Here is a 144179-nt window from a genome sequence, read left to right on the forward strand (position 1 = left end):
AAATGTTTTCAGTATTTTAAGTGTTAGAATATCATTTTCCCTAATCAGCAAATAAAATGTTTTAATCTCTTTAGCAATCACAAAAATTCAAACCTAAAAATAAATTGAATATATTTACCTATTAAAATTACAAATTTTTTAAAACTGATGTTTCTTATAGTTTTCCTCCCAGGTTGACTGATCTCCTATATTCAATATTTAACATAACTGACTTTGTAATGAGAGCTTTGAAACAATGTGCTCATATGTTACTGATGAGTGTATACATTGTTGAAATCTCTTGGGAAGATAATTTGAAAATAATTGTGAAGAATAAAAGCAAACTAAAAATACTGTAGAAATGTAATTTCTATGATGTTTATCAGTTATGTATCTTATTTTAAAAATCAAAAGTATTTAGAATATTTTTAGTTCACCAAGGAAAAGGATCTCATGGGATTTAATAAACAGACACTGAGATGATATCAGTGAAAATTATGAAATAAGGAACACCAAAAGCTTATACTTTCATAAAAGCAAGAATAAAACCAGCAAAGACAGTCAAAATAAACTTTTGTGGAATTCTGGAAACTAACCAAAATCTCGCAGCAAGAAGATAAATGCTTACTGAAGAAAAACTAATATTGATAAAAACGGCAAACTGTGCGGCATTGTAACTTACCTGGTCTCATTCCCCACTCCCCAGTTCAATGCTAGCCTTGGAAATAAAAGCACACATTTCTGATATCAGTACAATACTGTAGGAAGCAGAGTGGAATTCATTTGAGAGGATTTGTCATTTATTGACCTGTCTGGTGGCCTCATAAGAGAACAGATCTAAAGCCTTGCATTTATCTCACTTTATGCAGAACTTGCCCAGTGTTAAAGCTGCTGCATGGAAAATCTTTGGTGAAAACTGTATGTAGACAAATATTTTAGTCACTGATGCCTGAGGTAATAGATAACATTTGGAGCTAACAATAGACTAACACAAAAGCTTTGTAGGTAAATACTAGGAATAAGATGCTTTAAGGATGCATAAAATATGGCATTTTGTGATATTCTGTTACAGTTGATAATTTCATTTTATGAAAGTATCTCAAGATTTATCCTAAAATTTCAGAAAGATATCAATATCCACGTTGAAGAAGGTTATGGAACGCAAGCAGATTGAACTCAAAGAAGCCTACCTCATGACATTTAATACACTCCCAAAGGTCAAAGATAAGGAAATGCTTTTAAAAGCAGCAAGAGAAAAGGAACAAATGACAGCTGAGCGTGATGGCTCACGCCTGTAATCCCAGCACTTTGGGAGGCTGAGGCAGGTGGCTCACGAGGTCAGGAGTTCAAAACCAGCCTGGCCAAGATGGTGAACCCTTGTCTCTACCAAAAATACAAAAATTACCGAGGCACAGTGGCATGCACCTGTTATCCTAGCTACTCAGGAGGCTGAGGCAGGAGAATCGCTTGAACCCGGATGGCAGAGGTTGCAGTGAGCCGAGATTGCGCCACTGAACTCCAGCCTGGGTGACAGTGTGAAACTCTGCCTCAAACAAACAAACAAACTGAGAAACAAAAAAAAAAATGACATGAATGGAGCTTCAATACATCTGACAGCAGACTTTTCGGTGGAAATCTTACAGGTCAGGAGAGAGTGGCATGGCATAGTTAAAGTGCTGAAGGAAAATATCTGTTAACCTAGAATAGTATATTTGATGAAAATACCCTTCAAATATGGAGAAGAAATAAAGACTTTCCTAGGCAAACAAAAGCTGAGAGATTTTATCAATACTAAACTTGTTTTATAAGAAATACTAAAGGGAGTACATCAATCAGAAAGAAAAGGAAATTAGTGAGCAATAAATAATCATCTGAAAGTGCAAAACCCACTAGCAATAGTAAGTACACAGATAAACACAGACTACTGTAACACCGTTAACTGTGGTGTGTAAACTACTCTTATCCAAAGTGTAAAGAATAAGCTAATCAAATATAACAACTACAATAACTTTTCAGGACATAGTCAACAAAATAAGATATAAATATAAACAACAAAATGTTAAAGCGGAGGAATAAGCTTAAGTTGTAGAATTATTTTTAGTTTTCTTTTTGCTATTTGCTTGTTTATGTCAATAGTGTTAAGTCTTATCAGGTTAAAATAATGGGTATAAGATAGGATTTGCAAACCTTAGGGTAACTTCAAACCAAAAATCATACAATGGAGACAAAAAAAATGCTAAAAAGCCGGAAACTAAATTATATCCCCAGAGAAACTCACCTTCACTAGAAGAATACAGGAAGGAAAATAAGAAGAAAGAGAGGACCACAAAACAACCAGAAAACGATAATAAAATTCTAAGAGTAAATCCTTGCTAGTCAACAATTACATAGAAAGTAAATGGACTAAAATCTCCAATTAAGAGATATAGAGTGGCTAAATGTACAAAAAAAAAAAACCCCAAAAACAAAAAACAAGACCTATTAGTCTGTTGCCTAGAAGAAATATACTTCACCTACAAAGACACACATAGAATGAAGAAAAAAAAAAATTGTTTGGAAAAAGGCATCCCAAGCCAATGGGAGCCAAAAAGAGGGAGTCACTATTTTTATATCAGACAAAAGATATTTCAAGAAAAAAAAAAACTATAAGAAGTTACAAAGAAGATCACTATATAATAATTAGGGGGTCAATTCAGCAAGATGATATAATAATGTTAAATATATATGGCTCTATCACTGGAGCACCCAGATATAGAAAGCCAATATTGTTCGAGCTAAAGAGAGAGATAGGCCCCTACACAATTATAGCTGAAGACTTCAACACCCCACTTTCAACATTGGATGAATGTTCCAGACAGAAAATCAACAAAGAAACATTACACTTAATCTGCATTACAAACCAAAAGGATCTAATAGGTATTGACAGAACATTTCACCTAAGAGCTGTAGAATACACATTCTTTTCCTCAGCCTATGAATCATTCTCAAGGATAGATAATATGTTGGTTCAGAAAACAAGTTTAAAATGTTCAAAAATTGAAATAATATCAAGTGTCTTCCATGACCACAATGGAATAAAACTATAAATTAATAACGAGAAATTTTAGAAACTATGTAAATACATGGAAATTAAACAATGTACTCCTGAAGGACCAGTGGGTCGATGAAAAAACTAAGAAGGAAATTAAAATTTCTTGAAACAAATGATAATGGAAACACAGCACAACGAAACCTATGGGATACAGTAAATGCAGTGTTTAGGGGGAAGTTTATAGCTGTAAGTGCCTACATCAAAATAGAGGAAAGACTTTATGTAAACAATATAACAATGCACCTTAAAGAACTAGAAAAACAAGAACAAACCAAACCCCAAATTAATAGAAGAAAAGAAATGTTAAAAATCATAGCAGAAATAAATGAAATGCAAATGAAACAAAAATACAAGATATCAAGTAAAGAAAATGTTGTATTTTTTAAAAGAAAGATAAATAAGATTGACTGACCTTTAGCTAGACTAGGAGAAGAGGAAGAAAGAAGATCTAAAGAAATAAGATCAGAAATAAAAAAAGGAGATATTACAACTGATATTGCAGAATTTCAAATGATCAATAGTGGCTAATATGAGCAACTATATACCAATAAGTTGAAAAATCTAGAAGAAATGAACCCATTACCAGATACATACAACCTACAATAGAGAAAAGCCCAAGACCTGATGGATTCACTACTGAATTCTACCAAACATTTAAAGAAGGACTAATACCAATCCTAGTCAAACTATTCTGAAAAATAGATGAAGGAATACTTCCAAACTCATTCTGTGAGGCCAGTTCCCTGATACCAAACCCAGACAAAGACATATCAGAAATGAAATCTATAGGCCAATAATATATCTGCTGAATATTGATGCAAAAAAATCCAAAACAGAATATTAGCAAACAAAATTTCATGATATATTAAAAAGATCATTTATTATGATCAAGCAGAATTTTACCCTGGGATGCAAGAATCGTGCAACATATACAAATGAATAAACATAATACATTATATGAACAGAATGAGGGATCAAACCATATGATCATTTCAATTGTGCTGAAAATGCATTTGATAGAATTCAACATCTTTTTATAATGAAAATCCTCAAAAACTAGGTATAGAAGGAGCACAACCCAACATAATAAAAGCCACATATGACAGACCCACAGCTAATATCATGCTGCATGGGTAAAAATTGAAAGCCTTTCTCTAAGATCTCAAAGATGACAAAGGACAAAGATGCTCACTGTCACCACTGTTATTCCACATAGTGCTGGAAGTGCTAGGTACAAGAATTAGGAGAAAGATATAAAGTCCATCAAAATTGAAAAGAAGTCAAATTATCATTGTTTGTAGATCATATTATCTTATATTTGAAAAAACCTAAAGACTCTACAAGAAAACTATGAGAACTGATAGAGGAATTCAGTAAAGCTAGAGGATGCAAAATCAACATACAAAAAACAGCAGCATTTCTATATGCCAATAGTGAACAATGTGAAAAAATAAAAATATAATCTCATTTACAAGAGCCACAAATGAAATTAAATACCAAGAAATTAACCAAAGAAGTGAAAGATCTCTATACTAAAAATTATAAAACACTGATGAAGAAAATTGGAAAAGACACCAAAAATAGGAAGATACTCCATGTTCATGGATTGGAGGAATCAATATTATCATAATGTCCATACAAACCAAAGCAATCTACAGATTCAATGCAATTCCTACTAAAATACCAAAGAAGTTATTCACCAAATAGAAAAAACAATTCTAAAATTTATAGGGAACCAAAAAAGATTCAGTATAGCCAAAACTATCCTAAGCAAAAAGAACAATACTGCAGAAATCATGTTACCTCTCTCAAATTACACTGTAGTGCCATAGTAACCAAAACAGCATGGTACTGGCATAAAAACAGATACATAGACCAATGCAACAGCATAGAGAACTGAGAAATAAATGCACACACCTACAGTGAACAGATTTTTGACAAACATGCTAAGAATATACACTGGGTAAAAGGCAGCCTCTTCAAAAATGACATTGGGAAAATCAGATATCCATATGCAAAATAATTGAACTAGACCCCAGTCTCTCACCATATACAAAACCAAATCAAAATGGATTCAAAGCTTAAATCTATGACCTCAAACTATGAAACTCCTACAAGAAAATATTGGGGAAAACCTTCAGGACATTTGGGCAAATATTTCTTGAGCAATACCTTACAAGTACAGGCAACCAAAGCAAACATAGACAAATGGGATCACATAAAGTGAAAAAGCTTTTGCACAGCAAAGGATACAATAAGCAAAGTGAAGAGGCAACCCACAGAATGTGAGAAAAGATTTGCAAACTACCCCTCTGACAAAGGGTTAATAAATAGAACATATAAGGATCTCAAACAACTATATAGGAAATATTCTAATAATCAGATCAATAAATAGGCAAAAGATAAAGAATAAGTCACATGTAGAAAAATAAATTGACAAAATTCAACAGGCTTTTATGATAAAACTCTCAATAATCTGGGAATAGAAGGAAATTAACTCAATATAACAATGGCCAAATAAGAGAAGCCAATAGCTGGCATCGTACTCATCTGGACAAAACAAAACCGTTTCCTCTAGGATCAAGAAAAAGCAAGTAATGCCACTTTCCTTACTTTTGTTTTATTTATTATTATTATTATCATTATACTTTAAGTTCTGGGGTACATGTGCAGAATGTGCAGATTTGTTACATAGGTATACACATGCCATGGTGGTTTGCTGAAACCATCACCTCATCATCTACATTAGGTATTTCTCCTAATGCTATCACCCCCATATCCCTCCACCCCCTGCCATCTCTCCCCTAACCCCCACGTCCCAGCAGGCCCCGGTGTGTGATGTCTCCTTACTTTTATTCAACATGGTATGAGAAGTCCTAGCCAGAGTAATTAGGAAAGAAAAAGAAATAAAAGGCATCCAAATAGGAAAGGAAGAAATAAAGTTATGTTTGTTTGCAGATGACATAATTTTTAAGGGACAAAGCCTTAAAGACTTAACAGAAAGAATTTTAGAATTAGTAAATAAATTAAGGTTGCAGAATACAAAATCAACACACAATGTAATTTCTATTATATATAAATTATATTTCTATACAATAGAAAAAAACTATTTAAAAATGAAATCTGAAAAAAAATCTAATTTACAATAACACCAAAAAATTAGAAACAAACTAAAATGGTAAAAAAAAATTCTCCATGGAAAACTGAATATTATTGATGAAGGAAATTATGGAAGCCACAAGCATATGAAAAGTCTTTCTGAGTTTATGGATTGGAAGCTTTAATATTGTTTCAATGTACATACTGCTAAAAGGGATATATAGATTCAGTGCAATCTCAATCAAAATCCCTATGGTATTTACAGACACACACGCGTGCGTGCACACACACACACACACACACACAAAGATTCTACAAATCATATGGAGCCACAAAAGAACAAATACCCAAATAAATCTGGAGGAAAACAAAAATTTTCAGGCATTATTCTTTCAATTATAAAACATATTAAAGGTATTAAAGCCTGCAGTTATGGAAACAGTATGGTATAAATATAAAGATACATGTTTAGACTACTGGAAGACCATAGAGAGCCCAGAAATAAATGGTCAGATGATCTTCGATAAGACTGCCAAAAATACACAATGTGGTAAAAGGTGTTCTGTTCAATAAATGAGCTGGGAAATGTGAATATACACATGCAAAATAAGAAAATTAGACCCTTCTCTTGAACCATATATAAAATTCGACTCAAAATTGATTAAAAGCTTAATTGTAAAACCTGGAACTCTAAAACTTCTTAAAGAAAACATAGGGGAGAATTTAATGGCATTTTTCTTGGCTGTGATTTTATAAATATGACACCAAAAGCACAGACAAGAAAACCAAAAGTGAACAAGAAAATAACTGACAAAGTGAAAAGTAGTCTTCAGAATTAGGAGAAAATATTTGCACACCACATTTCTTATAAATAGTTTATATCCAAAATATAAAAAGAACTCCTACAATTCAATGTCAAAAAACAACAACCCAATTAAAATATGACCTGAAAGCTTGAATAGACATTTCTCCAAAGAAGACATACAAATTATCAACAGGTATCATGAAGAAAATCTCAACATCTGTATTCATTGGGGAAATACAAATCAGAACTTCAATGAAATATCCCTGATTTGGCTCCCAGCTTCACTGTTGTTGGTGTGTAGGAATGTTAGTGATATTTACACAGTGATTTTGTATCCTGAGAATTAATTTGCTGAAATTATTTATCAGCCTAGGAAGCTTTTGGGCTGAAACTGTAAGATTTTCTAGATGCAGAATCTTGTCATCTGCAAACAGGGATAGTTTGACTTCCTCTCTTCCTATTGGATGGCTTTTCTTTCTTTCTCTTACATTATTGCCCTTGCTAGAACTTCCAATACTATGTTGAATAGGAGCGATGAGAGAAAGCATAGTTGTCTTGTGCCAAATTTTACAAGGAAGGCTTCCATTCCAGCCTTTGCCTATTCAGTATGATGTTGGCTGTGGGTTTTTCATATATGGCTCATGCACGTCTGTGTTCATTACAGCACTACTCACAATAGCAAAGACATGGAGTCAACCTAAATGTCCATCAGGGATAAACTGGATAAAGAAAATATGGTACATATACTCCAGGGAATACTACACAGCCATAAGAAATGAGATCATGTCCTTTGCAGGGACATGGATGGAGCTGGATGTCATTATCTTTATAAAACTAACACAGGAAAGAGAACCAAATACCACATGTTATCAATTATAAGTGTGAGCTAAATGATGAGAACACATGGGCACATGGATAACTGTACACCCTGGGGCCTTGTGGAGGGTAGAGGGTGGGAGGAGGGAGAGGATAAGGCAAAATAACTAATGAGTATTCAGCTTAATACCTGGGTGGTGAAATAATCTATACAACAAACCTTCATGACTCAAGTTACCTATGTAACAAACCTTCACTTGTACCCTGAATTTAAAATAAAAGTTTAAATACATACACAATAAAAAATTATTTCACACCTGTCAGGATGGCTATTATCAAAAAAATCAAAAGACAAGTATTGGCAATGATGTGAGAAATTGGAACTCAGGTGCAGTGTTGGTTGTAATAAAAAATGGTGCCCCTACAACGGAAAATAGTTTGAAGCTTCCTAGAAAGAAATAAAGATGTAACTATCATATAATACAACAGTCGCACTCTGGATATTCGTTTAAAAGAATTGAAATCAAGGTCTCAAAGTAATATTAGTGCTCACATATTCATTGAAGCACTAATCACAGTAGCCACAATGTGGATGCAACCCAAATTTTTGTAGACAGGTGAATGGGTAAAGAAAATGTGGCATATGCGCATAACAGAATAAGATTCAAACTTAAAAACAAAGGAAATCGTGTCATTTGCAGCAGCATGGATGAACTTGAAGGGCATTATGTTAAGTGAAATAAGCCAGGAAGAGAAAGACAAATATTACACATTCTCACTTATATATGGAATCTAAAAAAGATGACTCATAGAACCAGAGAGTGGAATGGTGGTTACCAGGGACTGCAGTTGGAGTAGTATTGGAGCAACATTACCATAGTGCATCATAGCATGAAGAGAGTGAATGTGGAAGATTAAAGGCCTATTTTGGTCCAGCTCTTGGCTATCGCTGTATTGGTTCTTTATTACTGTTATGAAAATTAACACAAACTTACAGATTTTTAAAATGCAAATGTCTTACCTTGCAGCTCCGTAAGTAAGAAGTATCACCTGGGTCTCACTGAGCTAATAATCATGGTGCCAGTAAGGCTGTAGTCCTTCCTGCAGACTCTAGGAGACAATCTGTTTCCTCCAGTTTTTGAATCTCTCAAGTTGGTAGTGCCATTTCTCCATTTTAAACCCAGTAACACTGCACAGATTTTTTTTTTTTTTTACCATTCTTTCATAGACACATCTCAGTTTGACTCTTTTCTTCTTCATGCCTTTTCTACTTTTAAGGACTCTTGTGATTACCTTTGTTCCTGTCCACATAAAATAATTTCCTTATTTTAAAGTCAACTAACTAACAACCTTATTCTTAATTCCCTTTTCCCATGTAACATAACATGTTCAAATATTTCATGTAAGTATCTTGGGAAGGAGAGTATTAATGTGACTTATCAATTATACATTTGCCATTTTTTTTGATGGCCACATCAAGTGGCAAGCCAGCCCATATTCAGAGTGGAAGAGATATAAACCCGTCCTATTGATGGTAGAAGTAGAAAAATCACATTGCCAGTGGGCACATGGAATAGGACATATTGTTGATGGGAAGGAATATTGCAACAGGAGCTGCAAACAATCCTTCCATATTCACCAATCATGAATTTCCTTGAAAGGCAGTGTTCTTAACCACTGTAGGATTTGATCATGGAAAATGTTGTGAGAATTCTTAGAAAACTCAAAAAAGCAGAATTTATGGGGAGAGGTATAAGGCAGTGAAGATAAAGAGAATCCATCATGTATTTTTAACTTTCCAATATAATTGCAATTAAGTAGTTTGATTTCATTCCTGATTAGAAATATAGAACACAACAAAAATTCCCAAAGTTAAGAATCAATAGAATTATCTGTAGAATTATTGAATTATAAAGTAATTATTTCCATAAACTGTAACTATAATCACAGAAAACTAATTTAGAACTTCAGGCAATTTTGTGTAGGGCAGTTTAATGAGGAACATAAATAGGATCTGTTTATTACAGAGCCAAGACTAAGGTGTGAGAAAATTTGCTGATCAGGACAACTTGATTCCATTTCATTTCATTTTATATATTCTGAATGAGCCATTCTTCTTTGAACTACTATATCTCCCTCCTCTGATTTTTGTTGTTATGAATCTGATACCAAAAATGCCTTGCTTGTTTTGTACCTTCAAAAGAGGTTTGTTTTTTCAGAGGAAAGATGAAGAGAAATTAGAAAAGGAAGTTTTCTTCAGAAGACCAAGTACTTCTGAAGTTTTCATAGAAATACAACTTTTATGAACCTTACATTTTAACTTCAGATACATTGAAATATTATAACTTCTGCTTTAAATAAGAAATACTTATTCACATAGTGATAGAATTTTTCTGAGCTTACTATCTCAAATTTAATACATCAATTTCACTGACTGACTTTAATATTATACTGAAATGTAAGCATATATTAACTGGAAGAAGATAATTTGAAAATTCATTAAATTCATATAAAAATAACTTGGTTGAAGTTATATCACTTTTACTAAGGACCTTATATATGTACACAGATATTGAGAATGGAACCCGATTTTAAGGGTTTTTGGAATGTATACCGAAAGTTTCAGATACAACCTTTGATGATTAGCACTTCCTATGGAGTAAAATTTAGCTCTAATTTTTAATTCAATTTTATTTAATTTATTTTTTGAGACAGAGTCTTTCTCTGTCACCCAGGTGGGAGTGTAGTGGCACAATCATGGCTTACTGCAACCTCAACCTCCCAGGCTTAAGCAATCCTCCCACCTTGGCCTCCCAAAGTGTTGGGATTACAGGCTTGAGAAACTGCAGCTAGCCACATTTTTCAGTTTGGTTTGGAAGTTTTCACAAGCCAGAATTTAAGTTCCTTTTTTTGTTATTTAAATAAATGCTTCTGTGATTTATACTACTAAACAGTAAACTTTGCTATAGTTTTTTGGTGGTAAAGCTTAACAGATTTTTAGTAGTTAACATCTGTTAGGTTACAAAATTTCACTTGAAATTTTAGTTTTATTAACTTTTTCACAAAATATTAAAAATTTTATTTTCTAAATTTTAATTAATTTAATTTAATTTATCAATCCATTTAGATAACCCCATAGTATAAAAGAATATCCCAGTGGTGTAGCAGCTCAGACCTGGCAATTTCTGATGTGTCTGGATGGTGTCACCACCAGAGGCCAAGCTAATCTCAACTGAAGCAATCCTCTAGCTAGTCCAATATTTTGTGGCTTCTTTATTTCCCAAAAATATGTGCAATAAACACATTAAAAGTTATTATAATGCAGCATTCTGTGTGTGTGTGTGTTTGTGTGTGTGTGTTGGTAGTAGTCTTTTCCCACCTGAAATCATGCAAATGGGAAAAAGTGCTTTAGTCTATTTCATAATTTCTCTTCATTGTAAAGAATGTAAATCCATTGAAACAGACACAGAGAGTTGTTATGAAGACTGTATATAAATAAAAAAATTATAAAAATCCAAGATTATTTATTAGCCTTTTTAGTATTGGGCTTCCAGAGTGCTTTCCAGAAAGGAGCTAGGGACTGGTACCAGATTAATGTAGCTTTAGGAAATTTTGCAGCAAAAATTGGAGAGCTTTGCTGCGAGGTTCCATTAGTAATCTTTTTCAACTACATTCTACATATGTGCCTCTTTATTTTACACTACCATTTGGCCTATGATAGTTAATAATTTATATTTCTTTCTGTCTTTGAAGTCTACTTTGCAGTTCTCCATTTTCATGTTCTCTTATAGCTATTTAGTTACAATTTTTAATATTAACTAGCAGATTCCTTCCATGTCTCTTAGTGCAAATTTTGAAAATTGACTGTGTAATTTTTTCAGTTTCTCTTATTGAGCCAGACTTCAAAAGGAATTTTACAGCTTTTGGGTCAATAGCCCCTTCCAAATCCAATTAGTTCTGGCCAAAGTGGCATGAGTGTAGGGGGGCACATCCATTACGATTATCTGCCATCAAATGTTTTGAAGAGAATAGCTTTCACTAGAAAGGAGTATACTAGTGGCACATAGCATAGGTGACATATAGAATGCAGGCATGTAGTTCAAGAACAAATTCAAAGGAGCAGCATGGACTTTTGAAAGTAAAATTCAGAATGAACTAAGGCATAGGAGAAATGCCAAAGGAAACATTATACAGAGGATTTTCAATTGCGACAATGAACTTACGGTCTTTCTGTCACAAACAGATTAGTTTTTCTTCTTATCTGCAAGAACATTACGGTGTTTGAGCCAAAATTTTCTTATGTGAAGATTTAACTGGTATTTCTTTCTATTATGCAAATGATTTGTTATGAATTCAGATAAAATATCTGTTATATAGGAAATTTTACAAAATAAAGCACTCATATAAAAATCCTTCCTTGTGAATTTATTTTTAATCTGGAATTGAACATTGATCTGGTATAATGTCATATCTTGAATGTGAAACTTACAGTATTCTTTCTGTTATCAAAATCTTCCATTGTATTGATTTTTATGTTAGAGAAAGTAATATTCATATTTAAAACATACATGCTTATTCAATAAACATTTATTTTACTTGTCAGTGCCTTCTACTCTTTTCTAAGATTCTTCCCCTTCTTATTTACTTTGTAAGTTTCTTCTTGGAATATTCCTCTAATTAATACAAACTACAACTGAATTCTAATGTTTCCAAAGTAATGGAGCCAGCGTATAGGAAACTTTAAAGCAAAACATATTTTTTTTCAATAGCACTGGAGCACAGATTCCGTACCTTTTGAATGCACATCATTAGAAGGCATTCATGTAGCTTGTATTAGTCAATGCAGTATTTCTTCCTCACCCTTGAAAAGAGCAGCTCTGTTCCCATTCTAGGGAGTCTTTCAGCTTCCAAAAAAACAATCTAATCGTTTCATCAAGCTGTTTGCTCTCTGCATATTCAGAGTGTTCATCAAAACTAGAGATAACTTTGCCATAGGCGTTATTGAAGTGAGAAAATTTGCAACTCAGGACAATTTGATTCCATTTCATTTCATCGTATATATTCTGAACGAGCCATTCTTCTTTGATCTGCTATATCTCTCCTCTGATTTTTTATCGAAGTGTCTAATTATGATAAATATCAATAAAGAGTGTCCATTTATTAACTTGGTTGCAGTTTTATGAAAATATCTATTTTAAGCAACCTACTAAACATGAGGTACAAATATCTATCAAGCTAGCTAGCTAACTATCTATCAATCTGTTATGTCCATCCATCCTTCTATATCCATTGCCTCACCTATCAAAATAAGGAACCATTTGCTGGTATGCAAATATTTGGTGTCAGTGTTTCCTTTAGGTTAATCTTTATCAACCTTTGTTTCTCTTTGAAAATGCCTGGAAGCTGTTAAAAATTCTGATGTCCAAGCTGCCTCTCAGATAAATTCAATGAGAATCTATAGAGTGGGATTCATGCATCAGTCTTTTGTACTGAACCCCAGGCAAATCTAATGTCTATTCTATAGACAGAGAAAATGAGTCTCTAGAATGTACTGTTCCTTTCTCCTACAATCTGTGATATATTAACTGTCACCAGAGAGGTTCACTATTTAGATGAAATCATGGATCATAACCTTTTCTTGACAATGATGTGCTTTGGCAATCTGGTGAAGCCCATGGATTCTTTCTGAAAATAATGTTTCTAAATGTATATAATAAATTGAATAAAATTCCAAAAAAAGTATTGATGTAACTTTCAAAATGCTAAAAATGTATGGTAATATATGTAATTATCTAGTAACTCACTTAAAAACATACAGCAGTGGGTCTGCTATCATAATTTTGAGGAATTATTAGCACCAATAGCATTTATCTGTAATAGCTAAAATGGATTTGAATAATATCCATCTTTCTGTCACTGAGACAGTCACAGATACTCCTAATAATATGTTAGATTGCTTTCGGCTTATATAATAAGAGGAAAATCTAAATTTTATTTTCATGGTAGAGAAAAGAGAGTTATAATTTTTTCCCTCCCAAGTTCATGGATACCCAAGATCATACAGAAGGTCTGTTTGCCCCAAACAACAACCCCTGGGAAAAGGTGTTTTCTTTGTTAAACTGCAAATGTGTCTCAATAGATATCACCCTATAATGTGCCAGCACAGAAGCTAACATATAATTTTTTTTTACCCAATTTTTAAGTGGAGGACTTCAGAGCAATGGCACATTGAAAATTAGTTTTTAGAGAGAGAGATCCAAGATAGCTGATCACTAGCAGCTCGGGATTGTTAAGTCCCAGAGAAAATGCACAGAATGAGAGGACGCCACACTTTCAGACAAATTTTTGTTACCCACGGACAGGAAGATTCCCAGTGGAGGAGCCCCACGGGTCTCCAGGGCGACTCTTGTGGCCGGCGTCGCAGTTTTGCTGGCACTCCGGCACAGCGGTTCTTGGTGCAGAGTAAACGGGACTGATCGATGTTTGGAGCTCCGGGAAGGCAGAGTCGCCCATTTACCTGATTGAAGAAGGGACTCAAGAGGGAAGCCAGACCAGAGATTCCTGGGCAGAAAAGCACCACGAATCTTGATGCCGCCGTTTTGGCCGGCGCAGTGGATTGCTCAGATTTTGGCGCTGGGAATCAACAAGTTGGACATCCACTCAGAGACCTAATTTGAAAATAGGCAATTACAAAGATGACAGGTGGATGAACTTACAATGATGGGAAGAAACCAGCGTAAAAAGGCTGAGAATACCCAAGATCAGAATGCCTCTCCCTCTACAGGGGATCACAGTTCCTCATCAACAAGAGAACAAGGCTTGGTGGAGAACGAGTGCGTTCCATTAACAGATTTAGGCTTCAGAAAATGGATAATAAGGAACTTTAGTGAGCTAAAAGAACATGTTCTAGCCCAATGTAAAGAAACTAAGAACCTTGAAAAAAGGTTTGATGAAATCCTAACGAGAATAGACAATTTAGAAAGGAATATAAGTGAATTAATGGACCTGAAGAATACAATACAAGAACTCCACGAAATATGCATAGGTTTTAACAGTTGAATTGATCAAGCAGAAGAAAGGATATCAGAGGTCGAAGACCAACTTAATGAAATGAAGCGAGAAGACAAGATTAGAGAAGAAAGAGTAATAAGGAATGAGCAAAGTCTCCAAGAAATATGGGACTGTGTGAAAAGACCTAATTTATGATTGATAGGTATACCTGAATGTCATGAAGAGAATGAATCCAAGTTGGAAAATATTCTTCAGGATATTATTCAGGAAAACTTTCCTAATCTAGTAAGGCAGGACAATACTCAACTCCAGCTAATCCAGAGAACATCACAAAGATATTTTTCAAGTAGAGCAACTCCAAGACACATAATCGCTAGATTCACTAGGGTTGAAATCAAGGAGAAAATTCTAAGGGCAGCTAGAGAGAAAGGTCAGGTTACCCATAAAGGGAAGCCTATCAGACTCACAGCCGACCTCTCACCAGAAACCCTACAAACTAGAAGAGAGTGGGGGTCAATATTCAATATCCTCAAAGAAAAGAATTTTCAACCCAGAATCTCATATCCTGCCAAACTAAGCTTTATGAGCGAAGGAAAAAGAAAATTTTTCACGAACAAGCAAGCACTCAGAGATTTCATCACCACCAGCCCTGCTTTACAAGAGCTTCTGAAAGAAGCACTACAAACAGAAAGGAACAACCAGTATCAGTCGTAAATGCCCCAATCAAAGACACAGACAGGTAAATTGAATAAAAAGTCAAAACCCATTGGTATGCTGTATCCAGATCTATTTCACAAGCAACGACAAATAAAGACCTAAAACAAAGGGATGGAGGAAGATTCACCAATTAAATGGAGAGCAAAAAAAAAAACAAAACAAAACAGGAGTTGTAACTTTCGTCTCTCACAAAATAGACTTTAATAGTAACAAAGACTAAAAGAAACAAAGAAGGACATTACATAATGGTAAAAGGATCAATGCAACAACAGGAGTTAATGATTATAAATATATATGCACCCAATACAGGAGCACCCAGATACATAAGACAAGTTCTTAATGACTTATAAAGAGACCTGGACTCCCGCACAATAATAGCGGGAGATTTTGACACCACATTGTTAATATTCGATGGATCAATGACATAGAAAATTAATAGCGACATCTTTGATTTGAACTTAGACCTGGAATAAGTAAACTTAGTGAATATTTATAGAATTCACCCCAGGTCCACAGAACATACATTTTTCTCAGTATCACATTACACCTATTTTGAAAGTGACCACATAATTGGAAAATTGGAAGTAAATCACTCTTCAGCATTTGCGTAGCATTTCACAGACCTAAATGAAATTAAAAAAAAAAAAGAAAATTAGTTTTTAGTGGGATAAAAAGCTTGAACTATCGACTTTTATCCATAGAAGATAGATCGTGCCAGAGACTTATTGTTAAAAAATCAGGTGGTATAGCGACATCAAAAAATTAGGGATTGTGTGAGAAGTCAATTAGAAATAGAAAGAAAGTGGAAAAAGCATTGAAAATAAGCTTTTCCTGTTACAGTTTTTGTTCAATATTGGGCAAAGTCATAGAAGTTTATTCTGGAAATTATGGCCTGATATAAGGATACAGAATGGAGGTAGCTAGAAAGGGGAAGATCAGGAAATAAATAAACATGTATTTATTTATTTATTCATTCATTTCTCTACATTAAAGATCAGGAGGAAAAAAAGATAGCTGATAAGAGGAAATAATTAAGTGTCGTAATACTTAACATTAAGTAATCAACTTTATTTACTCTGACGTACTTTTCACTCTGTTCTTTGGATTTCTTTTCAAACAGTAAAACTGTGAAGTGATAGGTGTAGGTGTAAAACGTTTGTTGCATGCTTCAAATAGCAGCAGTTCCTTCTTGAACATGGTTTAATGTACTCTATAACTATTATCTGTTTATCTATGACTTGGAGGCCAGGGATAAAGATATGCATGCCTGGCCCTAATAATTCACAAATAGAAGTTATAGGCTCATAGAATAGGGACAGTCATTGCTATTCCCTATATCTACTTTTATTTGGTCACTTAAAGAGAAATCACTAAATTAATGATGTGTTTCTATGCAAAAATTTACAAGTGTCTTGGGTTTATGCAGAAGTAATGTAGGCTGGAGTAATGTTGCCCATTTATCAGGGAGTAAACAATGAGGAGTATCATAAATGAAGACTCCAGGTAAATTGAGAGTTACATTGAGTATGTTTTGAATAGTCTGTTTGTCAACCAACCTTATAGCAAAATCATGTTCAAGAACAGATTTTTTTTCAAGTGACTTGGTGTTTATCTTATCTAGAAATAGATTTCCTTCTTTATAAAGGCTGAATACTATTCCATTGTACATATATAACATACACATTTATTATTCATTCATCTCATTATGGACACTTAGTTTTATTTCATAACTTGGCTATTTTGAATAAGGCTGCCATGAACATGGGAATGCAGATATCTTTTTGACATACTTGTTTCATTTTTTTTGGAAATATCCCAGTAAAGCAATTGCTGGATCATATAGTTTTATTTTAATTTTTTTGAAAACTTCCCATACTACTTTTCATAATGACTGTCTGTACCAATTTACATTCCCACAAAGAATGTAATACCAGGGTTTCCTTTTCTTCATGTCCTTGCCAACACTTGCTATCCTTATCTTTTTTTTTCTTTTCTTTTTTTGAGACAGAGTCTCTGTTGCCCCGGCTGGAATGCAGTGGTGTGATCTCGGCTCACCACTGCAACCTCCACCTCCCAGGTTCAAGTGATCCTCCTGCCTCAGCCTCCTGAATAGCCAGGATTGAAGGCACCCACCACCACACCTGGCTAATTTTTGTATTTTTAGTAGAGACGGGTTTTCACTGTGTTGGTCAGGTTGGTCTCGAACTCCTGACCTCAAGTAATCCTCCCACCTTAGCCTCACTAAGTGCTGGAATTATAGGCATGAGCCACTGTGCGTGACTACTATCCTTATCTTTTTGATAGCAGCCATTCTTACAGGAGTGAGATGTATCTTACTGTGGTTTTAACTTCCATTTCTTCTGATGATTAGTTATTTTGAGCATTTTTTCATACTCCTATTGGCTATGTGTATGATATATTTTGAGAAATATTTATTCAAGTCCTTTTCCCTTTGTTTTTCTTTGTTTTTTTTTTTTTTTGAGACTGAGTTTTGCTCTTGTCGCCCAGGCTGGAGTGCAATGGCACAAGCTCGGCTCACCAAAACCTCTGCCTTCTGGGTTCTAGCAATTCTCCTACCTCCACCTCCCAAGTAGCTGGGATTACAGGCATGCACCGCCACACCTGGCTAATTTTGCACATTTTTGATAGAGACAGGGTTTCTCCATGTTGCTCAGACTGGTCTCGAACTCCCAACCTCAGGTGATCTGCCCACCTTGGCCTCCCAAAATGCTGGAAATACAGGTGTGAGCATCGCACCCAGCTTCTTTGCCCATTTTTTAATCATGGTATTTGCTTTCTTGCTGTTCAAATAAGTTCCTGATGTATTTTGCATGTTAATCTCTTTTCAGATGTATAATTTGCAAATATATTGACCTGTTCTGTGGGTTGTCTTAATTATTTCCTCGACTGTGAAGCTTTTTAATTTGATATAATCCCATTTGTCCATTTTTGCTTTTGTTATCCATGTTTTCGTGGTCATATTTAAAAAAATTATGGCCCAGGCCACTGTCATAGAACTTTTCACAAATGGTATCTTCTAGTGATTTTAGAGTTTTAAGTCTTATGTTTAAAGTAACTAATGCATTTCAAGTTGATTTTTGTATATGAAGTGAGATAAGAGTTAAATTTTATTCTTCTCCATGTGGATATCCAGTTTTACCTCAGACTTTTGAAGAGGCTGTCCTTTCACTGTTTGGTGTTCCTGGAATCTTTGTGGAAAATAAATTAACCATAAATTCATGGATTTGTTTCTGGGGCACCTATTCTGTTCCATTGGTCCATGTGTTTCTTTTTATGGCAATACCATGCTCCTTGGATTACTATAGCTTTGTAGTATATTTGAAGTCAGGTAGTATGATGCCTCCAACTTTGTTCTTTTTCTTCAATAATAATTTGGCTATTTTGAATCTTTGGTGTTTCTATGTAAATTTTAGATATTTTCATTTTTGTGAAAAATGTTACAGAAATCTTGACAGCAATTGTAAGAAATCTGTAGATCACTTTGTGTAATATGGGCATTTTTACAATATTAATTACTCCAATCCATGAACAGAGAATATCTTTCCATTTAGTTTTAAGTTCATGCATCCCTGTTTTATTTTATTTTATTTTATTTAGTTTCCAGATTTATCCACTTCCTTGGTTAAATATATTTTGAAGTATTTCATTATTTTTTGATAGCTACTAAAAATGGGATTTTTAAAAAATTTCTTTTTTGGATAATTCATTGTATATAGAATTGCTACTGATTTTTGTATGTTGACTTTGTATTCTCCAACATTACAAAATTTGTTTATTAAGCTTAACAGTTTTTTTGATGGAGCCTTTAGGGTTTTCTGTATAGATGATTATTTCATCTGCACAGAGAGACAATTTAACTTTTTCCTTTCCAATTTAGATGCCTTTTTATTTCTTTATCTTGTTTAATTGCTCTTGTGAGGACTTCTGACATTATGTTGGATAGAAGTGGCAGGAGTGGGCACCCATATCTTGTTCATGATTTTAGAGGAAATGCTTTTCACTTTTACTGTGACATACGAAGTTATCTATAGACATGTCATGTATGGCTTTCATTGTATTGAGGTAAACTCCTTCTAGACCTAATTTGTTAGGAGTTTTTAATCACAAAAGAATGCTTTAATTTGTCAAATGTTTTTTTTCTGCACCTATTGAGATGGTCATATAGTTTTGTACTTCGTTCAGTTAACGTGATGTATTATGTTTATAGATTGGCCTATGTTGAATCATTCTTCCATCTCAAGGATAAATTACACTTGACCATGGTGAATGATGCTTTCAATAAGCTGTTGAATTTTGTTTGCCAGTATTTCATTGAGGCGTTTTCTTTCATTTATGTTCATCAGAGATGTTTACCTGTTATTTTATTTTTGTGTATTGTCTTTGTCTGGCTCTGGTATCACCACAACGCTGGTTTTGTAAGCTGAGTTTGGAGGTATTCCTTCTTATTCAATTATTTGGAAGTTTGATAACCAAATGTTCTGCTTTGAATGCTTGGTAGAATTCAGCAGTGAAATCACTAGGTCCTAGGTTTTTCTTTGAGGGAAGACTTTTATTACTGATTTAATCTCTATACTTGTTATTGATCTGTTCATTTTTTCTAATCTTACTTACTCAGACATGAGTAAATAACATAGAGAAACAGACTTAGACATGAGTAAGTAAGATTAGAAAAAATGATTGTATGTGTCTAGGCATTTATCCATTTCTTCTAGGTTACCAATTTGTTGGTATATTATTGTTCAGAGTAGTGCTTTATAGTCCTATGTATTTTTGTGGTATCAGTTTTAGTGTCTCCTCTTTCAATTCTGATTTTATTTATTTGAGTCTTCTTTTTTCTGTCCAGCCAAAAGTTTGTTTTATCTTTTCAAAAAGCATGTCTTAGGTTTGTTGATATTTTCCCTTGTTTATTTTCATCTCTATTTCAATTATTTCTACTCTAACATTTATTATTTTTTTCCTTCTACTAACTTTGGGCTTAGTTTGTTCTTTTCCTAGTTTCTTGAGGTTTAATATTAGGTTGTTTATTTGAGATTAATATAAGTCTATATAAATTTCTATTAATTTGAGATAAAGAACCTAATAAGAGGGGTTTTTGATATCACATTTATTTTTAGAACTGCTTTTACTGCGTTTCATAAGTTTTGTGGCATGTTCCATTTCTATTTTTTTCTTTTTCTCAAGGTAATTTTTAATTTTGCTATTAATCTCTTATTTTGATTCATTAGTTGTTCAGGAGCATGTTACTTAATTTCCACGTAACCATGATTTTTCTTACATTTCTACTGCTATTAATTTGCAGTTTCATACTACCGTGACCAGAAAAGACACTTGATATGATTTCAATATTACATTTTTTTAAAACTAGCTTTTGGCCTAACATATGATCGATCCTGGATAATGTTTCATGTAGGCTTGAGAAGAGTGTTTATTCTTCTGTTATTGAATGTGATGTTTTATATCTGCCTGTTAAATTCATTTATTCTAAAGCATAACAAGTCCAGTGTGTTCTTATTGATTTTCTTTTAAATGATATGTCTATTGTTGAAATTGTAGTATTGAAGACATCTATTTGTATTGTACTGTAGTCTATTTCTTCCTTCAGAACTATTAATATTTGCTTTATATATCTAGGTGTTCTGATGCTGGCTGTATATATATTTGCAATTATTGTATCCTCTGGATGTATTGACCCCTTTATTATTATACAGTGATACCCTTTACCTCCTTTTACAGTTTTTATTTAAAGTTTATTTTATATGATATATGTATAGCTATCACTGCTTTATTTTAGTTTCCGTTTGCATGATATATATTTTTCATCTCTTCACTTTTAATCTGTGTGTCCTTAAAGATGAAATGTATCTTTTGTATGTAGCATATTGTCAAGTACTGTTTGTTTGTTTTTTAAATTTTTTCAGCCCATGTGTATTCCAGGTAATTATTGATAAGTAAGGATGTACTGCTGTCATTTTGGCAATCGTTTTCTGGATGTGTTGTACATCTTGTGTTTCTTTTTTTCTTCTATTCCTTTGTGACTACATGATTTTCTTAGTGGATTGTTTAATTCTTTACTTTTTAGTCTTTTGTGTACCTACTATAGCTGTTTGCCTTTTGGTTACCATGAAGCTCACATAAAATATTTGCATTTATTACAAACTATTTTAAAGTTATAACTTCTTAATTCAGACCACTCTAAACTTTTGTTCCACCCATCGAAAAACACATTCTGTGTATTTGATTTACAATTTACACCTTTTTATATTGTATATGCTTTAAATTGTTATAGTTATTTTTTTAATATTTTTGTTTTTTAATCTTTATGCTAAATATAAAAGTGATCTATATGTCGCCATTACAATATGAGAGTATTATGAAATTGACTTTGTTCTTACTTTTACCATTGAATTTTATACTATCATGTTTTCATATTATTAATTAGCACCATTTTGTTTCAGTTTGAAGAACTCCCTTTAGATTTACTTGCAAGCACAGTGCAGTGATAATGAACTCCCTTAGCTTTTGTTTGTCTTGGAACGTCTTTATGTCTTCTTTATTTCTGAAGGAAAGCTTTGTCAGGTAATACATTTTATTTGGGAACTTTTCGTTTTCCTTCAGTACTTTGAATCTATCATCTTACTCTCTGCTGGCCTGTAAGGTTTCTGCTGAAAAGTATGTGGCAAGCCTTGTTGAAATTCCCTTATATGTGATATGCTTCTTTTCTTCTGCTGCTTTCAGGATCTAATCCTTGTCTTTGGTTTTTGATGGTTTAAGTATAATATATCTTGGTATAGTCATGTTTATATTGAATCGATTAGAGACTTTTGACTTTTTAGTAGATGGATATTTAGATCTTTCTCCATATTTGGAAAAATTCCAACTATTATTTCTTCGAATAAGCTTTCTGCCCCTTTTTCTCTATCTTCTTTTTCAACTCCTGTAGTCTGAATTTAGGTCTGTTGATGCTGCCCGATCAATTTGTTAGATTTCTTCATTTCTCTTCATTGGTTTTTTTCTCTTTGTTCCTGTGAATCTATATTTTAAAATAATCTGTCTTCAAGTTCATAGATTATTTCTCCTGCTTGATTAGTCTCCTGTTGACATTTTTAATTATATCATATTTTTTGCATTGTATTGAGTTCCAGAATTTCTGTTTTTTACTATTTCAATCTGTGTTCCATTTTTCCTTTTGTTCACTTAATTTTTTCTTACATTTATTGAATTGTTTCTCTATGTTTTTAAAAGTTAACTAAACGTCCTTAAAACAATTATTTTGAATTATTTGACAATCATTTTATAGATCTCTTTGGGGCCAGCTACTGGGAAATTGTTATATTCCTTTTGTGCCAATATTTGTCCTTAGTTTTTCTTGCTCCTTGTTGCATTACATGGATGTCTGTGTATTTGATATAGTATCACCTCTTCTCGACTTTATAGGGTGGCTTCAGTAGATAAAAGCCTTCCTCTATGGAACTGTATGAGGGTGCTGGCTCAGTGGGGAAGTGGTTCTCTGACTCTTAAAGGTATAGCCATGATAGCCATGCATTCTCTGTGCAACTCTTCCAACTGAGGTCACTTTTGATTTCAGAAATCCTCAGTGCCCAATGCTGTGGATGTCCTCAGAGGCTGTGAGAGCTGTTGAAGTCTTTACTGGTGATGTCTGTTGTTATTATTCTCCCAAACTTTTTTTCTCCCACGTGGGAAGTTGTGGCTGAGGGGATCTTCTTTATTACTGCCTCTGGCTTCTGAGCAGGCTTGCAGTGGCAGTGTCACTTGTGTCTATTGGTTTGCGCCACTATCCTATGAGTCACACCCATGGAGCAGCCATACAGCCAAAGCCTGAAGCACAGGCATACATGGAGGGATTATAGCTCTTTAGTCCAGAGTGGTATTGGTGTCAGTGCCTGGAGTGTGGTCTCTTACCCCTACCACATTGGTAACAATGTGTGAGGTGCAGGTACCTTTGATGCAGCTGTGGAACTAAGGATGGGAGTGCAGGTGTGCGCAGAGCTACAGTGGCTCTAGAGTCTGGGGCTAGGTCTAGCTCTCTATAGTGGCTGAGCTTGAGAATGGAATGTGGAAACACTCAGAGAAACCTTGACTCCGGGTTCCAGGCTGTGAGCTAGCTTGTTGTGTCAGTGGCACTAGTTTCTGAGGTGCAGGTGTAAGGGAATACAGCACAAATTCAGAGCCAGTATCTGGAACATGGAAGTGCATGTTGCTTCAGAAGCTCTGGGGTCAGTGCACATGTGATCTATCTATAGTGGCTGAGCTGGTGACTGGAGTGCAGGTACGAGAGAGAGACCTTGGCTTCAGGGCACAAGATGCATACTAACTTGTTACGACTATGGCATTGGTGTCTGTGAAACAGGAAGGCATAGTATAGTCACATAACTGAGGTCTGTAGTCTTGGCATTTGCAGAACAGCCAAGGCCCAATGGGGAGGAGATGGTGAGTTAAGGGCATGAATAGGACTGGAAGAGCGTATGGCCCCAGTCTCAGAGTAACACCATTGTTGCTGCTTTTTAAGTGGGGAGTGTGTGAAGCTGCACTTCTCTCTCTGGGGCTTCTCATTGGGAATGACTCTTTGTTACCTCAGTGACAAAAGATGCTAGGTCTTCGGCAAAGCAGGCTCCCGAGGACCATGGTGGTTCCTACCATGTTGCTGAAACAAATAATCTATGCCCCTTTCTTCTTTGTGTCTAGCCATCATCTGGCCTCTCAGGTATGCTGATATCACCAGTGATACCTTCAGTGTGGATATTCTCCTTTTCATTTTTTGTTTGTTTACTTGCTTGCTTTTGCTCTACTCTGTGCCTTCAGATTCTTAAATTGGCCCTTGAGCACTCATAGGGTTATTTTGGTTTATGGATAGCTGTGTATATTGTTTTATTTGTATGCGTGGGAGAATGAAGACTGATAGCTCCTTCTCTGCCATCTGCATGGTATCAATCTTCAGAGAAAGCTTGGAGACTTCAAAAATCTTTTAAAATAATTTTCAACAGCCTTACTATGAAGTGGTTATGCAAAGCACCTCATACTGTCATTCTGGAAGTAAAAACATACATTAACTTTCTATAATAGGTGGTGTAAGTCCTCCAAAATTTTATTCTATTTCTTGATTGTTTAATCTATTCTAGGTCAATGACATTTTCATATGAGTTCTATAAATAAGCTTGTTAATTTCTTCCAAAAAAAGTTGTAAGTGTTGCCTGAATATATTAGTCAATTTCGGCGAAACTGCAATCATAATACTGTGACCTTTCTACCAAGTATATAGTTTACCTCTGCATTGACTTTTCAAAATATCCCTATGCGGCTGGGTGCCGTGGCTCATGCCTGTAATCCCAGCACTTTGGGAGGGCGAGGTGGGTGGATCACGAGGTCAGGAATTTGAGACCAGTCTGACCAACATGGTGAAACCCTGTCTCTACTAAAAATACAAAAATTAGCCAGGCATGGTGGTGAGTTTATGTAATCCCAGCTACTCAGGAGGCTGAGGCAGGAGAATCCCTTGAACCCGGGCGGCAGAGGTTGCAGTGAGCAGAGATTGCACCACTGCACTCCAGCCTGGGCAACAGAGTGAGACGCAATCTCAAAGAAAAACTAAAAACAAAAACAAAAAACAAAATATCCCTATGTAATATTTTCTTAGTTTCCAAATTAATTTAGATTTTATACATCTCCAATTATCCATTTTTTCTTCATATCTTAAATACTGTTTCTATTTCTATTTCTTCTTTATTAGTGTATAGAAATACAATTGCACTTTTATATTCACCTTGTATTCTGTGACATTGTTTAATTTAATAGTTCTAACAGCTTCTGTAGATCCCTTGGCATTTTCTGTGTACTAAATAATGTTATCCACAAAAAAGATAATTTTATTTCTTGTTTCCAGTTTTTATTATTGTTAATTTTTTTGATCTTATTTCACTGGCTGAGACAATGATGATATTATTTAATGAAAGTGGTGAGAGCAGATATTCTGTCCTTATTCCTGCTGTTAGGTTTATATTCCTGGCTCAGTTATCAAAACCTAGCTGTGCTTCATAAATACCTGAACATCTCTGGCTGACAGCTCTTTCCTTTATTAATGAGCATAGTGATACCTATATTGCCTGAAGTCACAGTTGGGAAAAGGTTGACAGTTGTGAATCATTTAGGTGTCAAGTAGGAAAATCACAACACAAGGCAAAGCCATACTATTAGTGAAATATGCATTCAAATATTTTTTTAAAAAATTGCTACCTAATATTTCAGTGCTATGATACTGCAGAAGTGAACAGTTTTCAAGAAAGAATGATGTGCAACTATGTAAATTTAGAAAAATGCAAAATGCATTCTCTCTAAAACGGTTTTGTTGACCTGAGTTCCATTAAGTATAGATGTCAGAAATGTAAATATTAAACATAAATTAACTATGTATTTGTACAGATATGTGTGCTTATATTACAAATTTGTGCTTGGGAAATATCCATAATGTTAAAGAATCCACTCGCATTTATAATTGTGTTAAATAACACAACCTACTTCAACTATTTTTTTCAATTAAAATAGTTTTAGTTACAAACATGTATGTTTCTTACAACAACAAAATAGCAAACAGGCCGGGCGCGGTGGCTCACGCCTGTAATCCCAGCACTTTGGGAGGCCGAGGCGCGTGGATCACGAGGTCAAGAGATCGAGACCATCCTGGTCAACATGGTGAAACCCCGTCTCTACTAAAAATACAAACATTAGCTGGGCGTGGTGGCGTGCGCCTGTACTCCCAGCTACTCGGGAGGCTGAGGCAGGAGAATTGCCTGAACCCAGGAGGTGGTGGTTGTGGTGAGCCGAGATGGTGCCACTGCACTCCAGCCTGGGTAACAAGAGTGAAACTCTGTCTCAAAAGAAAAAAAAAATAGCAAACAGAAGTTGTCTTTTCTCAAATTAATTTTTTTTGTATATTCCAAGGTCCTAATCATTTAATCTTTTTTAGTAGCAGCTAAAATCGTTGGAGTGAAAACAGGTGACATGAATAATACTGGTTCTCACTTCATTCTCTACAGAGTGACCAAATTTCTTCCAAATTCTGTGTAAAGAAAAGAATAATTGGAAAAATGCTCTCCAGAGAAAAGTTTCATAAAATAATATACTAACATAGTTATGTACCTAGCTCAAAATATACCCTGAAGTGGTGAAACTGAACATTAAGTTATTTAAATAGCTTTTTTTAAACAATGGAACAATCTGTGTAAAGTGTAACCATACATTTGTTCCTAGCAGAGAGCTGATTGATGAAGACAGAAATACATATGCCTAGAGAGCTAGAGCAGCTGAGTGCCACTAATTTTATGATCTCAATCACTGTAGAATGGGAAAAGTTATTTGTGTAACTGTAGTCTCCATGGATATTTATATGTGTCCTAGATTTAAAGTTAACTGGCTTTTATCTGCAGAAGTAAAAAGCAATGAACAAATGTATTAATGCTCCTTCACAGTAAAGTTGGTTGTTATTTTGCGGATGATAATTTCTTGTATTTCTACTTAATATCAGAAACTTTCTTTGCTTGTTTTACAACGGTTTTGCATTAAGTCTTAGATTTAGGTTCATACCACATTTTCAGGTAGTATTATGTATTAAGGCACATAAATTCTATATAATATAAATTGTAAATATTTTTCACAATGGCATATAAACAGGTCTTTCGTGTGTGTGTGTCTATATGTATACATACAACGTTTGTTCTCTTACTTCCTTAATGATTTTATGCACCCATAGTGCTTCAGTTATCACCTCTAAGTGCAAGACTTAAATATCTTTCCGGCAATAATTCCTGAGATCCAAATCATTATTTGCAGTGTTGTGGTGAACAAGGTTATGTTCATATTCTGCTAGCGCTTCCAAGTCTGCAAGCCAAAACCAGAATACCTCATCTTATATCCCCAAACTTACTCTTTCTTGAGTGGGTTTGAAATAATAAAATCTACTCTTTCTGACTGAGTACATCAGTTGTCAGATTCAATTAGGTCTTTCCTATTAATTCTCTCAAATCCCTTTCTCCAAGTGTTCCATAAATTCAAGTCCTTGTTATTTCAAGGTTTTTCTATTTCAAGGACTTCTAACCTGCTTACAAGGTTCTAATGCCTGATATTTCCCATCTCCATGATATTGAGTAATAACTATATATGTAATTTCCTTACAGTTATTTTGCTCTCTATTTCCTGGTAAATTAATGACTTAGAGTCAAAGAAGTAATGTTGAAGCCCTCTACAATTTGACTACATCACCCATGCTATTGTTATATCTGATGTACATTTTACATGAACATTGGGTTGAATATATTTTCTGAAACAAAAATTATTATGGTAGGCTGAATAATGACCCCACAGTGTTCCACGTTCTAATCTGTAGAACCTGTGAATATGTTGCGTTGCATGGTAAAATTGACTTTGCAGATGTGACTAAGTTAAAGATACTGAGTTGGGGATGTCATAACCTACCCTGGGATAGCATCACTGACAGCATCTTAACTGTGAACTCCAACCTAGCTTCCCCCTGCCTAACACAGCCCCTTTGGGTGCATAACTGGGCCACACTGACGCTGTGCTATGTCACGCTGACTCTGTGCTTATCCTACTATAAAACCAATGTAACTGCATCCTGCTTGGCAAGCACACCTGCTGTTGGGTATAAGTCTCTTTGAAGCCTCCTTGGTGATTGTTTGGAAATACCCTTAGCAACCAACAATCCTGGGAACCTCCTCCCCTCTAGTTACTAGCTAACTTGCCTGTTCTGCTTCTGTAAAATTCCGCTTCAGCTAGGCTTCCCCTTCCCTACCTAAATCAAGGTATAAAGGGAAATCAAGCCCCTTCCTCAGGGCCAAGGGAAATTTGAGCATTAGCCATCTCTCAGTCGCTGGCTAATTAATAAAGGAATCTTAATTTGGAACTCAGTGCATGGCACATTCCTTCTAAATCGCTGGGTTATTACAAGGAAATTGTCTTAAATTTTCCAGGTAGGCCTAATATAATCACGAGGATCTTTATAGAAGAGAGGAAGTATGTAGGAGAAGAGATAAGATGCTATGTTATTATATTTGAAAAGTGAAGAAGAGGCCAAAAGCTAAAGAATATGGTTGGCCCTTAGAAGCTGGAAAAGGCAAGGAAATTGATTTTCCACTTAAGACTTCCAAAAGAACCAGGCCTGCCAACACCTTGATTTTAACCTTTGAAAACTCATTTTAGACTTCTGACCTCTAGACCTGTAAAATAAGGAATTTGTTTTGTTTTAAGCCACTAATATTGTTGTAATTTGTTACAGGAATAATAGGAAACTAATATAATCAGGGCATAGTATTTTTTCTGATTAGTGTATTTAATTTTATTAAAAAATTCATGAAATAATAAATTGATGTATATAAATTTGATAAGTATTAATTTAAAAAGCACAAGAAAACTAAACTCACAAAAACATAAAATCAGGATTATAAATATTATTAACAACACTTATTATTCTTGTTTTATTCAAATGTTCTTGGCATTTCTATTGTGATTCTGTCTCTTCTGAGTCGCTATAGAAGGTTCAGCATTAAACATGGGAGTTACTCTAAGCTTAATCTAGGATCCTTTTTGTTCTGTTCTACCTATAGAAAATGCAATCCATTCATATGAATAGTTTCATTACCGCTTACACACAGATAATTTTGAAATTGTATCTCTAGATGAGATGTCTTTTCTGAGTTCCAGATCTATATATCCTACTGCCTACCTGGCATGTTTAGTAAACTGTCTCAACATATTTAAAACAGAGCAAAAGTTTTATCTTTCAGTCTTTGCCTTCTTCTAATATATCCTGTCTCAGTAAATGATACAATTATTCCTCCAGGTAAACAAAACCAAATGAAAACTGGAGTCATTTATTCATTCAACATATATTTATTGAGCACTATTTATTGAGTACCCACCATATGCCAAATGCTAACAAAGTCCCTGCCCTGTGCAGTGAAAAGGCAAACAATAATCATTTTTATTTTAATTTTTTACTTAAATGTTTATTTTTGACATTTTAGACTTTTCAGGAAGCACATATTATATCTCTATAATATCTTGGTTTGTTTCTTTCTATTAATCTACAAGTATAAAGTGAAGTGGAGAGAGGTAATAAAACTCTCTACCAACTCTACCTTTGGAATTAATTTATATCTGTCATTTTCTAGTTGGAAAAAAAAAACACTGGTTTTTTAAATTATACTTTAAGTTCTGGGGTATATGTGCAGATCATGCAGGTTTGTTGCGTAGGTATACACATGCCATAGTGGTTTGCTGTGTCCATCACCCTGTCTTCTACATTAGGTATTTCTCCTAATGTTATCCCTCCCCAATCCCCCCACCCTCTGACAGGTCCCTGTGTGTGATGTTCCCCTCCCTGTGTCCATGTGTTCTCATTGTTCAATACCCACTTATGAGTGACAACATGCTGTGTTTGGTTTTCTGTTCTTGTGTCAGTTTCCTGAGAAGGATGGTTTCCAGCTTCATCCGTGTCCCTGCAAAGGACATGAACACATCCTTTTTTATGGCTGCATAGTATTCCATGGCATATATGTGCCACATTTTCTTTATCCAGTCTATCATTGATGGGCATTTGGGTTGGTTCCAGGTCATTGCTATTGTAAACAGTCCCACAATGAACATACATGTGCATGTGTCTTTCTAATATAATGATTTATAATCCTTTGGGTATATACCCAGTAATGGGATTACAGGGTCAAATGGTATTTCTAGTTCTAGATCCTTGGGGAATCACCACACTGTCTTCCACAGTGGTTCAACTAATTTACATTCCCAGGAACACTGACTTTCAAAGTTTTAAAGTCATTTATGATACTCATGTTGAAGAGATATAAACAAGAAAGTTACAAAAATGTAAATCCAAATGGGCAATAAAAAGAAGATATATCTAGTGTCACTAATAAAACAAGTGAATGAAAATTAAAACAAATCTGATTTATTCAACCAATATAGTGACAAATGTTTAAGAACATGTCAATAGCCAGTTATGGTGAAGTTATGGAGAAACAGGTAGTCTCACATACTGCTAACCAAAGTATAAATTTATGGGAACTGTTAGAGAGCAAGTTTGCTAAAATGCTGAATATTTATACTGTTTGAGCAATATTTTGAATTTTGACCAGGAAATTTTATTTTCATTTCAGGATTTTATTTTATGGAAATGAAAACAATGCAAAATGGAGGTAAGTTGTTTCTTGTAACTGTTCAAAATCGTGAAAAACTTTGCACAATTTGAGTTTCTCATATATACACATATAGATATAAAAAGGACCATTGGAATGAAAAGGAGAGATCAGTATGCATATTATACAATCAGTCTTTGTTATTTGCTCATTCTGTACTTGCAAACTTTAGCAAATAAAAAGTTATATGCCATATAATAACGTTTTGGTTAATGACAGACTGCATATCCCACAGTGGTCCCATAACATTATATATGAATCTAAAAAAGTCCTCTCATCTAGTGATGTCATAGCCATTGTAATGTCATAGCAGGATGTATTACACAAGTGTCTGTGGGTTAAACAAACCTACAGACACGTGTGTAATCCTGGCTTAAACAAACCTACTATGGATGTCTGTTATATAAAGATATTACACATACAATTAGGTACAGTACTTCATACTTGATAATGATGATAAATGACCATTTACTTGATAATGATGTTAAATGACCATGTTACTGGTTTATGCATTTTCTGTGCTATATTTTTTATCATTGTTTTAGCATGTACTTTTTCTACTTATATATATTTTGAAAATTCACCAAAATTAGCCTTAGGCAGATCCAGAAGAAGGCATTGTTATCACAGAGGATGACAGCTGCATGCATGTTATTGCCCCAAAGAGCTTCCAGTGGGACAGTATATGGAGGTGGAGGTGAAAGGCAGTGATATTGACAATCCTGGCCTGTGTAGTCTCCTTTAATATGTGTGTTTGTGTCATTCTTTTTAGCAATAAGGTTTAAAAATTAGGAAAAACAAAAACAAACAAAAAACAGCATTAAATAGAACAAAGTTCATAGAATAAGGACATAAGGAAAGAAAATACTTTTGTACAACTGAACAATGTATTTGTGTTTTAAGCTAAGTGTTAATATAAAAGAGTCAAAAAATTAGAAAAATAAAAATGTGTAAAGTAAACAAGCTAGAATAAGCTAAGGTTAATTTATTATTGTGGAAGAAAAATCTTTTAAAATAAATTTAGTGTAGCCTAAGTGTACCATGTTTATAAAGTCTTCAAAAATATGCAGTAGTGCCCTAAGCCTTGACATTCACTTACCACCTGCTCACTCACTCATTCACCCAGAGCAGTTTCCAATCCTGCAAGATTCATTCATGACACTTTTTTTGTATTCAAATTTTTATTTTTTACTGCACCATTTAGAGATTTAGATAATTTTAAACACAAAAATACTTCCTCTGTGTTACAATTGCCTAGAGTATTCACTACAGTGTCATCCTGTACAGGTGTGTAGCCTAGGAGTAACAAGGTATACCATATAGCCTAGGTGTGTGGTAGGCTATACCATATAGGTTTGTGCAAGTATATGATGTTTGCACAATGGCAGAAATCACCTAGTGATGCATTTCTCAGTGGGTACACATGTCATTAAGTGATACATGACTGTATATGTAATATATATGTGTGTGTGTGTGTGTGTCATAAAGAATTGGCTCACATGATTATGGAAGTTGAGAAAGATCTGCAGGCAGCAAACTGTTACCCATGAGAGCCAATAGTTTAGCTCCACTTTGAGTCTGAAAGCAGGAGTAGACCAATATCCCAGTTCAAAGAAAATCAGAAAGAGAGCTAATTCTTCCTTGCTGAACCTTTGTGTTCGCTTAAGGTCTTCAATAAATTGAATGAGGCCTACCCACATTGGTACATTGGGAAGGGCAATTAGCTTTAGCTAGTATACTGATTCAAACGTTAATCTCTCCAGAAACATCTTTTTGTTGCTGTTGTTTTGTTTTTTGCTTTTGAGAGGGAGTTTCGCTTTTGTCGCCCAGGCTGGAGTACAATCGCATGATCTCCACTCACTGCAACCTCCGCCTCCTGGGTTCGTGCAATTCTCCTGTCTCAGCCTCCCAAGTAGCTGGGATTATAGGTGCCCAGCACCACGCCTGGCTAATTTTTGTATTTTTTTAGTAAAGACAGTTTCTCCATGTTGCCCGGAATAATGTTTAACCACATATCTGGGTTTCATTGTCATATTGACATATAAAATTGACTATCAAAATGCCAATTCTTGTCACATTGGCCCCCGTAATGCATGACCTTAAACCATACTTAATCTCCAATACAAACAATAACTAAGCCACAATTTCATCTAACATGATATAACTAAAATGTGTACAACTAAAAAGGCACTAATGTCTTCCCCAGAAGATAATGTAAAATACTTGAGTGATGTTCACTCTCTTTTTTCACCCAATAATTTGAATCTTGTAATTTAACACTATGATGTAAATTTAACAATACTTAAATAATATAATAAAATATCAATATACTTTATGTCACATAATAAAGAAGAGAGAGAAAAAAAGATTTTTAAAAAATATATTCAGTGTGTGGGTGTGTGTGTATATAAATAAACATATTTACAACAATAAAAAGGAAATACAATACTCATAACTCATGAAAATTATAGTCCTTGTTTCTATAACTGGTCATGTGGCCCTAGCTGCCATTTATAACTACTTTCATCCACTATTCAATCCTTATTTCCTTTGCTTTCAGTAGGCACTTCCTCTGATTGTGGATCTTTATCTGTTCAGATGATCAGCCTGTCATTACAAATGAATTTTGGCCTTAAGAAACTGCCTAGATTGTTCTTGTTTTCCATTAACTTTCATCACAGAGCATGGTAATAATGAGAGAAACCCTAAAGGGTCTCCTATATTTCAGACATACTCTTCCTTATCACTTGTACGAGTTCAATTCCCCTTGATTGTCAGGATCAGTCACTCCAGCTGGTACAATAACACCTTATTTGCCTGTTGATTCTGACGCATGAGTCTGAAGTGGCTAGCTGGCGGTATTAACTTCTAGTTCAATGAAATCATTATTGTGTCTCCCACTTTCTAATCATGTTCCTTATAACTCCTGGCATTTATACCTAGTTTCAGATCTTAGAGAAAAAGTTTATAACTTTTCACTGCTGAGTTTGAAGATGTCTGTGGAATTGCCATATGTGTCCCTTATTGTGTTAAGGTACATTCCTTCTTCACCTAATTTGTTGAGAGTTTTTATTCTAAAAGAAAACTATTTTATCAAATGCTTTTGTTTTGCATTTGTTGAGACGATCATATGATTTATTTTCTTCATTCTGTGAATGTGTTTTACCATATTTATTGATTCATGAATGTTGAACTATACTTACTGCAATGAACATATGACTGCATGTGTCGTTCTGGTAGAATGATTTATTTTCCTTTGAATATATACCCAGTAATGGGATTGACAGGATTTCTTTCTGATCTGAAACACCCCAAGCTTGTTCTATCTCAGGGTCTTTGCACTATTTCCTCTTCTTAGAATGCTTTTTCCCTAGACCTTTTAATGATTTATATATCCAATTAAAACACTCTCACTGTTACGGAGAGAAATTTCCCATTGATCACAGCGAATGTACCTGAAACCATCCATCCATCTAATCACTTTCTATAATGTACTCTGTTTTATTTTCATCACAGTTTTTAAATCATATATTTAATTGCTTTTTTGATTATGTCTTTATTTTCTGTTTCCCTCCCAATAAAGTATAAGTTACATAAGTTCAGGCCCTTGGCTCTGTAATCAATGGTTTTATCCATATTGCTTAAAACTGTTTTATCCCTACTGCCTAAAACAGTCACATACTAAATAAGTTGTTAACAATTAGTAAATGGGTGAAAAGAGGAACAGTATGAACAAAGGCTTAGATGTAGGTAAAGACTGTCTTGTTTGGGTGCTTACAAATTTATCCACGAAACTATTAAAATTTAAAAGAAGAGATTAAATATATAGGAATACTGGCAATTAGGCCATAGTCATCAGGGTCTTTGTCCAACCACAGTGATTTATGAATTAGCATATCCTTTAGTTTGTCTCTGAGTTAAAAGAGACCTCCAGTGAAGACTGATTGCTAAGATATTTTGGTTTTAATTGCTCTAATTTTCTGTGTTTATGATTTAGCTCTCCAAATTGCTGGATATCAATTTTAGGATATGTTGAATAAAATGGAAATGCTTACAACTATAGAGTGTAGCTCCCAAAAATCTGCCACAGAAATTGTGATTCAATAAGCTTCTCTTGAGATATATGAATATGAAATTTTGGTAATCTTTTCAGATAATTTCCTGCAAGTCATATATGGACTTTTAAGATGCCTTAGCAATAATCTCTAAGTAAAATTAGCATCTAGAAACAAAGCCCATAGGGTCTATCTTTAAGTAAAACCAGGATTAAAAAAATGTAGAAGCAAGGATGATTTGTATTCAATGCGTCTCAAATATTTCTACTGTAAACAAAGAATTGAAGCCCAAAATACTGTCAGCAAAATTTGTTTGATAATATTCTTTGCGTCTTCTTGCACAAGTTTCATCTATTTACCATTAAATTGGAAAGGATTGTGTACTAGTAAGCTGGGAGTGCCCAACAAAATGGAAAGTGGAGCTGGTTAAATGGTACAAAAATGTAGTTAGATAAAATAAATAATATCTAGTATTTGACCATATAATAGGGTGACTATAGTCAACAATAATTTATTGCACATTTAAAAATAAGAGTATAATTGAATTGTTTGCAACACAAAGAAAGAATAAATGCTTTAGGTGATAGATACCTATTTACCCTGATATAAGTATTTTATTATTATTTTTTTGAGACAGAGTCTTGCACTGTTGGCCAGGCTGTAGTGCAGTGGCACGATCTTGGCTCACTGCAATCACTGCCTCTTGGGTTCAAGCAGTTCTCCTGCCTCAGCCTCCTGAGTAGCTGGGACTACAGGCATGCACCACCATGCCCAGCTAATTTTTTTTTTTTTAATTTTTGGTAGAGACGGGGTTTCACCATGTTGGCCAGGGTGGTCTCAATCTCCTGACCTCGTGATTCATCCGCCTTCGCCTCCCAAGGTGCTGGGATTACAGGCATGAGCCACCGCACCCAGCCTACCCTGATATAATTATTATGCGTCATATGCTGTATCAAGACATATCATGTACCCCATAAATATCTATACCTACTACGTACCCACCAAAATTAGAAGTTAAAAAAATACTATATACTGAGTGGTTTAAACAAAAGGAATTTATTTCTCACAGTTACAGAGTCCGGGATGTCCACAATCAATTTTTTCACTGATCCTTTTCCCTGGTGAGGGCTCTCTTAGAGAGAGAGAGAGAGAGAGAGAGAATGTGAGAGTGTGCTCTAGTGTTTGGTCTTATAAGGCTACTGTATTAGTCTGTTCTCATGCTGCTAATAAAGACATACCCAAAACTGTCTAATTTATAAAGAAAATAGGTTTAATTGATTCAAGTTCCACATGGCTGGGGAGGCCTCAAAATCATGGTAGAAGGTGAATGAGGAGCAAAATCACATTGTACATGGTGGCAAGCAAGAGAGCTTGTGTAGGGGAACTCCCATTTATAAAACCATCTGATCTTGTGAGACTTATTCACTACCATGGAAACAGTAGGGAGGAAACTGACCCCATGATTCAGTTATCTCCACCTGGCCCCACCCTTGACACCTGGGGATTATTAGGATTTTGTGTGAGGACCTAGCAAAACCTTATTAGTTATTAATCCTACCACAAAAGTTTCACCTTTGTGACCTCGTCTAAACTGAATTATCTCCAAAAAGCCCTATCTCCAAATATTATTACATTTGGGGTTAGGGCTTCAGTATATTAATTTTGGCTGAAAACAAGTCAATCCTTAGCAGGTTGCAATCATTTGACAAGCATTTCAATGCCTAAATGCACTTCAATTTTCTCATTTCTAAAATGAAGACAGTAATTTTATTCCATAAAGTAAAGCACACAATTTTCTGGAAGGTAAATTAAATGAGTGAAAATTACATTGGAAGGAAAGCACTAGCTAATCACTAGTAATTTTGAAGAATTCATTATTTTCACCCCTGTCAAAGTGGTGGGAAGAAAATCTGAATATGGTTAAAAGTTACTTTAAATAATTACCCTAGTGGTTTTTAAAGCAAAGATTTTTTGCTTCCATGTGTCATTTATTTTGTCTTAAAGTAAAAAATACACGTTATTCTAATTATTAAAAATAATTTTAATGAAATAAATATATTTTCAAATACAAATTTGAAGATAGGGTGTACATGATTATTCATTAATGAATTTATAAACAATTTTTTTGTGGAAATAACATTGTCTGTATAGGACTTCTTTTTGCAAATAATCTTATAAATTGAAAAAGCAAATGAAAATATTCAACTGTCCATCTGAAAAAATTTCTGGTTAAACTAATATCAGGACAGCTAATACTAAGTTTATTATATGTGCTACAGTTACTGTGCAAAATTGACTTTTTAAGAAAACAATAGTTTCTTGAGTGTGGCAATAGACATTTTTCTCATTAAAAAGTTCTTGACATTGTCACTCTATAGTTGTATATTTTATCCGCAAGATAAATTTTAAGTTAAAATTAAATCTGAGAGTTCTGCCTGATATTTTATACTGCATAGATATTTCATTTAAAATATTTTAAAAATATAAGTCCTATAGATTTGGAAAACAACCACTTTCATATTCACAGATTACCTATGGCTACCTGCTCATAAGGAGAGGGTAGTAATTTAGAACTACATAGGGCATTGGATGAGTTATATTTCAGAATGCCCCAGTGACTGGTTGGAATCAAATAGGGAATGTAGGTATTGTTCCAACAATTTTAAATAACCCATTATATTTTTACTTTCTAAATTCTCTGCCCTGGTAGAAAAATCATCTTTAGTTCCTATGGAAATGCTTGCTTAATAAGAAAACGAACAAGCGATAACTTACTTTTATCATAAAGGGAGAAGGATCTTTAAAGGAAGCAGAAGTCTTGTTAAATAAAAAGTAATTATGCTAGTGCTTTTCTCATCTTCTGAACATTTGATCATACTGTCTATTGGGAAGTAGGCAAAGAATGATATTTCAACCAGAGTTCAGCATAATTTTATCTATCTGCACTTGCAAAGTGGAAGCCAAAAGCTTCCCTGTAGTTAGGTAACTATGCCTGGATGAGTGAACTTGGACCTGAAGGCTTAGGCTATGGTCGAAATGGTATTATTAAAGATGATTGGGTATTTTTCAGCCCCGTGATTGAGAGATTAGATAGTGAGGTATTGACTCAATGAAAAGATTCTTTGCTGATTTTTTTTTTTTTAAATTTTAATTTAGGTTCTGGGGTACATGTGCAGATCATGTAGGATTGTGGCATAGGTACATACATGGCAAGGTGGTTTGCTGACTTCAACCCCCCATCACCTATATCTGGTATTTCTCCCCATGTTATCCCTCCCCACCCTCCCCACTCCCCACTGTCCCTCCCCAAGCCCCCCGCCAACTGACCACAGTGTGTGATGCTCCCCTCCCTGTGTCCACATGTTCTCATTGTTCAACACCTGCCTATGAGTGAGAACATGCAGTGTTTGGTTTTCTGTTCTTGTGTCAGTTTGCTGAGAATGATGGTTTCCAGATTCATCCATGTCCTTGTGAAGGGCATGAAGTCATTATTTTTTATGGCTGTGTAGTATTCCATGGTGTATATGTGCTACATTTTCTTTATCCAGTCTATCGTTGATGGACATTTGGGTTGGTTCCAAGTCTTATTCAACATCCTTATTTCCTCATATCTATGACATGTTTCTCATTTGTTAAAATAACTAACATTTGAGAGTTTGCTATGTGTCAAACGTGGTTCCTAGAGCTTTATGTGGGTTATCTCCCTTAATCTTCACAACAGCCCAACGAATAAGGGTTAGTGTTGTCCACTTTTTTTTTTAGATTATGAAACCGAGACCTAGAGAATTAAATAACTTACCCAAAGTTACAGAGATAGTAAATGGTGTAACAGTTATATATGTAAGCAATCTCGTTTCAGAGCCTTTACTCAACTGCTATCCTATACTAGCTCTTCAATTCATTACCAAATACTATTGTTATTTTTCTCTTTTAAACAGCCTTCTAAGCTGCCCAAGTCTTATTATCTGCTGAGTAGTTCACTGTGTTGATTCCCCAAAGAGTGCTTTTGTTTAAAATTTAATCCCAATTATTAGTCACGTTCATTGCAAAAGGGCTAGTAAAACATAAACATAAGTAAAAGTGACTATCTCTCCTTAATCTCACCAATCCTACTGAATCAAATTCTCTGCACTTCATGTTCTCTGTCTAAATCCTGGGATAATCCCTGCTTGTTTCTATTGCCACCTTCCTGTTATTAAAATCACATGAATGCCAAGTCCATGCTTGTAGGCATCATAAATATTATTCAGTTGTTTTACACAATACACCTCCCCCCCGACACACACATGCAACTGTGAAGTATGTATTATCAAATAGTTTTCAGATGAGGAAAACAAGGCCTACGGGTTATGAACTACATCAAGTAACACTACTAGAAAGTGGCAAAGTGGGGTTCCAAATGAAGTCTCCCGACTCTCAGAAATAAACAATTTTTACCACATTATACTGCGTACAAATTGAGGTTAGCAATTGGAAAACGTATGAATCTGAAAACAATACTTGTTACTAAGAAATGGTTGGTGAAGAAAGAATTGCGCTGAATAGCTCATTCTTGGTTACAGGAAACAAAAAATTTGGAAGGTCTATATTAATTAGAGTGGGCTAGAAGGTGATAACAATTTAAAATAAAAAATGACTCAATAAAATAGTAGTTTATTCTTCTTCATTTAAATCTCCAGGGAGGGTTCAGGTTAGTTAGTTGGGCTGTTCTAAAACTTAATTTTAAATGCTTCTAAAGAGATTGCCATTCAGGTGATCAGAAAGGGAAAAGAACATGAAGAAAGCACACTGGCTTCTTAAAAGCCTTGGCCTGGAAGTGACAGAGTTTACTTCTGCTCACATGCCTTTGGGGAGCACTAGTCTTGTCATGAAAGTTGCTGATGAGGCGACTACTGCCTAGATACAAATGATGGTAAAGATAAAACATTTGATTTAATTGGACAGATAACCATCTTTACCACAGAAGGTTATTAGTTGATGTTAAGTTCAACAATGGTATAAAATGGATCGCATATCATTTGGTATATTTTTATTGTCATTAGAGCCACAATGTATAAATATATATACATATATATTTATTTAAATATCCATATTCTTATGTATAAGATAGTTATATATGTAATTGTTATAGTGTTGAGATGTTTAAATGACAAGTTCCTAAGATAATTACAGAGAAAAGTAAACAAAATAAATTGTTTTAAGTCCCACTTTTTGTCGCCTGCAAAAGTTTCCTTAATAGCTACTCATTTCTAATCATTCTCAAATAAAATACAGAATGGTACATATTGTTAGAATAATTTACTGTTCAACAGAAATTAGAAGTAGATACAGTAATATATTTTTCACATATTTGTCATCAAAATCAAATGAGAATATCAATTTAATTTTCCTCTTTATTGACGTCTTTAGCCTCCAGGCTATCAGAAGAGAAAAGAAACGTTAGCAAATAAGGACAACAGGCACTCATCTTAATCTGCTGCCTTCATGAACTATAGGTTTCTTTGTTAGAAAGGCCTTCAGAAAAGAAGGTAGCTTAGAAATCAATTTTAAGCTTCTCTATTTTGATTCTAAAGACTGAGAAAATTCAGAAATGAGACATAAATGTCAGATGTTGTTTGGCAGGCTGTATAAAATAATGTACTGGTGATTTGCATGCTGCTAAAAAAGGTACTTTTGAAGAGATATACAATGATGATTTTAACTATTAAATACATTTGAATATTGGATGTTTGGTATAGACCTAAATCTCATCTAGAATGATATGGAATAGAGAATAAACTTTCACTCTGTGCTGCCTTCTCTATGCTACACAAATATTATTATTTTTACTTCCTCCTCAAGGTCAGTGAATTGGCAGATATATTCTTTATAGACATGTTATGTAAATAAAGACTGTGACTGTTTATCCATATGCCACTTGTGATGGTTTTCTAAATTTACCATCTTTTCAGTCACCGTATTAGAGTCCTAGATGTGAAAAGCACACACACACAAAGAAACAGTAAAATAACAGTAATCCCTCCTTCTCCATAGGGGATAAATGTCAAGTCTGAGAGAGGATGCCAAAAACTGCCGATAATAGAGAACCCTATATATACTAGTTTTTTTCTAATAAATATATACCTATGATAGGGTTTATTTATAATTAGGCAGATTAAAAAGACAGGGTCATACCTTGTCACCCAGTCTGGAGTGCAGTGGAATGATGATGACTGACTGCGACCTCAAACTCCTAGGCTCAAGTGATCCTCCTGCCTCAGCCTCCCGAGTAGCTGGGAGTACAGGAACCCAAATTATTCCCTATTTGTTTATTTATGTTTTGTAGAGTAACATTTCCCTAATACCCTACTTTTATCCCTGGGTAACTGGACTAGGAAAAAAAATAGATGACTGTAACCCAACTAGACTTAACACACACATATAGAACACTTAGCCAACAACTGAACATGCATTCTTCTCAAGTGCACATAGACGTTCTCCAAGATAGGTATTATTTTACTCTCTGATTCTAGAATATGAGTTGGACATTTACAGAGTCCACATGTAAGAGCTCAGGCAGGCCGGGTACAGTGGCTTATGCCTGTATGTAATCCCAGCACTTTGGGAGGCTGAAGTGGGTGGATCACCTAAAGTCAGTAGTTCAAGGACAGCCTGTCCAAGATGGTGAAACCCCCTCTCTATTAAAAATACAAAAATTAGCTGGGCGTGGTGGCAGGCACCTGTAATCCCAGCTACTTGGGAGGCTGAGGCAGGAGAATCACTTGAACCTGAAAGGTGGAGACTGCAGTGAGCCGAGATCATGTCACTGCACTCCAGCCTGGGAGACAGAGCTAGACTCCATCAAGAACCAAAAAAAAAAAAAAGAGCTCAGGCAGTATTTGTCTTTCTGTGTTCTGTGACAGGGTTATCTCACTTAACATTATGTCTTCTTGGTTCATCCATGTAGTTGCAAATGATAGAATTTCCTTTATTCTTAAGGCAAAATAGTATTCAATTGTATGTATATATATCAAATATTTTATTCATTCAGCTAATTAAACCAGTATATTGAAGAGATAGATGTACTCCCATGTTCATTGCAGCACTGTTCACAATAGCCAAGAGGTAAAATCAATCTAAGTTTTCATGGATGGACAAATGTATAAAGAAAATATTATATATATATATATATATACCCAATGGAATATTATTCAGGACAATTTAAACACTTAAATACAGTGATCAGGTTTGATGTGGACATATACATTGGAGTTTTAACCTTGAAATGACCAAAAATATTTTAGTAGTTTTTGTCAAAGACAAAAGTTGATTTGGAGAGCTCCCTTCTTGCCAATATTCAAAATATATGTTGATTACTATTAGTTAATTAATGTTCCACAATTATTTTGTAATGCTAAAGTATCTTTAACTAAAAAGAATCAATTGTAATTGGCAAATACATGTAGTTCCAAAAGATGACACGGCATTATACAATTGTATAATGTCATTAGATTCTCTCCCTTGGGCTTAGTACAAGTTCACCACTATCTATACACCTACATAGAGTCTACAAAGCATGCAAATTACTATCAAGAATATGCACTTTTGACATTTCTTATTGTACTTTAAATTCTGGGGCACATGTGCAGAACGTGCAGATTTGTTACATAGGTTTACATATGCCATGCTAGTTTGCTGCATCCATCACCCTGTCATCTACATTAGGTATTTATCCTAATGCTATCCCGCCCCAGCCCCCTGCCCCCTGACAGGCCCTGGTGTGTGATGTTCCCCTCCCTGTGTCCATGTGTTCTCATTGCTTAACTCTCACTTATGAGTGAGAACATGTGGTGTTTGCTTTTCTGTTCTCCTGTTAGTTTGCTGAGAATGATTGTATCCAGCTTCATCCATGTCCCTGCAAAGGACATGAACTCATCCTTTTTTATTGCTGCATAGTATTCCATGGTGTATATGTGCCACATTTTCTTTATCCAGTCTATCACTGATGAGCATTTGGGTTGGTTCCAAGTCTTTGCTATTGTGAACAGTGCTGCAATAAACATACATGTGCATGTGTCTTTGTAGTAGAATGTTTTATAATCCTTTGGGTATATATTCAGTAATGGGATTGCTCGGTCAAATGGTATTTCTGGTTCTAGATTCTGAGGAATTGCCACTGTCTTCCATAATGGTTGAATTAATTTACACTCCCACCAACAGTGTAAAAGCATTCCTATTTCTCCTCATTCTCTCCAGCATCTGTTGTTTCCTGACTTTTTAATGATCATCATTCTAACTGGTGTGATATTTTTTATTGTAATATAGAGAACATAAGCAGATCACTTCAAAGAGTATTTTTAATTTCTTTATTGATAGTTGAATATTGAATTTGAGAAACAAAGATTAATATTAAGATGAACACATCTCTATTATGGTTTGCAAATAAACAATGAAACTAGTCTCTACATAAAATAAATAAATATAGATAAGATTTTATTCATAGTTTGGGCTAAGAAATTAAAAAGTGTCCCATTGAGTGCATTTAAGTAAATAAAATTTTTCCTTTTTTGTTGATATTGGTGCCTTATAGGCTATCAAAATTATTTGCATCTGTTACCGATCTTTTAAACAAGCCACATTTTTTTTTTGTTTCAACAGCTACATTTTCCTTTTTGGGGCATAAAACTACTTTTAACTTGAGTAGTAGAAGAGGCATACACTCCTGTCTTCATGTTGGAAAATAATTTTAAATTTAATGAGGCTAGTTTTATGATCTTAGCATCTTATCTTATTCTGGAGAATGTCTATGTGTACTTGAGAAGAATTTGTGTTCAATCGTTGTTGGGTAAGTGTTCTATATATATGTGTGTTAAGTTGTTTGGTCACAGTTATCTATTTTTTTGCTATGCTAGTCTGCCTAATTGTTTTACACGATATTGAATTTGAAGTATTAAAATCAAAGTGTTAAATCATGTGTTTTTCCCCACATTCCAGTTTCCCCACATTCATCCCCATGAATACATTCATGTATTACGGGATATGCTGTTAAATGCATTTTTGTTATAATTGTTATAACTTTCTGATGTATTGATACCTTTATCAGTATAAATTTTTTCTTTACGTCTAAGAAATTTTCTTCTTCTCAAATCTGTTGTGTCATATTCACTTTGGCAGTCCAGCTTCTTATGGCTTCTGTCTGCAAAACATACCTTTTTATATCTTTTTACTTTCAATCTATTTTTATGTTTGAATCTAAGACATGTCTTCTGTAGACATGCTATAGTTTAAACTGGTTTTAAGAAACCTAGTTTGACAATCTATAGATTTTATTTGTTTAGTTTTTTTTTTTAATTGTACTTTAGGTTCTGGGATATATGTGCAGATCATGCAGGACTGTTGCATAGGTACACACATGGCAATGTGGTTTGCTGCCTCCATCCCCCTCGTCACCTACATCTGGCATTTCTCCCCATGTTATCCCTCCCTGTCCCCCCAACCCCCCCCACTGTCCCTCCTTTGGCCCCCCCCAGCAGACCCCAGTGTGTGATACTCCCCTCCCTGTGTCCATGTGTTCTCATTGTTCATCACCCTCCTATGAGTGTGAACATGCGGTGTTTGATTTTCTGTTCTTGTGTCAGTTTGCTGAGAATGATGGTTTCCAGATTCATCCATGTCTCTACAAAGGACGCGAGCTCATTTTTTATGGCTGCATAGTATTCCATGGTGTCTATGTTTAGTTCATTTATATTTAATGTTATTACTAAGGAAGTTTAGCTTATATCTGTCATTTTGCTGTCTGAAAACATTTATTTAATTTATCTAATATTTGTTTACTGTTTTCTTTCACATTAAGTGGATATTTCCTACTATAAAATTTTGATTTTTTAAAAAAACAATGCACTATAGTTTTTTAATAAACAATTCACTATAGTTTCTTAGCATCATTTTAGGGCTTACCATATATATCTTAAATTCTTACAATCTACCTTAGATTTATACTAACTTGACTTCAGCCAGATATGTAAATGTCACTCCTATTTCGCTGCATTCCATTTCTCCATTTTTTGTGCTATAATTTTTCTACCAATATGTTACAAAGCTGACTGTACTTTGTAACAATTATTATTTTGATAATTTTATATCAATTAATAAATAGAAAGTAGAGCAACTGCACATTTATAAAGTTTGTTATATTTACTCAGAGGCACCTTATTAGGATCAACTCAGGCATGTTTGCTTTTAATGATGTTCATTTTTCCCACAGTGTGGGGAACCTGGGTATAATCACACTGAAACGCACAATGGATTTAGTAGGGCTCTCTTTATCTGCCTCTTTTTCTAATACTCTGCTAAGTGGTCTTTTTTAGTTGGCAATTAGTTGTCTGCCTTTAGGCTCCACTAATTATCAGCTGACTGATCAACAGTGGCCTGGGGTTAAACTTGCTCAACATCATTTTTCTCAGTTGAATTTGAACAAAATAGATCTTGTGCCAGTCTTTGAAGTTTGTTATGACTCTAGGAGGGCTCTTCTTAACTGTATCTTTCCCCAGTGCTCTGTGGTCAACAATATGGCCTATTGTTTAGCTTGCTTCTCTTATTTCAGAGGAACTATTGTTTTCGAGGGCCCTCTTAAAATAACTGTGAGGATTCCTCAAAGTTAGGTTCATACTTCCCAGTCCTCTGTTCCACATACAATCAGTTCTTTTAGGAAGTGCTTTAGTTCACTTTTTTCTTGTGGAATGCCTTTGCACCTGTGTATAAGAGGCACTGCTGTGGGAATCAGGTGTAGTGGGGGCCTGTGACCTTTTCAGCTTTCCTTTCCCAGCATAAAACTTCTGTCCTATAAGCAAGCTGAAATGAGGGCAATCAGGTCCTAGTATTTTCAGCCTGCTGCATCTGGGATAGAGCCTCTGTCCTACAGATAGAGGCTCAGTGGAAGAAAGAAGTCCCAAATATTTCAGCCACATTAACCAGGAATTTTACCTCTTCAGTTTGGAGGCAGAGGGATGAGAAATGCTGGCTTTATTGCCAATTATGGAGAGATACAGTAATCCTTAATTGGAGGATGAAGAGTGAGAGAACTCTATTTTAGCCACACCCACCCAAAGCGAAACTTAATTTAACCTGAGCTAAGGGAGGGAAGGGAAGGGGAGGGGAAGGGAGGGGAGGGGAGGAGTCCTTACATATTTTCTGTTAAGTTTATGACCATTAAAAAATATAACTAACCTGCTATGGTCTTAATGTTCTCCAAAATTCAGGGGTTAAAATAATCCCCATTGTGGTTCTATTCAAATGATGGGCCTTTAGGGAAGTGATTAAGTTACAAGGGCATCCCGCTTATGAATGGATTAATCCTTATAAAAGGGCTGGAGGGAAATAACTTAGGCCTTTTCATTTGCTCTTTCACTCTTCTGGCATGTGAGGACACAGCATTCTCCCCTCTTATCCTTCTATTACTCCTACCTTGTGGGAGTACAGCACTAGTCCCCATTCCCAGGGATGCATCAACAAGGCATCACCTTGGAAGAAGAGAACAGCCCTGGTAAGAGACAAAACCTGCTAGCACCTTGATCTTGGGCATCACAGTCTCCAAATCTGTAAGAAATATGGAGATTCTCAGAGAACTAAAAATAGAACTACCTTTTGATCCAGCAATCCAAAAACTCGGTATCTACTCAAAGGTAAAGAAATCATTGTATCAGTAAGATACCTACACCTGTATGTTTTTCACAGCACTATTCACGACAGTAAAGTTGTGGAATCAACCTAAGTGTCCATCAGTGAAAGACCGGGTAAACAAAATGTGATATGTATGCATAAGAGAATACCACTCAGTCATAAAAAAGAATGCAAAATGCAATCATGTCTTTTGCAGTAACGTGGATGAAACTGAAAGCCATTAATTTAAGTGCAACAAGTCAGACACAAAAGACAAGTACTGTATATTTTCACTTATAAGTGGGAGAAAAAGTATGTGTACATATGGACATAGAGTGTGAAATAATAGAAATTAGAGGCTAGGAAGCATGGGAGTTGGGAGGGGAGTTCTTAGATTTTCCTTCTGTTATATCATTCTATTAATAACAATCAAATATTTTCAGTATATTGTCTTTACAGGTGCTTTTAATATCAGATATGATTACTCCAGGTGCTCTTATAATTTATTTTTCCCCAGTTTTATAAGTTTGTTCTTCCAAGTGTGAATATTATAAATGATTCTAGTTCTACTAGGAGAATAAGAACAAGATGATAACTTTGATAGAATTACCAAAATTTATAAATTAACCCATAGGTGAATAGAATATTTATGAAATTAAGTCTTCTTTTATAAAAACCTTATACTATTTTTTCCTGCATTTATGTCCATTTGGTATATTTGAAGCGTGTCTTATATATTTCTCATATATTCTTTATGCATTTCTTAAGCTTATGTCCAACATTTAAAAAACATTTTTTAAATTAGTTTTAGATTAACTGAAAAAAAATGTGAAGGTATTATAAAAGTTACATATCCCCCACACCCAGTTTAACTTATCTCTTGCATTAGTTTTATATATTTGCTACAATTAATAATTAAATACCAACACATTATTATTAACTAAACTCCATCACTTATTTAGATTACATTATTTTTCACCCTATTGTCATTCTTATGTTCTAATGTCCCATCCACGATACCGTATTATATTTAGTCATTGTGTCTTTTTAAACTTCTCTTTGCTGTTACAGTGTCTTAGATTTTCCTTTTTTTTTGTAACGACCTTGACAGTTTTTAGGAACGCTCTTCAAGTATATTTATAATGACACTCAACTGAGATTTGTTTGATGTTTTTCTCATGATTAGACTGGGATTATGTGTTTTTATACAGAAACCATAGAGGCAAAGTGTGATTTCCATCACATCATATCATGCTGTCAATGTGACTGACTTATCGCCAATGATAATAAGCTTGATCACATGGCTGTGGCAGTATTCAACAGGTTTCTTTACTGTAAAGGTCTCTCTTTTTTAACTATCTATGGTGTACTCCTTGAAAGAAAACCAATAGTTGCATCCCACACTTAAGCAGTGGAGATTTATGCTTCACCCCTTTTGGGGGGTGTAATCTTCATAATTTATTTGGAATTCTGCATAGGAGATTTGTTCTTTGTCATGAATCTATTTAATTATATATTTATATCAGTACAGATGCAGAATTTATTTTATATTTTTGATTACTATCCAGTATTACCTAAGATGTTCAATCTCTTCCAGTTTTTGATCAATGGAGGCTCTTTTCAATTGGCTCGTGACACATTCAAATCATTGTAGGTTGTCTCGTTTAGTTTGACTTTTTGAGCATTGCTTTACTTTTTGGCACTATAAAATACCCTAGGATCATCTTGTATATTTGTTTTCCCAGTTCTGGAATTACTGACTATAGCCAAATTTTACATTTATTTTGTAAATGAAATATTCTCCTCCTTATCTCTTAAAATTATTCTTTATTTTTATTCATAATACTATTAATTTCCACATGAATTGCATAACCTGAGAGTGAATTAAATTATCTTGTTTGACGTAGCACATTTTCAGTGAATTCTTTTAGGTTCTTTAGATGTATAGCTGTGTTCTTCACAAATTAACTTAGACTAACTTTTCCTTTCCAATTTGTATGCTTTTAATTGTCTCCCCTTGTCTAATTGTATTGACTAATTCCTTCAACATAATATCAAATAGTGGTAGAGATAAAGGACATTCTTGTCTTTTTCTAATAGTAACAGGGAAGATGTTATTATTTTCCTATTAAGTCAGATGCTGTTTTCTTTGCCCTGCATATTCTTCCAACACAATTTAATAGCTAAGTCTATCGCTTGTTTCAAGTAAGTGTTAATATATTTCCTTTGTAGTTACTCTTCCCCAATTACCCTATTTAATATGGCACTCACTCTCACCTCACACCTGCCATCAGACTTTCTAATTTCCTGGACTGTGCTATTTATTTCCCTAGCACTTGTCAACTTCTAACGTTCTATATACTGCATTTGGTTATTAAATTTCTTGTATGTTGTTTATCATGCGTGATGAAAATATAGTCTCTGTGATGACAGATGTTTTTGTTTATCTTGTTTAATGATCATCCTTATTGCCTAGCACAATGTCTGATACATGATAATTCCTCAAGAAATACTTTTATTATTATTATTATTATTATTATTATTTTTTTTTTGAGACGGAGTTTCACTCTTGTTACCCAGGCTGGAGTGCAATGGCGTGATCTCGGCTCACTGCAACCTCCGCCTCCTGGGTTCAGGCAATTCTCCTGCCTCAGCCTCCTGAGTAGCTGGGATTACAGGCAGACGCCACCGTGCCCAGCTAATTTTTGGTATTTTTTTTTTTAGTAGAGACGGGGTTTCACCATGTTGACCAGGATGGTCTTGATCTCTTGACCTAGTGATCCACCTGCCTTGGCCTCCCAAAGTGCTGGGATTACAGGCGTGAGCCACCGCGCCCGGCCCAAGAAATACTTTTATTAAAAATGGATATGTAAATCCTTAGAGTATTCAATTTTTACCTTTTATGAGATCTTATGTATTATTTTCAGTGTTAATTATGTCTTCCATATCATACCAGTTATTTTAGCCCCATGAGAGTAGGAACAGTGTCTTCCTCATGTTTTTTTTTTTTTTTTTTTTTTAAAGATGAACAAAACTATGATTTACTACTTTGTTACTTTTGTTTCAATAAAAAGATAATGACAAAATTATGTGACATATACAACAGACTTAGTATTTCAATTTCTCAAATTGATCCCTGTAATAATCCCACTCTAAATACTGAAATTTTCCAAAAAATTCAATTCACACTAATTTTAGTCTTTTTTTTTTTTTTATTGCATTTTAGGTTTTGGGGTACATGTGAAAAACATGCAAAGTTGTTGCATAGGTGCATTCATGGCAGTGTGATTTGCTGCCTCCCTCCCCCTCCCCCATATCTGGCATTTCTCCCCATGCTATCTCTCCCCAACTCCCCCCCCCCACTGTCGCCCCCACTCCCCCGCAACAGAACCCCGTGTATAGTGCTCCCCTCCCTGTGTCCATGTGTTCTCCTTGTTCAACACCCTCCTATGAGTGAGAACATGTGGTGTTTGGTTTTGTGTTCTTGTGTCAGTTTGCTGAGAATGATGGTTTCCAGGTTCATCCATGTCCCTACAAAGGATGCGAACTCCTCATTTTTAATGGCTGCATAATATTCCATGGTGTATATGTGCCACATTTTTCCTGTCCAGTCTATCATCGATGGGCATTTGGGTTGGTTCCAGGTCTTTGCTATTGTAAACTGTGCTGCAATGAACATTCGTGTGCATGTGTCCTTATAGTAGAACGATTTATAATCCTTTGGATATATGCCCAGTAATGGGATTGCTGGGTCAAATGGAATTTCTATTTCTAGGTCCTTGAGGAATCGCCACACTGTTTTCCACAGTGGTTGAACTAATTTACACTCCCACCAACAGTGTAAAAGTGTTCCTATTTCTCCACATCCTCTCCAGCATCTATTTTCTCCAGATTTTTTAATGATCGCCATTCTAACTGGCGTGAGATGGTATCTCAATGTAGTTTTGATTTGCATTTCTCTAATGACCAGTGATGATGAGCATTTTTTCATACGTTTGTTGGCCTCTTGTATGTCTTCTTTTGTAAAGTATCTGTTCATATCCTTCGCCCATTTTTGAATGGGCTTGTTTGTTTTTTTCTTGTATATCTTTTTTAGCTCGTTGTAAATTCTGGATATCAGCCCTTTGTCAGATTCAATATACGCAAGTCTATAAATGTAATTCACCACATAAACAGAACCAAAGACAAAAACCACATGATTATCTCAATTGATGCAGAGAAGGCCTTCGACAAAATTCAACAGCCCTTTATGCTAAAAACTCTCAATAAACTAGGTATCGACGGAACGTATCTCAAAATAATAAAAGCTATTTATGACAAACCAACAACCAATATCATACTGAATGGGCAAAAACTGGAAGCATTCCCTTTGAAATCGGGCACTAGACAAGGATGCCCTCTCTCACCACTCCTGTTCAATATAGTACTGGAAGTTCTAGCCAGAGCAATCAGACAAGAAAAAGAAATAAAGGGTATTCAATTAGGAAAGGAGGAAGTCAAATTGTCTCTATTTGCAGACGACATGATTGTATATCTAGAAGACCCTATCATCTCAGCCCAAAATCTCCTGAAACTGATAAGCAACTTCAGCAAAGTCTCAGGATACAAAATCAATGTGCAAAAATCACAAGCATTCCTATACACCAATAATAGTCTTAAAGAGAGCCAAATCAAGAATGAACTGCCATTCACAATTGCTACAAAGAGAATAAAATACCTAGGAATACAACTAACAAGGAACGTAAAGGACCTCTTCAAGGAGAACTACAAACCACTGCTCAACGAAATAAGAGAGGACACAAACAGATGGAGAAACATTCCATGTTCATGGTTAGGAAGAATTAATATCGTGAAAATGGCCATACTGCCCAAAATAATTTACAGATTCAACGCTATCTCCATCAAGCTACCAATGACCTTCTTCACAGAACTGGAAAAAACCACCTTAAACTTCATATGGAACCAAAAGAGAGCCCGCATAGCCAAGTCAATTCTAAGCAAAAAGAACAAAGCAGGAGGCACCACACTACCGGACTTCAAACTCTACTACAAGGCTACGGTAATCAAAACAGCATGGTACTGGTACCAAAACAGAGATATAGACCAATGGAACAGAACAGAGGCGTCGGAGGCGACACAACATATCTACAACCACCCGATCTTTGACAAACCTGATAAAAACAAGCAATGGGGAAAGAATTCCCTGTTCAATAAGTGGTGTTGGGAAAACTGGCTAACCATATGCAGAAAGCAGAAACTCGACCCCTTCCTGACACCTTACACTAAAATTGACTCCAGATGGATTAAAGACTTAAACATAAGGTCTAACACCATAAAAACACTAGAAGGAAACCTAGGCAAAACCATTCAGGACATAGGCGTAGGCAAGGACTTTATGACCAAAACACCAAAAGCATTGGCAACAAAAGCCAAAATAGACAAATGGGACCTAATCAAACTCCACAGCTTCTGCACGGCAAAAGAAACAGTCAATAGAGTGAATCGGCAACCAACAGAATGGGAAAAAATTTTTCCTCATGTTTTTAATTCATTCTTAGACCCGGAAAAAAGTTTTATGTTTAGTAGGCATTCAAAATACAATGACAAAACCAAGCAAAAATGAACTTTTCAATTGCTACATTTGTGTTTCTAGGCTCAGATCAATTATTAGTTTTGAGTCTACTTTGCAATGCCAACTGGTATTATAAATGGCACTGTTTGAAATGGACCCTCTATCTTTTCGACCCATGAATAGATTCCACATTCTTGAGTGGTAACCTAATAGCTTTTTAAAAATATTCCTTGGACATATTAAACTTGTACAAACTCAGGCAATAGTTTTCTTGATGTTTTGTCTCTGCCTGAAATGCTTTCTTATCAATTTTTTAAATACATGTTTTATTTTTAGGGCAGCATTATATTGAGAGCAAAATAGAGCAGAAAGTAAAGAGAGGTCCCATATACTCCTTACCCCACACACTCACAGTCTCCTCCACTATCAACTTCCCATACTAGGGTAATACATTTGTTACATTCAATGGACTTTCACTGACATATTATCATCCTAAATCCATACTTTATATTAGGATTCACTCTTGGCATTTTATATTCGGTGGCTCCTGACAAATGTATAACAACATGGATCCACCACTATAGTATCATACAGAACATTTTAAGTGATGTGGAAATCTTGTGTCCCAGTTCTTCATCTCTCCTTCCTCCCTAAACCCTGGCAACCACTGATACCTTTACTGTTGCTACAATTTTTGCCTTTTCTTTTTTTTTTGCAGTTTAATACTTAGAACAGTATAGTGTATAGCCTTTTCTAGATTGGCTTCTTTTACTTGGAAATGTGGAGGATGGCGGGGAGGGGGTTGTTTGTTTTTTATTTTTATTTTTTTTGAGACAGAGTCTCATTCTGTCACTAGGCTGGAGTGCAGTGGCCGACCTCAGCTCACTGCAACCTCCACCTCCTGGGTTCAATTGATTCTCCTGCCTCAGCCTCCCAAGTAGCTGGGATTACAGGCACAAGCCACCACACCCAGCTAATTTTTGTATTTTTAGTAGCGACGGAGTTTCACCATGTTGGCCAGGATGGTCTTGATCTCTTGACCTCATGATCCACCAGCCTCGGCCTCCCAAAGTGCTGGGATTACAGGTATGAGCCACCATGCCCAACCGGGAATGTGTTTTTAAGTTTCCCCATGTTTTTTCATGGCTTGGTAGCTAATTTCTCACTAGCACTGAACAATATTCAATTGTCTGGATGTGCCACTGTTTACTTATCTATTCAAAAACTGAAAAACAGTTGGTTGCTTCCACGTTAGGGAAATTATGAATGAAGCTACTGTAAATATCTGTGTGCAGGATTTTTTGTGGACATGAATTTTCAACTCCTTTGGGTAAATACCAAGGAACATGATTGCCGGATCATGTAATAAGAGTATGATTAGTTTTTAAGAAAACACTAAACTGTCTTCTATCCCGGCTGTACTGTTTTGCAATCCCATCAGCAATGAATGAGGCTTTGTCCATATCCTCACCAGCATTTGGTACTGTCAGTGTTTGAGATTCTATTTTAATAGATGTGTAGTGGTATCACATTGCTGTTAAATTTTGTTTAATGACATGTGATGTTGAGCATCTTTTCATATGCTTATTTGTTATCTATATATCTTCTTTGCAGGCAGGGTCTGCTCAGATCTTACGTTCATTTTAAAATCGGGTTGCTCATTATCTTTCTTTCCTTCCTTCCTTCCTTCCTTCCTTCCTTCCTTCCTTTCTTTCTTTCTTTCTTTCTTTCTTTCTCTTTCTTTCTTTCTTCTTTCTTTCTTTTTCTTTCTTTCCCCTTCCTTCCTTCCCTTCCTTCCTTCCTCCCTCCTCCCTCCCTCCCTCCCTCCTTCCTTCCTTTCTTTATTTCTTTCCTTCTTTCTTTCTTTCCTTTTTTCAAAGTCTCCCTTTGTCACCAGGCTGGAGTGCAGTGGCACGGTCTCAGCTCACTACAATCTCCACCTCCCGGGTACAAGCGATTCTCCTGCCTCAGCCTCCCTAGTAGCTGGAATTATAGGCACACACTACCACAACCAGCTAATTTTTGTATTTTTAGTATAGACCAGGTTTCACCACTTTGGCAAGGATGGTCTCAATCTCCTGACCTCATGAGCTACCCATCTAGGTCTCCCAAAGTGCTGGTATTACAGCCGTGAGCCACCATGCTCATTTTCTTATTGTTGAGTTAAAGAATTTTGTGTACACTCTAGCTAAGAGTCCTTTATCAGATATATTTTTTGCAATTTTTTTTCTCAATCTGTGGCTTGTCTTTTCATTTGCTTGTCAGTGTCTTTTGCCAGAGAGAGGCTTTTGATTTTAATGAAGTAGAAATTATCACATATTTAATTCTTAAATTGTGCCTTTAGTATTGTGTCTGAAGAATAGTCACCAACCAATCAACCAACCAAGGTCATCTAGATTTCTCTTATGTTATCTTTTAGGAGATTTATAATTTTACATTTTTACATTTAGATATATGATAAATTTGGGATAATTTTTGGAAAGGGTTATGTTCTGTGTCTAGATTTTTTTGGCATTAGATAATCAGTTAAACTACCATTTGTTTGAAAGACTATTTTTTCTTATTGTATTATTTTTATTTTTTTCCTGAAAGTTTAGTTGACTACATTTGTATGGATCTCTTTCTTTATGCTTTAATCTTTTCCCTTAATTTATTTGTTCATTCTTTCACCAAGAGCATACTGTGTTGATTACTATAGCTTTATAATGAGTCATGAAGTCAGGTAATGTCATTTACCAAATTTGTTGTCCTTCAGTTTTGTGTTGTTTTTCCTGGTCTTTTGACTCTCCATATAAATTTTGAATCAGTTTATCAGTATCCTAAATATTAACTTGTAAGGAATTCGACTTGGGTTTCATTAAATGTATGGATCAAGTTGGGTAGAACTATCAGCTTGATGATATTGTGTCTTCCTACCCATAAACATGTAATATCTCTGCACTAATTTAGTTATTTGGTTTCTTATTTCACTATTTTATAGTTTTACTTGTATATGTCTTCTATTTATAGTGTTAGATTTATGTCTAAATATTTTATTATTTGTAGTGCTAATATAAATGGTATTGTTTTACATTTCAAATTCGACTTGTTCATTGCTTATGCGTAGGAAAGTGATTGAATTTTATATACAACTTGTATCCTAAAGCCTTTCTATATTTGCATTTTACTTACATGAGATTTGTTGTTATTGATACTTCCTGTTTTTTAAATATGCAATCATATCATCAACAAAGAAATGCAATTTTATTTATTCCTTCCCAGTCTGTATACGTTTCATTTACTTCTGTTGCCTTAATGCATTACCTAGGCCTTCTAGTATGATGATGAAAAGCAGAGATGAGAGAGGACATCCTTGCCTTTTATTCATCTTAGTGAGAAAACTTTATTCACCAAGAAGTATGATGCTAGCTATAGGGTTTTTGTACATGATCTTTGTCCAGTTGAGGAAATGTCCTCTATTCCAGGTTTGGTGATTGTTTTTGTTATGAATGGGCACTGAATTTTGTCAATATTTTCTTGCATCTATTGATCAGATCATGTGATTATTCTTTAGACTGTTGATGTGATGGATCATTTTATTAGAATGCTTTTCATTATATTTTCATTATAATGAAAATACTCTAGATTGACATAAACAACAAACATTTATTTTTCACAGTTATAAAAGGTGTGATGACTTAGATCAAGGGCTTACAGATTCTGTGTCTGGTGAGGGCCCCCTTTCTGTTTTATAGATGGCTCACTTCTGTGTCCTCACATAGTAGAAGAGTAAGGGAGCTCTATGAACGTTCTTTTATAAGGACACTAATAACTCATAAGTTTTCTACTCTCATGGCCTGATCATCTTCCCAACAAACTCAACTTCATATACTATCATATTGGGAGTTTAGATTTTAAAATGCAGATTTTTTGGGAGAGACACAAACATTCAGACCATTACAGATTGCACCAATTGATTTTTGAGAAATGAGACAGCTTTGCTGTCTGGAAAAAATTCCACTTGGTCATGATGTATAATAATTTTTATAAATTATTATATTCAATTTGCTAATATTCCATTTATAATTTTGCATATATGTACATAAGAGATATTGGGCTTCAGTTTTATTTTCTTGTACTGCCTTTGTGTCATTTTGTTATTAGGAAAATGCTGGCCTCATAAAATTAGTTGGGAAGTATTTTCTCTTCTATTCTCTACAAGAGATTGTAGGTAATGGATAAAAATTTTCCTTAAGTGTTTGGTAGAATTCAGCAGCAAACTCATCAGGGTCAGGTGCGTTCTGTGTTGGATGTTTGTTAATTATGTATTCAATTTCTTTTATAGAGATAGGCATATTCTGATTGTCTATTTCTTCTTTTGTGAGATTCTACAGATTGTGTCTTTCAGTAAAATAGTTCATTTTATCTAGTTTATCAAATTTGTCAATATAGATTTGTTCAGTGTTCCTTTATTATCTCTATATTGCCCATGGGATCTCTAAAGATGTCCCCATTTTATTTCTGATATTTGTGTCTTCTCTCTTTTATTTGTTAGTTAGTTTGACTATTATTTTATCACTTTTATTCTTTAAAGAACCCGCTTTTGTTTTCATAGATTTTCTCTATTGTTGTTTTCAATTTATTGATTTATGCTCCAAATGTTATCCTTTCTTCTTCTTCTTACTTTGAATATTATTGGCTCTACTTTTTCTGGTTTTCCAAAGCAGAAGCTTAGATTTTAGATTTTAGATATTTATTTTATTCTAATATTTAATAGTATAAATTCCCCTCCACTATTGCTTTTACTACATCCTACAAATTTTAATATGTTGTGTATATTCATTTTTATTTTACCTTGAAATATTTAAAAATTCCTCCTGATATTTCCTGTTTTACCCATTTGTTGTTTAGAAGTATGTTCTTTAATCTCTATGTGCTTTGGGGTTTTACAGCTTATCTTCTTGCTATTGAATTCTACTTTAAGTAATTGTGGTCACACGGAATACATTATGCTATCTATCATTTTAAATTTGGCAAGGTGTGTTTTATGACGTAGAATGTGTTCTATCTTGGTGAATTTTCCATGTGAGCTTCAGAAGAATATGTACTTTGCTATTGTTGTATTAAATAGCCTATAGATGTCAATTATATCCAGTTGTTTGATACTGTTATAGGGTTGAACTATGTGGTTATTGATTTTCTGCCTGATTAATCTGTTTATTTCTGATAGAGAGAAGGGTGTTAAAGTCTCCAATTATAATGTTAATTCCATATTTTTCTCTTTGTAGTTCTGTTTTTGCCCTATATATTTTAATGCTCTATTGTTAGGTCCGCATACTTTAAGGATTGTGATTTCCTGAAGAATCCACTCATTATTATGTAACGCTTCACTTTATTCCTGATAATTTTTCTTGCTCTGAAGTCTGCTGCATCGAAGTTACTACTTATATCCCCATTTCTTTTGGGTTGGTGTTAGCATGGTATAGCTATCTCCATCCCTCTACTATTAATCTAAATGTTTCTTTATATTTAAAGTTGGTTTTATGTAGCCAACACATAGTTGTATCTTGTTTTTTGTTCCATTCAATCTGTATTTTAATTAGTATTTTTAAAACACCGACATGTAAAGTAATTATTGATATATTTGGATTAATATCTACATTATTTATTACTATTTTCTTTTTTTTGCCTTCTTATCTCTATTTTTCCAGTCCTTTTCTGTATTTTTTAGTTCTTATTAAGCAGTCTGTATCCTTCAAGCATATCGATTACAATTCTTTTTCTTTTTTCTTTTTTAAGTTGTTGCCCAAGAGTTTGCAACATACAGTTACAACTACTCAAGTCTATTTTTAAATAACATTATACCACTTCACAAATAGTGTTAAGTACTTTACAGTAACGTAACACAAACGCTCTCTGACTTAGCCATGGTTTGGCTTACAATTTTTTGACTTTTCGATGGTGTGAATGTGATACACATTCAGTAGAACACATACTTCAAGTTTTCATATTACCATTCTGTTTCTATGTATTTAATAAATTATATGAAATAGTCAACTTTTTATAAAATAGGCTTTATGGTAGATGATTTTACAAAACTAGAGGCTAATGGAAATGTTTTGAGTACACTTAAAGTAGGCTAGGCTAAGCTACAGTGTTCCATAGCTTAAATGTATTAAATGCATTTTTGACTTACATTATTTTCTATTTATGATGGGTCTATTGGGATGTAACCCCATTATATGTAAAGATCATCTGTATTTTTAATTCCTCTCTCCTATCCCTGTACCATTATTGTCAGTTATTTCACTACTATATAAGCAATAAATATCAACCACATAGTCATTATTGGTTTTGAAAAACTATAATCTATTATATTAATGGTAAAAACAAATATTTATTTTATGTTCAATCATTTTTTCTATAGTGCTCTTCCTTTCTTTTTGTAGACCTAAGTCTCTGATCTATATCATTTTTCTTCTCTCTGAAGAACTTATTTTAAAGTTTCTTGCAAGCTAGGTTTACTGGCAACAAATGTCTTCAATATTTGGCTTTCTGAGAAAGTATATCTTTCACTTTTAAAGGATACGTTTGCAAGATATAGAATTCAAAGTTGGTTCTGTCTCCCCCTCTCTCTCACTACTCAAGACTTTATTTTAAATATTCACATCACTCTATTGCTTGCATGATTTCTGAGAAGTCAAAGGTAATTCTTTTTTTTTTTTTTTTTTTGAGATGAAGTCTTGCTCTGTCACCTAGGCCTGAGTGCAGTGGCACGATCTTGGCTCACTGCAACCTCTGCCTCCCGAGTTCAAATGATTCTCCTGCCTCTGCCTCCTGAGTAGCTGGGATTACAGGCACCCACCACCACACATGGCTAGTTTTTGTACTTTTAGTAGAAACAGGGTTTAACCATGTTGGTCAGGCTGCTCTCGAATTCCTGACCTCATGATCCGCCTGCCTCAGCCTCCTAAAGTGCTGGGATTACAGGTGTGAGCCACTGCGCCCAGCGTCAAAGGTAATCCTTATCTTTGCTTTTATATAGGCAAGCTGTTTTTCACCCTCTGGCTTCTTTCAAGGTTTTCTTCTTTATATTTGACTTTGTACAGTTTTAATATAATATGCCTGGATGTAGGGTTTGGGTTTTGAATATATGTATTTTAAATGTATTCTGCTTGATGGTCTCTGGACTTCCTAGATCCATGTTTTCATGTCAGACATTAAGTTGAAGAAATACACTGTCATTATTACTTCAAATATTTCTCTGCTTATTTTCCTCTCCTTCTACTACTTCTATTTGTTTCATACCTCTTGGATTTTCAATTTTATTTTTTTCAGTCTTCTTTTTGATATTTTAGTTGTGGAAGTCTCCATCGACATTTATTCAAGTTCAGACATTGTTTCCTCAGCTGTATACAGTCTACTAATGAGCTCATCAAAGGCATTCTTTTTATTTTGGTTACAGAGTTAGCATTTATTTTTATTCCTTCTTAACATTTTCTTCTCTTTACTTACATTACCCACTTATGTTTCCATTTTGTCTAATTTTTCCATTACATCCCTTGCTGTATTCATTAGTTATTTTAAATTGCTTATCTGATAATCTCAACATTCCTTTCATATCTGTCTGATTCTGATGCCTTCTCTGTCTCTTGAAACTGTGTTTGTTTCCTTAGTATGTTTTGCAATTTTTAGTTGGAAGCTTGAGACACTATCCTGGGTAAAATGAACTACATTAAAGAAAACTTTAGTAATGTGTTGGTAAGATGTGGTAAAGTAGTTTCTCTTAAAGTCAGGCCTTATTAAGAAGAACACAGGACTTTGAGATAATTCAGAGGGTTGCTTTTTCCTCCCCTCTTCCAGAGGCACAAAGAGGCTTTTCTAAGCTCTGTACTGCAAGAACCAGGTAAAACAAAACTGACAAAATGTGGACATGCCCCTAATACTGGATTCCCTGGAGTTTTTAACTCTTGTAATTGTTCACAGTGAGCCTCCTGCTCTTTGTCAGTTACAGTTTAAGTTTTCTTACTCTGTTACTTGTTCTCACTTAAGGTTTCTGCTTGAGAGTCTCTGTTCTGTTCAGATGTAATTCTGTACAAAGAGTTTTTTGTTTGAAGTTTGTTTAGCTTTATACTTGTTGCTAAGATGGAGTAATGATTTCCAAGCTCCTTACATGCCAAACTACAAACTGGACGTCAAAATCTTGTTTATTTTATCTTCATATATTATTCTCACTTTCCAAATCACTCCATCTTATTTAATATATGTTATAATCATAAAATATTAACTAATTAGTTTATCTCTTTTGTCTGTCTCTCTAACTAGAAAATGAAGACTAGCTCATGAAAGCATGAACTTGTATGCTTCCTGAGTACTGTATCTTTTTTACATTTGATAGTAACTATCACTCAGCAAGCTATCTGTAATTGTTTATTAAATGAATAGATGAATGAGTGACAAAGGATTCCGGGAAATATATGATAAGTTTGTTATTTGGTGTTTTTGTGATTTTGTGATTTGGTTCAGATTTCTTTACTTATTTGTCCTAGAGTCATAGCAGATTCATTCAGTGTAGATAACACTCTAAATATTCTTTTGAAACAGCATTTTATCATTATGTGGGCCAGCATCAATAATAAGAGTTGGAAATATCTCCATCTATAGCTGTGCTTTTAAGCACAATTATCTGTAACAGTCAATGTTGGCTGCAATCTCTGTTGGATTTGGTTTCTTAAAAATAAATAAATGCAAAATCAACAATGGGAAGCAGTATGAGGTAGATTTTAAAGATGAATACCAAAATAAAGGTTATTGTTATGTGACACTGATGGGTTTCAGGTAACCCAATAGGCCTTCCACTGCTTGCTGAGAGTGCATTCATCTCTACCTTTAGAAGTCCTCAATGCTACACGCTGATAGAGATTAGCATTGTGGTTCTGGACACAGTTAGATGCCAAAGCTTCAATCAAACTTCTCTTTAGTAACCTTTCCAAATACTGACCTTTTTGTTATCATTGTAATTTGCTCATGTGATTGTTTGTTTCCCTTATGTTTGTGACTCTTTATGCTGTTTATTTACAATGACCTCTGGACATTCCAAATGGCGTGTATTAAAGACATAAGAAAAGAGGTATGAGGTTGGTGCAAAAGTTATCGCAGTTTTCGCTATTATAATATAAACTGTAATAATCATTCTATTTTTAAAATAAAAATGTCCCTTTCTTGGACTAATTGAGTGCCTCATGTTAATTATAAACAATTTTACAAACTATGATTATTTGAGAAATCAATTTTGATAAATTAGATCTCAAATTCTAGTGATGATCATTATGTCTCTCAGCCTGTAAGTATAAAATTATTCTTTATAAATGAAGTCGACTTGGTCTTTAACTCCTTAAGACGAATATGCCTTCTATATTAATAACAATGTTCTAATTTATAACCTACAGTAAAGATCAAATAGAAGCTTTGTTAAAGGATTTTTTTTTTCTTATTTTTAAAATCAAAAATTTTATTTTCATTTGATTGCAAGTAAGGTCCAAACTGCTGTCATTATTGTGTATTTTTCTGCTCTCACTGATTCTGTAATTCTCTAGGGGTTCTGTAAGTATAGTCTAACAAAACTATGAGCACATGGATTATGGGTTTCCTTCCATTTTGATGATCAATAATGTAGCAATTGATTATACCAAATAGTAACCAATCTGACTCAACTGAATCTACAAACTCCACCTGTGGCTATATTAATTCAAAGTTCTTCAAGCCAGTGTTAGATAAGTATAATGATAAGATTTTGTAAGGTTTGGTGGTTTAACTAATAGCCACATATTCTCAGAGGCTTTAAAAAATAAATATTTATTTTGTACTTATATTACTTTAAGGTCTTAAGTACACTTTAGCTCTATTGGGCTCTCTTGGCTTTGCTGGATTCATTAGACTCTATGGGGCCTGTATATTCTAGGCTCAGCTAGATTTGGTTAAACATGGCTCCATAGGTCTTTTTGAAGGAGGAGCAGCAGACCTCTTGGACACCAAACTAGAAAGTAAAGGGTTTTATTATTACAGCCTAGGAGCAATGCTTTATGTTTTGTCCAAACAGCCAAGCTCCCCTAGCAAAGAGAAGCTCTGCCCTTGTATAGGCTTACACTCTAGATATTACACGTGAAAGGATCTTAGGTTTACAGCCTTAGAAATCACATATGAAAGGGTCTTAGGTTTACAGCTTTAAAAATCACATATGAAAGGGTCTTGGGTTTACAGTTTTAGGAATTACATGTAAAAGGGTTCTGGTCTCTGGATGGAGGAGTGGGGTTGGTGTTTGATCTTGTTTAAGTAAGAACAATGTCTTCCGGAGAGATTCCTCCATACCACCATACCACACCTGCTATCTTATAGGAAGGTGATTCAGGAGGTGCCACCAGTCGTCCAGCCTTTTTTTCTATTGAAATGCAGTGTGGAGGTCAAGCGGGAGGTGATCCCAGATGCCTGGGTCTCCTTCCTCATTCTGATTTTAAAATCTACACTGGAGGAATGTAATCATGATCTAGGACATACTATTTTAATGATAAAGAGTCAGTGAAAAAGGGCCACAGCATACAAATATTACATTTAAAGCATCTGTTTATATGCAGAAAAATAACATGGCCAAGAACAAAGCCAACAAGGTAGAGAAAAATGACAAGAAAAGGGATGGAAAAAATGCTAGTCAGTAAACAGTTTAAGCTATCATTTATTCACTGGAATAAATAAATAACAAATGAACAAATTATTTAATAGAGCAAATATGTAGAAGGAAATGCAAGAAGGAAAAGGAAGAGAAAAAGAAAAATAATAGCTGATGCCAGTTTTATGATGTAAATATAGTATCTTAAATTGGTCAACACAAAGAGAATACATGGACACAGGTAGAGGACAAGGGGAGGGAGAGCATCAGGATAAACACCTAATGCATGCGGGGCTTAAAACCTAGATGACGGGTTGATGGGTGCAGGAAACCACCATGGCACATGTATACCTATGTAACAAACCGCACGTTCTGCATATGTATACCAGAACTTAAAGTATAATAAATAAAAAGAAGAAGGAGAAACACCCACCCAATAAAAAAGGTTTACCACTAGACCACTAGACTGCATGTGTTGCTTATGGGCAGACCGGATATAGAAAAACTCACAACTATAGGTGGTGACTTTTTAGGAAAAATCACGATTATTCTAAAGGAATTTATGTGTTAGCAGCTCTCTCTATATATTTTTTAATGCTAAGGAAACCAAACTCTAAAAAGCTAGAACATCAAGTATATAAAACCTTTTTTGGAATTTATAGTGGGAAGATGTTTGACTTGCTAAATAGAAAAACAAAATTACGAGTGCTATAAGATGCAAAACAGCAGGTTAAAGTGCTAAGATTATAAGCATGGGAAGTGAAATGTGTTGAAAGTGTACTTAAACTCATTGGCATAGGCAATAGTTGCAGAACTTCTAGTCAAACATCTGCAAATGTACATTGATCTTAGAGCCATGTAGTATTTCAGATCATTGGTAGGAGGGAAAAAAATGCTTGAAAATTGTATCTCATCAATTTGACAGTAAATGAAAAGAGGAGCTTATACTTCCAGTGTGAACAGGCAAACTAGGCTTGAAGGTGCTGAAGTTAATAAAAACATTTTAGTACTAATGTTGTGCATCAAATCCCTAGGTAGAAAGAAACCTCATACTCTTTTCTGAGCAAATGAACAAACTCAGATGTTAAGAGATTATTTACAAATAAGATGGAGGCGTTCATAATCTGAATTTAAAATCATAAAATGCGTGCCTATAATTTTTTATCATTTTCATTGTAAAGAACTAAATATGTAAACTAGTTGGTGTATGATGAATAGTAACAAAATTCTGAAAAAAAATAAGATAAACTTTGCTCAAAGAGTGGATTTTTTTTTTGGCCTTTTCCTCTTTCACTATCTCCTTCTTATTTTAAAAATACGACTATTAATCACATAACCATATATTGCAGTACACAGGTAGAGAAAGAGATACTAAATAAATTTCTACTCAATGAGATAATATCATTCTACTAAACCACTATCCATTTCTGGTTGCTCCCTCTTCTTACAAATAGTCTTTGTATCAATTTTCTAGTTGTTTTGGTTTAGTATAAGGCACAACAGGAAAAACATACAAAAAGAAAACACACAGAGGAAACTGGGACATCTGTAAAAGTGACTAATGCTAATAATAATCTGGATGTATTCAACTTTGTCAACCAAAGCTAAGATAATTTCCTTTCCTGATTGTTTGAGAAGCCATAAGAACCAATCTAGATGTGGTTCACACAGTCTGCCTACCTTTTGAGAAATACCGGAAATGATTTTCAGTAGAAAGCCCACCAGTCCCATTTACTCTGCGTGAAAGAATAGTGGATGCCACTAGACCTGCTGTGAGTGACTTTTTGCTCCTCATTTAATCACAGTAAGAATCATTTTCACACAGTAAGGAATGGGAGACTTTCAAACTAATAAAAGCATAGTTTCCAGAGAAATTTGCAAGAATGATGGTAATCACTAGTAGAAATTACCCAATAAAATAATAGCGAAGCTATAAGTAGAAACGACAGGACTAAGAACATTGTCCACAGAGTATGTGGGCCTCTTCACTTGAGACATAAAAACAAAATCTAATGCTACAAACCTAATTTGAATTGCAAATTTTCAATAAAAAATGAGTAGTATTTTAAGAAACTTAAGATCCATTACCAAAGCAAACCACTAAATTATTTCAGTAATTGCTCTTTGTGTTGACCAATTTAAGATACTATATTTACATCATAAAACTGGCATCAGCTATTATTTTTCTTTTTCTCTTCCTTTTCCTTCTTGCATTTCTTCCATATTTGCTCTATTAAAAGTTTTGTTATTTTGTTATTTATTTATTCCAGTGAATGAATTAATATGCATCAAAGAAGAGTTTGTTGTAAACATACTGTAAGTTTCCCATTCGTGACACAAATAACTTACACTGGATGTAATTATGTTGATATTCAGTTGTCTAAGTATTGGGCAGCAGAGATACAAGCGATGTGCTGATTTAACCATTCTCAAAAGAGATGGAATCTGATTTTCAAAGAAAATTATCTTTTTTGTTCTCGTGTATCTATAACTCCATCCCTTTTATTAGTTTCTTTTTCACTTAAACTTTTTGAATAATTGTATGTTCGCACACACTTGCATAAAATAGAACAGAGACAACTGTACATACAATACAGAATAGTTTTATTACCACAAGAATCCCTGATGTTGACCTCTTATAATCACACAATATTCTTCTCCTCAACCTACCTTAAAACCCGGCAAGTTCTAATTAGTTTTCCATTTCTATAGCGTTGTATTTTAAGATTGTTATATGGAGATGTCAGAGAAAATAGCAGAGTAAGGAAATCTGAAATTCTACTTTCCTTAAAAGCAACAAAGAAAACAAATTAGGCAATGTCAGAATCAACTTTTTCAAAAGTTATCCAAAAGCATTCAGCCACACAAAAACTTGCAAGTAAAATGGCTCGCAGTAAGAACAGTGAGCTTTGGAGTATTTGAACTTGCTGTAGCTCCTTTTCTACACTCTCCACCTCAGCAGTAGCTTTGAAGATAATAGCACATATTCTCAATACTGGAGGGAGGAAAACAAATCTCATTCTCATAAATGATCATTATTTTATCAGTCTGATAGCTCCCTGAAAGAACACCTGAAAATACTTATTTGGTTTCGCTCAGAACTTATGCAGTGCTAAATCATTAAGTGCGGGTGTGTATTAAAACATTTAGAGGCAAATATTTTGATCACTGACGCCTGAGGCAATGTGTAACAGTTGTGAAAAACAAGAAACTACTCAAAAGAACATGGAAGAAAATGCTTAGAAATGAGATGTATGTAAGGGATTTTAAAAGCTCCTGGGAATCTAGAAGTTAAAGCGCATGCCCATGGCTGTGCACTTGCTCAGCACAGATCTGAGATGTCTCTAAGCTCTCATTTCTGGCTGATTTTGAAGCTCTGCACAAGCAGGAAGTGACAGCTAAGGCAGGGTTGTAAACTGCCCAGCTGCGCGTTAAAGAAACGACCAAACTTGCTCACAAAAACTCTCCAGAAAGTTAGGGAGTTTTTGCTTTCATTTGTTTTAGGAACTCTTTCTCCAGTCATTTGTTGACTAAAATGTTAACTAATCAAACACTTCGATGGCTAAATAAGATTACAGACTTTGATTCAGTTCAGAAAAGTTACTTTAGTAACAAACAACTACTACAACAAATGAAAGTAAAAGCAAACTCTAGGAAGAAAGGAGAATCTTATTTGCAGGATAGTCACATTGTAAGATCCAAAATGACTAGTATTCAAGGTATTACAAAGTATGCAAAGAAATAAGAATATGATACCATACAACATAAAAATCAGTCAATCAAAACTGTGCCCGGAGAAGACTAGATGTCAAGCATGCTAAGCAAAGAATTTTAAAAATCTATTATAAATTTGTTCAAAGAGCTGAAGGAAACCATTTTCACAGAATTAAGAAAAAATGTAGGACCAATCCATCACAAAATGTAGAAAAAGATGAATTTAATATATAAATTATTTTTAAAAGCCAGATACAAAATCTGGAATAGAAAAATACAACTGAACTGAAAAGTTTACAAGAATAAGCAGTAGATTTACACAAGCAAAATAAATATTTAATGTATTCCAATACAGCAATTCAGATTATACACTCTGTAGAACAGAAAGAAATGAAGAAAAGTGAACAGAGCCTAGGGATCCTGTTGGACAGCATAAGGGCACCAACATATGCATAATGGGCAACCAGAAGAAATAAAGGGGCAGAAAATATTTAAAGATAATGGCTGAAAATATTCACATTTGCTGAAAACCCTCACTTGGACATTTAAGAAAATAAAGAAACTCCTAGAAGGATAAACCAAAACAGATAGACATTTTGACACAACTTAATCTCACTGCCAACTATCAAAAACAAAGAAAGAATTTTGAAAACAAGAAGTGAGAATTGAATCATTATGTAGAAGGTATCTTCAATAGAATAAATAGCTTATTTTTCATCAGAAACTCTGAAAGAGTAATTAAGACACTGTGAAAACAAGACATGAGGGTGTTTGTCAGTACATAGCTATACCTATGAGAAATGATAAAGTTCTTCATGCTGAAATGAGAAGACAGTCATTCAAATCCTCATAAAAGATTTCTTTTGAAAAAAATACAGTAAATGTAAATATGAAAGTTATAAAAATAGATAACACATGTAGTTATTGTTTATTATTCATTTTCTTCTATCTATTTTAAAGGACAGCCTTATGAAACATTATCTCTGTTGATATTTATTTTTATAATGTTTATACATTATACACAATGTATAAAGATGTAACTTGCTTCATAAAAAGTATAAATAGTCATATACCAACTATATTAGGTAACATATTCGAAATGCACAAATTTCTAAAAAGGCAAAAACTATCAAAACTAATTAAAAAGGAATAAATCAGAATAAATTGATAAAAACAAGATTAAATTATTAATAATGTTTTAAAAAAAACTTCCAACAAAATCCACTCTCAGATGGCACACTGTTATGAAGAAATATCCAAGACTAGATAATGTATAAAGCAAAGAGGTTTAATCAACTCACAATTTCACATGGCCGAGGGATGCCTCAGTTTCACATGGTGGAAGGCCTGTCTACACAGGGCAGCAGGAGAGAGAATGGGAGTTGAGCAAAGGGGGAAGCCCCTTATAAAACCATCAGATCTCCTAAAAACTTACTATCCCAAGAATAACTTGTGAGAAACTGCCCCCATGATTTAATTACCTCCCACCAGTCCCTCTCATGACATGTGGAGATTATGGGAACTACAATTCGAGATGTGATTTGGGTGCGATACAACCAAGCCATGTTATAGCATTACTAGTTATTTCTACTAAACATTTAATACATAATTAATATTAAAACTTTATAAATTCTTCCCTTACATTTTATTTTTCTATGGTGGTGATTCAGAGGCAGAGGTAGCATGCCTTTCTCTCCTGGGAAGACAAAATAGTATTTAGAGATTCATACTGTGAACTTTTAAAAAAGGCAATGCAGGAAATTAACAGGAACACTGAAAGATTCACAGAATCTTTGAAAGAAGAGGCAGATTGCAGCCTACATTGTGATCCATGTAGATATGCAAAAGTATGAGAGGGGAGAGACTACCTAGAGGCTATACACCCTTCCTGGGGAACCTGAAAGTCCAGGTCATGAGAGAAGGCCTTAACTCTACCCTGTACTGAAGTGATTTAGGGAGTGGTGTGTTAGTTCATTTTTACACTGCCATAAAGAACTACCTGAGACTGGGTAATTTGTAAAGGAAAGAATTTTAATTGACTCACAATTCTACTTGGCTGGGGAGGACCCAGGAAACTTATGATCATGGCAGAAGGTTAAGAGGAAGCAAGACATGTCTTACATGGCAGCATTGGGAGGGTGTGGGGCTGTTAAACAGTTTTAAACCATGAGATCTCATAGAACTCACTATCATGAGAACAGGATGGGAAAACCAACCCCATGATCCAATCACCTCCCAACAGGTCTCTCCCTTGACATGTGGGGATTTTAATTCTAGATGAGATTTGGGTGGTGAAACATAGACAAAACATATCATTCTGTCTCTGGTCTCTCACAAGTCTCATGTCCTTCTCACATTTCAAACATAATCATGCCTTCCCAATATAATATAATATATGTTACATATATATTATATATTATATATATTATATAATATATATATTCCATTAGTTCTGTCCCTTTAGAGAACTTTGACTAATACAGAGACAAAAAGCAGAAGTTCTACATTTTTGTTCATACAACATTTAGAATCACTTAGAATTCTCGTTGGATTGATCCATTTATTTTTAGGTAATCACCTTCTTGGTTCTTATTTTATATTTATATCTAAGATCTACTTTACCTGATAATAAAATAGTTACTTCTGCTTTTACATTAATGTCAGCATAATACATCTTTTCTTCTATCCTTTTATTTGCAATTACCTTACAATTGTGTTTGGAGTGATTATCTTGTAAATAGCACTCAGTTGAGTCATAGTTTTTTTTATTCACTCCGCTGATACTTTTCTTTAATTGGTGTATTTAGACCATTTACATTTATAGTAATTACAGAAATGCAATTGGTGGAAGGCTGGGAGTCTCCTGAACCAGTTAACCAACTGCCACTGGGTTGAGGGAGGGGAGATGCTGAGTTTGGGTATTTCTCTGCCATCAGGAGTAAAATTGAGAGAAACCTGTCATGGGTCACATTCTGCTGGTGGAGGGGTGAGAGGTCTGCAAGTACTCTCTTGTGGTGTAGTAGACACAAACCTGCTGATGCCAGGTGTGGAGTAGGGGATGGCTTGACTAGCCCAGTTCCTGCTGCTGCTGCTCTTCTGGGTTGATTGGCTCACCACTGCTACTGAGTATGCCTCTCCATTAAATCTCTGCTAAGCTTCCCTTTGATGAGTTATTTGACCAGACAGAACAGGCTTTTTTCGTTTGTTCATTTGTTTTGAAATTCCAAGGTGAAAAATAAGTTAACCCACTTAGAAAAAGTTGTAGAGCTTTAGAATTTAAAATAAAATATGCCAAGATTTACATTCAGGTGTTAGAAGTTGTTAAGCATAGACAGTGTTGTTTTGTGTCAGGAGCTATTTACTATATACTCAGCACTGTGCCAGGCATTACAGATATACTAAAGTAGTATACCTGTTTATACATCCATAATTGTACTTTTTGCGTTAACTTATTTATTTTAATTATTTTTCAAATTTGTAACACAATGTGTTAATTGGTTTGTTTTTATTATATTCCATTTACCTATCAAACTTATTGTGCTTATGGGAAAAAGAATAAAATAGCAATACATCTATATATCTTTATGTATATCTATATGTGCATAGATATATGTATGCATATATGCATATCTCTATCATACATTTGTGTTATGGTATTATACATATATGATAAATGCCTACATAGTTATATAAATGTATGAATTCCTATATGTAAGAAGAAAAGGAAAAATAAATTTAAAAAAATAATTATTTCTTCCCTTAAATCTGAAATATCGGTTTAGGGAAATGTAACTATTACAGATAAACAGAGACTGTTTCATTCTAGTATATAAACACATACTAATGATGTGGTTACTTGTATTAGTTACAGTGGTGTATATCTTAAGAATCTAAACAAGCTTTGATCAGAGTAATTTAGTACTTGTTTTAGACTCTTACATCTTTCACTGTTCGTATTCTGCCTTTGAATAAGAATTCATTTATCCTACTTAAGTGAGGAGTGAACCTCATAATCACTCTCTGCTGGAGAAAGCATGCATTTGTTTATTTTAACCATACAAGTGATAACTTTGAAAATCTAAGATCTAAGTTAAATGCTTTTGACTCAGTGCTGGGACTCTATCTGAATGAATATCAACATTGTTAAATTTTCTCGCTTTGTATATTAGAAAGTGAAAGTTTAAAATCATTTTTATTTTGGAACTAAAGCCAAGAGAATAATTTTTGTGCTATTGATTTGAGATGACAATTTTATTCAATTAGTAGTTTTACATTAATGCATTTCTGTATAGACAAGAATTTGCCTTAATAAAATATGATATGTTTTCAGCTTTTAAGAAAGAATACCAGCACTGATTTAGTATTCTTTAAATATTAGCCATCACTTTTCAGAAAAAAAATTAAAAATTATCTTTTAATATATACTTTTTGGCTAATCTTAGAAATATGAGTGTATTGATGCATTTGATTATAAGCCTTATAGGTAAGGAATATATAATAGTATATCTTTTATATGGGTAAATTTCCATATATATTGACATTCTTTTTCATGGCTAGCACACTCATTCCAGAATATTTAAAAATAATCTTAAGAAGAATAATCTATTCTCCTATAACCTCTGACTAAACTTTAAGAGAAGATGACATTCTCACATTAGAAAGAAAATTGGACATTACCTTAAATTCTAAGTTTAGTAACTTACTAGAAATTTGTAAGATTTTGCCAAAATATTTCCCAAAGTGATTGTACCATTTTATATTTTCTAAAATTGTAACAATTTGCATTATTACACCCACTACATCACATTTACAGTAAAGTCACGTTGGCCTGGAGTTTTCTTTGTGATAAGATTTTTCAGAACAAAATTAATTTATTGTATTGGATAAAGAGTTACTTAGATTTTCTGCTTCATATCGAGTCAATTTTGGAAGTTATATTTTCACAATTAATGAGAAATCTATTTCTCCACATCCTAGAAAATATTTTGCATTGTAAAGTTATTTATTTTAGCCATTCTAATGGGAATTATGTGTTTTTGTTTTCCAATGTCTAAAGATGTTGAAAATTGTTCACATGAATATCGGACATTTCTATATCTTTGTTTGTGAAGTATCTTTTCAAATATTTTGACATTTAAAAACATTAGTTTTTTTAGTGTATTGAAGTATTGGACCTTTGTATAAGTTGTATATAAAATTTATTTTTCAGAAATGAGCTTGATGCATATTTTTACCTAGTTTCTGCCATCTTTTTAATTACTTCATGGTGTCTTCTATAAAGCAGTAAGTTTTAATATTGATGGAGTCTAATTTGTCTTTTTTTCCTTTAATAATCATTGTCCCCTTTCTGAAAAGCAGTGCTGTACTAAAGATGGAAGTATTTTCACCTGTTTTATTTAATAAATATTATAATTTTACAGTTTACTTTTAGTTCTGTGATTCATTTTGAATCAGTATTTGTATATAATGTGAGGTAAGAATAAATTTGTCTCATTTTTTTCTTATTAATATTTATTGCTCCATGACAGTTTGTTGAAAACACTTTATGCTCTTCATTGACTCACCAGGGCATTGTGATTAGAAATCAGTTAACTATGTATGTATGGGTTTACTTCTGGACTCTCCATTCTTCAATAACACACACTCTTGATTGCTATAAGTTCAAAGTGAATCTTGAAATCCCATGTATCATATATTAATCTTTAATTTCAAGTATTCTTTCTATTCTACCTTTTTTAACTTTTCTTATAAAATTTAGAATTGCTATATAAATTAGGTATAGAATTAGTCTGCAGAATTTTACTCAAAATTATTAAACATGTAACTCAATTTGAGAAAAAATAATAATCAATATTGAATCTTTCAACTGATGATGGTTTAAATTTCCATTTCTCTGTTTCAAAATTGATTTCACCAATGTTTTGTGGTTTTGATGTAGAAGTCTTGACATATTTTAAAATATAGAAGTCTAGACACATATTAAAAATATTCTATTAAATATGCTATTGTACCTTTAATGTAATTGTATATGATTTATTTTAAGTTTTCAGTTTTGTTCTTAGCATATAGAAATGAAATTGATATTGGCCTTTTATCCTGTGTCTTGCTAAATTTACTAACTAGTACTTGTGGATTCTTGTAGAATTATAGCAATATTCTATAATCATAGTCATTCCATTTCTGAATAAAGATAGTTTAACTTTTTCCTTTTCTATCAGTTTGTCTTTTATTTCTTTGTCTTGTCTTACTGTACTACAGAAACATTACATAAAATGCTGCATGCAAATGGTGAGTGCAGGTATCAAAAACTTGTTCCCAGTGTTAGGAAAAAAGCATTCAATCTTTATCATTAAGTTCGAGATTTTTCTGCAGGTTTACCATAAATACCCTTTATCAGGATAAGGAAGCCTCTTTTATTCTTAGTGTGTAGGAAGTTTTTGTTTGCTTGTGTTTTTTTTATGATGAATGTTGAATTTTATCAAATGCTTTTTGAGCATTTTGAGTTAAACACATTAGTTTTCACCATCATGTTGTTAATATATTTTTTAATTTTAATAATAAACTAACTTTACATATCATTGGAATATATTATTTTTAAAACATGTTTTGTATTCAAGTAGCTAATAGTTTCAGGAAGCAGTCACATCTATCTTCATGAGGGGCATTTGTCTATAGTTTCTCTTTCTGTGTTTTTCTGAATTTTATATCAGGATAATTTTGTATTCCTAAAAGTTGTTAGAAAGTGTTCACTCCATTATTTGCTGAAAGAATTTATAGATTAGTCTTATGGTGATTTTGGGTGCCTGCTGGAACTTACCAGTAAAGTCCCTTGAGCCTAAAGTTTTTTTTTTTTTTTTTTTTTTTTTGGTGGGAAAGTTTTTGAAGACAAATTACATTGAGCCTGAAGTTTTTTTTTTTCTGTCAGAAAGTTTTTGAAAACACATTACATTTCTTATTTTCTTATATTTATGCTCAGAGTTTCTGTTTCACATAAAGTCAACTTTGATGAGTTGTATTTCTGTAAATAATTTGCATTTGTGTATTTCATGTAAGTTGTCAAATGTCCTGTCCTAAATTTAATTATAATGGTGTTTCATTATCTTTTCAATGTCTGTAGGATTTACAGTCCTTTTTCCCTTTTTTATTTCTGATAATGGTAAATTGAGTTCTCTCTCTCTCTTTTTCTCATCTTATCTTTATATCTCTATTGTCAATATAACCTACATATTTCTTTATAGCTGTTCAATACATATAGAAATGTATGAATTTGGTGATTTTTCTTAATTAATTTTTAATTTCAAATTTCTCTATTGTTTATCTTATATTTTACTAAATTTCACCATAATATTTATCTTTTTCTGTCTACTTTGTATTCAATTTGCTATTCACCCTCTAGCTTCCTAAGTTTAAAGCCTATATCATTGATTTTAAGGCATTTTCCATTTCTAATATAAACATTTAAGGCTATACTTTAAGTTCTGTTGTTGCTGTATTTCATCAATGTTGATATGGTGTGTTGTCATTACCATTCATTTCTATAAACGATCCTTATTTCTTAATTCTGTTTTGATTTTTTATTGACCCATAGTGATATGGCTTGGCTGTGTTCCCACCCAAAACTTATTTTGAACTGTAATCCCTAAAATCCCCACGTGTCAAGGGAGAAACCTGGTGGGGGCTGATTAAGTCAAGTAGGCAATTTCCTCCATACTTTTCTTATAATAGTGAGTGAGTTCTCACGAGATCTGATGGTTTTACAAGGGGCTATTTCCCTTTCGCTCCTCATTTCTATCCCCTGCCACCATGTGAAGAAGGTCCTTGCTCTCCCTTTGCCTTCCACCAAGTTTTCTGAGGCCTCCCCAGCCATGTGTAACTGTGAGTCAATTAAACGTCTTTCCTTTATACAATATCCAGTCTTGGATATTTCTTTATAGGAGTGTGAGAATGAGCTAATACCCGTGGGTTATTTAGAATCATGTTGTCTAATGTCCAAATATATTTTTCTTATTGATTTCTAATTAAATTCCTTTATGGTCAGAGAACATTTGGTCTATAATTTTAATCCTTTTATAGTCATTAAGACTAGATTTATGCTCTAATATATGGTTTACCTTGCTCAATGTTCCAAATGCACTTGAAAGAATAAATGTTTCTGTTACATAGAATGTTCTATACAGGTAAATTAGGTTATGTTGTGTGATAGTGTTTAATTATTGTATGTTCTAATTGATTTTCTATGAAGCTTTCAATTATTTGAGGACAATATTGATGTCTCTAAATATAAATGTGGATTTCTCTGTTTCTGTCAGTTCTATCAACTTATGCTATTAATTTTTAGACTATATTATTAATTATAGTCTTTAATCATTTTAAGTGCAGAATTTATGATTTTTTATGAAATATCCCTTTTTATGCCTATTAATATATTTTATTTTATAAAACACTGTTTAACATGTGCATATGTCATATACTTATTTATTTGAGATGAGAACACCTAATATCTACTCTCTCAGCAATTTTCAAATATGCAATATATTGTTATTAACTGTAGTCACCACAATGTACTGTAGATATCTTGAACTTATTATTCATTCCTAATTGAAGTAAGTTTATTGTCCTTGGACTACCATTTCCACAATACTTTTACCTTACACCCTCTGGTAACCACCATTTTACTCTTTATTTTTATGAGTTCTACATTTTTAAACTTGACATATAAGTGAGGTCATGTGGTATTTTTCTTTATGTGCCTGGATTATTTTATTTAATATGTCATTTAGATTTATCCATGTTGTTGCAAATGACAGAATTTTCTTATTTTACAAGGCAAAATAGTATTTCATTGTGTATGTATACATTTTCTTTATTTATTCATCCATGGATGGGCACTTAAATTGATTCCGTAGCTTGGTTATTATTAAGTACTGCTGTAGTGAACATGGGGGTGCAGGTATCTCTTTGAGATACTCATTTAATACCCTTTGAATATGTACCCAGTGGTTAGATTGCTGGATCATATTGTACTTATATTTTTAATTTTTTGAGGAACCTCTATACTATTTTATCTAATTGCTGTACTAATTTGCATTCTCACCGTGTTTAAGATTTCTCTTTTCTTCTCATCTTCACCAGCATTAGTCTTTTTTTGATAATTGCTATTCTAACATGTGTAAGGCGATAGCTTATCATTTTTTTATTTGCATTTATCTGATTATTAATGATGTTGAACATTTTTTAATATACCTATTGCCCATTTGTATGTCTTCTAATAAATGTATATTCATGTGCTTTGCCCTTTTAAAACCAGGTTGTTTTCTTACTATTAAGTTAGCTGAGTTCCTTGTATATTTTATATATAAGCCTTTATCAGATATATTCCTTGCAAATATATTATCTTATTACATAGATTATCTCTTCAGTCTGTTGATTGTTTCTTTGGCTATGCAAAAGCTTTTTAGTTTGACATAATCTCATTCATCTATTTTTGTTGTGTTGCCTGAGCTTTTGTGTTGGAATTCACTCAGGGTGGTCGGCAAAATATTAGGGAAAGTTATAGATTAGAGTCTCAAACCATTTGGAAAGCTGAAAGGTTTTATTGGGGCAGGCCAAATATGGCTGCTCCATTACATTAGCATAGGAAAAAGATAGAGACAATAAAAGGCTTCCCCAGTTAAGTCTGTTTACCCCACATCCCTTTGTCTCTACTCTGTTTACTCATGGAAACTTTGTGCTACGTGGGTCTCTCAGGGGGAGATCAAAAGGGAATTACCCATTAATAGTGTTTACTCTGGGCCTGGAACCTAAAGCTTTTATTATTATTATTATTATTTTTTTTTTTTTTTGAGACGGAGTTTCGCTCTTGTTACCCAGGCTGGAGTGCAATGGCACGATCTCGGCTCACCGCAACCTCCACCTCCTGGGTTCAAGCAATTCTCCTGCCTCAGCCTCCTGAATAGCTGGGACTACAGGCACGCACCACCATGCCCAGCTAATTTTTATATTTTTAGTAGAGACGGGGTTTCACCTTGTTGACCAGAATGGTCTCGATCTCTTGACCTCGTGATCCACCCGCCTCGGCCTCCCAAAGAGCTGGGATTATAGGCGTGAGCCACCGTGCCCGGCAGCTTTTATTATTCTTAAAACCACTCTTTTAACCATGTTAATTATCTACAAGTGTGTTGACTTAAAACCTCTGTTGTGAAATCTTTACTGAATAAATGTGTTGATGTACAGAGGGTCTTGGTCGATTGGCCGCAGTTGCCCTCTGGAAGCAGCTTATGACCGTCCCTAGCCCACTTGAATCACTGAACCAGGTGTGAAAGTTCATTTATTCATCCATCTACAGGACAGACCTCCGCAGGTAGTGATTGACATCTCACGTGGGTGACCCTGACGTGATCGAGGTCACAGGTTGTGCCCCTCTGGGGCTAGATCTAAGAAAATCCTTGCCAAGATCAATGTAATGAAGCTTTCCACTTTACATTTTCTTCTCATAGTTGTATAGTTTCAGGTTCTATATATAAGTATTTAATGCATTTTGAGTTGATTTTTGTAGATGATATGAGAAAAGGGTCAAATTTAATTCTTCTGCCTGTGGACATATAGTTGCCCAAACAGCATGTATTGAAGAGATTGTTCTATCCCCATTGTGTGATCTGTGCATCCTTGTCTAAAATCAGTTGATTGTAAAAGCATGGATTGATTTCAGGGTTATGTGAGTGATTTTAGCATTTCATTTAATCTCTTCTGGCATATTCGTTTTATATAATTGTTTATTTGTTTAAGATTTTACAACAATTTTCTTTAGTTTAACTTGTAGTATAGCAAAACTTTCATCATGCAATTTTTTTTTCATTTTACTCCATATGTTGAAAACAGTTATTATTAGTACTTATTTTTATTTTGAGATTACAACTACATGTATATTGTGATGATTGCTTTATATTATCTCAAAATTTACTGAGGATTTGCTAATATATTTTTTTTCTCTTTGTGCTTCAGTGTAGATAGTTTCTATTGAATCATGTGAAATTTACTAATCTTTTCTTCTACAATTTGTATACTACTGTTGTCTTTCAAGTTAAGTGATTATTTCAGTTTGTATTTTTCAGCTCTAGTATTTATACCTTTTGTATACATATGACTTTAATTGCTGGATATGTTGCGCTACTTGATTACATTTTTAGAAGTTTATGATGAACACCTAATAATTTTGCATGTTTGTGCAATACAGAGTGATGTTTAAATATATGCATATAATATGTAACTATCAAATCAGGGTAATTAACATGTTCAGCACATCAAACATTTATTATTTCCCTGTGTTGGAAACATTAAAAATCATTGATTTTAGCTGTTTGAAATATACCATGAATCATTACTAAGTATAGTCACCATATAGTGCTATAGAAAACTAGAACTTATTCTTCCTGTCTAGCTGTAATTTTGTTTCCTCTAATCAACCTCTTTCTAACTGCTCTACTTTCTACACTTCCCAGATTCTAGTAACAATTACGTTATTCCCTACTTCTGTAAGATACAATTTTATCTTCTACTTATGAGTGAGAATATGTATTTATCTTTCTTTTTAAAAATTTTATTTTAATTGTTCTTATTTTTATGGATACATAAGTGTATATCTTTATGGGGTACTTGAGATATTTTAATACAGGGAAACAATGCATGATAATCACTTCAGGGTAAATAGAGTATCCATTACCTCAAGCATTTATAATTTCTTTGTGTTACAATCATTTCCATTATACTGTTTTAGTTTTTTATGTAGAATAAACTATTGTTGACTATAGTCATCCTGTTGCAAGTTAAAATGTTAGATCTTAGTTATTCAATCTAATTACATTTTTGTGCCCATTATTAATTCAGTTTTCCTTCCCCCTCCCCACTATTCCTAGCCTCTAGTAATCATCATTCTACTCTCTATCTCCATTATTCAGTTGTATTAATTTTTGGCTTCTACAAATAAGTTAGAACATGCAGTTTTTTTTTGTGCCTAGATTATTTAACTTAACATGATATCCTCCGATTCCTATTTTGTTGCAAATGATAGGATCTCACTTATTTTATGACTGAATAGTATTCCATTGTGTACATATACCACATTTTCTTTATCTATCTGTCTTTTGATGGATGCTTAGGATGTTTTCCAATAGTGGCTATTGTAAATAGTGCTGCAATAAACATAAGAGTGCAGGTATCACTTTTATATACTGAGTTCCTTGCTTTGGGGGATACACAGTACCATGTTGTTTTGGTTACTTTGGCTCTGTGGTATAATTTGAAGTCAGGTATTGTGATTCCTGAAGTTTTGTTCCTTTGGTTCAGGATAGCTTTGGCTATCCTGGTTTGTTTGTGTTTTCATATAAATTCTAGGATTGTTTTTATTTTCTATTTCTGTGAAGAATGTCATTTGTATTTTAATAGGGATTGCATTGAATCCATAGATTGCTTTGAGCAGTGTGGACATTTCAACAATACTGCTTCTTGCAATCCATGAACATGAAATATCTTTTTATATTTCAGCATCTTCTTCAACTTCCTTCATCAGTGTTTCTTAGTTTCCTTTGTAGAGCACTTTCACTTCTTTGGTTAAGTTTACTTCTAGGAATTTTATTTTGTTTGTAGCTATTATAAATGGGGTTACTTTCTTGATTTCTTTTTCAGATTGTTCACTGTTAGCATATAGAAATGCTACTGAATTTTGTATGTTGATTTTGTGTCTTACAACTTCACTGAATTTGTTATCAGTTATAATAGTTTTTGGATGGGATCTTTAGGTTTTTTCCAAATGTAAGATCACATCATAAGCAAAAAGAATAATTTAACTTTATTCCTTACAATTTGGTTGCCCTTTATCTCTTTGTCTTCTCTGACTGCTCTAGCTAAGACTTCTAGTACTATGTTGAATAACAGTGGTGAAAGTGAACATGCTTGTCTTACTCTAGATCTTAGAGGAAAAAGATTTTAGTTTTCCCTACATTCAGAATAATTCTAGCTGAGAGTATGTCATATATAGCTTTTTTTTTTAATGTCAAGGTATGTTTATTCTATACCCAATTTTTTAGGGTTTTTATCATGATGGGATGTTGAATTTCAACAAATGCTTTTTCAACACCAGTTGACATAATCATATGATCTTTGTCTCTCATTCTGTTGATACAATGTATCACATCAATTGATTTGTATATGTTAAACCATCTTTGCATCAAGAGGATGAATCAATAGATCCTGGTTAATCATGTTGAATGAGCTTCTTAATGTGTTGCTGAATTTGGTTTTCTGGTATTTTGTTAAAAATATATGCATGATTTCTCACTTATAAGTGGGAGTTGAATAATGAGAACACATGGACACAGGGAGGGGAACATCACACACTGGGGCCTGTCAGGGGGTGGGGGAACAAGGCAAATACCTAATGCATGTGGGGCTTAAAACCTAGAGGAGAGGTTGACAGGTGCAGCAAACCACCATGGCACACATATACCTGTGTAACAAACCTGCATGTTCTGCACATGTATCCCAGAACTTAAAGTAAAATTTAAAAATCTATATATGCATCACTGTTCACAGATATATTAGCCTATAGTTTTCTTTTTTGATGTGTCTTTCTCTCACTTTGGTATCAAGTTAATACTTTGTAGAATACATTTGTTAGTATTTATTTTTTTGGAATGGTTTGAGAAGGATTGGTATTATTTCTGTAAATGTATGGTAGAATTTAGCAGTGAGTCCATTGGTTCCCATGCTTTTCATCACTGGGAAATTTTATATTATGCCTTCAATCTCATTACTTGCCATTAGTCTATTCAGGTTTTGGATTTCTTCATGATTAAATCTTGGCAGATTGTGTGCGTCTAGGAATTTATCCATTTCTTCTAGGATTTTCAATTTATTGGCACATAGTTGCTCCTATTAGTCTTTGCTGATCCTTTGAATTTCTGTCATATTAGTTGTAATGCCTTCCTTTTATCACTGATTTTATTTTATTTCTAAATTCTCTCTTTTTTTCTAAGTTAGTCAGGCTAATAAATTGTGGATTATGTATATCTTGTCAAAAAACACCTTTAACATTTTTCAGATTTTGTATTTTTTATTTAAATATCATTTACTTCTACTCAGCTTTGTTTTTCTTCTACCAATTTTGGTTTTTAGATCTTGCTTTTTTAGTTCTTTATGTTACATCATTTGGTTCTACGTTTTTGATATAGGCACTTGTAGCTATAAACTTTCCTCGTAGTATTCCTTTTGTTGTATCTCATAGGTTTGGGTATCCTGTGTTTCTATTTTCATTTGTTCCAAGGAATTTTTCAATTTTCTTTTTAGTTGACCCACTGTTCATTCAGGAGTATATTTTTTAATTTCCAAGTGTTTTATACTGTCCAAATTTCCTTTTGTTATTGATTTCTAGTTTTATTCCATTGTAGTCTGATTAGATAATACTTGATATTATTTCAAGTATTTTTGAATTTATGACTTGTTTCATGTTTTAACACATGATCTATCCTTGAGAAAGTTCCATGGGCTGAGTAGAAGAATGTGTATTCTGCAGTCATTGGCTAAAATGAACTATAAAAATCTATCAGAACCATTTCATCTACAGTGAAGATTAAGTCCAATGTTTCTTTGCTGATTTTCTGTCTGAAAATTTGTCCAATGCTAAAAATATGGTGTAGAAATTTCTATTATTGTATTAGATTTTGTCTCTCTCTTTAGCTCTAATTATATTTGCTTGATATATCTGGGTGCTATCATGTTGGGGGCATATATATTTATAATTGTTACATTTTTTTTTGCTGATTTGACCTCTTTTTAAATAGATACTGACCTTATTTATCTCTTTTTAAGGTTTTCATCTTAAATATTATTGTATCTAATGTAAGTCTAGATACTCAGTTTTGGTTTCCATTTGCACAGATATCTTTTTCCATCCATTTGTTTTCTATCTATGTGCGTCTTTATAGATGAACTGTGTTTGCTATAGGCAGCAGATATTTGGGGCTTTTTAAAATGTATTCATCCAAAATCTGTCTTTTAATTGAAGAGTGTAGTCCATTTATATTTTTTGTTATTATTGATAAGTAAAAACTTATTACTTGCATTTTGTTATTTGATTTCTGGTTGTCTTGTGGTGTCCTCTTGCTTTTTTTCTTCCTTCCAGTGTTACTTGTGAAAGTGATTTTCTCTGGTTATGCGTTAATGTCTTGCTTATTATTTCTTGTGTATCAATTTTAGGTTTTTAATTTCAGGTTGCTGTAGGCTTGAAAATCGTATCTTACAATCAATTATTTAAACTGATGACAACACTTATTGCATTAACAAATAAGCAAAGAGGAATTTAGTAAAACCCTACAGTTAACTTTCATGCCTTCACTTTTAAACTTTCTGTTGTTTCTATTCATATCTTATTACACTCTCTAAGTCTTAAAATGTTATCGTAGTTATTGTTTTTAATGGATGCGATTTTTAGTCCTCCTACTCAAGATATGATAGTACACTCCACAGTTACAATGCAATAATATTATATATTTGTTTGTGTATTTATAAGCAGTGAGTTTTTCATTTTTGCCAAACAGTACCATATGGCTGGGGAGGCCTCACAATCATGGTGAAAAAGCAAGGGACGTCTTATATGAAGGCAGGCAAGAGCAAACTTGTACAGGGAAACTCCCCTTTCTAAAATCATCAGATCTCATAAAACTTATTCACCATCACAAGATCAGCATAGGAAAGACCCACCCCCATGATTTAATTACCTCCCACTGGATTCCCTCCCATGACATGTGGGAATTGTGGGGACTACAATTCAAGATGAGATTTGTGTGGGGACACAGCCAGATCATCTCATTTTGTACCTGGCCCCTCCCACATTTCATGTCCTCACATTTCAAAACCAGTCATACCTTCTCAACAGTCACCCAAAGTCTTAACTCATTTCAGCATTAACTCAAATGTCCAAAGTCCAAAGTCTCATCTGAGACAAGGCAAATCCCTTCTGCCTATGAGCTTGTAAAATCAAAAGCAAGTTAGTTACTTCTTAGATACAACAAGGGTACAAGCATTAGGTAAATACACTCATTACAGATGGGAGAAAATGGCCCAAATGAATGGGATAAAGGCCCCATGCAAGTCCAAAATCCAGCAAGGCAGTCAAATTTTAAAGCTCCAAAATGATCTTCCTTGACTCCGTATCTCACATCCAGGAAGCAATGATACAAGAGATGGGCTTCCACAGCCTTGGGAAGCACTGTCCTGTGGCTTTGCAGGGTATATCCTCCCTCCTGGCTGCTCTCCCAGGCTGGCATTGAGTGTCTGTAGCTTTCCCAGGTGCATGGTGAAAGCTGTCAATGGATCATCCATAGTGGGGTCTAGAGCATTGTGGCCCTTTTCTCTAGGCTGTGCCCCAGTGGGGACTCTGTGTGGGGGCTTCCACCCTATATTTCCCTTCCACACTGCACTAGCAGAGATGCTCCATGAGGGCTCTGCCCCTGCAGCACACTGCTGCCTAGGCATCCAGACATTTTCAAACATCCTCTGAAATCCAGGCAGAAGTTTCCAAACCCCAGTTCTTGACTTCCATGCACCCTCAGGCCGAACACTATGTGTAAACTGCCAGGGTTTGGGTTTGCACCCTCTGAAGCAACAACCTTGTTGCTTCCAAACCATATCTTTGTGAATGAATAAAACTGAATGCTTTTAACACTATCCAAGTAACCTCTTGAATTCTTTGCTGCTTAGAAATTTCTTCCACCAGATGTCCTAAATACTCTCTGTCATGTTCAAAGTTCCACAGATCTCTAGGGCAAGGACAAAATGTCACCATCTCTTTACTAAAGCATAGCAAGAGTCACCTTTGCTCCATTTCCCAATAAGTTCCTCATCTTCATCTGAGACCACCTTAGCCTCGACTTCATTGTCTATATTACTATCATCATTTTGGTCCAAGCAATTTGACAGCTCTTTAGGAAGTTCCACACTTTTCCACATCTTTCTGTCTTCTGAGCCTTCTGTCTCTAGGAAATTTCAAACTTTCACACATTTCCTGCCTTCTTTTGAGCCCTGAAAACTGTTCAAACCTCTGCCTTTTACCCAGTTCCAAAGTTGCTTAGACATTTTTGGGTATCTTTACAGCAGCACCTCACTCTACCATTACCAATTTACTGTATTAGTCTGTCCTCACAATGCTAATAAAGACATACCTGAGACTGGGTAATTTGTAAAGGAAAGAGGTTTAATTGACACAGTTCCACATGGCTGGGGAGGCCTTGCAATCATGGCAGAAAAGCAGGGAATGTCTTGCATGGCAGCAGGCAAGAGAGCTTGTGCAGGAGAACTCCACCTTATAAAATCATCAGATCTTGTGAGATTTATTCACTATCATGAGAAGAGCAGAGGAAAGACTCACCCCCATGATTCAATCACCTCCTACCAGGTCACTCCCATGACACATGGGAAGTGTGGGAGCTACAATTCAAGATGAGATTTAGGTGGGAACATAGCCAAACCTTATCAGTGGTTCAGGTCGCATGGTAAGTTGGTGACCCATAATCAAAAGTTCAGTTTCTACCAAGGCCCAGCAACAGGCCAAGAGCTGTCTGTCAAAAATAGAGTAGTTACCTGCAGAAGATGATAGGGCCTTGCTCCAAATCCTAGAGGCCTCTGCTGTGATTCACCCATGGGGGCATTCCAAAGGCTCCAAACAACATTCCTATCTGTCACTGACACCTCAAGCACTATTGTATCTGCTGGGTCATATGGCCCAAATGTCAGAAGAACTTTCACAGCAGTCTGGACCTGTTGCAGAGCATTCTCCTGTTCTGAACACCACTCAAAACTGTCAGCCTTTCAGGTCACTTGAAAAATGGGCTGGAATAAGACAGCCAAATGAGAAATGCATTGCCTCCAAAATTCAAATAGGCCCTATTGTGCCTCTCTCTTGGTTGAAGAAGGGGGCAAATGCAACAAGTTATCATTTACCTGAGAAGGAATATCTCAACAGGCCCCACATCATTGGACCCCTGGAAATTTCACTGAGGTGAACTGTCACTGAATTTTAACTAGATTTATTTCCCATCCCCTGGCACACAAACGGCTTACCAGTAAATCCAGTATGGCTGTTACTTCTTGCTCACTGAGTCAATTCAGCATAATGTCATCAATGTAACAGACCAGTGTGATATCTTGTGGAAGGAGAAAATAATCAAGATCTCTGCAAACAATATTATGACACAAAGCTGGAGAGTTGATATACTTCTGAGGTTGGAAAGAGAAGGTCTGTTGCTGGCATTGACAGCTGAAGTCAAGTTGCTTCTTCTGGGCCTTATAGACAGGAATGGAGAAAAAGGCATTTGCCAAATCAATGACTGCATACCAGGTACCAGGAGATGTGTGAATTTGCTCAAGCAATACAACCAAATCTGGTACAGCAGCTGCAATTGGAGTCACCACTTGGTTAAGCTTACAGTAATCCACTGTCATTCTCCAAAATCTATTAGTCTTCTGCACAGGCCAAATAGGAGAGTTGAATGGAGTTGTGTTGGGAATCACCACCCCTGCATCTTTCAAGTCCTTAATGGTGGCATTAATATCTGTAATCACTCCAGGGATGTGATATTGTTTTTGATAAACTAGTTTTCTAGGTAGGGGCAGCTCTAATGGCTTACATTTGGCCATTCCCACCATTATAGCCCTCACCCTACTGGTCAAGGAGCCAATGTGGGGATTCTGATAACTGCTAAGTATGTCTTTTCCAGTTATGCATTCTGGCTATGGGCAATTGACCATAGCGTGAATCTGGGGACCCACTGGACCCACTGTAAGTTGGAACTGAGCTAAAAAATCTATTAATTTTCTCACCTCCATAAGCCCCTACTCTAACTGGATGACCACAGTGACATTTTGGGTCTCCTGTAATCAATGTCAGCTCAGAACCAGTGTCCAGTAGTCTCAAAAAAATCTGATTATTCCCCTTTTTCCAGTGCACAGTTACCCTGGTAAAGCCCTGGAGGTCTCCTTGGGGAAGGAAGGAAGAAAGATTAACATTATAAATTTTAGGTAGTATAGTGAGGTCCTTCCTCAAGGGGTCTAGCACCCCCTTCATTAAAGGGATTCTAAGTCTGTAAACTCACTCAAATCTAGAAATTCATTGAAGAGCAGCAATTCTCTATTTTTATAATTGGAATTAGTATTTTTGTCACTTGACCTGAAAATTTTCTGCTTATACAACTTAAGTAAGAATGTAGTAGGATTCCTGTCGATTTCACTTCTAGGAACACCATGATCAATTAGCCAATGCCAGAACTCTACACAAGTCAACTATTCTGATTGCGGCTTTGTCTCTATTGTCCATTAGGGTAGCTATGTCTACCTTGCCTTTGATGATTGAGAGATGCCACTTGGCCCCTGTCACCTTATGTACTAGTCTGTTGTCATGCTGCTGATATAGACATACCCAATACAGGGTAATTTATACAGGAAAAAGGTTCCACAGTTCCACATGACTAAGGAGGCCTCCCAATCATGGCAGAAGGCAAGGAGGAGCAAGTCACATCTTATGTGAATGGCAGCAGGCAAAAAGACAGCATATGAAGAGAAACTCCCATTTTTAAAACCATGAACTCTTGTGAGACCCATTCATTATCACAAAAACAGCACAGGAAGGACCCACCCCCATGATTCAGTCACCTCCCACCAGGTCCCTCCCACAACACATGGGAATCATGGGAGTTATAAGATGAGATTTGGGTGGGGACACAGTGCTAAACCACATCACCTTGGGATTCAATTAGTCCCATCACATTTACGTTTTCAAATTCAGTGACTGGTTTTCACTGTAAGATGTGACATACAGAGAAAAGAAACCACAGAATGCATCAAGGATGCAGGTGCTCCCTTCACAAATCTATTTTGCAAGATACTGGTGAAGAGTATGTCTCCTGGGCCCTCCCATTTGGGATATGTAGGTCCAAAGTGACAAATCCACTCTAGTATTCCAGTCTCCCTAAGTCTTTGGATCCCTTCCTCTACATTAAACCAAGAGTGATCAGGCATCTTTAGCTCACCGACAGTGAGACATCTTTTGATCCATGTTTAGCTTATCAAGCAAATAAACTATTAGAACCTTTTTTTAACTCCTCCAGCGGTATCATTAAATAAAGAATCTCTGCTTAGTGGGCCCATATCAATAAATTCAACCTGATTCCACTTTATGTTTCTTCTACCATTATCCCACACCCTTAATATCCATTCCCATACCTGTTCTCTAGGTTTCTGCTTATATAAATAAGAAAACACAAGTAGGTTTTGGGGGAGTCAAAGCTATACATAAATTTTTAACTGTGTGAGGGGTCGCCATCCCTAACCCCTGCATTGTTCAAGGGTCAATTGTACCATTGAGTATTAAACTTTGGTTTCATGCTGTTGGTCAACTTCTCAAGGATTTACTTGTTCAAAAAGCCCTTAGAAAAAGCCACAATCACATTTAAAACTTATATTTTGTCCTATAATCCATACTAGGTGATTAAAAAATATATTTCAATTTTTGTTGTTGCTTTATAAAACCAGAAGGTGACATTATACATTCAATGTTACTTCATTAAGTTAGCCTATTTATTCTAGATTGTAATGCTATTTGAAAACCACCAGAAAGGCTGGTTCAGAGGCAGGTATATTGGTATTCATTCATGATGATTCACTATCTATCTTGTGGTTTGTCACTTTGTCATAAGCAGATTATTGTGGTTCAATTATCACTTGTATCAGATCAGTGTTTTTATAATAGAAAAAAACTATCAGACAGTATATTAAGTTTTTAAAAATTGAATTGCACTTTAATTTCCAAGAACAACCATCTTTCCTTCTTTCATTCATGCAGCATATATTTATTGAATGCTAACTATGATGTAGACATTTTTCTGGGTGTTGAGGATAAAGCATTGGAGAAAAACTATCCATTGCACTCATATACCTTATAACTTAGCAGACAAACAGATAATATACAAATAGCTAAGATCTGGAAACAATCTAAATGTCCATCAACAGATGAACAGATAAAAGAAATGTGATACATATCCACAATGGAGTACTATTCAGCCACAAAAAAGAATGATATCTTGTCATTTGCAACAACATGAATGAAACTGGAGATCATTATATTAAGCAAAATCAGCCAGGCACAGAAAGACAAACATTGTATGGTCTCACTTATTTATTGGATCCAAAAATCAGAAGAACTGAACTCATGAATGTAGACAGTAGAAAGATGGCTATCAGAGGCTGGGAAGGTTAGTAGGGGGTTGTGGTGGGGAGGTGGGGATGGTTATTGGGTACAAAAAGTAGAATAAATAAGACCTACAATTTGATAGCACAACAGGGTGACCATCATCAATGAAAAACTTAACGTACTTTTTAAAAAATAACTAAAATTGTAATTGGAGTTTATGTAATACAAAGGATAGATGCTTGAGTGGATGGATGCCCCATTCTCCATGGTGTGCTTATTTCACATTGCATGCCTCTATCAAAATATCTCATGTGCCCCATAAACATATACATATAATATGTACCCATAAAAATGTAATAAAATTAGAAAATAAAAGCCAAACAGACCAAAAAACAAACTACACAGTATAAATATTTCAACTGCTAAGAAGAAAAATAAAGCAAGGTTAAAAAATGTAATATGATCATACTTACATTATAGAACATCTATATTAAAGTACAAATGTAGGTCATGTTTGCAATTCAATTTTCAACTAAAAATACATTTGCTTCAATTGATTTCTTCTTATCTATTTAATGCAGTTGTTGTTGCCTATGAGTAGGATACTATGTGCTTGGATTTCATAAATATGTGTAGATCGTTTGTATGTTATATTTTCTCACAAGTCTTTCTTACCCTATTTTACAAAAAATACTTTTTATCAGAATCATGAAAGCATTTAGGCAGTGAATTATTTCTTGTCTACCACAAAGTGCAAGTTGGAACCTTACTAACATATTTGCAAATAACTTTCACATTCTTATAAACAAATTAATCCTTACGCTGATTGAAATTCAGCCTGCTTTAAGGCAGATTTGTTCTCTCTCTGTTTCTTTTTCTTATCCCTCCTCATTCTTAAGAGTTTTGAGAGCGACAGAGACAGAAAGAGAGAGAGAACTTTTTTTTTTTTTTTTTTTTTTTTTTTTTTTTTTTTTTTGCGATAGAGTCTCTCTCTGTTGCCCAAGCTGGAGTGCAATGGAACTATCTCGGTTCATTGTAGCCTCCACCTCCTGCGTTCAAGCGATTCTCCCGCCTTAGTCTCCTGAGTAGCTGGGATTACAGGCACCCACCATGTTGCCCGGCTAATTGAGAGAGGATTTTTAAAGCATTTTTATACCCAGGACTTTCACACACTAGAATGAATTAGAAAAAAAAAAACCCTATGAAACAGAGAAATCTGACCAATGGAATGGCTCGACTCTGTTTTATATGACACTGGGTAGAGATAGGAGTCAGCATCTTTCAAGATTATAACATGATATTGAGGAATAAGCAGATCTCATAAATATTCAATTTTTGACCTGAAAAGTAGAATAGGGGTACACCATAGCAGTTAGAAAAGGATAGTTACAGCAGAACACAAGGAAGATCTGAAAAAGGAAGGAGCAATTTATACTAAAGATAGAACTTAGTTTAGGAACTACAAAGCCGAGTCATATTTGCACAGGGATTTAGTCCCAGGTATCCTGATTTCTTGGGGCTGTTTTTATTGTTACTTGGGTGCTAATGATAATTGACATCTAGATTTCAAAGTAAAAAATTCTTGGTGTCTCCTGAAATATTTCCAGCAGTTTTCTTGCAGAATGTATCATATACTTTTGTACTTAAAAATTGGTTAAGATTTGGAGAGGTAGAGAAAAAGGCAATAATCATAGCAATAATCATTTTTCTATTAAAAGTGGGATTCTCAAACTTTGGCATACATGGGAATCCACATCCCTTGGAGGATTTGTTAATTCACATACTTTCGGTTTTGCCAACAGAGGTTCTGATTCAGGAGGATTGGGAGGGCCTGAGAATTTTTATTTTGACACGTTCCTAGGTAATACTAATATTGTTTATCTGTGAACAGCACTGAGAACCACTGTATTAACATTGTGAGTCTCTGAAGGGAGTGTTAGTACCACATTTTAAGTAAAGGCAAAATATAAGTTAATATGTAACTAAACATAGTAAACTGTTCATATTTGTTAAGATTGAAAAATTTAAAAAACAGATTATAATTCACATGTTTTACCTCTGTATTTGATTTAGCTGTTCTAATATTGTAAAACAATATCTAAGCCAAGAGATCTGCTAATTTCTACTCTAGATAACATTGACTTTGGGTAAGCCATATAAAACTCTGGACATCCATTTCATTATCATCTAGAATACCAGCTTTACTTTTATTAAAGTGTTGTTGTGAGATTCGAATGAGACAATGTTTATTTTCAATCCATAAAATGAAGGGAATGTACTAGATCTATGACTTTTTCTTAAATTTCACCCTTATAGCTTTTGGATTCTGTAGATGAACTCTAGTGGATACTAAAAACATATTTTTTCCAACTTTTTAAACTGCACTATTCAATGACAACAACCACACAAACTACTGGACAGGACATACATTATTCATTCATTCTTGTCATTCATATAATAAATTTTCTTGAGTACACACACAAACATGTATTAAACAGATTCCTAATACCTACTAAATACTCATTCTTTCGCAATTACCACTAATAAAATCCTTATATATTTTAGGATACTGACAAGCACAGTTTTTTAAATATATATTTCAATCAGCATCACAAAGGAGGTTGTCTGGGTCATGTGGCACATTTCTAACTAACATGGCACGAGTGGAAGTTGTTGCAATGGAGAATATTTAGTTACCATCTGTTCTTTTCATTTTGGAGTTTCTTTTTCTTTCTTACCATAATGTCAATATGAGAACTTATGCACTGGCAACCATCTTGATGGAGGAGGGAGAGACTCTAAATTTGGTGGACAAGTGTACCAGGAGAAAGTGAATAATGATATCTTTCCTTCACTCTCTACCTCTAATTTTCTTTTATGTCAGAGAAAAGTTAATCCCTAACATTTGTAGTCCATGCTTTAGTTTCTTGTGTATTTCCCTTTTATATATCTTTTTATGAGCTAAATTGTGTCCCCTCAAAATTTGTATGTTGAAGTCCTAACCTTCAACATTTGATATTTGAAGACAGGCTCTTTGATGATGTAAATGAGTTAAAATGACGTTATTAGGATGAATTTTAATCAAATGTGACTGATGTATTTATAGTAAGAGGACTCTGACATGTACAAAGAAAAGACCATGTGAGGACACAAGAAGGAAATGAATGTTAAGAAGCCAAAGAAAGAGGTCTCCAAAGAAACTACCCTACCAACTCATTGATGTCAGACTTCCTATGAAATTGTGAGAAAACAAATCTCTGTTGTTTCAGCCACTCAGTCTTTGGTACTTTTGTTATGGCATTCACAGCAAACGAATACACAGCTAATCAAATCTAACTCATGTGGGCTGTCTGTGTTAAACAAACAAAAAAACACTCACTGTTCTATTATATCTTATAACCTAGTTGGAAATACAATGAAATAAGCAATCACAATTAAACAATAACAAAAACTGGCACTCAGTAAGTCCTTAATACATATTTTTGAATCAACAAATAAATGACTAAGTTTTTTAAATGTCACTGGAGCTATAACAATGAATTTTAAAATGAAAGATAATATGGAAATGCATAGCAGGAACAATTATTTTAAAGGCTTATATAAAATAATAAGTAAAGAATTGGAGTCGAAAAAATGGAAAGGGGAATTCCAGAAACTCTTTTAAGGTTTCTTTCTGCTATAATAGTCAACGATTCTATATAATAATCTGAGAAAATTATACATGAAATCATTCATAATGAAGTTATAGTTTTTCAATTTAAATTTATAATTTTGTTGAGAAATAAAACTGCATATTGAGCATCATTCCTGTCAGCTGAAAGCAGACATGGTTGACTTACTGAATTTTTCACTTTTATCTAGATATTTTAGTGTCATATACTCACTTGAGCATAAAATTAAACCCTCTCCCCGTGCTTCCCACCCTGCCCCTGCTTGAAAAATTTCAAAACATATCCCTAGTAAATCACCCAAAGTAATTACTGTTTTTCAGTCAGGTTGTTTAATTGCCACATGGTTGAAAATGTAATCTTCATTAACAAGATTCTCTTCCTCTTCAAAACTGAAGTAGGACATATGAGGATAGTTCTCCTAGGGGTGAATATCGACAGTAATCTTTCAGTGGGAACTTGTGAACTACTTTTGAGAGAAGTTGACTAAGCAATTAATATTAAACCCACACAGACATTTTCCCCAATTACTGTCTGCTGTCTAGAAGCACCGTGCAGTACAAAGTGTTGACTTTACTGTACACTTACATATATATTATTTAGCACCTTAATCAGACCATATGCCATAATAGTGAAGTATCATATGACATCCTTCTTCACAGTGTAACTACTACCAAATCTTAGAAACAAAGTTTAAATTATGTTAAGTCACTGCCTTAAAATTCTTCAGAAAAAGGATGATTATTATTTAGGTTTAAATTCTTTCAGGAAGTATCTACATAATGTCACTTGGGTTTCTCTCAAAGCTTTTTTTTATACAAGCTCAAACTGAATTATGCATAACAAAAAAGTAGAATTTGTAGAGGAAATCAGATAAAGGTATGTGTTTTAAAGGAATAATATTTTCTAAAGCTATATTTTATGTTAGATTTTGGAAATAATTAATGGAACTAATGCCTACTATTGATAATTGCATCAATTATCCAACACTTTTAACATAAACTTTATTTTCAGTTTAGAAACATGTATTGAAAGCCTTCTATGTACTAGCGGTTCTGCTATTTTCAAAATACAGACAAAGCTATGATCCTCATTTAGCTAAAGTTCTGAGGACATGGTGTGTGAAATATAAGTAAGCAAATATAATACACAAGGTACAAATGGTAGAGTGGCATACAGGTATATATGCATAAAAAAAAAAGAACACCTAGCCTAGATTGAAGGTGGTCATAATTATCTGTGCAAAAAAATGATATCTGACCTGGAAACTGAGAAGTGGTAAGATTCAACTCAAAAAAGAAGACAAATATAAAAATATATATATTTGTGTTCACATATAATTATAGTTAAATAATTGTTATATATTATATATAATTATATACATAGTATATTACATATATATCTATATATAATTTAATATTATATATATTTTATATATGATTCCTTTATTGTGCATCTCTCTCTCTGTCTTTCTCTGTATATGGTAGCAGCAATCAGTTTTACTTACATATGAATCTCAACTTGACTAGTCAAAATATGTAAATAAGTTAAGGTTTGCTACATCAACAAATTGTCCATTCTCATACTGCTATAAAGAACTACCTGAGATGGAATAATTTATAAAGAAAAGAGATTTAGTTGGCTCACAGTTCTTCAGGCTGTACAAGAAGCATGGCTGGGGAGGTCTCAGGAAACTTACAAGAAATGGTTAAAGGCAAAGAGGAAGCAGGCACTTCTTCACATGGCCAGAGAAGGAAGAAGAGAGAGATAGGGTAGGTACCATGCACTTTTAAAGAACCACATATCATGATCTCTCACTCACTATCACAAAAGCAACACCAAAGGGGAAACCCACCTCCATGATCCAATCACCTCCCACCAGGTCCCATCTCCAATATTGGATACTACAATTAGACATGAGATTTGGGCAGCAACACAGGCCCAAACCATATCACAGGTGATCTCAAAGTCTCAGTTATTTAAACCTACAAAAAATCGTTTCTTCATTTATAGTATTTATCTGGTGTGACTTGCCAGGGCCTTTTGCTCATTGCAGTCATATAGAGACATATTCTAATGGAGACACCCCCTCAACATATGCTTCACAATTGCTGCAGTAGTGGAACAGCTGGGCTGAAGCGTTGAACATCAGCCTGGAGTGACATTTGTCATATTTGCTCATATTTTTAGCCCAGAAAGTAATTTTTTTCTTTTTCTTTTTGAGACGAAGTCTCACTCTGTCACCCAGGCTGGAGTGCAGTGGTGCAAGATCTTGAAATCAGCTCACTGCAACCTCCATCTCCTGGGTTCGAGCAATTCTCCTGCCTCAACCTCCTGAGTAGCTGGGATTACAGGCACTCACCACCATGCCTGGCTAATTTTTGTATTTTTAGTAGAGACGGGGTTTCACCATTTTGGCCAGGCTGGCCTCGAACTCCTGATCTCAGGTGATCTGCCCGCCTCAGCCTCTTAGAGCAAGTGCTGGGATTACAGGCATGAGCCACCATGCCTGACCAGCAAGTGAAATTTTACCATGAGTCAGCTCTTAGAGAACCTGATATCATGACCAGAAGTATTGAATTTATTTAGCTCACTGACATCAGATATATTATTCACAGTGTAGTATAAGATGACCAAATAAAAATCAGGAAAAGGAAAATTGTAGTTCTATTGAATGTTTTAATATGTTCAGATTGTAGAACTCAGTGTAGTCAAGCACAGGTATATGTTATGCAGGAAAAGCTAGAGTGAAGATCAGAAAACATGTTTTTATTGCTGTTTTTCCCACACATCTTCCAGATATCTGCAAGAAACTCCATTATGATCTATGATTAGTAAAACAGAACTTTAAATAACTACTCTTCTCTACATTATATAGAAAATGTTACATGACAGCTTTTTAGTTTCCTTCTGGTCACACTCACAAAATAGTCAAAGGGCATCAGATTATTTGTGACATAATAAAAATAAATATGAAAAATGAAACCTACATATATGAGGAATCTTATACATATTCTCATACTTTCCTTTTATGAAATAAATTTGAAGAATGAAAATGTAGTCTTATTTTACCCATGAGAAATTTTAGTCATTTGCAAATACAACATAACGCTTTGTAGGTGATGACTGCTTCAACTGTTATCGTCGCCATGTAAAGTAATTTTGGCTGTATTTTAAGATTTACCTGGCCATATTATCTTCTTTGTACAAACACAAATATTAATGTTCTATTTTCTCCAGTAAAGAACATGTTTTATATTATGATATGTGAGGAAATGTTTTATATTATGATGTGTGAGGATATGCAAGTTAGTTGGTTATATCAATTTATCTATGAATCAAAGCAAGTTAGAGTATGTGAAAACAGCAGGGATTAAATTATTTAATAAATCGTTAATCTGAATTTTAAATAGAATATATAAATATATGTAAATTGATCCACTTTTGGTATGGTGGCTTGAGGAGCTCTGCTGATCTAGTTACCATAGGAAAAAAACATAATTGGTATAAATTGTAATATAGCAGCATTAAGATTTCTAAAAATTGCCCATAGGGCATATAGCAAATAAATAAATATTTAAGAAAATTTACTCTATCCCAGTAAAATGGCAAGAGTCAGTGACCCTTGAGCTATAATCCACTCACATTTCATATAAATCGAATCATAAAATATGTAGCTTTTGTGTCTGGCTTTTTTTCTTATCTATTTCATGACAGACATCAGTACTTTGTTCTTTTAAGGCTGACTACTATTTCATTGCATGGATATACCACCCTTTAATTATTCATTTATAAATTGATGAACATATAGGTTGTTTTCACTTTTTGGCTATTTTGAGTAATGCTACTATAAACATTTATATACAAATTTTTGTGAAAACATACACTTTTAGTTCTCTGGATTAGAATTGCTGGGTCATATATATATAGCTTATATATATATATATTGCCTATATATTGCTTATATATATGTTGCTCATATATATACAGTTATGTTTAACTTTTAAGGTTTATAGCTTATGATTAGGACTATATTGAATTTTTAAAGTAACTATCAAACAATTTTCCACAGCATCCACAACCTTTCATATCCCCAAGAACAATAGACTTGGATTAAAATGTATTCTCATACTTGTTGCCATGCCATTTTTATGTTATTATTATTTTAAATTTTAGTCATCTTAGAGAGTATTAAGCAATATCTCATTGGGGTTTTGAATGCTTCTTCATCATTTGTATATCTTCTCTGAATAAACATCTATGCAAGTCTTTTGTTCTTTATATTTTTTCACTAGGGTTACTTCATTTTTGTTGTTGAGTTATAAGACTTCCTTATATATCCTGGAAAGAGCTTTACTTTTTTTGATCAGCAAATATTCCTTCCCATTTTGAGGTTGTTTTCTTACATTCCTGATAGGGTACTTTGATTCAAAAATGATTTTAATTTTGGTGAAATCTAATTTATGTATTTTTTTGCTCCTGCTTTTGCTGTCATATTTAAGAAACCATTGCCTTAAAGATCATGAAGATTTGCACCTATTTTCCTTCTATGAATTTTATGGTTTAACTCTTTTTTAAAAAAATGTATATTTTATTGCATTTTAGGTTTTGGGGTACATGTGAAGAACATGCAAGATTGTTGCATAGGTACATACATGGCAATGTGGTTTGCTGCCTTTCTCTCCATCACCTATATCTGGCATTTCTCCCCATGTTATCCCTCCCCAACTCCCCACCCCCTGCTGTTCCTCCTCTAGTTCCCCCCCACAGACCCCAATGTGTGATGCTCCCCTCCCTGTGTCCATGTGATCTCATTGTTCAACACCTGCCTATGAGTGAAAACATGCGGTGTTTGATTTTCTGTTCTTGTGTCAGTTTGCTGAGAATGATGTACTGTATGTTTTTATCAATTTTGAAATACTTTTTAGATAGGATGTAATCTAGGGATCCAAATTCATTATTTTATTTTAGGCTGGCATGGTGGCTCACGCCTGTAATCCCAGCACCTTGGGAGGCCAAGACAGGCAGATTACTTGAGGTCAGGTGTTTGAGACCAGCCCAGTCAACATGGTGAAAACCCATCTGTACTAAATACAAAAATTAGCCATGTGTGGTGGCACATGCCTGTAATTCTAGCTACTTAGGTTACTGAGGCAGGAGAATAACTTGAACTTAGGAGGCAGAGGTTGCAGTGAGCCAAGATCGTGCTACTCTACTGCAGCCTGGGGAAACAGAGTGAGACTGTCTCAAAAAAAAAAAATAATTGCTATTTTGCATTTGGCTAACCAGTTGTCCCAACATAATTAGTTGGAAAGGCTATTCTCCTTTCACTTAATGGTCTTGGTGCCTTTTTCAAAATAAATTGACCATAGACATAGAGTATTTAAAAAAAAATTTTTTTTATTTTTTATATTTTTTTATTGTACTTTAGGTTCTGGGGTACATGTGCAGATCATGCCGGATTGTTGCATAGGTACACACATGGCAATGTGGTTTGCTGCCTCCAGCACCCCGTCACCTACATCTGGCATTTCTCCCCATGTTATCCCTCCCCGACCTCCCCACCACCCTGCTGTCCCTCCCTTGGCCCCCCAAAAGACCCCAGTGTGTGATACTCCCCTCCCTGTGTCCATGTGTTCTCGTTGTTCAACACCCACCTATGAGTGAGAACATGTGATGTTTGATTTTCTGTTCTTGTGTCAGTTTGCTGAGAATGATGGTTTCCAGATTCATCCATGTCCCTACAAAGGACACAGACTTATCATTTTTTATGGCTGCATAGTATTCCATGGTGTATATGTGCCACATTTTCCTTGTCCAGTCTATTGTTGATGAGCATTTGGATTGGTTCCAGGTCTTTCCTATTGTAAACAGTGCCACTATGAACATATGTGTGCATGTGTCTTTATAATAGAATGATTTATAATCCTTTGTGTATATACCCAGTAATGAAATTGCTGGGTCAAATGCAATTTCTATTTCTAGGTTCTTGAGGAAGAGCCACACTGTCTTCCACAATGGGTGAACTGGTTTACACTCCACCAACAGTGTAAAAGTGTTCCTATTTTTCCACATCCTCTCCAGCATCTGTTACCTCCGGATTTTTTAATGATCACTATTCTAACTGGCATGAGGTGGTATCTCAATATGGTTTTGATTTGCATTTCTCTAATGACCAGTGATGATGAGCATTTTTTCCTATGTTTTTGGGTCTCATATATGTCTTCTTTTGAAAAGTGTCTGTTCATATCCTTCTCCCACTTTTGAATGGGTTTGTTTGTTTTTTTTTCTTGTAAATCTGTTTTAGTTCTTTGTAGATTCTAGATATTAGCCCTTTGTCAGATGGGTAAATTGCAAAATTTTTTTCCCATTCTGTTAGTTGCTGGTTCACTCTAATGATTGTTTATTTTGCTGTACAGAAGCTCTGGAGTTTAATTAGGTCCCGTTTGTCTATTTTGGCTTTTGTTGCCAATGCTTTTGGTGTTTTAGTCATGAAGTCCTTGCCTATGTCCTGAATAGTTTTGTCTAGGTTTTCTTCTAGGGTTTTTATGGTGTTAGGTCTTATGTTTAAGTCTTTAATCCATCTGGACATACAGTTTTCTCTCTAGATTCTCAATTGTACTCCATTGATCTATAGATATATCTTTATGCCAGTATCTCACTCTTTTAATTACTTTAGCTTTGCAGTACATTTTAAAATTAAAAACAGATAATCCTTCACCTTAGTTCTTTTTAAAAACTTTTGGCTATTTGGGGTACCTTGCAATTTGATGTAAATTTTAGCATCAACTTCTCATTTCTGGAAAACATTGCAGTTGGAATTTTGATAAGGATTTCATTGAAACTATAGATGAAATTGGTAAATACTGCCTTGTTAATAATAGTATTTCTTTTAATCCATAAACATAGAGTGTCTTTTTTATTTATTTAAGTCTTTTTTATTTGATTTCAACAGTGTTTTCAGTTTATAAGTCTTGCATATCCTGAAGAGTCCAGCTCCTGGCCAAAGGATTTTGTGATTTTCAGGAAAAACAATAAGCAATTATGAATGTATGCTTGTGTGCATATGTACATATACATACATAGTATGTATATAGATACTATATATATATACAGTCCGTATTTATATGGTGTGTTCATATGTGTGTATGTGTATGTAGTACTTCTTTGTATATTAAATTATTGCTATTTTGTCTGGAATAAAAGTTGTGTATATTTTTGTCATTTTTTTCACTGAACCATGTTTTTTTGTATTTTATAATACACAATATGATTCCTAGTCTTTTTGTGGTTATGTAACATTTAATCACTTTATTTGTCGTGAACTGTAAAATCTATAGTAATTAAAAGAACATGAACACTACAAGTAAATAGATAAATATTTTTGAATCTATATAATTAATTAGTATATAATGATGTTTGCATTTAAAAATTAGCGATTAATTATGGCTTACTCATTTAAGTGGTAAAATATAAAATTTTAAGAGAAAAAATAGATCATGACAAGAAACCATATACCCCAAGGAATTCCTGTGGTTTAAAGATTTTAATATTTGTTAAAGTGAAAATTAGTACAACTGGCAAACAACAAATGCACATGCATAGATACTAGATATTAGGATGAGATAGGGTTTTATAAAATGAAGGTTAAAAGAACCTTTAAAAAAAATAAAAATTGATACCTTAAACTACATGATAATAAAAACATTGGTTATAATTGTTACAATATTTAAGAAATTGAGAAATGACAAACAGAAAATAAGAAAGAAGGAAGGAAGGAAGGAGGGAAAAATGGAAGGAAGGAAGGAGGGAAAAAAGGAAGGAGGAAGGGAACCATGTTGATTCATGTTAGTAAAATCACATAGGATATATAGGTTTAAATTATAGCTGCATCTAAAAATTCAAATAATGTCATTAGAGCCAGATTTTCCTCTCCATTTCCTGATTTACCTATCCTATGTTAACTTTATTCTGAAAGAATATTCCATTTATGAATATAAGCTTGCTGTAGAATCTTCGACAGTATTTACTTCCAGGTACAAATTTGAACTATAGAGCAAGTCAGCCTTCTCTATATCATAGCAAAATTTCAAGATCTGATATGAATTTTGTGTTGTCCTGACTTAGGTCATGTGCATATCCTCAAACCAATCACATTGACCAAAATAGTATAATGTCCTAATTGACAACATTAACATTTGGCAGACTCCCACTTTCTCTAAAAGACACAAGATCTGAGAAATCAGGTTTGTTGCCAAAAAGGAACTGAATGGATGCTGGGAAGTAAAACAACATAAATCTGTTACAATAACAAATTTGTTTAAGAATCAACAAGTATATGTGTAAAATAAATGACTGGGATAAAAATTCCTTGGAGGAGGTATGAAGTAAGAATCTGCATTTTTAACAAGGCCTTATGCAATATACATTAAGTTAGAAATTTGCCGTTCTTGTGTCACAATTTTAAAACATTATGTTTATAAAAAGATAAAGAGAAAAGTTTAGTGACAGGAAGACTGGTTATTTCTAGAAATTTCAGAAAGAAGATGTAAGACAATGGATATTTAAATATATTAGTGATTGTGATGTTCATACATGTTTTTGTTCATAATTGCTAGGTCGTATGGCATATTTATTATATATTACTAGTTTTACAAAGTGATCACACAACGTTATAATATTATAATCAGTATATGAAAATTCCACTTTCTATACACCATTGCCACACTTGGTGTTGACTGTCTTTTCAATTGTAGACACTGTATTGCTGGTGTAATGGTGTCTCACTGTTGTAATTTGCAGTTTTCTGATGACTAATGATACTAAGCATCATTTCAAAAAGAGACTGTGAGAATATCTTCATGATATTGCAGTAGGCAATATTTTCTTGAGAAACACAAGAAGTAGCAATAAAAAAAAAGTTTAATAAATTGGATTTCACTAAAGTTGGCAACTTCTCTTCAACTAAGGACACCATTGAGGGAAAATGCAAATCACAATGGGTCAATAAAAACATTAACAATAAAATTGAGAATATCCTTGAAACAAGTGATAAAGGAAATACAACACACTACAACCTATGGGATATGGGATCTAGCAACAGCAGTACCAAAATAGTAGCTTATAAGTGCCTACATAAAAAAAAGAGAAAAACTTCAAATAAGCAATCTAACAATGGATCTTAAGTAACTAGAAGAACAAGAACAAACCAAACCCAAAATCAGTAAAAGAAAATAATAATTATTAGAGTAGAAATAAATAAAATTGAAATAAAAATATGAGATCAATGAAACAAATAGATTTTTAAAAAGATAAATGGAATTAACAAACATTTAGCCAGATTAAGTAAAAAGAGAGAAGATCCAAATCCAAAATAAAATTAGAAATAAAAATAGAAACATTACAACTAATACTGCAGAAAATCAAAGGCTCATTAATGGCTACTATGAACAACCATATGCCAATACATTGGTAAATCTATTGGGCAAATTTTTACACACACAATCTTACCAAGATTGACCAGGAAAGTACTCAAAATCTAAACAGACCAATAATGAGTATTGAGATTAAAGCCATAAAAAAGTCTCCTGGTAAATAAAAGCCCAGGACCTGATTGTTTTACTGCTGAATTATACCAAACATTAAAAACATTACTAATACCTATCCTACTCAAACTATACTAAAAAGCAGAGGAGGAGGGCATACTTCCAAACTTATTCTATGATCAGAAACCACAACCAAAGACACATCAAAAATAAAACTATAGGTAAATATCTCTGTTTAATATTAATGCAAACCAAATTCAACAATGCATTAGATAGTTCATTCATCATGACCAAGTGAGACTTATCTCTAGAATTCAAGGATGGCACAGCATATGCAAACCAATCAATAGGATACAATATATCAACAGAATGAAGGATAAAAACTGTGATAATTTCAATAGATGCTGAAACAGCAATTATAAAATTCAAAATCTCTTCATGATAAAATCCCTTTAAAAACTGGGTATAGAAGAAACATACTTTAACATAATTAAAGTCATATATAAGTGACCCACAGCCAGTATCATATTGAATGGAATAGGTCCAAATTGAAGCATTTTTTCTCACATCTGGAAGATAACAAGAATGCCCACTGTCACCACTGTTATTCAACATACTACTGGAAGTCCTAGCTAGAGCAATCAGAAAAGAGAAAGATATAAAGGGCATCTAAATTGAAAAGGAAGAAGTCAAATTATCCTTGTTTCCAGATAGAACCTTACACTTGGGAAAACCTAATGACCCCACAAGAAAATGCTCAAAACTGTTAACAAATTCAATAAAGGTGCATGATGTGAAATCAACATACAAAAATCTGTAACATTTCTATGTGGCAACAGTGAACAATGTTAAAAATGAATAAAAAATTAATCACATTTAAAATAAGCAAACATAAAATTAAATATCAAGAAATTTTTTTAAAAGAGTCGAAAGATCTCCATAGCAAAAATTATAAAGCACTGATGCAAGAAATGGCAGAGGACACCAAAATTCAAAAAATATTTCATGTCCATGGATTGGAAGAATCAATATTACTTAAATATCATAGCACTAAAGCAATATACATATTCAATGTAATCCATATCAAAATACCAATTGTATTTTTCATAGAAATACAAAAAAATGCTAAAATTTATATGGAAGAACAAAAGACCCAGAGTAGTCAGAGCTATTTCAAGCATATAGAACAATACTGGAGGAATCATGCTACCTAACTTCAAATTGTACTGCAGAGCTGTAGTAACTAAAACATCATGGTACTGGCATAAAATCAGACACATAGATCAGTAGAACAGAGAACTCAGAAATAAATCCACATGCCCACAGTAAACTCATTTTTGACAAACATACCAAGAATGTACACTGGGGAAAACAGAATATCTTCAAAAAATTGTGCTGAAAATATTGAATATCCATATGTAGAAAAATGATTGTAGACCCTAATCTCTTACCATATACAAAAATTGAAATGGATTAAGTACTTAATCTAAGACCTCAAACTATGAAACTTTCGCAGAAAAAAAAAAAACAATGAGGGAAACCTCTAAGACATTGGCCTGGGCAGAAACCTCTTGAGTAATATTCCATAAGCACAGGCAACTAAAGCAAATATCAACAAATGGGATCGCATCAAGTTACAAATCTTCTGCACAGCAAACGATGCAATCAACAAATTCAAGAGACAGCACATGGAATCAGAGAAAATATTGCAAACTACACATATGACAAGGGATTAATAACCACAATATTTAAGGAGGTCAAGCAACTCTATATGAAAAATTCCAATAATTTGATCAAAAAATGAGCAAAATATTTGAATAGACATTTCTAAAAGGAAGACATACAAATGGCAAACAAACATATGAAAAGGTGCTCCACATAATTGATCATCAGGGAAATACAAATCAAAACTACAATAAGACATCACCTCATCCCAGTTAAAATGGCTTATATCAAAACAAGACAGGCAATAACAAATGCTGGAGAGGATGTGGAGAAAAGGGAACTCTTGTATACTGTTGTTGGGAATGTAAATTAGTACAACCAGTATGGAGGACATTTTGGAGGTTTCTCAAAGAAATGAAAATAAAAATTGAGCTACCACATGATCCAGCCATCCCACTGTACCCAAAAGAAAGAAAATCAGTTATCAAAGAGGTATCTGTACTCCTATTTTTTTTTTGTAGCACCATCTACAACCACGAAGATTTGGAAGCAACCTACGTGTCCATCAACAAATGAATGGATAAAGAAAATGTGATATATATATACACAATGAAATAATATTCAGCCATAAAAATAAATGAGATCCAGTCATTTGCAACAACATTGATGGAGCTGGAAGTTATTATGTTAAGTGAAATAATTCAGGCACAGAAAGACAAACATCACATGTTTCAGATCCCACTTATTTGGTAGCTATACAAAACAGCTGAACTCCTGGTTATAGAGAATAGGAGGATGGTTACGAGGGGCTGAAAAAGATAGTAGGTTGATGGGGTGGTGGGGCGTTGGAGATGGTTAAAGTGTACAATAAAAAATGAAAGAGTGTATAAGATCTACTCTTTGATAGCACAACAGGGTGACTATAGTCAATAATAATTGTACACTTTAAAATAACCAAAAGATTGTAACTATTTTTTTTGTAACACAAAGGATAAATGCTTGATGAATGGGTTCCCCATTCTCCAGGTGCTTATTTCCCATTATATGCCTGTATGAAAACATCTCATGTACCACAGAAATATATACATCTACTATGTACCCACAAAATTAAAAAAAAATACTCTCACTGTTTTTCAGTTTTACATTTGGCAAAAATATTTGTATGTATGTATAGATAAATGTATATAAAGATTATATAAAAATAGCTATAAATTAAATTATATATTATATAGTTATATATAATCATAAATGTTATGTCTTTTTAAATCCTCCTGAGAATTGTCATTATAATGAATATTAATTCTATTTGCTCAATCAAGAAATTTTAGGACTAAATAAGCATATATTTGTAACTATCGTTAACTTATGCAAAACAAAGCAGAGCAAAAACTATGCTATATGAGTCTTATTTCATAGGTATTTTGTTTAACATTTAGATATTTGAGTAGGATTTTATTTCTTTTCAAATGCACTGCTTTGAAAAGAAAATAATATCTTTTATATTTATTAATACATTATTTTATCTTATTCATTGATTGCTGGTTTTATCATTTTATACTTTAATTTTATCAATTTTGTTTTTATTTTACTTATATAGTTGGGTGTTTACTTATATTTACTAATTCTAATTTGATGATTAAATTATTTTAAAGCTATCAATATTCTTTAAATTCAGCTTTAGCCATATCCCACAACATTGGTTGATATTGTTCTCTTCAACTCTGAGACGACTTTAATTAATTCATGTTTAATTAATATATGTTAAAATTTATCATATATGCCTTCACTTTTTCTGCTAAATTTATGTTTCCTCTTAGGAGCTCAATTTAATATTTCTGTTTTATTTCTTTGATATCTTCTAGGGGAGTAACTGCTGTCTGAATTTTGTGTTTCTCTTCTCTATATTCTATTTTTCATATCTTTCTCACCATATTTCTCACTGTGTTTTATTCTTCTGCATTTTGTTTAACATTCTATAGCTTGAAATCCACCTCACTATTCTAATGCTTGAATAGCTGTAATTTTAATTATCTAACTCTAATTTCAGTGTATTTATTTTCTGGAACTAATTTTAGTATATCTCTCATTTTTAAAAATAATTTACTTTATTAATTTTTAACTTTCTTCTATTGTTCCATAAATTAATTTCCAAAAAAATGCATTTCAGAAGTGAGGGTTCCTGCACTTTTATGTAACAGAATCCAAATTAAAGGTATATAAATAAATCAGTAAATTAATTGATTTCACTCATAGATTCCTGGATAGACTAAGTTTGAAAGTGTAGTAATCTTTTATTGCTGGAATAGTGCTCACTCTCTTAGTAGTTCTGTTTTGAAATAAACAGGAAATATTCCTTACTGTCCTGAATTCAGTGAGCTATCCCTACATACATTATTTTAGGGGGAGCTGGGTAGACAAAGTCATGTAATAACACAAAAACACCTTTGGAAACTGCATGATCATATTGAGAATTGGAGTGGATTCCAGAAAAGAGCATTGTTCCCAAAAGAAGAAAAACACATCGGCAAAAGTGAGATCCAGTAACATCTTTTATTCAGTTCAGTTATTACAGTAGTCTGTGAATTGCTTTGTTCATTGAACAGTTTTAATAGTTTGCTGTTCAGTAATACATTATAGTGAATTCATGATCAAGGTTTCTCTAAATTTAGCACTGCATTTCAGTACTGTCTGGGTAAGCTACATTTTTTTTATTCAAAATAAAAAGGCAGACTAGAAGAGAATTATTTAAATCAAGTATCAACACAAAATAGAACACAATTATAATCTTGTTTGAGTACTGGTTTTGGAAAGTCAAAAAGAAACTGAACTCATTGCTCTCGTGGTATATAAAATAGTCTTGTTTATTGCAGTAAATCTGTTCTGAAGATGTGTTCTTACTTCAAGTTTACTGTTTATATTTTGTTCTTTGTGTTATATGACAAATTTTCACAGCAACTGTGATGATCAATGCAAGATTGATATTGATCTAAAACAATGTGAATACATTTTCTTTGGTTAGTCTCAGCTTTGGCCTTCAATCTTAGACTTAGATAAGAGCCCGACTACTGTGACTTGATATTATCAACTAAGGGATTAGCGGTCTCAGTGGAGTATGAGAAGGAAACTGAACTTTGTCAGTAATTCCCAGCAGAGGTGGTATATCTCAGCTGATTATTTTTAAATATATATTTGAAAATGTTAGCTTTCATTGTGAAACTAGTTTCTCTCCCTGTTTCCTTCCTTTCTCCATCCCTTCTTTATGTCCTTCCTTTTTAAATTCTTTTTTTTTTAAATTTTTTATCCAATCACTACTTACATGGAGTGGCAACTTCTGGCCTAGTAATTGCCACTGATATCCAATGCATGAAGTAATGATCCCTGATTAAATTCATCATTTAATTGATTGTAGATTTGTTCCTCCTAAATTATTCCAATGCTATTGCCTTTGAATGTTTTGATGATTTATCTATAGAGGTGACATAATATCAAGTGAAAATCTCACTATCTGACTCACAGCCTTCTCTAACCCATTCACTACTAAAAATTAGAGCATATAAATAAGATTGTGTCAGGATACCTCTGCTTACTTCTGCTGGTTATTTTCTCAAGGAGTAGCATTTCAACTAAGTAACTCCTTATTTAAAACATTGGCCTTATCATATGTCCATTATATCAATCAGAAATACTTCTAATTTAGTGACAACCTATGGTAGGCTGAATAATAATGCCCCCGAATTATATACATGTCCTAATTTCCAGAACCTGTGAACATATTACCTTACTTAGTGAAAGGGACTTTGCAGTTGTAACTAAGTTAAGTATCTTGAGATAAGAAGATTTTCTTGCATTGTCTAGGTGTGCCCAATATAATAATAGGTAACTTTATAGAAGGTAGGCAGGACAGTGAGCATTAGAGAAGATGGTATGATGACAGAAGCAGAGAAAGATGTAACAACAGAAACAAAGATTGAAGTAATGTGGCCAGACACAAGGAACACAGAGAGCCTCTAGAACCTGGAAAAAGCAAAGGACAGTTTCAGACTAGAGGCTCTAGAAAAAAAAAAAAATGCAGCATTCGATATTAGCCCCACACAACTCATTTTTAACATCTGACCATCAGAAGTGTAAAACAATAAACTTACCTTGTTTAAATCACTAATTTGGTGATTTGTTGCATCAGCATTAAGAAGTTAATTTACAGGTAGATTGAGCTATTCTCTTCTGCTGACTCGGGAAATTTTAAATTCATTTCTTCTTTGCCCATGGTATCTATAGAGAAACAGTTGCACACCATATTTTTATCTGTACATTTTTTCATATATCTTATATCAAGGTCTTTCTTCCAACTCCAGTGTCTTTATCCTGTGGCTGATTTTCAACATGTGTTTTAGAATATTAATTAGTGACTCTACCTCTAGTTTTACCTCGATCCACTCTCTCCAATCCATCTCAAATGGCCACTCATTTAATTATAATTAATACTACTTAAAATTATTCAATGGTTTCATACTGGCTATAGGAAAAAGACTTCTTTATTGACACATAAACAAAATCCTACATAATACGGCCCTGGGACTTCAGCATTATGTCTGAGTTTTCCCACTGATTTATCCCCAATGGTCTAACCATCACAAAATCATATCTGATCTTCTGTATATAAATCATACTCTCTTTTGGCTTTATGTATTTGGGGCATTAGGATTTATTATCTTCAATGTATCTGGCAAATCAATACTAATTTTCAGCCTAGTGAAAAATTTGTTCTCTTATTCATTTCCTCGTTTTAATATCACAATAAAGTTTTGTGTATATGTTAATCTCTTTGGGATAGTGAGCTTCTTTATCGCATGCATAATTTTACATTTTTTCTAGCATAATGCCTAAAATATAGTTTTTAATCAATGCTTTTATAAAAATTGAATAGTTTAATAAGATAATTTTTCCCCTTAGGTCTGTCCTTTGGGAGAACACTTTTTTTCTACAAGCAGAGTTATAATGTTTATATGATTATATTGAACGGCATTTTAAACATAGACTATTTTCTTCCTTTAAACTATTTACAAGTAGCACATCTTAAATCTTTTTGCCAACTATTTAGTAGTGCCATGTGCAGAGATAATTTCTGTAGTGCAACTGGGTTATTTACTTAAAAAGATAATTATAACAATATTCTTTCTAGATATACTAGATAACAGTGATTTTATAAAAATACTCTCAGCACTCTAATAGTACTAATTTATATTCAATAATTATTATCATGATGTCTGAGATACTCCAAAATTGTGAGCAAGGCCTGAGGAAAGCAGGCAGTGTCCCATACTAATTACATTAGAAAGTTTGGTAGAATGTAACTCTTAAGATTATTTGGCTTGAAAGTTCACTAATAATGCAGATTGTCTCACTGTAGCATTTTCTTTGTGACTACTTTCTCATTAAAATATAAGAATGATAATGCGATGGACAATTCAAGGAGCAGCACTCACAATATTTCATTCATTACCCAAATCCCTTTTTATCTTAACATGTTAAAATTGTAGTTGGAAAAATTCTAGCCCAATAAGGAATTGATACAAATCATTAAACTATAAAGCTTTTTTTTTTTTTTTTTTTAACTTAAGAGTCTCTGTTAATTAACTGTGAGGACAAATTTTCCCTTGATTTACCAAAAGATGTCCTTATGACCTCTATGCTTTTGATGAATGACAAGGTATATGGATGACTTAAGAGCAAGGTGACCCTCTTTTCTTCTCTGTATTTTAATCAATACACACATATCTTACTTTGTGAAAAACTATCAAATAGATGTCATTACTTTTTGGATCTCAGTGCTATTCTTCTTATTCTAGTTAACTAAGTTATTGGCACTCAGAAGATTATAAATATTCTGTATTATGTATTTGTTTCTAAGGCAATACGCCAGGTCACTCCTTGAACTCTCCATAAGGGATTTTCAATAATAAATTATTATTAAGATGCATTTAATGATGTTCTACACCAGCAACTCTATTTCTAAAGACGACAAAATCATATTTGTACCTATTAATACAGTCTAACTTTTAAAAATGGTAGCAGATTCCCATGAGTCAGCTGTTGCTGAGGAAGCAGAATTTAGTTTGTTGAATTCAATCATAATCTGACTGAGCAGGGTGAGGAAAAGAAAATTGTTAGAGTCTGCTTGACCTTAGTTAGAATGCAGGTTGGAAATTCCATGCAAGAAGATATTCATAACCAGAGCTAGCTTCAAATACCATGGCTTTCACACAGGGATTGAGATATGGTCTGACATTTGGAGATATGCTTTGCGAAATCAATAGCATCTGAGTTCACTGCTTTGGTTGTGCCATTTTATCATCATGTGAGTTTTTGGATTGAGGTTCATCCTAAGAGAACTTGTTGAGTTCTATCTGAAATTGGTTCGTCCCCTCTCTTATTGCTAGATTTCAAAGCACATTTTACTGAAAAAAATATAGTTTTCAAATAATAAATGTTTATTTTAAACAATAAATACATAAAATTTAATAAGCAAAATTTATTTTACTAAATTTTAATTTAATAATAAATAAATGCAATTTTATTTAAATGATAAATAAATCAAATACTAAATTAGAAAGCAAATGAAAATAAAACAATGACTTGCAATATGTTTCATTTTCTAATTAACTTGGAATGAATACATTTTTCAATATTTTCTTTTATAGTCGACCGTTTCAGAACTGAATGTTCAAATGGTGCATTCGCATTTCCAGAAATATGAAGCATATTTATCCTGGCCTATTTTTTTGTGAAAACATACATTGGTAGGAGTAGAATTTTAGTCTTTTATTTGGTCCAAATTCATACAGCCAAAAAGGTTTCTTACGAGTATCTTCTTTGGTTTAGGAAACCAATGACCTTTTCTAGTAAAGACTAAAATACTTAGCAATTCTTCTTTTCCAAATTTTGTATTTTTAACTTGTTCAGAGATTTCCTATGATTGCAACTGAGCCAAGCCTCTCCTTTGAGTGTCTCATTTATTTATAGGTTAATTTGGTCACTAAATAATAATTTGAGTCCCTACCATAAGTTTTGGAGCAGATTCTATGCTAAATACTGTGGGAATAGAGTCAGTTAAGCAGCATCTTAATCCTAAAATAGCTCAGAGTAGAATAAAGAAGACTGGCACATAAACAGATCATTGTAACTCATGTAAAAGTTAAAAATAAAAAAACAAGACCTGAAAATAATTAAGTATCTGTCAAAGGAACTTCACAAATTCCTAATCTTTGAGTAACTTTATAGCACATTATTTCTTTCACAAAATGAGACAAAAAGTTAAAGATCAATTGGATAGCAACTTTAGTGCCTTCACCAAATTTATAATTATGATAATTTTTACATAAGATCCTGCCTTTCTCCTGAATATTTCCACTAAGAGCTTCTATTGCCTATCAAAAATCTATTATTTTTCATAATTTTTGCACTGGATTGAACATTCACTAAGACAGTTTCACAATTTGGTCATGTTGATGACCTCCTTCATGTAAAAGTTACAAGCAATTATAAAATCCAAATTCCCTTTTTAATTGTTTAATTCTTTAACTTCAATTTATGACTACAGTTATCTTTTTATGTACATCAACTACAAGAATTTGGCATACTGAGTTCCATTTATTGTTACCTAATTACTTTATTAGTGTTACTGCTAATGGGATAATAAGCAAAAAATCAAAGTCATAGCACTTCCCTAAGCTCAGGATGAACCCTAATTACTGGTTCTCACCAGCAGCCACTCAGGAAAATTGAAACTGGAGGTTTACTTATAAATCTTCAAAACCTCAAAAGCTAAAGGCAGAAATGACACTAGTTAAATGTTGTTTTTTCAACACAGATTCTAGAATCAGAGCATTCTAGAATTAAATCCTAAATTCACGATTCTTAGCTGTGAAAATTAGAGTGCATGACTTTGTTTCTTTGATTCTCAATTTGTCATTGGTAAAATAGAAAAAAATAATATACACTGAATAGATTTGCTTCAAGGATTTAATCGAGATATTTTGTGAAGTGTCTTGCCTGAAGCATAGTGACTAACAGAAAGTGAGCCCTTCATAAATGACAATGATTCTGGCACTGCTGCTGTAGTTTCATAGTTCCTTGTAAAGCACTTGAGTATTTAACCAAGAGCAATAAAAACATATTTGCACAAAAGTATGTACAGAAATGCTGTCAAAGGAAAACATAGCCAGACAATAACTAAAATATTTAAAATAGACTTTATTCAGGACTATTGCAATAGGAGAAAGGAGATCCCAATATAAAACTAGGCTCAATTCCAAATAAAGCCTGGGCAAGTGGAAATTTATAGCTAAGGCAAAAGGTGGGGATTTAGTGAGTAGAAAATTACTAAGTGAAAGCATTGGAGACAAGGGTGACTTCTGATGAAACAGAGTTGATAGGATTCTTGCAGAAGGCAGGCCATGGTGATCAGCTACCAATAGTGGCGAATAAGGAATTTGGCCAGATACTGAGGATGATCAGATACTGAGGGTGAAGATCGTCTCTAAATTGACACAGCAGGATTCCTGCTAAAACTGGGCTCTTGATATGCCTACTAGGGACTGGGCCTAGTAGATAAAGGAGACTCAGGGGAGCCAGACTAAAGTTTAATTAAGGAGTGTCTCATCAGTGTTTATAGCAGCTTTATTTGTAATATACCTCATCCAAATGTGCATCAACCAGTCAATGTTTAAACCACTTTTGTTACAACCATATAAAGAAATACTCCACCCTAATCAAAGAGAACAAACTACTGATGCACACAAAAATATTAATGAATCCATAAAACATTATATATCATTCACTGCTTGCTTAAACCATATCACATTTCAAGTCTAAAATATGAAGAATTTATAACCCAATCTAACCATTTTTTTAATACTCAGGACTAACAATGTATACATATGGTTCTCATTTTGTGATTCAACTTCTCCAAATTTAACAATTTCCATTTGTTAAAGGTGTAATTACTGTTCCTCACTCTGTGTTCTGAATGTCATGATTTCCTTTCTTACAGGAATATGACTCTTTTGATTATCCTCTACATTTTCTTTATCTTATACCACTCTCCTTCTAATTCCTCTACCATCAACTGATAAACATGCTTATATGTTTCCCACTTTGAGTAAAATTAAACAAATAAAATAATTTATCTCAGTTTAATTTTTTTATTGTATTACAATCTTCTGAAACAACATGCATTTTACTGAGCACACCTTAATACACTGGAATTTGATATTGTGGCCCATAATTCTCCAAGATCACAAGTGTTTTCTATGTGACTAAGTCCAGTGAATATTTTTCATATCTTATCTATCTTCCTTCATGGCAGCATTTGAAGTTCTCAAGCACTCTGTACTGGGAATAAATCACTTTGGTCCCTTGACTTCTAAGACATCACATTCTTGTGTACTTTTACTTATTTGGGCCGTCTTCTGACTCTTTTGTTGGTTTCTCCTCTTCTAGCATCTCTAAAATACTCGGTTTCTCTAAGAATCTGACCTAGGCTTCTTATCATTATACGAAACAACCCGGAAAGATACAATCAATTCTAATGACTTGAATAAGACTATGATTTGCAAATGCACATTTGTAGCCCAAAGTTACCTGCTGAGCTGCAGGCATATTTTGTTTTATGAAGCATATGATTTCAGTTCACTGCTTATACCACCTCAGCTACTACTATGTCTCTGTATCCTAGCTCAACTAGCTATAGCTAGGATCAGTAGCATTTTGACTGAAAGCCCTTCTGGTGACTAAAAAGGTCTCTGCTCACATATAACATATGCCAATAATATCAGAAAATGAACATTCCAAAGGAGCAACTCACACCAATGACTAAGATGAGAATTTGTCAATAAATTACAAAAAAATGAGGTATTCTCACCTGTATATGGATGTTGACTCTCATAATTACAGGCTTTGACAAGTCCCAAGGTCTGCTATCATCAAGCTAGATAACAAGGAAAGAAGATGGTGTAGTTTCAGTAACAATCAGAAGACCTAAGAAACAGGAAATCTGATCATGGAAATTCTAGTCTAAAGTCTGACAGGCTGAAGATTGAAGAAATCTGATTTTTCAGTCAGTCTGAATGCAGGAAAAGACTGATGTCCTAGCCCAAGCAGTCAGGCAAGAGGAGCTTCCTTTTATTCAACTGTTTTTGGTTATATACAGGTCTTTAATTTATTGGATGAGGCCTGATATGGTTTGCTCTGTGTCCCTACCCAAATCACATGTAAAATTGTAATTCACATGTGTCCGGGGAGGGACCTGGTGGGAGGTGATTGAACCATGGGGGTGGTTCCCCCATGCTATTCTCATAGTAGTGTGTTACTTCTAATGAGATCTGATGCTTTAAAAGTGTGACACTTTCCTCTTAACTCGCTCTCTCCTGCCTTCACATAAAACATGACTTGCTTCTTCTTTAGCATCTTGTTCCTTATGCAGCAATAAAACAGACTAACACACTGGCCTTTCTATTGTTTCTTGGTTCAGTCCTTGTAGGTTGTGTGTTTCTGGAAATGTATTCATTTATTATGTTACCCAATCTGTTGCCATATGATTGTTCATAGTAGTCCTTTATAATTTTTTTATTTTTGTTATCAGTAGTAATGTCTCCTTTTTTATTTCTGATTTTATTTAAGGATATGAGACATAAAATCAAAGGAGATAAGTTTGGAACTTTAAGATTTAACAATTGTCCTGCTGGTTTTTGGACTTGCATGGGGCCTGTAGCCCTTTTGTTTTGGCAATTTTTCCCATGTGAAATGGGAGCATTTACTAAATGCCTGTATCCCCATTGTATTTTGGAAGTAACTAACTTGTTTTTGATGTTGCTCCTAGATGGAAGGGACTTGCCTTGTCTCAGATGAGACTTTGGAATACTTTTGAGTTAATGCTAGAATGCTGGAATGAATTAAGACTTTGAGGGAATGTTGAGAAGGAATAATTGTATTTTGCAATGTGAGAAGAACGTGAGATTTAGGAGGGGCCAGGGGCAGAATTATATGGTTTGATTCTGTGTCCCCACCCAAATCTCATGCAGAATTGTAATCCCTGTGTGTTAGGGGAGAAACCTGGTGGGAGGTGATTGGATCATGGGGGTAGTTTCCCCTATGCTCTTCTCATGATAGTGAGTTCTCATGAAATCTGATGGTTCAACATGTGTCACTTCTTCCCTTCACTTATTGTCTCTCTCCTGCCACCATGTAAGACGTGCCTTGCTTCCCCTTCTCTTTCTGCTATGATTATAAGCTTCCTGATGCCTCTGCAGCTATGCAGAACTGTGAGTTAATGAAACCACTTTTCTTTATAAATTACCCAGTATCAGGCAATTCTTCATAGCAGTGTTAGAATGAACTATTACAAGGCCCAACACATTAGACAGGGCAACCTGCATTACTTAGTCTAGTGATTCAAATAGTGATCTCATCCAGAAGCACCTTCACAGACAAACCCTGAATAATATGCGACCACATGACAGGGTTCCCTGTGGCTCAGTCAAGTTGACACATAAAATTAAATATCATAAATTCACAACTTACAAACTTTAACACTCATACATATCTCCTTAAACTATACTTACTCTCCAAATACAAATAATAACAAGGTCATCCTTCAATTTTATGTAATAAAACTATCCTGCATAAAACCATAAATGTATAACCTTTTTACCAAAAGAGTAGGTAACATCCTTGAGTGAGGTTTCCTCTTTTCCTTGATATCCCATATCTTAAATATTGTGAAATAAAATTAACACTACTTAATGATATGATAAAAAGTCAATGCAATTTATGTTATATGATAAGGGACTAAGAATGGGAATAAAAAGAAAACAAAGATATATACTAGACACACACACATACACAAACTCCCATACATATACACACAAATATTCGTAACAAAGTAGTGATAATTACAGTCCTCACTTCTGGCAATAGGCATGTGGTCATGGTTGGTAATTATAACTATTTTATATCAGTGTACATGCTGTTTTTCCTTTGCCTTCAATAAGCAAATCATCTGGTTGTGGTTCTTTACCTTGTAGGGTGACCCAAACCTTCATTCCTAAAGGGTCTAGACATTATGTAGTCCTTCCTGGATTAGGTTGCTGTAGTTTTCCACTGACCTTAACCACAGGCGTGGTAATATTTAGACACCCTAACAGATCTTCTGTGTTCCAGACATACTCTTCCTTAACTTTCTTTGTGAAATACAAGTCCAATTTTCCCCTGCTAGTCAGGATGAATACCTCAGAAAACACTGTACCTCACTTCTCTGTTGATTCAGAGGCCAGTCTTAATTTCTATATATTCAATAGAAATACTGTGGTGTCCCTTAAATTCAAAGCAAAACCACAATAAGAAACCATCTCATGCCAGTCGGAATGGTGATTATTAAAACGTCAAGAAATAACAGATGCTAGTGAGACTGTGGAGGAATAAGAGTGCTTTTACACTGTTGGTGGGAATGTAAATTAGAATGTAAATTAAAATGTAAATTGTGGAAGACAGTGTGCCTAGTCCTCAAAAACCTAGAACTAAAAAGACCATTTAACCCAACAATGCCATCATTGGGTATATACCCAAAGGAATATAAATCATTCTGTTATAAAAATACATGCACTCATATATTCATTGCAGCACTGTTCACAATAGCAAAGACATGAAATCAACCCTAATGTCCATCAATGATAGAATGAATAAAGAAAATGTGGTACATATACACCATGAATTACTATGCAGCCATAAAAAGGAATGATATGTCCTTTGCAGAGATGTGGTTGGATCTGGAAGCCACTATTGTCAGCAAACTGACACAGGAACAGAAAACCAAATACTGCATGTTCTCACTTATAAGTGAGAGATGAACAATGAGAACACATGGACACAGGAAGGGAAATGACACACATTGGAGCCTGACAAGAAGCCAGGAGAGGGAAGGCATCAGGACAAATAGCTAATTCATGTGGGGCTTAATTACTAGCTGATGGGATGATAGGTGCAGCAAACCACCACGGCACACATTTACCTATGTAACAAACCTGCACATCCCGCACATATATCCTGAAACTTAAAATAAAATAAAATTAGATTAAAAAAAAGAAATATTGTTGTGTTTCTTGATGAAAGCATTTCAACATTTGAACCTGAAACTTCTAGGCCAGCAAAGCATAGGTTTCAAAAACATGAAGCAATATATTTTTTTAGTGGGTCACTAGGGGTAATAGTTTGTGATGACATTTGTATTTCCATTCCTTTACTCCTGATCCTATAAATCCTGGCTATAGAAGAAGGAGAACTATGTATTGGATGCTGATTCAGAACATGGACAGCCTCTGAAGAATCTTGCTATAGTCCTGCAAGGGATTCCCACCTATCTGGTGCTGTAACAGTCCTCAAAAAGTGCATCCATTTTTCTGTCAAACCAGGGGTTTCAAGATGGTGGGAAACATGGTGAGACCAGTGAATTTCATGAGCATGAGCCCACTGCCACACTTCATTTGCTGTAAAGTGGTTTCCTTGATCAAAATCAGTGTTTTGTGTAATACTATGATGGTGGATAAGGCATTATGTAAGTTTTCAATGGTAATTTTGTCCAAAGCACTGTGTTCTGAAAAAGCAAATCCATATGTAGAGTTTATTCCAGTGAAATCAAAACACTGCTACTTCTATGATAGAAATGGCCCAGTGTAATAACCCACCACCTGCTAGCTGGCTGATCACCTATGGGAACGTTGTCATATTCAAGATTCAGTATTGGTCTCTGTTGCTAGCCACTGGATACTCAGAAGTGGTCGTAGCCAGGTCTGTTTGGGTATGTAGAAGTTCAAGTTTTTGAACTTATGATTACCTCCATCCCTGTCACTGTAGCCATTTTGTTCATGAGCTTATTGGTGATGACATGGGTAACTGGAGAAAGAGCCTAACTTTCTCCAGTTAAACTCATTGCTATGCAAAGAATGAGCCACTATATCCACATGATTATTAAAATCCTCCTCTACTGATATCATACTTTGGTAAAAATTCACATAGAACACAAATATCTTCATGTGTTTGGCCCATCCAGAGAGGTCTAACCACATATATCTTCTTCAAATTTCCTTATCACCAATTTTCCAGTCATGTTCCTTCTACGTCCCTGACCATACATCCAGATCATTGGCCACAGCTCATGAATATATAGGAGCAACTCTCAAATTTTTCATCACAGAAGAAATTTCTTTCACAATGGTCTTTCAGGGATATTGCAGAATGGGGCTAACGTTGCTGCAAGTGTCAATTTTTAAATGGAGTCTGTATATCATTCAGAAGCATCTGTGAACTGGCCTCAAGTCTACTCTACCTCCGTCAACTAATTGTAAGGAGCTCCCCATGAGGCCATAGGTGCAGACTGGAACAGAGAAAGTAGTGTAACAAGAATAGGGACCATGAGAATTTGGGTAACTTTTTCATGTAACTTTTTGCCTTCAAGACTTCTCAGACCCAATCACATACATAGCACATCCATTTGATGATGAAGTGCTGCGGTGCAGTTCATGTCAGATTTGTGGGTCAGATAAAAACCAGCTCATGATGGTCCACCCAAGTCACATGATAACTTGGTGCCACATGGTTAAACATTTAGTTGTTATGAAGGTCCAGTAGCAGGCCAACAGCTGTTTCTCAAAAAGAGAGTAGCAAAATCCCAGAGAATGGCAGGGCTTTGATCCAAAATACTAAAACCATGAGCTGTGATTCACCTATGGGGCCTCTCTATTACACCTAGGAGAAACTGATTCTTCAAGCACCATTGGATCTGCTAGATCATATGACTCAAGTGCCAGAGAAGTCTTCACAGCAGGCTGGATCTATTATAGAGGCTTGTTTTGTTCTAGGCTCTACTCAAAACTAGCAGCTTTTCAGATTACTCAGAAAATGATACAGAGTAACACGTCTAAATTAAGAATATTTTCCTTCAAAATTCAAAGATGTTTACTAGGTGCTATACCCATTTTTTGATTATAGGAGAGGCCAGATGATATCACTTATTCTTCACCTTAGAAGATATATCACAACATGCCCTGCATGACAATACCCCTATAAATTTTTCTGAGGTAGAAAGGCCCTAAACTTCTATCGGATTTATTTTCTACCCTCTTTGACATGCATCTGTTTTACTGGTAAGTCAAGAATAGTTGATATTTGTTGCTCACTATATCCAGTTGCTATTATGTCATCAGTGTAATAGACCAATGTGATATCTTGTGAAAAAGAAAGGCAATCAAGGTCCCTGTGAACTAAATTATGACATAGGGCTGAAGATGCACTCTAAAAGTAGGAAAGTGATAGTGTATTGCTAGCTTTGCTGGCTGAAGACAAATTGCCTGTGCTGGCCATTATTGACATGTATGAAGAAAAATTACGTGCCAGATCAATAGTTGCATACCAGGTACCAAGAGATGTGTTAGTTTTTTCAAGCAATGAAACTGCATCTGGTGTAGCAGCTGTAATTGGAGTCACCACCTGGTCAAGTTTATAATAATTTACTGTCATTCTCTAAGATCCATCTGTCCTCTGCATACACCAGATAGACAAGCTGAATGGGGATGTGGTGGAAATCACCCAGTGTTCATTTTTCAAGCCCTAGATGGTGGTACTAATGTCTGTAATCCGTACAGAGATGAAATATTGCATTTACTTTACCATTTGCCTAGATAGAGGTGTTTCTACTGGCTTCCATTTGGCATTACCCACCATAATACACCTCACTCTACAGGTCAGGGAACCGTCATGAAGATTATGTTAGCATGAGTATATCTATTCAAAATATTCATTCCAAATTAAGTAAATAACTACGGGGTACATCTAGGGAGACCGTGGATTCGCTGTGAGTTGGACCTGAGTTAAAACTCCGTGGATCACCTGATTCCCGTAAGCACTCTCTTTGTGGTATGTTAGGTCTCCTGGAATTTGCATCAGTTCATAGCCAGGGTCCAGTAGTCCCTGATTTGATTATTTTCTATTACTGAAATGAACAGTTACACTGGTAAAAGGACATAAGTTCCTTTGGGAAGATTAGAAGAAAGATTAAATGTATAGATTTTGGGCAGTGTGCTAGGACCCTTCCTCAAGGGGACCAAGCTTGTTCTTTATTTAAGGGGTTCTGGATTTGTAAACTGGCTGAAGTCTGGAAATTGATGTAGGAACTATAACTCTATTTTTGTGATTCTGGTTACATTTTTGTTCACTGACCTAGAAATGTTCTGCTTATATATATTAAGCAAGAATACTGTAGGTTTCCTATCTATTCCACTTCTAGGTATACCATGATCAACTAGACAATGTCATAAATCTGTACAAGTTAGGCTACTGTGATCACTGATTTGACTCTACTGCCAATCATGATAGCCATGCCCATCTTACTTTTGGTGGTTGAGTGTTAGCACTTGGCCCCTGCCACCCTGGGATCATACCGCAATTCAATGACCACAGTTTCCACTCTAAGTTTTGACCTGTAGATAGAGAAACTACAAGCTCTTCAAGAATGCTTAAGCTCCCCTTAAATTTATTTCTCACAGTTGTGGTGAAAAATATGTCCTTTAAACTCTCAGTATGGATGAGTAGGTCTTAGATAACAAGAGTCCTCTATCACATTTCAAGCATCCCAAGTCTTTAAACCAATTCTTCTACATTAAACAAAAGCAGGTCTAGCTTTCTAATTTTTAACTGTTGTCCATCCCTCAGTTCATATTTTGATCAACCATGCAAACAGAATGCTAGAGCCCTTTCTAACTCCCCAAGCTGTAATATAAAATGTAGAATCTCTGTTTAGTGAGCCCATATTAATAAACTTCATCATGATCTGTCTTCATGTTTCTTCCCCTTTACTACGCACCCTTAGTTTTACTCCCATGCATGTATTTATGTAATTTCTGCCTACATATATGATTAAACACAGGTAGTTCTTTTGCAGTGTAGTGCATCTTAAGGATCACACTTTGTATCTCACTTTTAGGGGCTGGATGGGATTTCAGGCTAGTTATAGGTCTAAAAGCAAAGAGAGGCAGTAGCAATGGATTCTGAGGAGACTCAGTATTGTCTTTTATAGACATTGCCTCTGGGAGGGCAGGGGTGGCATTACAATTTACTCAGAAAATACAGAATATATCCCTTCAGATGGGAGTGGAAAGACCACTCCTCCTCAGATGGAAAGGTTTCTTCCACTGACAAAGACGTTTCATCAGAATTGAGGGGCTTAATGTCTCCAGCTTTGTCAGGGACTTACCACACTTTCCCATTCTAATTTCCAGGGTCTCTTCCTAGTCAATGCATTAAGTTTAACTGTAGATACAATGTGAGGCTGAGAGTTCAATTTTTATTGTGTTTGAGACAATTGAAAAATGAGATTCTGTACTTGATATTCAGCAATCTCAGTCTTGCAGCTACAGGATTTAAAGGTCACCTTTAGAATACATAGAGAAGCTTTTAGGTCATTTGTGTAGTGCCTGCATTGGATATCTGAATTACTGATATTATCCTTTTTTTCTCTACTTTAAAGGTTCAGTGACAATAGAAGCAACAGCCAATCTCATTGCATTTCTTAGATAATAATGTTTGAAAATATCATACAAACAGTCACCCAGTTTCTTGCTTGTTATAAGTGGTTGTTTAGGAGTATCCAATAGGGATATTTTGCATATCTCCATTGCTACAGCTATCAGTGCTTGCTTTACTACTGGAAATAGAGTCATTAGTGTCTTTATATCTAATCACATTAGAGAGTCAGTTCCAGAAACCTCAGAGTCAATTCAGAAAAAGTCACCCTTAAAATTATTTTCTTCTGTAACCGCTATTAGAACCAAAATAAATATTAGGGTTTTTCAGAGAAACAGAATAATAGATTGTATATAGATCAAGATGTAAATATGGATATCTAGATAGATATTCAATTTGGGACTATCTTGTTCACAACATTGAAAACAAGGCATCCTGAAAACCCATATCAATGAAAAAAATTATAATGTGTTGGCTATATATTTTAAAATTATTAAGTGGACTGACTGTTAAGAATGTATAAAACAATTACAAGTCTGAAATAGAATTCAAGAGAATGCTAAAATCATCATTTGCTCTTTTGATTTTAAATTTCTGTTTGAAGACGAAAGGGCATTGGAGAATAAAAAATACTTGGGCATATTCAAGTTGGAAAATATAATTGGTGTATCATGCATAAGGCTTAGACTCCCCCAAAAGCTTATATTAAAGACTACCATAAATAAACCCTCCATATAGATCAGGACAGCAAAGAAAATAACAACCTATCTGTTTTGGTTGTACAGTGGTGAGGTAAAAATGTATATTACCTGAAAAACCAGAATCTTATTCCAGTCCTGTAGCAGGCATTGTCTACGACAGGTCTCATATAACCTGTTTATACTAATATCCATGGCCTGTATAACTTAATTCTCACCAATAAAATATGGCAATTTTGAGGGTATGTTATTTCCAAGAATAGATTAAATGGCTTGTCACTTACATTTTACTAGCAGACTCTTTCATTTGGTGCTTCTGATGAAGTAAGCCATCATTTTGGAGAGAAACACTTAAAAAGGAACTGAAGAGAGCTTTCAACTAACAGCCAGGGAGGAACTGAGAACCTCAGTTTAGCAACAGTAGAAGATCTGAATTTTGTCTACATGAGTGAGTTTGGAAGTGAATCTTTCCTCAGTCAAGTCTTCAAATAAGAATTCAGCCACTGTTGATACCTTGATTGAAGCCTTCTAACGTACTCTGAAGCAGAGCACCTAGTTACACAATGCCTGAATTCTTAACACACAAAAATTGTGAGATAAAAAATGTAATTTTAAGTCACTAAATGTTGAGATACTTTGTTATATAGCAATAAATAACAAATAAAAAGATGCAACCTGAATTCATATTATTTTCTTTGAGAAAATTTAAATAGATAATTTATCTTAAATAAGTCCAAATTTTGTACTTCCCTTATGAAACTGGTAGAAACAAAATAATATTCTATCTAGAGGAATGCAACATTAACAGAGATCAAAAAGAGATAAAGCTATAATTAACATAAGCTCACAGATAAAATTTGAAATCCTAAAAGGAAACAAGCCCTATAAATGACAGTAGTCAGAAACGAAAGAGAACAGATTAGATCTATTAATATTTCACAGAAGGTATTATTAGAAATATATATAAAATCAGTGCATTGAATATGTTTCTTTAAAAAATAAAGAAGAATGAGCCCTAAAAATGTGAACAACAAACAGCTGACTGTAATACGGATGGATCAGATTTTTTAAAGTATTCAAAAAAAACTTGCAGAACCAACAACAACAAAAATATCACTGAAATAAAACATCAGCAAACTGGTCAAGTATCACATTTGACACGTCTGAAAATATAATTAGTAAACTGGAAAAGAGAACAAAAGCAATTACTCAGAGTTCAATACACAGAATCCAATAGATTTAAAAAATAATCTGAAACAAAATTTAAAAGATGCCAATGAATATATAGTCAAGCCTTGTATATATTAAAAGGAGATGAAGAAGGATAGACTAGAAAGCATTGAGTAGATGGAATATACTAAGATAAAAATGTTGAAAAAATGCCAAAACTGCTTATCAATGAAGAAATATAGCAATAAGTGATGGAAAAAAATGGACTATAATTTTCAAAGTTTTGAGGAAAAAACTGCGAAAAGAAAATTTTATGTGCAACCATAGTATCAAACAATAACTAGAATCAAATGAAAACATTTTAGAGGCAAATGGTGAGATAATTATGATTAACAAAACATCAATGAAAGATCTAGTAAGGGATGTATTCCACGTGGAAGAAAATCAAACTGAAAAATAGTAGGGTGTAAGAAGTGGTGTGCAAAAAGTTTAATAAACCAGTGAGTAGATTTGAATATGCATTGCCTATACAAATGGATTATAATGAGGGATAAGTTTAGATGGTTAATGAAGTGGGGTAAATAAAATTCAAGGCCATAAATTTGTATTATTTTTCCACAGAGCTGAACAAGTAGATAGTAATAATATTTCTGTGTGGCACATTTTAGTTTTTGGTTGAGGCTTCTTGTAGTCAGAAGGTAACTGGTTCTTGGACTCATTGCTTCTGTCTTCACCTAATTTTGGGAATCTGTGCTGCAGAAAAATAATTAAAAGATAAGGGTGAAGGGTGAAGTTAAACTCTATAGTTTTTTGTTGTGTAAGAGATGGTAGATACAATCAATAAATTTAGAAATAACTAAGTATCATTGCCAAAAAATTTAAAAGTAATAATCAAAACTTGAAATAGAATAGAGAATATCCAACTAGATAAAGTAAAACTTAAAAAAAAAATAAAGCTTAATTACATGGTAGATAAAAGGAGACAATAAACTAAGATACTTGGGAAATAGCCAGTATTCATAATGAATATCAGTAGATCAAACTCAACAACTAAAAGAAAGAAAATGTCGAACTTCTACTTTAAAATGAAAACTAAATATTTATTAAAACACACCCACATAAACTGAGTCACAGAAATGTTGAAATAAATAAATGTTAAAAATATATAATCAGTAAGTGTAATTATAAAGATGTAAACCTGATATTAATATCCATAAAATAAAAATAAAGAAAAGAAGCAGCAATAAGTATATGGTCACTGCTTACTGTTAAGAAGCATACTTTCTAAATAAGCTGTAAAATTTGTGGTTCTATTTATACCCAATATAATAGGCTTAAAGATATAATGATAAAACTGATTTTGAAAGAAAATTGAAAAATTTGCAAACACTAAGTTAAATTAACACCATTGTTCTAATAATTAATTCATTAAACAGTCAAAAATAGCAAGGTTTATAGAAAATATAACACAATAAATATATTTTATCTAATAAATGTGTGTAGAAACTGTAACCACCAGTTAAATAATTTACATTATTTAAACTTCGCAGAACATTTACACAAGTGACCATAAAACTGGCAACAAGACAAATAGAACCAAAATAATTATTACCAGGTAGACAACACTAAATTCTTCTAAAACAATGCAATAAATTATAAACTGTTAACAAAATGTAGTCAAAATTTTCCAAATTTAAAAATTTCATATGCTCCTCTCAATATATCACAAAATGAAAAAGAATAATAACAAAAAAATTACATATTTAAAACTGAACCATAATGAAAATGCTACATGTAAAATCTGATTAAAAATATAATATTAAATGCATTTGTTAGTGTATTATGTCTTTCTTGCATTGCTATAAAAAATACCTGACACTGAGTAATGATAAAAAAAGAGGTTTGATTGTCTCATGGTTCTGCAGGTTAAACAAGAGTCATAGCACTAGCATCTGCTTCTGAGGAGGCCTCAAGAAGCTTACAATCATGGCAGAAGGCAAAGGGGGAGCAGGTATCCCACATGGCGGGAGCAAGAGCAATGGTGGGGGAAAGTTCCACACACTTCCAGTGACCAGATCTCCTGAGAACTCAGTGTCACAAAGACAGCACCAAGCCATGTGGGATCTGCTCCCACAATCCAACACCTTCCACCAAGCACCACCTTCAAATTGGGTATGATAATTCAACTTGAGATTTGGGAGTGGATAAATATCCAACCTATAATATTCCACCCCTGGATCCCCCCAAATCTCATGTTCTTCTCACATTGCAATATACAATCATGCCTTTCTAACAGTATCTTCAAGTATTAACTCATTCCAGCATTAACTCGAAAGTCTGAAGTCCATAGTCTCAAATGAGAAAAGGCAAGTTCCCTCAACATATGAGCCTGATTTTGAAAAAAACAAATGTTATTTTAAAGATAAAATGGAGGTATAGGCATTTAGTAAAATTCCCATTTCAAAGGGAGGCATTGGCCAAAACAAATGGGCTGGAGGCTCCATGCAAGTTTGAAACCCAGCAGGGAAATCATTAAATCTTACAGCCCCAAAATAATCTCCTTTGATGTCATGTCCCACATCCTGGGCATACTGGTGCAAGGGGAGGGCTCCCATGGCCTTGGACAGTTCTGCCCCTGTGGCTTTAGGGTACAGCCTCTGTGGCTGCTCTCACAGTTCATTGAGTGTCTATGGGTTTTCCAGACATAGGGTTTGAGCTGCTGGTAGATCTACCATTCTAGGCTCTGGAGGGCGGTGGCCCCCTTCTCATAGCTTCACTAGGCAGAGTCCAAGTGGGGAATACACATGTACGGGCTCCACTGTCACATATCCCACTCATACTGCCCTAGTAGATGTTCTCTGTGGGGCTTCTCCTCCTACACAGGCTTCGGCGTGGGCTCCAAGGCTTTTCTACTGATCTGCTGAAATACAGGTGGAGGCTGTCAAGAATCTGCTACCCTTACATTCTGTGTGCCTGCAGGCTTAACACCATGTGGAAGCTGCCAAGACTTATGTCTTGGCCCCTCTAAAATAGCAGCCCAAGCTACACCTGGCCCTCTTTGAGCTGAAGCTGGAACCAGAGTGACCAGGATGTAGGGAGCATTGTCCCTAGGCCACACAGGGCAGCTTGGCCCTGAGCCTTGTCCATTAATTCATTCAAGTCCTCCTAGGCCTCAAGACTTGTGATGGGAGAGGCTGCTGCAATTGTCTCCAAAATGCCTTTGAGGCCTTTTTCCCATTGTCTTGGCTATTGGCACTTGGCTCCTTTTTGATTATGCAAATAATACAGGAGCTAAAAAGAAATTATTTGTGCAGTTAGTGAGGGTAAGAGAGTCCTCAGTAAGACTTCCCTTTTAACAAAAAGCAGCCTCCAAGTCATTTCTTTTCTAACAAAGAGTAGCCTATAAAATCAAGCTGTAGCCCTAGATAAGCAAGCTGGAAGCTTGCTTGGGTCAATGCCAGCAGCTGTGCTAATAGGAAAAGGCCACCTGGGGGTCAGGCATGTTCAACATGGAGGCTCCATCTTCCCTTTTCTTTGTCAATCACCTGTGCGGTAAAGAAGCAGGTAACATGGTGCCAACAAGGTAGAAAACACATTTGCATAATAAAAAATTAGAGTGGAATGGCCAGCTTCTTTACAGGCTATGTAAATAGCAGATCTCATCCCAACAGTCTTTTGGGTTCTATGTAAATCAGACACCAAGTTTTCAAGCTTGTCTATAAAACCCTGTGCATTTCACCATGGAACCCGAATACTTACTTGGGAGCCTGTCTCTCTGCAGGAGCGTTTTTCTCTTTTCCTTTTGCTCTTTCACCTATTAAACCTCTGCTCTTAAACTCACACCTTGTGTGTGTCTCTGTCCTTGATTTCCTTGGTGTGAGGCAACAAACCTCAGGTGTTACCCCAGACAAATGATGCCACTTCACCAACATCTCTAGCAAGTTGTTGCTGCAAAACCTGCTTGAATTGCTCTTCTCAAAAAAACATTTTCTTTCTTAACAACATTGTTAGTCTGCAAATGTTCCAAACTTTTACTCTCTGCTTCCTGTTTAAATATAATTTCCAAATTTAAGTCATTTATTTGTTTCTGCATCTGAGCATAGGCTATTAGAAGCAGCCATGTCACATCTTGAACATTTTAGTAGTTAGAAAGTTCTTTTGCCAGATACTCTAGGTCATGACTTTCAAGTTCAAACTTCCATAAAACTTTAGTCTATCAACAGAATGCAGCCAGAAGTTAACAATTAGTTCCTCCTTTCCATCTGAGACCTTGGCATCCTGGACTTCACTGTCTGTATCACTGTCAGCATTTTGGTCACAACCATTTAACTAGTCTCCAAGAAATTCCAAACTTTCCCTTATCACTTGTCTTCTGAGACCTCCAATCTCTTCTAACTTCTGCTCATTACCCGGTTCCAAAGTTGCTTCAACATTTTCACTATCTTTTTAGCAATGCCCCACTTCTCAGTACTAATTTTCTGTATTAGGCCATTATTGAATGGCTACAAACAATTACCTGACACTGGGAAATGATAAGAAAAGAGGTTTAATTGGCTCACAGTTCTGCAGGCTGTAGAGGAAGCATAGTGCCAGCATTTGCTTCTGGGGAATCCTCTGGAAGCTTACAATCATGGCAGCTGGTGAAGGAGGAGCAGACATCTAACATGGTGGGAGTAGGAGCAACAGGGAGGGGACGGTGCCACACTTTAAAATGACTAGACCTTATGAGAACTGACTATCATGAAGAAAGTAGTAACACACCATGAGGGATCCACTCCCATGATCCAAACACCTCCCACCGGGCCCCCTCCAGCAGCACTGGGGATTACAATTCAACTTGAGATTTGAATGGGGGCAAATATCCAAACTATATCAATTAATTAAAAAAAGATGGAGATATCTAATTTAATAACTGAAAATAGAATGATATAGTAAACACAAAAAGTTGAAGAGAGGATATTATAAGATTTCAAAAATCTGAAGTTCATAATACAGAGCAGATAAAAATAAAAATTGTTTTATTAGCAAAAATTAAAGCTTTAAACTAAATTTTAAATGAATAATGTACAGCTTCTTCTAGTGTATGCTTACATTAGATATAAAGAAGATGTTAATGTAAATAAGTTTTAGAATTTTTAAACAATATTAGGGATGACTATATGTCAACACATTCAATAATGTATATATGATAGAATATAATATGATTCTAGGAAGTTATATATTCCTTCTCTATTATTAAATTTGTTGGTTTATAATTGGTTGTATTGTCTCTTTTTTAGTTTCTTATTTCACTTATTTGAATCTTCTCTCCTTTTAATACTTAATCTAGCTAAAGTTTGGTCAATTATGCATATCTTTCAAAAAATTAACTAGTAGTTATGTTGCTCTTTTCCATTGCTTTTCAAGTCCCTGTTTCATTGATGTTTGCTCTGATCTTTGCTATTTCCTTCTGCTGACCTTGAGCTTTGTATTTTGTTTTTCTAGTTCATTGAAGTGTAAAGTTTGATTGTTTGACATCTTTCTTTATTCTTAATCTAGACACTTATCATAATAACTTTCTCTTTTAAAAAATTGCTTTTGCTGCATTCCATAAGTTTGTGTATGCTTTGTTTCCATTTTTCTTTCAATATTTATTTTTATTTTTTTTTTTTTCTTGACCCATTTATTGTTTAGGAGTGTGTTGTTTTATTTTCATATGCTCGTGAATTTTCCAGCTGTCTTCCATTTATTGATTCTAGTATATGCTACTGTGGTCAGTAAAAGATACTTGATTTTCGTCTTGAATTTTTTATGACTTCTTTTCAGGTCTAGATATAATCTGTCATAGATAACGTCCTGTGTGCACTTGAGAAAAATGTGTATTCTGCTGCTGTTGGATGGAATGCCCTGTACATGTCTATTGGGTCCATTCAGTCTAAAAGTATAGCTCAAGCCCAATGTTACCTTACTGATTTTCCATTTGGATGACCTGTGCATTGTTGAAAGTGGGACATTAAAGTATCCTATTATTATTGCATTGCTATCTATTTTTCCGTTCATCTCCATCAGCATTAGTTTATTATATTTAGATGGACTAATGTTGGGTATATATATAACACATTCAACTATAACTATAGTGCCCTCTTGATTAATTGACCCCGTTATTATTATATAATGACTTTCATTGTCTCTTGTGACAGTTGTCAATCAAAGTCTATTTTGTCTCATATAAGTATAGGTATCCTGGCATTCTTTTGGTTTCCATTTACATGGAATATCCTTTTCCATTTCTTTGTTTTCAACATATGTGTGTCCTTACAAGTGAAGTGAGCCTCTCATAGGTAGCATATAGTGAGGTCTTTTTTTTTTTTTTTTACTTTCCAACTTTCAGTTTTGGTTGGGGGGAACATGTGCAGGTTTGTTACATAGGTAAATTGTGTGTCTTGGTCATTTGGTATGTAGGTTATTTCTTCACCCTGTTAATGAGCATAGTACCAAACTGGCAAGTTTTTGATCCTCACCCTCCACCCACCCTCCAACATCAAAGAGGTCCCTGTGTGTAAAGTTCTTTTCTTTGTGTCAATGTGTAATGAAAGTTTAGCACCTACTTATAAGTGAGAACATGCAGTATTTGGTTTTCTGATACTGCATTTGTTTGATTATGATAATGGCCTCTAGCTTCTGCTGTGTTGCTGAAAAGGACATACTTTGTATTTGCATGGCTGCATAGTATTCCATGGTGTATATGTAGCACTTTTTTTTTTTTCATCTAGCCCACTGATGATGGTTTTTTAGGTGGATTCTATGTCTATGCTACTGTGAATACTGCTGTGATGAACATACATGAGCACATACCATGAACATACATGGTAAATTGACTTATACTCCTTTTTGTATAGACCCAGTAATGGAATTGCTGACTCAAATGATATTTTGGTTTTAAGTTCTTTAAGAAATGTCCAACCTGCTTTCTGCAGTGGCTAAACTAATTTATATTCCAACTAGCAGACTATAGTATTACCTTTTCTACACAACCTCACCAGCATTTATTACCTTTTGTCTTTTTAACCATTCTGACTGGTGTGAGATGATACCTAATTAGGATTTTAATTCACACTTCTAATCATTATTGATAGTCAGCTTTTTAAAATATGCTTGCTGGCCAAACGTATGTCTTCTTTGATGAAATATCCGTTCTTTTACCTATTTTTAATAGAATTTTTAAATTTTTGCTTGTTAAATTATTTTAATTTCTTTTCACACTTCCTTATAGATTCTGGATATTAGATCTTTGTTGTGTGCATAGTTTGCTAATAGTTTTTCCCATTTTGTAGGTTGTCTGTTTGACAACTATTGATAGCTTCTTTTGATATGCAGAAGATATTTAATTGCCAATTTTTGTTTTTGTTGCAATTTCTTTTGAAGTTTTTGTCATAAAACCATTGCTAAAACCTATGTCCAGATTAGTATTTTGTAGGTTTTCTTCTAGGGCTTTTATAGTTTTAGGTTTTACTTTTAAGTATTGAATCCATCATGAGTCGATTTTTTTATATAGTGAAACAAAAGGGTCTAGTTTTAATCTGCATAGGGCAAGTCAGTTATCAGAACACAATTTTTTAAATAGAGAGTCCTTCACCATTGCTTACTATAGTTGACTTTGTTGAAGATCAGATGGTTGTAGATGTGCAACATCTCTAACCTGCTTCATCAGTCTGTTTCTGTTTTTGTACCAGAACCATGTTGTTTTGGTTACTGTACCTTGTAGTATACCTTGAAGTTGAATAGTGTGATGCCTCTGGCTTTGCTCTTTTTGCTTAGGATTGCTTTGGCTATTCAGACTCTTAGTTGATTCCATATACATTTTATAGTGTTTTCTGATTCTGTGAAAAAATGTTGTTGGTTGTTTGATAGGAATAGAATTTATTCTGTAAATTGCTTTGGGCAGTGTGGCCATTTTATCAATATTTATCATTCTTCTCCATGAGCATGGAAAGTTATTCCATGTGTTTGTGTGGTCTCTGATTTCTTTCAGATTGTTTTGTAATTCTCATGGTGGAGATCATATACCATCCTAGTTAACTATATTCCTAGCTATTTCATTGTTTTTGTGGCTATTGTGAATGAAATTGTGTTCTTGATTTGGCTCACAGACAGGACGTTATTTTTATAGAGAAAGCTACTGATATTTTACATTGATTTTGTAATCTGATACTTTGCTGAAGGTTTTTGATCAGTTCTAAGAACCTTTGGGAAGAGATTATGGGGAGTTTCACGTATAAAACCATATTGTCTGTGAAGAGAGATAGCTTGACTCCCTCTCTTCCTATTTCGATGCCTTTTATTTTATTTTTTTCTCTTGATTGATTGCTCTGGCTTGGACTTTCAGTCATACACTGAATAGGAGTGGTTTTAATGGGCGTTATTCTCTTTTTCTGGTTCTCAAAGGGAATAGTGTCAGCTTTTGCCCATTCAGTATGATGTTGGCTGTAGGTTGGTCATAGATGGTTTTTATTATTTTCAGATATGTTCCTTCAATGCCTAGTGTGTTAAGAGTTTTTATCATGAAGGAATGTTGAATTTTTTTCAAAAGCCTTTTCTATAACTATTGAGATGATCATGTGGGTTTTGATTTTAGTTATGTTTATGTGATGAATCTCATTTATTGAGTTTCATATGTTGACCCAAACTTGCATCTCAGGATCAAAGTCTGCCTGACTGTGATGAATGAGCTTGCTGATGTTCTGTTGGATTTGTTTTCCTAGTATTTTGTTGAGTAATTCTGCATCTATGTTCATCAGGAAGATTGACTTGATGTTTCCTTTTTTCATTGCAACTCTGCCAGGTTTTGGTAACAGAACGATGCTGGCCTCAGAGAATATGTTAGGGAGGAATCCTTCCTTCTCAATTTTTTCATAATAGTTTTAGTAAAATTATTACCAATTCTTTTTGTATATCTGGTATAATTTGTGAATTCATCTGATTCAGAGCTATTTTTGGTTGGTATGCTTTTTATTAGTGGCTAAATCTCAGATCTCTTTATTGATTTGTTCAGGGATTCAATTTCTACCTGGTTCAGTCTTGGGAGGCTGTATGTTTCCAGGAACATATTCATTTATTCTTGGTTTTCCCGTGTCTGTGTACAGAGGTGTTCAAAATAGTCTCTAATTATTTTATGTTTCTGTGGGGTAAGTGGTATACTGTCCCCTTTGTCAATTTTGACTGTGTTTATTTTGATTTTATTGCTTTTTAAATTAGTTTAACTAGCCATCTATCAATCTTATTTATTCTTGCAAATAATTACTTTGGGTTTTATTTATTTATTTATTTATTTATTTATAATTGTATTTGGGCTCTGGGGTACATGTACACGTCCTGCATCCTGCAGGATTGTTGCATAGGTACATACATGCCATGGTGGTTTACTATCTCCATCCCCCCTACCCTTGCTTACATTAGGCATCTCTCCAGGTGTTATCCCTCCCTCTCCTCCCCATCCTCCCCACTGTCCCCCCTCCCCTCCTTTCCATCTCCCCACCTAGCCCTGTGATTGTTGTTCCCTTCCCTGTGCCCACGTGTTCTCATTGTTCATCACCCGCCTATGAGTGAAAACATGCAGTGTTTGGTTTTCTGTTCTTGTGTCAATTTGCTGAGAATGATGGTTTCTAGGTTCATCCATGTCTCTGCAAAGGACATGAACTCATCATTTTTTATGGCTGCATAGTATTCCATGGTGTATATACACCACTTTTTTTTTTTTTTTTTTTGAGACGGAGTTTCGCTCTTGTTACCCAGGCTGGAGTGCAATGGCGCAATCTCGGCTCACCGCAACCTCCGCCTCCTGGGTTCAGGCAATTCTCCTGCCTTAGCCTCCTAAGTAGCTGGGATTACAGGCACGCGCCACCATGCCCAGCTAATTTTTTGTATTTTTAGTAGAGACGGGGTTTCACCTTGTTGACCAGGATGGTCTCGATCTCTTGACCTCGTGATCCACCCGCCTCGGCCTCCCAAAGTGCTGGGATTACAGGTGTGAGCCACCGCGCCTGGCCTATACACCACATTTTTTTGTATGTTTTTTCACATCTCAGCTTCATTCAGTTTAGCCTTGATTTTCTTTATTTTCTCCTTCTACCTTTGGTATTAGATTACTCTTTTTCTGTTTCCTGTAGGTGTTACATTAGGTTGTCAATTTAATGTCTTTCTAACTTTTTGATGTGGGTGTTTAGGACTATAAACTTCCCTCTTAATGTAGCTTTAACTATGTCTTAGAGATTCTGTTACATTGTATCTTTGCTTTCATTGGTTCAAATAATTTCTTGATTTAAGCCTGTTTTGTCTTAAATGAGACTAGCAACCCCTGCTCATTTTTATTTTCCATTTACATGGTATATAATTTCCCATCACTTTACTTTGAGACTATGAATGCCATCGCATGTGTGACGGGTCTCTTGAAGACAGTATAGAATTTGGTCTTGATTCTTTACTTATCTTTCCACTCTGTACCTTTTTAATTGAGGCATTTGTACCATTTATGTTCAAGGTTAATATTGAGATGTGTGGCTTTTTTCTCTCATAGGGTTGTTAGCTAGTTGTTTTGTAGTCTTGAATATGTGGTTGCTTTACACTGTCAATGATTTATGTACTTAAATGTGTTTTTGTTGGCCTGTGACAGTCTTGCATTTCCATCTTTCACATTCCTTTAAGGACATCTTATAAGGCAAGTTTGGTGGTAATAAACTCCCTTAGTATTTGCTTGTGTGAAGAGAATTTTATTTACCCCTTGCTCATAAAGCTTATTTAGCTGATGTATTAGTCTGTTCTTATGCTGCTAATAAAGACATATCCAAGACTGGTTAATTTATAAAGGAAAGAGGTTTAATTGACTCACAATTCCACATGGCTGAGGAGGCCTCACAATCATGGCAGAAAAACAGGGGACAACTTACATGGTGACAAGCTAGAGAGAGCTTCTACAGGGGAACTCTGCTTTATAAAACCATCAGATCTCATGTGACTTATTTACTATCACAAGATCAGCATGGGAAATACCCACCCCTGTGATTCAATTATCTCCCACCTGGTCCCTCCCATGACATGTGGGAATTGTGGAAGTTATAATTCAAGATGAGTTTTGGGTGGGGACACAGGCAGACCATATTATTCTGCCCCTGGCCCCTCCCAAATCTCATGTCCTCACATTTCAAACTAATCATGCCTTCACACCAGTACCCCATAGCCTTAACTCATTTCATCATTAACCCAAAAGTCCACAGTCCAAAGTCCCATATGAGACAAGGCAATTCCCTTCTGCCTATAAGCCTGTAAAATTAAAACCAAGTTAGCTACTTCCTAGATACAATGGTGGTACAGGCATTAGGTAAATACAGCTGTTACAAATGGAAAAATCTTGGCCAAAACAAAGGGGCTACAGGCCCTATGCAAGTCCAAAATCCAGCGGAGTTGTAAGATTTTAAAGCTCCAAAATTATCTCTTTTGACCCCATGTCTCATATGCGCATCATGCTGATGCAAGAGGTGGGCTCCCACAGCCTTTGACAGCTCTTGAGCTTTGCAGGGTATATAGCCCCTCTTGGCTGCTTTCACAGGATGGCATTGAGTGTCTGCAGTGGAAACTGTCACTGGGTCTAACATTCTTTGGTCTGGAGGATGGTGCCCTTCTCCTCACAGCTTCAATAAGCAGCAGTCCCCCTAGTTGTGATTCTGAGGACTTGCACCTCACATTTCCCTTCCACACTTCCTGGCAGAGATTCTCCATGAGAGCTCTGTCCCTATAGCACACCTCTGCCTGGACATCCAAGCATTTTTATACATCCTCTGAAATCCAGGCTGATGTTTCCAAATCTCAGTTCTTGACTTCTGTGCACCTGCAGGTTCAACATCACACGGAAGCTGCCAAGGCTTGGGGTTTGTATCTCTGAAGCCACAACCCAAACTGTACTTTGGCTCCTTTTACTCATGCCTGGAGCAGCTAGGACACAGGAAACCAAGTCCCTGGGTTGCACAGAGCAGTAGGGCCCTGGGCTGGGTGCATAAAACCATTTTTACCTCCTAGCCCTCCAGGCCTGTGATAGGAAGGACTGCTGCAACAGTCTCTGACATGCCCTGGAGAGATTTTCCCCATTGTCTTGGCAATTAACATTTGATTCTTCATTACTTATGCAAACTTATGCAATCCATTTGAATTTCTTCTCAGAAAATGGGTTTTTCTTTTCTATCACATTGTCAGGTGGCAAATTTTCTAAACTTTTATGCTCTGCTTTCCTTTTAAATATAAATTCCAGTTCTAAACCATCTCTCTGTGATTACATAAAGCTGAATGATTTTAACAGCACCAAAATCACCTCATGAATGACTTACTGCTTAGAAATTTCTTCTGCTAGATACCCTAAATCATTTCTCTCCAGTTCAAAGTTTCAGAGATCTCTAGGGTAGAAGTAAAATGTCACCAGTCTCTTTGCCAAAGTCAAGCAAGAGTCACCTTTATTCCAGTTTCCAACAAGTTCCTCATCTCCATCTGAGATGAGCAGCATTTGGTGAAAGCCATTCAACAAGTTTCCAGGAAGTTCTAAACTTTCCCACATGTTCCTGTTTTCTTCTGAGCCTTCAAACTGCTCCACCCTCTGCCTATTACCCAGTTCCAAAGTCATTTCCACTTTTTCAACTAGCTTTACAGTAGCATTTCATTCTATTGGTACCAATTTACTATATTAGTCTGTTCTTAAGCTGCTAATAAAGACATACAGGGGACAAGCTAATTTATAATTTATAAAGGAAAGAGGTTTAATTGACTCACAGCTCCACATGGCTGGGGAGGCCTCACAATCATGGCAGAAGAGCAAGGGACATCTTACATGGTGGCAAGCAAGAAAGAGTTTGTTCAGGGGAACTCTCCTTTATAAAACCATCTGATTTTGTGAGACTTATTCACTATCATAAGAACAGTGGGAAATACCCACTCCCATGATTTAATTACCTCCCACCAGATCCCTCTCATGACAAAGGAATTGTGGGAGCTACAATTCAAGATGAGATTTGGATAGGGACACAGCCAAACCATATCACCTAGATATGAAATTCTTTGTTGGAATTAATTTTCTTTATGAATGCTGAATTAGGCCCCCAATCTCTTATGGCTTTCACAGTTTCTGCTGAAAATTCTACTGTTAGACTGATGTGGTTCCCTTTCTAGGTAACCTGTCTCTTCTCTCTAGCTGCCCTTAGATTTTTGGAGAAATGATACCTGAGATTAACTGGTAAATAGTTTTCTTTTGAATTTGAATGAGTCTGAAAGACAAACATTATCTTATAATAGATCTGTTCAGATGTGGTTATACTCTTGGATTTTTTTCTTTTAACATTTATTTTAGGTTCAGAAGTACATGTGCAGGTTTGATACATAGGTAAACTTATGTAATGGGGTTTTGTTTTACAGATAATTTCATCATCCAAGTATTAATTCTAGTACAGATTTGTTGTTTTTCCTGATCCTCTCCTTTCTCCCACACTCTACCCTTTGAAAGTTCCCAGTGTGTGTTGCTCCCTTCTATGTGTCCATGTTTTCTCATCATTTAGCTCCCACTTACACATGAAAACATGCAGTATTTGGTTTTCTGTTCCCATGTTCATTGGCTAAAGATAATGGCCTCCAGCTCTATCAATATCCCAGCAAAATACATGATCTTATTCTTCTTTGTGGCTACATAGTATTCTATGATTCGTATGTACCACATTTTCTTGATCCAGTCTATCATTGATAAACACTTAGGTTAATTCCATATCTCTGCTATTGTGAATAGTGCTGCAGTGAACATACTTGTGCATGTATCTTTATAATAGAAAGATATATAATCTTTGGGTTATATGTTCAGTAATGTAATTACTGGGTCAAATGGTATTTCTATCTATATGTCCTTGACAAATCCCCACACTGCCTTCCACAATGGCTGAACTAATTTACACTCTCACTAACAGTGTATAAGCATTCCTTTTTGCCACAACCTTGCCAGCATCTGTTACTTTTTGCCTTTTATTAATAGCCATTCTGACTTATGTTAGATGCGATCTCATTGTAGTTTTGATTTACATGTCTCTAATGATTAGTGATGATGACTTTTTTATATGATTGTTGGCTGCACATATGTCTTCTTTTGAAAAGTGTCTGTTCATGTCCTTTACTCACTTTATTACGGGGTTGTTTGTATTTTATACTTGTAAATTTGCTTAAATTCCTTATAGATGCTGGATATTAGACCTTTGTTGGATGCATGATTTACAGAAATTTTCTCCCATTCTGTAGATTTACTATTTATTCTGTTAGTCATTTCTTCCTTAACAACATACTAGCAAACTGAATCCAGCAGCACATCAAAAAGCTTATTCACCGTGATCAAGTAGGCATCACCCCGGGGATACAAGGTTTTTTCAATATATGCAAATCAATAAATGTGATTAATCACATAAATAGAATTAATACAAAAAGCACATAATTATCTCAACAGAGGCAGAAAAGGCCTTTGATAAAATATAGCACCCATTCATATTAAAACTCTCAATAAACTAGATATTGAAGGAAAATAGCTCAAAATAATAAGAGCCAGCTATAAAAACTCACAGCCAACATCATACTGAATGGGCAAAAGCTGAAAGAATTCCCCTTGAAAACTGGTAAAAGACAAGGATGCCCTCCTTCATCACTTCTATTCAACATAGTATTAAAACTTCTGTCTGGGACAGTCAGGCAAGATTTAAAAAAATAGAGGGTATTCAAATAGGAAGAGATGATGTCAAAATATCCCCGTTTGTAGATGACATAATCCTATGTCTGAAAAACTCCATAGTCTTAGCCCAAAAACTTGTTAAATTAATAAATAACTTCAGCAAAGTCTCAGGATAAAAAATAAATGTGCAAATATCACTTGCATTCCTATACACCAATAACAGTCAAGCCAAGAGCCAAATCAGCAGTGGTGGTACAGCAGCTTTGTGATAGAGTCCTTACACATGTACTCCAGTGGGGGTAGCACAGTAGGGTCCACACACATGCCCTTGCACTGGTGAAAGTGGCACAGCAGTGGTGAAATCTAACAAAATATTTTTGGTATTGTAGTTTAAGCTGTGATCCAGTAAAAGGTACTTAAGATAATGGTCGGTAAATAGGCTCCTACTCAGCCCCCAAACTCCTCTGTATCTCCTCACATTTGCAACAGTGCTCTGTTGTGTGTGTGGGGTGGGGAGGGTGACCCCCTCACCAAGTGAGAAACCCCTTCCAGTCACTGGCACTATTACCTCATTTCTTTTGTTAGGTTTTCAAGTCGATGGGGGCTCCCTAAGCCAAGTCTGTGGTGAGGATATTGGACATACATTTTCAGGCCAGCCCAGTGGGAAGAGGCATGCCCTACTCCCACTGCCCCCCACAAGCCCATGCATCTCACCATTCTCAGTGTTCTGAGAGTATGGGCTCCTCTGTTGCTTAAAGTGCTAGTGACAGATCTTGATTTGGCACTCCTGAGTTGCACACTGAAACCCTGGTGTGCCAGGTTTGACAAACAGCTCCTTTTTCCAGACTATTGGTGCATTAGGGGATCTGAAGTGCTCCCTGGCCACCATGAATGTAAACAAGTGAAGCTAAGTGAAGCTAAGTACTCACTCTTGGCAGTGGAATCTGGGCTGCACACACACTCTTACACAGCAGCCAGAGAGGGGACCTGGGAGGAGCTACAGGTCAAGAGGGCCTGCAGAACAGATGTGCCCAGTGCTGCAGATAACTTGGCCCCACTTTCTGCTGGTCCAGTAGTCAGATTAGGCTAGAACTTCTCAGAGAAAGATGGGGAGCCCAGGGAGATAGGTCCCTATGGTCATGTTCCACTGGAGGTGTGCAGTGTACAAAGTCCCACAGCTCTGTGCTGGCTGAAGCCTCTTCTCTGTCTACTGTCTGGGAAGATCTCCCTGTCAGCTTAAATGTATGTAGGGGACATGGGGCCCCCTGTAGCCAGGATCCCAGATGTCCACAGCGACAGTGACCAGTCCCACAGTTTCTTCACTCATTAATTCCCCAGGAGACTTTCCAGAGAGGGAACTAGCCCCATTATTGGAGTATTCCATGCAGGATTTCCAGCCTCCTCCCTCAGCCTGAGCATCTGTGTGTCACATCTCCAGCCACTTTTGGTATTTTCTCTCCTTATAACTGTCCAAATTATGTCTATTTATGCAAAACTTTGCTCTCTCTTGGTGGGAGTGGCACTGAGGAGCATTTGCTCCAAGCTGTAGTAGACTTGAACCTGGGTCTACCATCAGAGAAGAGTACCAATTTTGATCTTAAATTTGTTAAGACTTGTTTTGTGATTTAACATATGATTATGTATTTGAGAAAAACGTTTTTCTTTTGTTGGGTGAGAAGTTCTATGTATGTCTGTTAAGTCCATTTGATTTATAGATTTGTTCAAATCAGCTGTTTTTTATTGGTTTTCTATTTGTATGTTCTATTAATCATTGAAAGCAGAGTATTTAAGTGAAGGCCGCACATCACCGATACTTACTTATTTTTATCCATTCAGTCACTCTATGTGTTCTAATTGGGGGACCTAGTTTATTTACATTTAAAGTAATTATTGATAGATAATGACTCACTATTGCTATTTTTTACTTTTTTCTCTTTCACCCTTGTTTTGTTCCCCTGTTCCTCTCTTGCTGTCTTCCTTTGTTATTTAATAATTTTATATAGTATATATAGACATTTAAAATTTATTTGTCTTGTTTACCCACATATTTAATATTTTGTGTTCTTACGTCCTTCATGCTGTTATTTATTTCTACTTGGTATTGTAAATCTTCAAAATTGTTGAATTTATTTTAGCAGGTCCTCTCGTGCAGGTCTGTTTTAGTAAAGAATTCTTTCTACATTTGTCTAAAGCTGTCCTTATATCACATATATATATATATTTTAATAAAGATATTCTTGTTGGGTAAAAATTCTGCAAGGTATTTTTAATTCCCTTTTGTCACTTTAATTAGTTATTTTCATTGTCTTCTGACCTCCATTGTTTCTGGTGAAAATTAAGTTTTCATTCTCAATTTTCCCCTGAGTATAATCTTTTTTCTTCAGATGCTTTTAAGAGGCTTTTTCTAGGTTTTTATTAGCTTCAATAAAATGCACATAGGAATTGGTCTTTTTGTCAGTTTTTCAAATTATTTGATCAGTTATTGAGGAATTTCACCAATTCTAAAAAATCTTGACATTTATTGCTTTATATTTTACTTTTGCTTTATTCTATCTCTCATTACAGGACCTGAAAGATAGGCATGTTAGGCAGTTTGAAACAGTCCCACACAACTCAGATGCTTAATGTTTTTTCCTATTTTGTACTTCAATAGGAGTAATTTTTGTTGATCTCTCTTCAAATTCTGTCTCAAGTTTCCTGATACTTTCTTCTTTTCCTGTCTGCTTTGAAACACATTAAACGAATACTTCATTTATAATGTTGTAGCATTACATCTAACATTTTTCACTTTATTCTTTTTAATTTTTCTATTTTTTTAAAATAATTTACAAAATCATAGGACAATGATCAAAACCAAGAAATTAACATTGGGATGATACTGTTGGCTGAACTACAGACCTGATCAAATTTCAGTTTTCCCTTTATATATTCCATTCCATATGTATGGAATATATATATTCTATAATCCAAGTAGGATTCTACATTGTGTTTAGTTGTTATGTCTCTTTAGTCTTTTCTCATCTGTGACAATTTTCTGCTCTTTCCTTACCTTTCACTATCATTACACTTTTCATGAGAACTGGTCATTTGTTTTTCTTTTATTTAAATGTTTATTTATTACATTTAAGTTCTGGGATACATGTGCAGAACCTGCAGGTTTGTTACATAGGTATGCATGTGCAATGGTGGTTTGCTGCACTCATCAACAAGTCATCTATTTAGGTATTTCTCCTAAGGCTATCCCTCCCCTTGCCCCACACTCCTTACCAGGCCCTGGTGTGTGATGTTCCCCTTCCTGTGTCCATGTGCTCGCATTGTACAACTCCCAATTATGAGAGAGAACATGCAGTGTTTGGTTTTCTGTTCCTGTGTTAGTTTGCTGAAAATGATGGTTTCTAGCTTCATCCATGTCCCTGCAAAGGACATGAAGTCATTCTTTTTATGGCTGCATAGTATTCCATGGAGTATATGTACCACACTTTCTTTATCCAGTCTATCATTGATGGGCATTTGGGTTGGTTCCAAGTCTTTGCTATTGTAAATAGTGCTGCAATAAACATTTATGTGCATGTGTCTTTATAGCAGAATGATGTATAATCGCAGTAATGGGATTACTGGGTCAAATGGTATTTCTAGTTCTAGATCCTTGAAGAATTGCCACACTGTAATCCATAACGGTTGAACTAATTTAAACTCCCACCATCAGAGTAAAGGCATTCCTATTTCTCCACATCCTCACCAGCATCTGTTGTTTCCTGACTTTTTAATGATCATCATTCTAACTGGTGTGAGATGGTATCTCATTGTGGTTTTGATTTGCATTTCTCTAATGACCAGTGATGATGAGCTTTTTTCCATGTATTTCTTGGCTGCATAAATGTTTTCCTTTGAAAAGTGTCTGTTTATATCCTTTGCCCACTTTTTGATGTGGTTATTTTTTCTTGTAAATTTGTTTAAGTTTCTTGTAGATTCTGGTTATTAACTCTTTGTCAGATAGATAGATTGCAAAAATTTTCTCGCATTCTGTAGGTTGCCTGTTCACTCTGATGATAGTATCTTTTGCTGTGCAGAAGCTCTTTAGGTTAATTAGATACCATTTGTCAATTTTGGCTTTTGTTGCCATTGCTGTCGGTGTTGTCATTATGAAGTCTTGCCCATGCCTATGTCCTAAATGGTATTGCCTAGGTTTTCTTCTAGAGTTTTTATACTTTTAGGTCTTACATTTAAATCTTTAGTCCATCTCGAGTTAATTTTTGTTTAAGGTGTAAGGAAGGAATCCAGTTTCAGCTTTCTGCATATCGCTAGCCAGTTTTTCCAACACCATTTACTAAATAGGAAATCTTTTCCCCATTGCTTGTTTCAGTCAAGCTTATCAAAGATCAAATGGTTGTAGATGTGTGTTATTATTTCTGAGGACTCTGTTCTGTTCCATTGATCTATACATCTGTTTTGATACCAGTGCCATGCTGTTTTGATTACTGTAGCCTTGTAGCATAGTTTGAAGTCAGTTAGGATGATTCCTCCAGCTTTGTACTTTTTGCTTACGATTGCCTTGGCTATGAGGGCTCTTTTTTGATTCCATCTGATATTTAAAGTAGTTTTTTCTAATTCTATGAAGAAAGACAATGGTAGCTTGTTGGGGATAACACTGAATCTTCAATTTACTTTGGGCAGTATGGCCATTTTCATGATACTGATTCTTCCTATCCATGAGTATGGAATGTTTTTCCATTTATTTGTGTCCTCTCGTATTTCCTTGAGTAGTGTCTTGTAGTTCTCCTTGGAGAGGTCCTTCATATCCCTTGTAAGTTGTATTTCTAGGCATTTTATTCTCTTTGTAGCAATTGTGAATGGGAGTTTGCTCATGATTTGGCTCTCTGTTTTTCTATTATTGGTGTATAGGAAAGCTTGTGATTTTTGCACATTGATTTTGTATCCTGAGACTTTGCTGAAGTTGTTTATCAGCTTAAGGAAATTGTGGGCTGAGACGATGGAGTTTTCTACATATACAATCATGTCATTTGCAAAAAGAGATAATTCTCTTAAGTGAGTTTCTTAATCCTGAGTTCTAATTTGTTTGCAGTGTGGTCTGAGAGACTGTTCTTTATGATTTCCATTCTTTTGCATTTGCTGAGGAATGTTTTACTTCCCTTTATGTGGTGAATTTTAGAATAAGTGTGATGTGGTGCTGAGAAGAATGTATAGTCTATTGATTTGAGGTGGAGAGTTCTGTAGATGTCTATTAGGTCCACTTGGTCCAGAACTGAGTTCAAGTCCTGAATATCCATGTTAATTTTCTGTCTTGTTTATCCATCTAATATTGACAGTGAGGTGTTAAAATCTTCCCCTATTATTGTATGGGAGTCTAAGTCTTGAGATGTTTACCACCACCTGTGGAGATCTGGCCTGCTGACCCTGACTCAATATGAATAAATGCACTCTCACACCATTACAGTGATTTAAATGGTCTAAGGATGGTCTTTGGCTCCTTTCAGAGGGTGAGATGCAATCAATCAACCAAGACTCCCTGGACATCCACACATTTATTCATAACAGATGTTCCAAGTAAACACACTTGTGAATAATTAACATGGTTAAAAGAGTGGTATTACAAATGATAAAGGCTTTAGGTTCCCTCTGGGTACAGAGGGTAATTCCCCTTTGATCTCCCTTGAGGGAGGCATCCAGCGCTATGTTTACATGAGTAAACAGTTGAGTAGAGAAAAAGGGATGTGGGGTAAACAAACTTAAACTGGGGAAGCATCTTATCATCTCTATCTGTTTCCTATGCTAATGTAAATGAGCTGTCTGCCTTCACCCTGCCCCAATAAAACCTTTTGGCCTTCAAAAAGGTTTGAGATAACAATCTAAAACTTTCCTTAATACTTTTCATAACATTTTGCCAGCCACCCCAACTGAATTCCAACAAAGTCTCTTTGGAGGTCTCTAAGAACTTGCTTTATGAATCTGGTTACTCCTGTACTGGGTGCCTATGTATTTAAGATAGTTAGCTCTTCTTGTTGCATTGATCCCTTTACCATTATGTGATGCTCTTCTCTGTCTTTTCTGAAGTTTGTTGGTTTAATGTTTGTTTTATCAGATGGTAGGATTGCAACCCCTGATTTTTTTGCTTTCCATTTGCTCTGTAAATCTTCTTCCATCTTTTTATTTAGAGCCTATGTGTCTATGCATGTGAGATGGGTCTCCTGAATACAGCACACCAATGGGTCTAGACTTTTTATCCATTTGCCCAGACTGTATCTTTTAATTGGAGCATTTAGCTCATTTACACTTAAGGTTAATATTTTATGTTTGAACTTCATCCTGTCATTATGATGCTAGCTGATAATTTTGCCCATTAGTTGATGCAGTTTCTTCATAGTGTCAATGGTCTTTACATTTTGGTTTGTTTTTGCAGTGGCTGGTATTGCTTTTTCCTTTTTATATTTAGTGCTTCCTTCAGGAGCTCTTGTAAGGCAGGCCTGGTGTGACAAAAATCCCTGAGCATTAGTTGTGTGTAAAATGGTTTATTTCTCCTTCACTTATGAAGCCTTGTTTGGCTGGGTATGAGATTCTGGGTTGAAAATTCTTTTCTTTAAGAATGCTGAATATTAACTCAACTCTCTTCTGGCTTGGATTTCTGTAGAGAGATCTGCTGTTTGTCTGATAGGCTTTCCTTTGTGAGTAACCCGAACTTTTTCTCTGGCTGCCCTGCACATTTCTTCCTTCATTTCAACCTTGGTGAATCTCACGATTATGTATCTTGGTGCTTTTCTTCTCAAGGAGTATTTTTGTGGTGTTCTCTATATTTCCTGAATTTGAATGTTGGCTGTCTTGCTAGGTTGGGGAAGTTCTTCTGGATATCACTATCAGGTACATCAGTCAAACATGGGTTTGGTCTTTTCACATAGTCCTATATTTCTTGGAGGTTTTGTTTGTTCCATTTTATTCTTTTTTTCTAATCTTGTCTTCATGCTTTATTTCATTAAGTTGATCTTCAATCTCTGATATCCTTTCCTCTGTTTGATCAATTCAGCGATTGATACTTGTGTATGCTTTGTGAAGTTCTCTTGCTGTGTTTTTCAGCTTCAGTAGGTTATTAATGTTCTTCTCTAAACTGGTTATTTTAGTTAGCAATTCCTCTAACATTTTATCAAGGTTCTTGACTTCCTTGCATTGGGTTAGAACATCCTCCTTCAGCTTGGTGGAGTTTTTTATTACCCAACTTCTGAAACCTACTTCTGTCAGTTTGTCAAACTCATTCTTCATCCAGTTTTGTTCCCTTGCTGGCAAGGAGTTGTGACCTTTTGAGGAGAAGAGGCATTTTGGTTTTTGGAATTTTCATCATTTTTGCGCTGGTTTTCCCTGGTCTTTGTAGATTAATCTACCTTTGGTCTTTGCTGTTGGTCACCTTCTGGTGGAGTTTTTGTGTGGTCATCTTTTTCGCTGATGTTGATTTTACTGCTTTATGTTTGTTAGTTTTCCTTCTTACAGTCAGAGCCCTCTTCTGCAGATCTGCTGGAGT

At 34.7% G+C, this 144179-nt stretch overlaps 1 long non-coding RNA gene across 1 annotated transcript; it reads right to left on the reverse strand.

The window, feature by feature from the left end:
* Positions 1 to 16065: 16065 nt before the first annotated feature.
* LOC135278046 (uncharacterized) lies at positions 16066 to 112484 on the reverse strand. Its single transcript, XR_010345604.1, has 3 exons — positions 112425 to 112484; positions 106648 to 106774; positions 16066 to 16141 (listed from the first exon to the last, which is right to left on the reverse strand). It is a non-coding gene; the product is annotated as an uncharacterized LOC135278046 (long non-coding RNA).
* Positions 112485 to 144179: the final 31695 nt, after the last annotated feature.

Source organism: Aotus nancymaae, unplaced genomic scaffold (genome assembly GCF_030222135.1).
Source record: "Aotus nancymaae isolate 86718 unplaced genomic scaffold, 86718_ANA_hifiasm-v0.15.2.pri h1tg000004l, whole genome shotgun sequence".
Lineage (NCBI taxonomy): Eukaryota > Metazoa > Chordata > Mammalia > Primates > Aotidae > Aotus > Aotus nancymaae.